Source organism: Oncorhynchus clarkii, chromosome 26 (genome assembly GCF_045791955.1).
Source record: "Oncorhynchus clarkii lewisi isolate Uvic-CL-2024 chromosome 26, UVic_Ocla_1.0, whole genome shotgun sequence".
Lineage (NCBI taxonomy): Eukaryota > Metazoa > Chordata > Actinopteri > Salmoniformes > Salmonidae > Oncorhynchus > Oncorhynchus clarkii.
Genome location: NC_092172.1, coordinates 19,115,685 through 19,254,723, shown reverse-complemented (window position 1 = coordinate 19,254,723; position 139,039 = coordinate 19,115,685). Strand labels below are relative to the sequence as shown.

Genomic DNA, 139,039 nt, shown 5'->3' with positions numbered 1-139,039 from the left:
CGCCACGCCTCCTACGTTGCAATGCTAACCACATCTCTCTTTTTTAAAATTGTTTTTATTTAACCTTTATTTAACTATGATAAACGGATTTGAATTAGTCTTTGCTAAAGATAAGTCACTAATACATATAATCTACATCAAAATAATACAATAGAAAATAATACAATAGTTTTCTGATGCTAAGTGACACAGGGCAGGGGTGAGAATGCACAAGGTCCCATATAACAAAGGAAGGTAAGATAGTGGACCATGATCCGCCAAAGGAGATAGAGAAAAGATGACAATAGGGGTGGACACTAGACAGACAGAATAGGGAGGGGAAAGTCCAGTGACATTGATGTCCAAGCTGTAGTGTAATGCCATCTACAGTTTCTCTATAGTGCTGCAGGTCTGGTGAGAGGATTCAAACTTTATTTTAAAAAATGAACTCCCCATACCAGATATTCCTTAATGTGAGCTAATCATTTAATTTGATTTATTAGGATCCCCATTAGCAGATGACAATGGCTACAGCTAGTCTTACTGGGGTCCGATGCATAATGAAAAAGACATTACAGGCAAAAGACCTTACCATTTACATTTAAAAACATTACCATGTAGTGTGTGTGTGTATCTATCAGTTACACATACATGTCAGTAGAAACACAGAATAAGTAGTTCACATGGGGGACAGGCAGTGTCGTAAGCAGGTAGCCCCAAAAATATGACATTTTGTTTAGTGTTGCGCACAATTAATATGTTTTTAGACGTATTTGTATATAATGTCGCAGACTTTTATTATGTTGATAGATGTTTAACTATTGTATCCATTATTACTGCTTTCCAATCAGATGTTGCTTTATTTGTTTTTTGAAAACAGGTTTGCTGTTCACTTGCGCTATATAAGATGGAAGGGAGTTCCGTGCACTCATGGCTCTGTATAATGCTGTACATTTACTGGAATTTGTTCTGGACCTGGGGACTGTGACAAGACCCCTAGCGGCATGTCTGGTGGGGTAAGTGTGTGTGTCAGTGCTGTGTGTAAGTTGACTAAGTAAACAATTAGAAATGTTCAACACATTTCTTATAAAAACAAGAAGTGAAGCAGTCAAGTCTTTCTTCAACTCTTAGCCAAGAGAAACTGGCATTCATAGTATTAATATTAGCCCTCTGATTATAATGAAGAGCAAGACGTGCAGCTCTGTTCTGGGCCAGCTGCAGCTCTGTTCTGGGCCAGCTGCAGCTTAACTAGGTATTTTTTGCAGAACTTGACCATACATACATACGTCAGGCCAATAATCAAGATAAGATTAAGTCATGATTCTAGATCCCTATGGTGTTCACTTTAGTGGATTTCTCTAAGAGAATGTCTGTTTCAATTGAAAAGGGGAATAGAAATTATAGACATCAACTGCATGATATGATCCAGGTCACTGCACCAATGTCACTATCCAGCCTACTGAGCTATATCCAAGAAATTAGTAACACTCATAATAACACTCATGCAACAATTTAAACAGATAAAAAAACAACGCAGGATATATTATTTCAAAATGAAATTTACTTCAAATGGATATGGTTTAAGTTTCAGAACAGTCATTGCTGTCAGGTCAAAGTTCAACAGTCAGAGGTTAACATAATATCCATATGTGAGTGCCAACTGCAGATACTGTATCAAACCATTTGGGAGGAGAAGGTTGAGACACCAGTCACAGTGAACCTCTAGGTGGTGTTAAAGTCTTACAACCAGATGGAGCCATGGATCAAGCCAGGTCTCTGGTGGAAATAGGCACCTGATAAACACACATACTTTCATGATGCACAACACATCTTCCCACAGTTACGAGTCACAAAGCAACCTTGTTTAGGAGGATGGCCTCTGAGCTGAAAAGCTGGTGTTTAATATACTGCAAGGAGAATTCAACTGCAGACACTGACATACAAACAGCTTAACAACAAAACAATGGCCTAATAATTTCCCCATCTCCCTTTAAATGTTCTGTCGAAAGTAGGCTATAGAGTTGCAGCCAGGCGATCCACAATAACTCATTCGTCAATGATTTGACACTCTCCTAAAAGGCTGCTTGCACTTAGCAAACACATGGGTGGACTAAACTGGGCAATGTTTTATAGGCAACTATGGGATTATTACTATCAACTAGCTAGCCAAAAATAGCATTAGTAGACCAACAAGTTGCTATCCCTCAATTGAAAATAAATTCTCATCGCTTTCGTAAAAAGAGGGTTTGCTCTGTTCTCCACGGACCCCTTCATCTCACGTTAGAGTCTTAGGTCGCGACGGTCTTTAGTTATCCATCATTTGGGTGGGAATGATGGTCACATTTTCTTTACCGCTGCTCCTGCCGACAGCAAACGGTCCCGCTCGCGCACCTCCTCCTGTAGCTTGGCCTCGGTAACGCGCAGCTGGCGGATGGTTGCCTTCATCTCCTTCATTTTCACTTCCATGAGTGCGATGATGTCCCGCTGCTCGTTCAGCTTCCGAAGCAGTTCGGCCGAGGTGGTCCCGGTGGTCAGCGAGTACGCGTGGTCAAGCGGGTTGCTGACAACGCTGTAGTAATGCACAGTCTGCTGCTGGGCAGTGACCGCGGCGTCTGCAGGGGGATCGTCGCCCCTGGCCAGGTCAGTGGAGCTGGAGACGACTGCAGTAAAACAGGACCCGTCACCCTGCGCGGCTGGATTTACTGGTCCGAGGTATTCGCCGTCCGGACCGATCTGCACCACGATAGGGCCATCAGTAGCAGCTATGTCGGTGACTGCATCGCTCTGAGCGGTCTCAACGGCATCTGGGGCTGTCGAAACAACGTTGGTGATGACAATGCTGCCTGGACTGGGGACTGGAACAGGAGCCGCCGCAGACGCTTTCCTGTTCCTGCCCCTTCGATTCTTGCGTTCATTCACTCCTCTCAGCGGGAAGAGCGTCGGTACTCGAACGGTATAGGTCTTTCTGCCACCGGGAAAGTGTACGCTACAGACGCGGTGTCCCGTAGTGGGTTGGAAGGTACTAAAACAGCCGCTCACCCCGGCCCGGGAGATGTTCTTGAGCCAAATCTCCCTTTGCGTGGTATCCTTTGGAAATGTGTAGAACCGCAGCTCTCTGTCCCGATGAGAGTTGTTGTAGCAGCCAGGGACACAGCAGGTGAATCCAGGCATGTTTATTCCAACGAAAATCTGATAAATTTGTTATTCTATTGAAGTTTTGTCTAATTTATTTTTGTTTCGTTCTTCCTCGCGTTGTTATCAAGCCGATCGGCCTCGAAGCGGAACTACACGTCCCACAATGCTTACAACTTCCTGTTTTGTGTCGTAAGCAGGTAGCCCCAAAAATATGACATTTTGTTTAATGTTGCGCACAATTAATGTTTTTAGACGTATTTGTATATAATGTCGCAGACTTTTATTATGTTGATAGATGTTTAACTATTGTATCCATTATTACTGCTTCCCAAGCAAGCGTGAATCAAAACTAAGAACTTAAATAAACTACAAGTCCCCTAATGCATTCCATAAACTCTCATCTCGCGAGTTTTCACTTGAATTTTAAACGCGGGAGCTACCCGCTGAAAGGTAAACACTAGCTAGCAAGCTTTTTATTGTATTTATTTGGTTGTATCCTAGCAAGCTTAGAATACTTTCATAAAATAGCACATCAAAACGGTGATTTTCCACATAAAGAGGCGACACGAATCTAACGTATCGTGAACACGACTCGGTAGAATTCCTTGATTGTGTAAGTCAGTGTATGATATATCTAACTTTAGCCTAGCATGGATAGCTAACATAGCATGGATAGCTAACTTAGCTAAGTTTTATTTATTTAATTATTTTATTTAACACGTTAGCGAAGTTAACTTTAACGCGTTAGTCGCCCCACTTACTTTCAGAAGTAGTAAGCTATGTGTTTATTTGCAGGGTAGCCTAGTGGTTAGAGCGTTGGACTAGTAACCGAAAGGTTGCAAGTTCAAATCCCCGAGCTAACTCGGTACAAATCTGTCGTTCTGCCCCTGAACAGGCAGTTAACCCACTGTTCCTAGGCCTTCATTGAAAATAAGAATTTGTTCTTAACTGACTTGCCTAGTTAAATAAAGGTAAAATAAAATAAAAAATGCACGTTAGCTAGCAAATACTAAACCAGTAGTTAGCTAGCTAATTAAAGATGACAACATGTCAATTATTTCCAGAATATTGATAAAACGTTGACTTCTTCTGTTTCGACAGACTGAAGGTTATGCCATGGATTCTGTAGACGAGGACGTGTCTGCTCGAGTTCTCCTGCAAAGTGTAATTCATACGGAGTCCTCCAGGTCCCCAATTACCCACAGGTAAATCAACACTGTCGAAAAGTGTCACCCACAGTACCTACTACTATCTATCAACTAAACTTGCTTTGGCAAGCGGTTGTCGAGTGTTAGTTTGAAAGGCTCTCTCTTGTCAACTGTGATATCTCGAGATAAAATGTGTAATTTTAATGGAATAAACCATGTGTGTTATGTCCTCTCTAGTGCCTCCCAGGCTCAGTTCCAGTCCCCGGGGTCCAGAGCCAGATGTAGTATCAGACTAAGGAGGAGTGATGTTGGGGCCCTTACACCACAGGAGGCCCTCAAACAGAGCATCAAAAAGAAGCTTCATAAGGTCCGGTTAAGCCGGGTCTACACTATGTGATTTTTGGCCCCAATTTTAGCTGTCTCAGACAAGTTTTTGAGATCGGAGACAAAATCCTCTTGCCTACTCTGGGTGCGCAGCCATCAGCTACGCTTGTTTAATGTAGGCGGGTCAGAGACGCAATCAGAGGGCTCCGATCCTGTCTTTGACGTCCTAATATTTTCAAACATGTTTGATTTTATCTGCACAAAATCTGCAATGTTCTTGTAGTGTGACATATGCAATGACAATATTTGAGAATGGTGATCAGCAATAGCCAATGAGAGCTCTCCTGAGAACGAGCCAGTGAGATGATGACATCGCATCACCCAGAATGTGTACTCTCGAGCAGGAGCGACGAATACTACTAGTATGTGTTTGTCCTTGCCAAAGTGTCAAATCGTTACAGCTCTTTACACACAATGTTATTCAATAAAAAATGTATTGGTTAGATATTTCAACTCTGTAGGGCAAGCATGAATGTCTGACTGAAAACGTTTGAGGCTGCTTTGAGCCACAGCTCATTCTAGTTATGGAATCACATCCTTGTCAAGACAGCATGTCTTAGAGAATCCTGTAGTGTCTGCTCTGTGTTACTTTGGAGATCTGTCTTTCTGTTCGTTTGTCTGTGTTGGGCAGAGAAACTGTTTTAAACAAGGCTTGTGTTGAGTTCATCTGCATTTGTCTTTTTCTTACAGAGCACTTCCAGGTTTACCCTGCCAGTGCCACCCAGTAAGAGGCGGACTATATCAGAGGGAGTCAGGAAGATAAACACGCCTGCACCAGCCACAGCCTCACTTCTCTATGATGATGACATCACACCTAGATACCTACTCAGGGGGATCCTGCAGACAGGTGAGTGTTGTCGTCACAGTGTGTGGGTCAGTGCCTTTATTATTGACTAGCGGTAAGATGGATGTGTTATTATATGCTCATCATGGGCACATTAGGGCCCGTTGTTCAGTGATCTTTGTTGCTCTTCTGTCTCCTCTCTGATTGGTCAGAGCCGGAGACATCCCTTCTGGTTCAGGACCGGCCAGTCAAGAAGGAGCCAGAGCTGCCCTCCACAAACTCCAGTCTTCACAGCAACCGCCCAAGGTATGCTGACAGACAAGGACGATATCCTCAGAGGTGCACTCAGGACACACAGCCCTCTGCATTATTGGTGTGGTGATGTTTGTGCGTTCACACCTTGTTTTTGTTTGTGCCTCCTAGTACAGGACTGTCTGACTTGGATTTCCCTGACATGACCACCACAGTAAACCTGTCAAATACGGTGAAGGGACTAAGCAGGAAGCGACCACGTCGGAGTCTCAACATAACAGCATTCAACAGGCAGCTTGAACATGAAGGTAAGGTCATGGTCGGCACTGTACAGTGTGTGCGCATGGTTAAGTTTGTGTGACATCTGTAACTGGAGCATGTTCTGAACGTGTTAGAAGGTGTGATTAAACATACTGGTTAACTGCTCTATATGAGAAGAAATGTTCTGTTCCACTCATTTTGACCCACTGACAATTCCACTTTTCATGGGTTCATGTTTAAATTAAATTGTATTTATTACATTCTGCAAATACAACAGGTGTAGACTTTACCATTAAATGCTTGCTTATGAGCTGTATATTAGTATTGTACGTGCATATACACTACCATTCAAAAGTTTGGGGTCACTTAGAAATTTCCTTGTTTTTGAAAGAAAAGCAAAAAAATTTGCCCATTAAAATAACATCAAATTGATCAGAAATACAGTGTAGACCTAGTTAATGTTGTAAATGACTATTGTAGCTGGAAACGGCAGATTTCTTTATGGAATATCTACATAGGCATACAGAGGCCCATTATCAGCAACCATCACTCCTGTGTTCCAATGCCACGTGTTAGCTAATCGAAGTTGATCATTTTAAAAGACTAATTGATCATTACAAAACCCTTTTGCAATTATGTTAGCACAGCTGAAAACTGATGTCCTGATTTAAAGAAGCAATAAAACGGGCCTTCTTTAGACTAGTTGAGTATCAGGAGCATCAGCATTTGTGGGTTCGATGACAGGCTTAAAATGGCCAGAAACAAATAACTTTCTTCTGAAACTCATCAGTCTACTCTTGTTCTGAGAAATTCCATGTGCGAAATTGCCAAGAAACTGAAGGTCTTGTACAACGCTGTGGATTTATCCCTTCACAGAACATGGCCGATTTTATTTTTTACACCTTTATTTAATCTTTATTTAACTAGGCAAGTCAGTTAAGAACACATTCTTATTTTCAATGACGGCCTAGGAACGGTGGGTTAACTGCCTCGTTCAGGGGCAGAACGACAGATTTTTTGACCTGCAACCTTACAGTTAACTAGTCCAATGCTCTAACTACCTGCCTCTCATTGCACCCCACGAGGAGACTGCCTGTTACACGAATGCAGTAAGCCAAGGTAAGTTGCTAGCTAGCAATAAACTAATCTTCAAAAATCTATCAATCATAATCACTAGTTAACTACACACGGTTGATAATATTACTTGTTTATCTAGCGTGTCCTGCGTTGCATATAATTAACGTGGTGGGTATCGTTGCTCCAATGTGTACCTAACCATAAACATCAATGCCTTTCTTAAAATCAATACACAGAAGTATATATTTTTAAACCTGCATTTTTAGCTAAAAGAAATCCAGGTTAGCAGGCAATATTAACCAGGTGAAATTGTGTCACTTCTCTTGCGTTCATTGCACGCAGAGTCAGTGTATATGCAACAGTTTGTGCCGCCTAATTTGCCAGAATTTTATGTAATTATGACATAACATTGAAGGTTGTGCAATGTAACAGGAATATTTAGACTGATGGATACCACCCGTTAGATAAAATACGGAACGGTTCCGTATTTCACTGAAAGAATAAACATCTTGTTTTTGAGATGATAGTTTCCGGATCCGACCATATTAATGACCTAAGGCTCGTATTTCTGTGTGTTATCATGTTATAACTATAACTACTAAGTCTATGATTTGATAGATTTGATTTGACAGTCTGACTGAGCGATGGTAGGCACCAGCAGGTTCGTAAGCATTAATTCAAACAGCACTTTCGTGCGTTTGCCAGCAGCTGTTTATGACTTCAAGCCTACCAACTCCCGAGATGAGGCTAGTGTAACTGATGTGAAATGGTTAGCGGGGTGCGCGCTAATAGCGTTTCAAACGTCACTCGCTCTGAGACTTGGAGTTGTTGTTCCCCTTGCTCTGCATGGGTAACGCTGCTTCGAGGGTGGCTGTTGTCGTTGTGTTCCTGGTTCGAGCCCAGGTAGGAGCGAGGAGAGGGACGGAAGCTATACTGTTACACTGGCAATACTAAAGTGCCTATAAGAACATCCAATAGTCAAAGGTTAATGAAATACAAATGTAATAGAGAGAAATAGTCCTATAATTCCTATAATAACTATAACCTAAAACTTCTTACCTGGGAATATTGAAGACTCATGTTAAAAGGAACCACCAGCTTTCATATGTTCTCATGTTCTGAGCAAGGAACTTAAATGTTAGCTTTCTTACATGGCACATATTGCACTTTTACTTTCTTCTCCAACACTTTGTTTTTGCATTATTTAAACCAAATTGAACATGTTTCATTATTTATTTGAGGCTAAATTGATTTTATTGATGTATTATATTAAGTTAAAATAAGTGTTAATTCAATATCGTTGTAATTGTCATTATTACAAAACATTTAAATTGTCCTTTTAATCTGTATTTGCTTTTTTTGGTCCTCCAATAATCGGTATCGGCGTTGAAAAATCATAATCGGTCGACCTCCTAGTCGCAACATCAATAGTGAAGAGGCAACTCCGGGATGCTGGGTACTATTTCATGGGGTGGCGGGTAGCCTAGTGGTTAGAGCGTTGGGCCAGTAACCGAAAGGTTGCTAGATCAAATCCCTGAGCTGATAAGGCAAACAACATGTCGTTCTGCCCCTGAACAAGGCAGTTAACCCAGGCCGTTCCTAGGCCGTCGTTGTAAATAAGAATTTGTTCTTAACTGACTTGCCTAGTTTTTAATAAAGGTTCAATTTAAAAAATGAAAGGCCGGTTTTATTGCTTCTTTAAACAGTTTTCAGTTGTGCTAACATAATTGCAAAAGGGTTTTCTGATGATCAATTAGCCATTTTAAAATGATAAACTTGGATTAGCTAACACAATGTGCCATTGGAACACAGGAGTGATGGTTGCTGATAATGGGCCTCTGTACGGGCCTGTATGGTCCTCTGTACGCTTATGTAGATATTCCACTAAAATCAGCCTTTTCCAGCTACAATAGTCATTTACAACATTAACAAAAAATTGCTTTTCTTTAAAAAAAACAAGGAAATGTCTGAGTGACCCCAAACCTTTGAATAGTAGTGTAGTCAGTGCAAGAACGGATCAATGCATATAATTCATGGCTACATGGACTCACTATTTAATAGTCTTATGCCTATTTAGCAGTATTATGGCCTGGGGGTAGAAGCTGTCTCATAGCATGTTGGTTAGGAGTCTGATGATGGACGTATTCATTTTCTGATAGAATTTTATGTTCAGATTCTTTTTTTGCAGATGGAGAGGCTGAAGGTGGCAGTGCAACAGAAAAAGACCTCTCATCCCTGTCTTCTGCCTCTCCAAAGTAAAGAGCTGCAAATTGGAAAAACTTCTACTCATTGAATTTCAGTGGTGAATGTCAGAAATGTAACTGAGGCTGTGTTCTCACACATTTTCTAGCTCTACCACCTTCTCCCTGAAAACACCCTTTGTGGATGTTCGGACTGAGAAAAGGGGATTTCAAAGGAAGGTAACAAATCGTAAAAAAATTTGCCTTGAGGAGTTTGACGAGGCCCTACAGAATCGACTGCCGGCGATGGGTGGAGACCCTGGTAAGCCCCTTCCTCTGCATCTTATCTCATTTCTTCCCCCCTTATATTTCTGTTTGTCTTTTGTTCGGTGTATTATATTGTTTGATATGTACTTAAATTACCTGGAACAATAGGAAATTGAGACTTATGTAAGACTACATTTTGTGTGAAGAGTAGAACTTAAACCTAGTTCTTCCGCCTCTCTTTTTCTCTTCCCACGCCCACCTCCCTATCCCTGTTTTTCAGAGCTGAGTGTTAGGGAGGATCAACAGGGTCTCAGTGAGACCGTTCGGTCTGAGGGGTTCACCTTGGGGTAGAAGCTGTCTCATAGCATGTTGGTTAGGAGTCTGATGATGGACGTATTCATTTTCTGATAGAATTTTATGTTCAGATTCTTTTTTTGCAGATGGAGAGGCTGAAGGTGGCAGTGCAACAGAAAAAGACCTCTCATCCCTGTCTTCTGCCTCTCCAAAGTAAAGAGCTGCAAATTGGAAAAACTTCTACTCATTGAATTTCAGTGGTGAATGTCAGAAATGTAACTGAGGCTGTGTTCTCACACATTTTCTAGCTCTACCACCTTCTCCCTGAAAACACCCTTTGTGGATGTTCGGACTGAGAAAAGGGGATTTCAAAGGAAGGTAACAAATCGTAAACAAATTTGCCTTGAGGAGTTTGACGAGGCCCTACAGAATCGACTGCCGGCGATGGGTGGAGACCCTGGTAAGCCCCTTCCTCTGCATCTTATCTCATTTCTTCCCCCCTTATATTTCTGTTTGTCTTTTGTTTGGTGTATTATATTGTTTGATATGTACTTAAATTACCTGGAACAATAGGAAATTGAGACTTATGTAAGACTACATTTTGTGTGAAGAGTAGAACTTAAACCTAGTTCTTCCGCCTCTCTTTTTCTCTTCCCACGCCCACCTCCCTATCCCTGTTTTTCAGAGCTGAGTATTAGGGAGGATCAACAGGGTCTCAGTGAGACCGTTCGGTCTGAGGGGTTCACCTTGGGACAGAGTGACCTCACCGCTCCTGACATCACCCATGACATCATCACCAGCAACACAGCGCTCTACTCCCTGCCTGTTGACACAGCAACAACCTTCACTATCACCACCCAGGACAAAGACACCATCACGGGAACACAGATCCAGCGAGAAATGGGAGGAATGAAGGATGAGGATGAGAAAATGATGGAGGAGGTAGGGGAACAAAATGAGGACAAGATGGAATTAGACAACAAAGATGGAGATGATTTGGCTGGAGATGCTGGGCAGAGAGAGGACTCAGTGAGACAGAAGGTGTCCAAATCACAGACTATAGAAGCGGTAGCTGACTCCCAGACAGAAGAGGACGAGGTGGCTAAATCTCAGACAGAAGAGGACGAGGTGGCTGAATCTCAGACAGAAGAGGACGAGGTGGCTGAATCTCAGACAGAAGAGGACGAGGTGGCTGAATCTCAGACAGAAGAGGACGAGGTGGCTGAATCTCAGACAGAAGAGGACGAGGTGGCTGAATCTCAGACAGAAGAGGACGAGGTGGCTGAATCTCAGACAGAAGAGGACGAGGTGGCTGAATCTCAGACAGAAAAGGACGAGGTGGCTGAATCTCAGACAGAAGAGGACGAGGTGGCTGAATCTCAGACAGAAGAGGACGAGGTGGCTGAATCTCAGACAGAAGAGGACGAGGTGGCTGAATCTCAGACAGAAGAGGACGAGGTGGCTGAATCTCAGACAGCAGAGGACGAGGTGGCTGAATCTCAGACAGCAGAGGACGAGGTGGCTGAATCTCAGACAGCAGAGGACGAGGTGGCTGAATCTCAGACAGCAGAGGACGAGGTGGCTGAATCTCAGACAGCAGAGGACGAGGTGGCTGAATCTCAGACAGCAGAGGACGAGGTGGCTGAATCTCAGACAGCAGAGGACGAGGTGGCTGAATCTCAGACAGCAGAGGACGAGGTGGCTGAATCTCAGACAGCAGAGGACGAGGTGGCTGAATCTCAGACAGCAGAGGACGAGGTGGCTGAATCTCAGACAGCAGAGGACGAGGTGGCTGAATCTCAGACAGCAGAGGACGAGGTGGCTGAATCTCAGACAGCAGAGGACGAGGTGGCTGAATCTCAGACAACAGAAGATGTAGCAGATGAAGGGGGACAGGTAGTGGAAGAAGGGCAGGAAAAAAGATTGATATCACAGAGTTTAACACACAATGCGATGCACATCAGTCGGAGAGCTTATTGCTCAGAGGGTGGCGCCAAGGTTGCTGGAGTGATGGAAGGAGGGAGGGGCTACAAGAGCATGGGAGCAGCGCTCCATCCTACAGAGACTGGTGAGTCAGGTTGGTAATGAGAGCATGATGTGGCATTGTCCAATGTGGACAGTATTTCGCTTGGCTCAAATACTGCTTGTCAACAAGACTGTTCAGTCTTTCAAGTTTGAAAAATAATATTTGTGGGTCTATTCTATTATTTAATGTAGTATTTGTGAGACTGTTTTATTGATGTCTTTGTGTGTTTTGTAGGGTGGGCAGGCAGAAGGTCAGAGGGGGACACGGCTGGTGAGTGGCACAGCGGGCCGGAGGTGGGAGCTAGTGAGAGCGCCCACACCCGCACAGTAACCCTTGGCAGCGTCCCTCCCTCCCCATTGCCCCAGGAAGATGAGCTGGAAGGTTTGAGTAGAACTGGCACCAGCCTTGGCAATGAGGAGATGGAGAACTCCATCCCCCCTTTAGAGATTACCTTTGAACCTGAGAACAACGCCCCTCACAGCAGCAACTCATCCCTGCACCCCATCACTGCCCAGAGCCCAGCTGAGCATGAGGAGGACTGGGATGATGTGGAAGAGGGGGATGGTATCCAGAGTGAAGGTTGGATCCACAAAATCTGTATTCAGGTGTGTGTGCACATGCGTATATGTTGTGATGACTAACCCCTTCTTTCCTACAGAGCTGTCCATGAAGACTCCTGCTTTTGTCAGAGAGAAGAGGAATGCTCTGCCTATTGACCCCCTGGCCACACCCACTGTTCTCAAAGACCTTCAACCAAGGCAAGTCACACACAAACACATGCAATCATTTTAGTAGTAGTATTGTGTGCTAGTTTGTGACCTAATCTGTTGTCTTTTGGGGCCTCAGTGTTTCGGCTGGTGCTGCAGCTGCGGTGAAGCCCAAAGCGGTGAGGGGAAAGCGGACTGGATCAGCCAAGAAGGATCCTGGTCTCTCTAAGAGCTACGTCATGAGCGTGTTCAAACACTTCGCCAAGACCAAGGTGTCTACAGATGTCTACCCTGTCCTAAAGGAGATGTAAGAATCTACACCCATCTTAGGGAAAAGTGCTTATGTTCATTAACTTGCACATCAAGTGATTTAGTGATGTACCGATCTGTTTAAAGAGAGGAAAACATCAGAATGCAGCTTTTCTTTTATCGTTGATGTTAAATTCATTGATGTATGTATTAGTGACAGAAGAGAGGACTTTCTTAATTATAAGGTATTGATGGATGAATGCATGTGTAACATTTACTTACCAGAATGGAGCGCTACTTTGACCGGCTAGCTGATGACTTGGAGACGTTTGCTGCTCACGCCAAGAGGAAGACCATTGAGGTAGAGGACGTAGAGCTGCTGATGCGGAGGTTTGTTTATAGCTGTGGTTCGTCAGGTGTTTAAGTGTACAGTATGTACTATAATCTCCTTCTCGTGTGTGTGAGTGCATTCGTCTTTCTCTAACTCTGTTTTTCTCTCCAGACAGGGGTTTGTGACCGACAGCATGCCAGTAAATGTATTGATTGAGAAATATCTCCCAATGGAATCCCGAAAGCTCCTCATTCCCGTGGCAACAAGTGGTAACTACGTCATTCCCAAACCGAGGAGAAAATGATCAGCCTATACTGAGAATGATCAGCCCAAATGAGGGCTGATGTTGTATATTTGATTGAATATTTATCATTCAAACACAGCCAGGACAAGACCATGTAACCTGGTGTAAATGTGTTGTATTTGTTTGAATATGGCTTTCTTTTATATTTGTTGAATATTACTGCAAAATGTTTTATTTGATTTATTCAGTAGTCTGGCATTTGTACGTACCTTTGGATGAGAAAGGAGACTGGAGTTAAAGCCCTGAGGTTATGAGTGCCTTGGCTTCCATCAGAGCAACCTGAAAGACACAACCAATACAAGCACTATAGTTTGTAGACATAATCTAATGTCCTCATGCTGCCCCCAGTTTTCAAAATCGACCCAGCTAATCACAGTACAGTCAGAATAAAAAAAAGCAATAATTCAAACTTTCGCATTCGATACTTTGGGGTGTAATCATTACTCCAATTCTGTTTAAAAACGTTTTGCAACCAACCATTTACTCCAAACAGAAAATGCATACGACAGTTTCTATTGGACTAATTCAGGTAGGCCCGGTTTCGTTGGCCTTGTTTGCTTTCGTTTGGTTCTTGGTAAACGGTCAGTTTTCAGGCCGTACACACCGACTGTGTATGCGTTTTGGTAGACTAGAAGTACATTCATTTCCAGTGGAACGATTCGTTTGCCTTACAGCATTACGTTGCAGAGGCAGTTGTAATCCGTTGTGTAGTAAATCGAATGTATGCATTAAATTGTATGCGTAGAATGTTGAATTTTTGTTGCACCCATATCCAGTAAAAAAAGTGGGATTCCATAATAAAAAGTTGAATTACATAATTTCTTTACATATTTTATTCATTTGTTTGCCAAGTAGCATACATATTTATTCGATGAAATCAAAAAATTGTGAGAGCCTATCATTTACCTCAAATGCATAGTTTTGGAGCGAAATGCAATAATAAATAGTCAAGATAGCAGCGTAGGCTCTTTCAACAATGAGACCAACGTTGTGGAAGGTGGTCTTGATCGCGCTGTTGGGCCGGTGTTCGGGGCCAGCCCCGCGGAAAGCGCAGGTCTGTGTGGGTCCAGAAATGGTTGAAGTCCCGAAAGCATGGAGGGGAGTTCCGTATCATTCAAAAGCTTCGATTGGAGAGGAATTTCGAAGTTACTTTCGTCTGGACCGCAGCCAGTTCAATCACCTGCTCCAGATTGTTGGAGCCAGGATCGCCCCGATGGAAACCAACTACCGGAAGTCCATCAGCCCAGTTGAACGCCTGGCGATTTTTCTCCCGTAAGCTAAATTCTAGTACATTTTAAAAGCCTTTGATACCGTAATTGATTGATTTGGATATTTTATGTGCAACCTAGCTAGCTGAATGGCTCTTTAGTTAATAGCCCCTATGTGACATCAGATGTACTTTAACAGAATGTTCATTCGGACTATAACTTCCCAAAGTTGGTTTAAAATCCTTTAATGATGCAATGTTACTAAATGAAAAGAAAGTTGGGGTGCTTTCTGCCCTGATGAAGGTAGGCTAGTCTTCTCCAGGACCCCTTGTTGTTCAAGACAGTCATTCATTAAATTATTTTTGGAATTACTTACACTCTTAGGAAAAAAAGGGTTCCAAGAGTGTTCCTATGGGGACAGCCGGAGAACCCTTTTAGGTTCTAGATAGCACCTTTTTTTCTAAGAGTAGAATTGGCCTGGGCTACAGTTTGATACAGCCAGACTGAATTGTATTGTTTCAAGGCATTGTTAATGATGATTGATGACTTACAATATAATTAGAGCATAATAAACTGAGGTAGGTATGAGTAGATATAATATGTGGGTGGAATTTCAAGTTACACACAATATTGATAATTATTTAGAATTATATTTCAGATTCTTGGGGACGGGTCTCCTACAGAATCATCGGATTCAGCTTCGGAGTTGGGCGGTCCACAGTGGTAGGCATTGTCCCCTCTGTGGCACACGCCATTTGGGACTGTCTGGTTGGTGAATACATGTCTGTCCCCAAGGAGGAAGACTGGAGGGCCATTGCTGCAGAGTTCCTGGAGAGGTGGAATTTCCCCAACAGTCTTGGCTCCATTGCTGGGAAACATGTAGTAATCCAGGCTCCACCGTGCTCTGGTTCGCAATTCTACAACAAGGGTACATATTAAGTTGTACTCTTGGCTGTTGGAGATGCCATCTACTGTTTCCATGTCGTCAATGTTGGTGCTTATGGCAAGGGAAGTGATGGCGGGACCCTCCGGGACTCTGCCTTCGGCCAGGCACTTCAGGATGGCACCCTGGAGATTCCTAGAAGAAAAAGAAACGCACACCTATTTAGGCGAGGTGCTGGCTAGCGGAGTAGAAAACTTGAAAATAAAGGAGAGCTGCACACTCTAGGAGCTCAGATCCAAAATCATACTTTTTTTAATTTTTTTCATCTGAGCTCCTAGAGTGTGCGGCTCTCCTTTATTTTCAAACCCTGGAGATTCCACCACCTGCATCACTCCCTGGGGCTGAAGACCTGGGACCTGTTCCCCACGTCTTCGTCGGCAACGAGGCCTTTCCTTGAGACCCAACCTCACGAGGCCCTATGCTGGACACCAGCTGCCATTGCCAAAGGCTGTAAGGATCTTTAACAAACGACTATCCAGGTCAAGGTTAGTTGTTGAATGCGTCTTTGGGGGTCTGGCAGCCCGGTGGAGAAATGACGGTTTATTAACCCAACTTTACACAGGCTACTGTTTGGCCGTAGCCCACGCCAAATAAACTAAAGATACCCCACAAGCCAACCGTGACCTTCTCTTGTAAAGGCCAGACGTAAGAGAGAGAACAAAGACTAAACCTGGTCTTAACTTCCAATGCTCCATCCATCTTAGGGAAAAGTGCTTATGTTCATTAACTTGCACATCAAGTGATTTAGTGATGTACCGATCTGTTTAAAGAGAGGAAAACATCAGAATGCAACTTTTCTTTTATCGTTGATGTTAAATTCATTGATGTATGTATTAGTGACAGAAGAGAGGACTTTCTTAATTATAAGGTATTAATGGATGAATGCATGTGTAACATTTACTTACCAGAATGGAGCGCTACTTTGACCGGCTAGCTGATGACTTGGAGACGTTTGCTGCTCACGCCAAGAGGAAGACCAACAGCAAACTGTTGTTTTAGAATATTTTCTATCCCAGAAACAGAAACATTAATCTGAAATACCAATTAGCCTACATGAGTATACTGTAAAAATTACACTTTACTTCACTGTTGCAAAACTTATGACACTACCTGTGTAGTGAAGAGAAAAAACGTACCATTGAACTTGTCATCGAAAAGCAGCTGAATCATTTTTATCTTAACTGCTGCTTTTCTTTGCTGAGGCAGCCTCTTCAGGGTTGGTAACAGGCAAATAGTGTCTCTTCATCCTCAATGTGGGGATCAGGTTGGGCTGCCTCCCTCTCGACGGCTTGGAGTAGCCTATGCTGAAATGAGTTGAGTGGATCTGGGAGCTGGTACCTACGATAGCGCCTGTTGTGACATTGTTCCTCTTCATTTCTCCATGTTTGTCTCCACGGCCACATCCTGTTCAAGGTCCTCGGTGGTCATAGATCCAGAGGTGCTTGCTCCATTATCATCTTCCATGGCTGCACCGGTGGTGGTCATATTTATGGATGTTGTAGAGGGTCTCGCTGCACTGGTGATGGTTGCACTAGTAGATGAGAGGGTCTCGCTGCACCGGTGGACTCACTTGTAAATGACAAAGGGTCTTGACGCACCGGTGGCACCCACACTTGTGGATGAAGTAAAGGGTCTGGCTGTAAAATTGCCACTCGTTTCCCTAGGCACAATAAATGGATCCAGAAAATAAAGAATGTGGCAGAAGCACCAATGTGGCTGGCCTGAAGCTGCTGACCCAGACCTCTTATCTTTCTCTGCCCTTCTCTCTCTCTGATACCTGTCCCGGAGTCCTCTCCACTTCCTCCTACAGTATTCTTCTACATAGGCATGAACATGATAAGCCAAACCATTACCTAGCATAACTACAGTTATTAGATAGCTATCATGGACATGTCACCTACTGTACACAAACACACGGTTATCTGACCAAATGATCAGGGGTACAGTATCTACCATTTCTATTACTCTAGCATACACACTCACACTCTTTCAAACATGATTATTTGGTAAAGTTATCAGGGGTAGTAACTAGCATTATTTATTTGACTGACTTTCACACACACACCTCATTAGCTAGGTTTTCGGGTGGGACGTTAAAAGGGTGTCCTGACTCTTTGAGGTCATTAAAGATCCCATGACACTTATCGTAAGAATAGGGGTGTTAACCCCGGTGTCCTGGCTAAATTCCCAATCTGGCCCTCAAACCATCATGGTCACCTAATAATCCCCAGTTTACAATTGGCTCATTCATCCCCCAGATCGTTGCTGCAAATGAGAATGTGTTCTCAGTCAATTTACCTGGTAAAATAACGGATAAAAAAACAAAAAAACAAGTTAGCTAACTAACGTTAACTAGCCACATCTAGCAGAAGCTCACTACTAAACTGACCTGGCAATCCTACTATCGTGGACACTTGTCTCCAAGCAGCATTTTTTGTGTTTATGTAGCTGTCAGCAGCTGTGTCAAAAATACACGGTTTTGAGGATACTGCGAAAATTATTCTCTCCATGTGTCCAATGTTAGAGTTGCGTAAATTCGAATCTGGTGTCAGGATAAATATAACAATGAGTCACCGATTGTATACTATGTATTTTTTATTAGCTAAGTAATAAATGGCAAATGCAACTTTCGTATATACGGGCTCACTGTATGGCTATAATGTAAAACACAGGATCCAACAATCCCCCTTTTTACACCCCCAAGGGTGTGAACAAAAATTCAGCAAATGAATCATATAACAGTTACAAAGTTTAAAATACCTTCATGTCCTCCATTCGATCCCACTATGTACTAGATTGGCTACCAGCCACCTAGGAACTTACAACCCTCATGTCAAAAGAGAACAGCTCATTTAAAAACGGAACAAAAGAAAATGGTGTGAAATTGAAGTCCCCCTTTTGACACCCGCTAGGGTGTCACTCATTATCCTTTATTTCAGCGGTCCCAACACAGTAATATGTTAATAGCATTTCATGAAAATAATAAAACGTTTATTATTAATAATACATTAATTATTTGTTAAAAATTTGTTACAGAAAAACAGAAAAGAAAAATCATCCAAGAAAAATTACAAATCAACAAGTGATATATGCTTTTGTCTCCCCCTTTTGACAAAAACAGGATAAGACTTTATTGTTTATTGACATATAAGATATAGGATAAAACTTTGGTCATGGAAAACAGTAAAGCAGAGCAAAGCATTATTATAAACCATCTGGTCCTCTCAGCTACTCCTATCCTGCACCAGGTGGGCACCATGCCACCCAGGGACTCCAAACCTTCACAACAGGGAGAACAAACATACTGGAAAGAAAACCTATCATAAAAAAAATGTAAAACAAGGAACTGTGGTGGTGTAATATTTATTCTACTACCTCACCCACAGCATACCATGGGTCATCCTCAGTCAGTTCCATCCTCCACTGAAAGCATGATTCAGTATCAGCATCTCCAACTGGAGCATCAAGCAAAGGCATCATGCCTGAAGCCTTCACCACATCTGTAACAGACTTCTTAAAACACGGTATGATGCAAGCAGCACAACACATCAATAATAAAATACAAGAATTAGGGTCAGAAATCCAGTAACCACCATACCAGTGTACTTACCAAACCAGGCTCCCAACCAAGAGAACAGTCCAGACTCCTCTACCCCCACCATGGTCCTCATCTCAGCAGATAGGGCATCAAGCCCACTAAGGGCCTTAGATATACTACCATCTGGACTGGTGTTATTAGGAATATACGTGCAACATTGTTCACCGAACATCTTGCAGACACCCCCCTGACTGGCAAGAAGCATATCCAAAGCAAGTATATTCTGTCTGGCAACCCTAGATGTGGCCTCCAGCTGTTCAGACATACCAGTGAGTGCATCACGGGAGTAATCCACAAAACGCTGTTGATTATAGTAGATATAATTAATCCATGCAGTCTGTCTTGCATCCACTATGGCTGGACCTACAGTGCCTTGCGAAAGTATTCGGCCCCCTTGAACTTTGCGAACTTTTGCCACATTTCAGGCTTCAAACATAAAGATATAAAACTGTATTTTTTTGTGAAGAATCAACAACAAGTGGGACACACTCATGAAGTGGAACGACATTTATTGGATATTTCAAACTTTTTTAACAAATCAAAAACTGAAAAATTGGGCGTGCAAAATTATTCAGCCCCTTTACTTTCAGTGCAGCAAACTCTCTCCAGAAGTTCAGTGAGGATCTCTGAATGATCCAATGTTGACCTAAATGACTAATGATGATAAATACAATCCACCTGTGTGTAATCAAGTCTCCGTATAAATGCACCTGCACTGTGATAGTCTCAGAGGTCCGTTAAAAGCGCAGAGAGCATCATGAAGAACAAGGAACACACCAGGCAGGTCCGAGATACTGTTGTGAAGAAGTTTAAAGCCGGATTTGGATACAAAAAGATTTCCCAAGCTTTAAACATCCCAAGGAGCACTGTGCAAGCGATAATATTGAAATGGAAGGAGTATCAAACCACTGCAAATCTACCAAGACCTGGCCGTCCCTCTAAACTTTCAGCTCATACAAGGAGAAGACTGATCAGAGATGCAGCCAAGAGGCCCATGATCACTCTGGACGAACTGCAGAGATCTACAGCTGAGGTGGGAGACTCTGTCCATAGGACAACAATCAGTCATATATTGCACAAATCTGGCCATTATGGAAGAGTGGCAAGAAGAAAGCCATAAAAAAGTGTCATTTAAAGTTTGCCACAAGCCACCTGGGAGACACACCAAACATGTGGAAGAAGGTGCTCTGGTCAGATGAAACCAAAATTGAACTTTTTGGCAACAATGCAAAACGTTATGTTCGGTGTAAAAGCAACACAGCTGAACACACCATCCCCACTGTCAAACATGGTGGTGGCAGCATCATGGTTTGGGCCTGCTTTTCTTCAGCAGGGACAGGGAAGATGGTTAAAATTGATGGGAAGATGGATGGAGCCAAATACAGGACCATTCTGGAAGAAAACCTGATGGAGTCTGCAAAAGACCTGAGACTGGGACGAAGATTTGTCTTCCAACAAGACAATGATCCAAAACATAAAGCAAAATCTACAATGGAATGGTTCAAAAATAAACATATCCAGGTGTTAGAATGGCCAAGTCAAAGTCCAGACCTGAATCCAATCGAGAATCTGTGGAAAGAACTGAACTGCTGTTCACAAATGCTCTCCATCCAACCTCACTGAGCTCGAGCTGTTTTGCAAGGAGGAATGGGAAAATTTTTCAGTCTCTCGATGTGCAAAACTGATAGAGACATACCCCAAGCGACTTACAGCTGTAATCGCAGCAAAAGGTGGCGCTACAAAGTATTAACTTAAGGGGGCTGAATAATTTTGCACGCCCAATTTTTCAGTTTTTGATTTGTTAAAAAAGTTTGAAATATCCAATAAATGTTGTTCCACTTCATGATTGTGTCCCACTTGTTGTTGATTCTTCACAAAAAAATACAGTTTTATATCTTTATGTTTGAAGCCTGAAATGTGGCAAAAGGTCGCAAAGTTCAAGGGGGCCGAATACTTTCGCAAGGCACTGTATAATAGGTAGTAAGTGCCAGAGTCCATCATTCCTACCCAAGGCCTGAAACTCATGAGGAACCCCCACTGGCACTCCCAACAGGTTAGTGTGTATGTCAACTACATCCTCTGTCCATGGAGCACTACGTCTATGTCTCCCATGGGATGGAATGTTTTCAGGTCCCCTGGATACAGAGTCCAACAGCTGTTCAGCAGTAACATCAACAATGGTCAATGGAATGATCAAACTGGTCAGAGTACACGTACCTTGCCAGTCTCCTCTAAGAATGGGTCTCAGCACTCTTTTGGGTCCACATATCCACCACACATCAGCCAGACCACTAGTTTGGTTTAGGCCTGTAACTGGCTTTGTGGAATTAATGGTTATGTTACTACTGCAATCAGCTTCAGGCAATCTCCCATAATCAATGCCATTACCTGTACCCGTGATGCAACTGTAATTGCCCCCATATGCCTTAACACCCCAAGGGGCCCGATGAGGAGGTACTGTAGGAAACACAAGGCTCAAAGAGGAACAGAGAGTTGAATTGGGCTGAACCTGGTAAAAAACCTCTCAGAATACACAACCACCCCTCTCCTTCTCCTATAGCAAATGGGTGTGTAGCCAGAACAGGTCTAGCATGACCACATTATGCAGTCCTTTCTTTTCAGGGTCTTCGCTGTATACCTCATAAGACAGCCACAAATTGTCCCTACCATCAAAACCAGTCTCAGTGCCTAATTGATCAATAGCTGAATAGTCTCTAATGTTAATTACCTGAATGAGATTTGACACAGTGGTGGTAGGTGGCAGGTTCGGTCCAGGGGTGGTAGAGGAGTGTGTCTGGCTCTGGTTCGTCTGGGACCTCTGTGGTTTTGGCAGCACCTTAATGGAAAACACACCCATCGTGTCTGTCCTGGTTCTTTGTAGTCCGAGGGTGTAAGTCCCTGCATCAGAGAGCTTAATAGTTTTGATGGTTAGTAGGATTTCATCACCTTTACAAAGTTCAACAGTGCTCCCAGGTTTCCCCCATATCATGGAAAACCTATCCACCTTTGTGGGATCCCTTATGCTATAAGGATACCCTCTTCTCCAATCCTAGAACTGTCCCAAGTTGGTTATCATGTAATCCCCATACGGACACCCTCTCCCATTACACAGGTACACTGACACTCCTGTAAAGCCCACCCTCTCCCAGAGAACACATCAGCAGCCAGAGGCCAAACCACACTTCCACTTCTATGAACGCTACACAGTGATGGGAGTGCGGGGTCAGGGAAGCTTCGTTAAGAGAGTGAAACCCAGAGCCATATTGGTTTCGGTTCTTCTCTCTAACTCTGTGATGGTTCGGCAGTGTCAATGTGTCCTACCCTCCAACAATGTGTGATATGTCCCCAGGTAGCTACCGCAAAGGCTGTCACCAGGAGCACTTGGTATGGCCCTCGCAACGGGCTGCTTCACATCTATTCTCGACAGGGACTGGATTGAGTGAATCACCTTCTCCTTTAATTCACCTGTAATGCATAAAATCTTGGACATACAGGTTTGGTTAACAAACAGTTTCTCATTTGTTCTCTCTGATTATATCTAACCTCTATGCCTATTTGTTAGCTAGAATATATGTTTTTTTTTAAATTATTTTATTATCCAATAGGCCCCATCCTATCCTAGACCACAATTTACCCATCCCCCTTTTGATACCTGGCTCTGCCCAGGTAACAACCTTACCTACTCTAAATAATGACTTAGGTAAGATTAGTATATTATCCTTCTGTTCTGACATTATCATGTAGGAGCACCCCTTTCATTCTCCACATGTCCAATTCTCACTTTTGTCTCCACTCAGTAACTGTTATCTTTGCTCGTCCTGGCGCCCCTTCTAAAACTTCTCCTCTCTGCTCTCCAACCTTCAAGGTCTCCGCAGCGCGGGAGGGCTGTTCTGTCTGCCTTTTCCCCATTTCTGTCTGTAGCTCTTTTTCTCATGTTTCCACATTTTAACTAAATGTCTCACTGTTTGGCTTTATCTAAACTCATGGATTTTTTTAGAAAAACATGTCTATGGTGGCAATTTCTAAAGTCCTTATATAGGTTAATTAAACTCCACTATAATTAATTTACCTTAAAAAATAAATTAAATGTATATATATATATATATATATATATATATATATTATTTTTTTTTAAAACAGTATTACCCATGACCACAAATTCATTATTCAAATGGCACCCCCCTGTCGCTGATCAGACCACCCAGGAGAGCCATGAAAGCAGGTCAAAGGTTACATCATCCCCTTACATTCGTGTTCCATACCATATTAGACATATTAAAGAACCCTTTATCTTTAAAAAAAAAAAATCACTTGTGTAATTAAAACTCAGAAAATAAAACTCCTAATATTCCATATTGAGTGTACCCCTTTAAGATATCTTGTCTCTGGGAACAGGGAAATCCCCTTAACCCAAACGTTTACAACAAAAACAAAACCTAATAATTACGATAATCCCCTCAAACTCAAATAATTAGTCTCGGTGTTTCTCCAAATTGTCTCACCAAAATACTTCTTAAATACCCAGCCATTAGACACACACACACAACTGTGATAAACGTACACAGTCCCTTTAACATTAAATCAAATCAGCCTGCAATCCACTCTGCAGGCCTTTCATTGTTCCCCATAATGAAAACAGATTCTAATGTTAGTATACCTTAACCTCCTGTTTAATTTCAATGGTGTTATCTGAACAATCAAACCAAAATCAATAACCGGGAAGTACTTGTGTAAATTAATTAAAAGAACAAAATAAATCGACCTTATTTCTCAGCACTTGGTTAGAACACCCACCCGTCTTACGTCGACCACACCCGTCACCCCGTCTCCCGTACCTAGTGTATATCTTATCTATTACTCAGTGGCTCAATTAATGTTTAACGTAAGTATGTTCAGATGTTGATTATGTAATTCTACAATATTAGTATAGTTCAAACCTCATAATATAAATCTACACACAGAATTTTACGTTAAGAGTTTAACACTTTTTCCAACAGTCATGGACACCCCCTCAATATTCTATGATATAACTCTGTGCAAACATCTCATCAGCAAGCCTGCGACTTTTTAAACATTCTCACCGGTACCAGCTCCAACTGAAATACCTAATGTACCACACTCAGCTTGGCAGGCTCAAATTAATACAACTCAGACATCTCATCTGAAGGCCCCCGACCTCATTCATACCGATATTAGTCCCCGACTGAATATCAAGCGTATTTCATGCACACGATTTGAGTCAGTAAGTCACGCCAGTAAGCTTCAACTTACACCATACACACACAAATCTCCATTCACCCCAGTAAGCAGACCAGTGGGAGACGCAATGGCCCCTCCTTCTATCCATTCTCTGCACAGCTTCTCACCCCACTCTCTTGACCTCCATTCACTTCTAAAGTGGACTTCAGCGTTTTCAACACCTTTTCTATTTCCAACGACATTTTATGTACACTACAATACTGTCAACAACCTATGCCTTTACTCAAACCCAAGTGGTACCCTTTCCTTACGGCTAAATCGGCCCCCAATTAGGTCTAAAGTAAGAACTCAATTATGCACTGTGGGTCCCCTAGGGTATTAAGTAGTCTAGTGTCCCCCAGATTATCACCTTTACTTCAATACCAAATGTACAAAATAAACAATACAATCACTCCATATGACTAACGTGTCGACTGGATCACGTTTCTAGAACAACTTAATGTCTCATTCAAACTTGGTAGTCAGTGCGCCGACTTTACTCCCCGATGTACTTCACACACACCTATGCTTTGTTAGGACCTTAGAGAGACCCTCTCCACAGGGCTAAATCGGTCTCAAGTCCAATTAATCAATTTAAATATCCGTCATTCACTCTTGGCCCTGCCTAGTACACCACATTCCCATCATATGGCTTTCCATTCGCACTTTGGTGGTCACTCGTTACCCACCACTCGTACATGTAGTCCCAGACTATCCAGTCACACTTTTATAATCAACTAGAATGAATCATACATGTAGTCCCAGACTATCCAGTCACACTTTTATAATCAACTAGAATGAATCATACATGTAGTCCCAGACTATCCAGTCACACTTTTATAATCAACTAGAATGAATCATACATGTAGTCCCAGACTATCCATTCACGCTTTGGTGGTCACCCGTTACCCACCATTCATACATGTAGTAAGTGTCCTCTGTTACCACCTACCAGCCAGGCATACTAGTACATCCTATACACAATGCATCATTAAGTATTGTTGATCAATAATAAAATTGCAGTTGCCAATGGAGATATTACTTTCTCAACTATTTTCCAATCTCACACATCATAATAGTTTAAATTTAGTAACTTACATCAAACAGGTGTCTCACAAAACTAAATTTGGATAACTCCAATGTGCAGAACTTTAGTTTTTCACAACAGGTGTCTGCTTACCTTTTTTAGTTGACCGGTCAGGATATGTGAGACACACCGTCCGACGACAGTACTGGCCAATCGGCTGGCACACCAATGTCCAGCGATGTCCTTTACCAGATCACGTCGGTGGTCACCATGTTAGAGTTGCGTAAATTCGAATCTGGTATCAGGATAAATATAACAATGAGTCACCGATTGTATACTATGTATTTTTTTATTAGCTAAGTAATAAATGGCAAATGCAACTTTCGTATATACGGGCTCACTGTAATACCACGCAGGGCAGAACAGAGAACTGACAAGATGTATGTAAAAAGTATTCTTTATACTGTGATAGACAGTTCCAACCCCGTCTGTTGGCCTATCACAGTAGAGGCTCGGCGTGGTTTAAACTTGCTCAGCCTATTGCAAGCGGGTCCCCGCCTCTTGGCGCTTCTGTTGATAGATGTAACTGTTGCTGTGAAGAACATCCATGCGCTCATGCTCCATATTGTTATCTCGCACCTGGTTCCTGTTATCTAACAAAAGACCACTTGTTCTGCAACCCCACGCTCTGAATGTGCCCCCCCCAACTCATTGCACAGTTCTTGTCTTCTGTATTTTTCCATCATGAGAAAGGCCCATGGCCCTGAAGCTTTTAACAATGTTTCAAGTCAGCTATGTTGCATAACACATACATACATCCACACAAGCCAACAGCAGATAATATTAAATCATATATATGGTAATGGCTATAATGTAAAACACAGGATCCAACACCAACCGCATTCGACCGTCTGCAAAAGGTACCTGCATCAGTATAGTTGCCTTGCTGCGCAAAATGTTATGCAGCAGCGATGCAATAACACAGTCGGTGTGTTCGAAGCGTAAGGCAAGTTCTTATTTACAATGACTGGCTAGCCCGAACCAAACCCTAACGACGGTGGACCAATTGTGCGTCACCCTATCATAGCCAGTTGTGATACAGCCTGGAAACTAACCAGGGTCTGTAGCGACGCCATTAGCACTGATATTCAGTGCATTAGAACCCTAAACACCACTCGAGAGCCCAAGGAAAGAGGTTGATACATGATGTACATGTCTGTTTAATAAGCTGAATTGCTGATTATCAGTCTTTTTTAAAAAAAAATTATTTAAAAAATGGTCTATTACCACTAAACTTTTTGGTTTTGAATATATGAATATGTTAATTATCTGCCAATCAGCTGTCCCCTGTGTCTTCCCATCAGGAGATTACTTAAGACTTGTGTGAGAAGAAACTTATTGGAGTGAGAAGTAGGTGAAGGCTCAGTGATTTAATGAAAATAGTTAGAAAATGATTGTCTAGGATTTAATACCCATCATTACAATGGACTTGTATATAATGTAAAATATTACAATAGCTTTTGGTTGATTGACAAGTCGGAGAGCGCTCGCTTGCACATAAGAGGTAATTCACCTCCGAGAGAGTGCTCTCAATAGGCCTACTTGCAGTGGACTTAGTGAATTGGGGGGCCGTTTAAAAAAATCCTTCTGAGGGGCCCCACTAACCCAAAATTCAATAAAAATATGATTGTGGGGGGGGTAGAGGCAGTTTATAAGGTAAAGGAGTGAAATTATATGCTGTATGTTATTTTCTTCCAGAATGGATTTTTAAAATTAAGAGTGCTTTCAAAAGGAGTCATAAGGGCAGAGGTGGAGGTGTATATCGAAAGCTATATCAGTGACCTTGATGGGTCATATGACTACAAAAGTCTAAATACACAACCACTTCATCTTTACTGTGAACAACACATGGCAAGAGGAAAATCGACACGGCAGCCACAGGACACCACGGCAAACAACTGTAAGGTCTATGTATCCATTGACATCAACGATGGGCCCACCTCAAAAGTCTGTATCAGAAAGATGCTGGAGCACAAGGGCCATGAGAATTCCCACTCTGAGAATGTGACAAACCACATCCACCCAGACCTGGTCACATATATTTAGATCTTGTCTCTTCAATGCAAGGCATGCCACGAAATTGCCAACAGTACCATGAACCAAAATAATAAAATGAAGACCCTGGACAGGCATCATGAAAATGACTCCTGGAGTGTTGACTCGCTTGTGAAACCAGACCTTAAGAGAGGACAATGTCTCAATCAGCCTCTCTGCAGAGCAACAGATGAACCAAAACTGTTGATTATGTTTGTGATAATTATGATCATGATCATTATGATAATGCTCTTTTAATGTAAGAGCTGTTTGACAAGACTGTATGGAATTTCATCCTGCTTTGGTGGGATGGAGTTTTGGCCTGACTAGTGACATCACCAGGCAGTAAATTAGTTAACAGACCAATAAGAAATAGAGTTCCAAACATTTCTGCCGATAACAGCTAATTTTCAGTTTTCCCCTCCCCAATCAGACCAGTCCGACAGTCCTAGCTAAATTCTTGCTTGAGAAATCGCTCTTTGCTAAGATTGTTGATTTCTTTTTGACCATTTTAATTGAAAACAATCACAGTAAAAGGTACATCATTTTTCGCCAGGCCAGAAATGATTTGATATTGAGATACAAATGGCTGCATTGGACCTTTAACCTAACCTTATTTTAACCAATTCGGAAATAGATGATGACTTGACTATTTGTCTGCATAAAATATCCCATATTTTACCACATCCAGCTCAGGTAATATATAGGCCTACTCTGCTAACTTCTCCTGCCCCTCCCTCATCTTCACTGACCTCACTCCCACTTGGACCCTCTACATATGGGAAAACAGAAATGTTGCCAACAGCACAGCCCTGTTGCAGCACTCGTGACAAATGGATTCAATATTCAAGTTAAGGTTATTGGAAACACATAGTCATACATGCTAACTTTATTTTCCCAGAGGGAACTTAATTTGGGGTGTCAGATACATCAAGCACACTTCAAATTAAAAACACACAACAGAGTATTATTACAATCAAAACTATTAACACTATGAAAATAGATATTTGATAAAAGAATACGCTGTTTAATATCATAGCTTTGGCTACATTTTATTATATAATAAGCCCTTTGGGGGGGGGGGGGGGGGGGGGGGGGGAGAGACAAGTATTATAAGATAGGCCTAAAACTACTTTCTTTGTTACTTTGTTCTGGGCAGCCCTAGTTGCATTTGCCCAAAACATGGTTAAAACTATAATTTTGATATCATGGATGGTCAGTCCTTGCATCCATAGCGCCATCTATGAATCTGAGATCATTTATATTTCTCCAGGCCCATCCCTCAGCTTTTCACCATACCAGGGTGGGGAGGACACTGTTGGATCTACTGCTGATTGACATGTCTTGGAATGATAAAAAAAAAAAAACATAAATGTCAAAATGGCATTAATATACTAACTAATACTTTTGTATGCTTGCCATGCATCACAATATTTCAGAATTAACATTTACCATTAGTTCGACTTCCTATTACCTTTCATGATACTGGTGGGTGCTGTTTTATATGTAACGACATGCACACGTTATTGAAATAAAAGTGTGCAGACATTTTGTAATTTCAGAGTGACACATCATAGACAGATAAATTATAGCAACTAGCTAGCTACCTTACTGAGTTGTCTTCACTTTCTTCCAGTGTAGGCTACTGCTCAGTCTGTCAAAGTCGCCAGTTTTTTTCTTGATTTCATGAAGTGCAACGCAGCATACCAATGTGTCTTTGACAATGTCAATGATGCAACTTAAGCTCTATTTTTGAATCTGAAAACAAGCAATTCTACTCGTAAACCATATCTAATTTGTTAGCAAGCTTCCTTAATTTACATGTAGCGTAGCATTTAACTCGCTGTCAGTCAATCGAACTAGCTGGTTGGACGCGGCACTGCTGCAGGCAGACTGCTTCTCCTCGAAGGCTCGAACGCGGTGGTGAAGGCATTGCTGAGAGCCCATTGGCTATCGAACGGCCAATGGCGTGGGTCTTGATGGCTTGGGAGCCCTCCTCGGAACCAGTCCGGGCGTTGCTCTGATGAACGTGCCTGGAATTGTGTCTCTCCGACAACACTGCGCAAACTCATCAGGACAACGTCGTGAAGAAAGACGGATGCTGGGCGAACGCGGATGCCCAAAGTGAACCTCGAAAAGTATACTGACGACAGAATACAGAAGTGTGAATAAATTGAGAGTCTTGCTCTGATACCATTCACTTTTGACCTGAATGTGAATGGTGAGTCTCGCTGCCACAGATTAAACGACCACCAGGAGTCTGACCGAGACGGGGGACGTCATCACATCAGCAGGTAACGTTACACGGCATAGCCTCCTAACAATCGGCGGAGCAAAAGTCATCTAGCTAAACCACCAAAATATATCCTAGTCACAAGAGTGGTTATAAAGATCTCATCGATTTTCTAAATCGTAATCCAGAACCCCTGGGTGTCTGTCTCCCCAGCCACTGGATCGTTAATGTTAGCTAACAAGCTAATTTATGTGAACAAAAATAAACGCAACAATTAACGATTTTACCGAGTTACAGTTCATATAAGGAAATCAATTATTTGAAATAAATGTTGACCTAATCTATTAGTTTCACATGACTGGGGATACAGATATGCATCCGTTGGTCACAGATACCTTAAAGAAAAAGGTAAGGGGTGGATCAGAAAACCAGTCGGTATTTGGTGTGATCGCCATTTCCCTCATGCAGCAAGATGCATCACCTTCACATAGAGTTGATGAGGCTGGTGATTGTGGCCTGTGGAATATTGTCCCACTCTTTTCCGATGGCTGTGCGAAGTTGCTGGATAATGTCGGGAACTGGAACACACTGTCATACACATCAATCCAGAGCATCCCAAACGTGCTCAATGGGTGACATGTCTGGTGAGTATGTAGGCCATGTCAGAACTGGAACATTTTCAGCTTCCAGGAATTGTGTTCAGACCCTTGCCAATTATCATGCTGATACATGAGGTGATGTCATCAGGATGAATAGCAGAACAATGGGCTTAAGGATCCTGTCACGGTATCTCTGTGCATTCAAATTGCCATTGATAAAATACTATTGTGTTTGTTGTCCGTAGCCTATGCCTTCCCATACCATAACCCACCATGGGGCACTCTGTTTACAACGTTGACTTCAGCAAACCGCTTGCCCACACGGCTTACCCGTCTTCTGCGGTTGTGAGGCCTGTTGGACGTACTGCCAAATTCTCTAAAATGATGTTGGAGGCGCTTTATGTTAGAGAAATTAACATTACATTTTCTGGCAACAGCTCTGGTGGACATTCCTGCAATCAACATGCCAATTGCATGCTCCCTTAAAACCTCTTTGGGCTGAGATCCCGCTAACGGGATCATGAAAGTGCAGGGTGCCAAATTCAAACAACAGAAATCTCATAATTAAAATTCCTCAAACACACAAGTATTTTACACCATTTTAAAGATACAGTTCTTGTTAATCCCACCACAGTGTCTTATTTCAAATAGGCTTTACGGCGAAAGCACCACAAACGATTATGTTAGGTGAGTGCCTAGTCACAGAAAAACACAGCCATTTTTCCAGCCAAAGAGAGGAGTCACAAAAAGCGGAAATAGAGATAAATGAATCACTAACCTTTGATGATCTTCATCAGATGACTTCATGTTACACAATACATGTATGTTTTGTTCGATAAAGTTCATATTTATATAAAAAAAATCTCAGTATACATTGGCACGTTATGTTCAGTAGTTCCAAAAACATCCAGTGATTTTGCAAAGAGCCACATCAATTTACAGAAATACTCATCATAAATGTTGATGAAAATACAAGTGTTATACATGGAACTTTAGATCCACTTCTCCTTAATGCAACCGCTGTGTCAGATTTCAAAAAAGCTTTACGGAAAAAGCACACCATGCAATAATCAGAGTACAGTGCTCAGAGACCAAAACAAGCCAAACAGATATCTTCCATGTTGTGTAGTCAACAAAGTCAGAAATAGCATTATAAATATTCACTTATCTTTGATGATCTTCATTAGAATGCACTCCCAGGACTCCCAGTTCCACTATAAATGTTTGATTTGTTCGATAAAGTTCATAATTTATGTCCAAATACCTCCTTTTTGTTTGCGCGTTTAGCCCAGTAATCCAAATTCATGACGCGCGAGCAGACAAAGTAAAAAAAGTTCTGTTACAGTCCGTAGAAACATGTCAAACGATGTATAGAATCAATCTTTAGGATATTTTTATCATACATCTTCGATAATGTTCCAACCGGAGAATTCCTTTGTCTGTAGAAATGCAATGGAAAGCAAGCTAACTTTCATGTGAACGGGCGTGGTCAGCTAATGGCACTCTGCATTCTACCTCTGACTCAATCCCTCTCATTTGCCCCCACTTCACAGTAGAAGCATCAAACAAGGTTCTAAAGACTGTTGACATCTAGTGGAAGCCTTAGGAAGTGCAATATGACCCCATAGACAGTGTATTCAATAGGAAAAGAGTTGAAAAACTACAAACCTCAGATTTCCTACTTCCTGGTTGGATTTTTTTCTCAGGTTTTTGCCTGCCATATGGGTTTTGTTATACTCAGACATCATTCAAACAGTTTTAGAAACTTCATAGTGTTATTATCTTGGAAAGGGAGAAATCCTCACTAACAGGGATTTAAACAAATTTGTGCCCAAAATTTGAGAGAAATTAGCTTTTTGTGTGGATGAAAGATTTCTGGGATCTTTTATTTCAGCTCATGAAACATGGGACCAACACTTACAGTGGGGCAAAAAAGTATTTAGGCGGCCACCAATTGTGCAAGTTCTCCCACTTAAAAAGACGAGAGAGGCCTGTAATTTTCATCATAGGTACACTTCAACTATGACAGGCAAAATGAGAAAAAAAATCCAGAAAATCACATTGTAGGATTTTTAATGAATTTATTTGCAAATGATGGTGGAAAATAAGTATTTGGTCAATAACAAAAGTTTATCTCAATACTTTGTTATATACCCTTTGTTGGCAATGACAGAGGTCAAACGTTTTCTGTAAGTCTTCACAAGGTTTTCACACACTGTTGCTGGTATTTTGGCCCATTCCTCCATGCAGATCTCCTCTAGAGCAGTGCTGTTTTGGGGCTGTTGCTGGGCAACACAGACTTTCAACTCCCTCCAAATATTTTCTATGGGGTTGAGATCTGGAGACTGGCTAGGCCACTCCAGGACCTTGAAATGCTTCTTACGAAGCCACTCCTTCGTTGCCCGGGCGGTGTGTTTGGGATCATTGTCATGCTGAAAGACCCAGCCACGTTTCATCTTCAATGCCCTTGCTGATGGAAGGAGGTTTTCACTCAAAATCTCACGATACATGGCCCCATTCATTCTTTCCTTTACACGGATCAGTCGTCCTGGTCCCTTTGCAGAAAAACAGCCCCAAAAGCATGATGTTTCCACCCCCATGCTTCACAGTAGGTATGGTGTTCTTTGGATGCAACTCAGCATTCTTTGTCCTCCAAACAAGACGAGTTGAGTTTTTACCACAAAGTTCTATTTTGATTTCATCTGAACATATGACATTCTCCCAATCTTCTTCTGGATCATCCAAATGCTCTCTAGCAAACTTCAGACGGGCCTGGACATGTACTGGCTTAAGCAGGGGGACACGTCTGGCACTGCAGGATTTGAGTCCCTGGCGGCGTAGTGTGTTACTGATGGTAGGCTTTGTTACTTTGGTCCCAGCTCTCTGCAGGTCATTCACTAGGTCCCCCCGTGTGGTTCTGGGATTTTTGCTCACCGTTCTTGTGATCATTTTGACCCCACGGGGTGAGATCTTGCGTGGAGCCCCAGATCGAGGAAGATTATCAGTGGTCTTGTATGTCTTCCATTTCCTAATAATTGCTCCCACAGTTGATTTCTTCAAACCAAGCTGCTTACCTATTGCAGATTCAGTCTTCCCAGCCTGGTGCAGGTCTACAATTTTGTTTCTGGTGTCCTTTGACAGCTCTTGTGTCTTGGCCATAGTGGAGTTTGGAGTGTGACTGTTTGAGGTTGTGGACAGGTGTCTTTTATACTGATAACAAGTTCAAACAGGTGCCATTAATACAGGTAACGAGTGGAGGACAGAGGAGCCTCTTAAAGAATAAGTTACCGGTCTGTGAGAGCCAGAAATCTTGCTTGTTTGTAGGTGACCAAATACTTATTTTCCACCGTAATTTGCAAATAAATTCATTAAAAATCCTACAATGTGATTTTTTGATTTTTTTTCTCATTTTTTCTGTCATAGTTGAAGTGTACCTATGATGAAAATGACAGGCCTCTCATATTTTTAAGTGGGAGAACTTGCACAATTGGTGGCTGACTAAATACTTTTTTGCCCCACTGTACATGCACTTATGTTGCGTTTTATATTTTTGTTCAGTCTGGATATGGTTCGGCCTAGCCCTAGGTCATGACTCTCAGTTCCATTACACATAATAAGACTAATTGTACAAAGGCGTCTTCTTTAGAGGGAAGTTTTGTTGAGATCCCCTTCACTCGGTCTGAACATTAACATGTATCGCTTGCAGTAAGGTTTTGGAAGCATATGGACCTTTCATATCAGCAAGAAATAATTTTCAGAAAACAAAAGGTTACGCTTATACACACCTTGATAGGATTAGTGTTCCCACACTACCGTATCTCAATGTTACATCTCTTGTTTACGGAAAACAGACTGAAGACAAAAGCTGACCACCTGTGCTAATTAGCAATCTAGCATGCTCCGAACACCTGTATGTAAGCATAACTTGAAGTGTAGTTTGATAGGATGGAAGTACCCATAGCTGTATGGAACTGTGCAAAACTGCTACAGTAAGTATCTTCTTTATCGGAAGGATTGTCTCTCGCTGATGAGGGCCGTATCGCAAGCGATGTCTTGACATTTCCAAACGTTAAAACACAGCGTTGCGGTTGTAGTTCACACAAGGCAGTCTGGGGGAAAGCTAATGGCTGAGAACTGTAGGGGGTTTGAGAGCTATGGTTCTGCTTAACTCACACATGCATAAGTAGCAGTCTTTGCAGTTCTGTAGTGTAAACTACTTGGTTATCAGCCATAGAACCATAGGCATGAATATCAAATTGTTTTTGAGAATAAGTTTCAACTAACCTGATATTGGCGACACTATCCTCATTCTCGATTCGACAAAACATGTACCAGTTGCAAGTGGTGCGTTTGGAATTTCTAAAATGCTCTGATGTTAAAATGAACAAATGCTTCTCTCCATGAAGTAATCTAACAATGTGTACGCTGCCATCTTGTCTATTTCAAATCTTCTCTCTCTCTCCTAAACTTTGGGGTGGACCCGTCTATCTCAATCAATACCAGGTTAGTTGAAAAACCTCTGGCAACGTTTTTTATAGGCAAATCTGTAACTCGCAGTAATGGATACCAAAAATCTTTGGTTAAATCACATCTGGTCTAACAATTTGTAGCTAATGTGTAGATAGTAGAACAGAGGAGCAGGTAGTCGTGGACGTTTATAATCGTACAATACATTTAAAAGTAATTCAACGTTTAGTTTCTCCATTGTACATAATAATAATTCTAAAACATTTTCCTGTGTTGCTAGGCAACAACAGATACTACCACTGTGAGACAAGAGGACGACGTTGGGATGCTTGCGTGTCTGTGTGGTGCAGACCAGACATACAGTGAAGTGGAGTGGCAGCAATGTTGCCTGGTGTTGGTGTGTTTGGCACAGGGAGTACGGCACGGGTGCTAGTTCCTTTACTGCGGGGGGAAGGGTTTGAGGTACACGCGCTCTGGGGGAGGAGCGAGGAGGAGGCAAGCTCCCTGGCGCAGGAGCTGGGCATTCTGTTTCACACCAGCCAATCGGACGATGTCTTATTGCACCCTGATGTTGACCTGGTCTGCATCTACATCTCACCCCCACTCACACGGCAGATTGCAGTCAAAGCCCTGGGTAAGACAACACAAATGCATGCATGCACGCTTGTACACACACACAGTTGGGTTCTATGGTGTCCAGCCCCACCCAGGAAGTGTGGCAGACTTTGGTTCTTTCCTGCCTCTGCCCCGTGGGAGAGCGTGGTTAATCGCTGTAAAAATCCCAGTGTTTACACCACAAACATTGGCACAATGCCTACACAACGCTCAGCCAATACACAGAATACTCTTACTGTGTTTTCATAGCACACAAATACTTGACGAGGCTGTAGGGAAGCAATGCTATGGACTCATACCCCCCCCCCCCCCCATCTCTCTCCCTCTCCACGGCTGAGGCTCTTTTTTTCCTCTCTCACTACATCCCTTCTCTTAGTCTCTATTGAGCCCTCTCTGTCTTTCACTGTATTCTGATTGATTTACAATAGTTGCCTATAAGGTTTAACTGAATCGTGAGTTTTGAGGTACTAGTAGGTTATGTCAAAGGAGGTGACCGTCTTATCTGGGTGAATTCCTGAGCGTTGACCTCAGCGTCCTGCTTTAGTTTCTGCTTCCTGAGAGTGTCTCAACCAACCGGAAGGGGGAGGGGTGTGTGTGTGTGTGTGTGTGTGTGTGCGCACGTGCGGCAGAGGGGTCTGGACAGTATGTTCTTCCTCCTACTGAGTCGACCGAATGGTGGAATTCCTGTGTTGGGTGGGGCTTTAAGGTCAGGGCTGAGGTTACATTTGCATATAGACACACACACAGTTATTAAATAGTGCCACAACCTACATACACACATGGTGGTTGTTGAAGCATAAAGGTGTTTTCAAGAACACCGCTCTCTCGCTCTCGCTCTCTCTCTCTCTCTCTCTCTCTCGCTCTCTCTCTCTCAGGGATAGGTAAGAATGTGGTATGTGAGAAGGCTGCTACCGCTGTGGACGCGTTCAAGATGGTGACTGCTGCGCAATACTACCCCCAGTTGCTGAGCATTGTGGGTAATGCTCTGCGCTTCCTACCAGCGTTCGTAGCAATGCGGCAGCTGCTGGCAGAGGGATACGTGGGTGAGCTGCAAGTGTGCGACGCCCGTGTCTATGGTCCCAGTCTGCTCGATCAATCATACGGCTGGACCTGCGAGGAGCTGATGGGGGGTGGCGGGCTCCACACGGTTGGCTCTACCCTTGTGGACCTGCTGAGTCACCTGACGGGAGCACGGGCGGTGCGGGTGCACGGCCTTCTCCGGACGTTCGTGGGGCAGAATGGAGCAATCCACGGGATCCGCTGCGTCACCAGCGATGACTTCAGTTTCTTCCAGATGCTGATGGGAGGGTCTGCTTCTGGTAGAGGGGTAGGGACTGGGACTGGGTCAGGAGTGTGCTGCACTGTGACACTGAACTTCAACATGCCGGGGGCCTTTGTCCACGAGGTGATGGTTGTTGGGTCAGCAGGGAGGCTGATTGCCAGGGGGACAGAGCTGTATGGGCAGCGCAATGGAGGGAAAGGGGAGGAGCTGCTGCTAGGGGACAGCGGAGGGACGGGACAAGAGGTCAAGGATGTCCCCCTGCCACACCTGCGGGGGCTAGGGTCCATGGTTACGGCTCTAAAAGATGCTTTCCAGGCACAGGAAGAGCGTCGGTTGTGGGCGCGGGGGCCGGTTGCTATGGCGTCGACATTTGAGGATGGGCTGTACGTGCAGACGGTGGTGGAGGCGGTGAAACGGTCAAGCCGCAGCGGTGAGTGGGAAAGTGTGGAGGTCATGACTCAGGAACCAGATCCCAACCAAAACCTCTGTGAGGTGCTGCTGATAAACAAGAACTGAGTACTAATTTATATACACACACACACACACTAATATAAATGACCTACAGACAGCCTCTATGGCCTGTCCTGACGAGACTGTCCCCTATCAACCATTACCCTGTGTCTGGCGACCTCTTCCGTGCATCAGGGCCACACTCAAAGCCACAGCATCCTGCCCTGCAAGAAGCCACAGGCAGGCAGACTGGTGGGCACACCTTCTACTGGATGTGAACTCTTCTTCTCAGCAGAGTTTTTGTGTGTGTGTTTTCACATTTTCCAGACAATCCGACCCTAGTTCACCTTACCCACACACATTCCTATCAAATCAGTGAACACCTTGAAGGAGGAAGTGTTTAGTATTCATGCTACAGTTTCTCACTGTGCCTCACTACTTCTGCCGATGAAAGAAATGTTTGGAGTTGTTTACATACATGTCACAGATGAAATGTTGGGTTTTCTCTTACACAAATGTGTATTATACACATAAAAAACATAGTTACTTTTAAATAGTAACTTACTAACTCAAGAATTTCATTTAAAAAAATCTAACTTTACAACTTCTCGTAGAGTTTACAAGATGATGCGTATCATCATCAGACTGCCATCACAGCAGAGTTACTCATATGCAATCCCCCTTGACTTTCAGTTAATTATTATTTGATGTGTATATTAGTATTTTTTTATTATATTGATTGTTGATCCCATTTTCCATATCAGCATCTCCTGCATTGATAAAATGCTACTACAACCCTGTGCAAGCGTGTGAATAGAATGTGTCTGACCTATATGGTGGAAAGACTACTGTATTTATTTCATTTTTACTTTTGCGTTTTTACTAAGAAAGGCTGTTTTATTTAATTAGTATGTGTTCAGCAAGTGGAAATGTGTCTGATAAGCTATAAGATGTTTGTTAATGGTGTAATATTCATATGTGTAAACATACTGAATTATAATTGGATGCATTTTACCGCCGTATCATACTGTGCTATGATTGGTTAAGACCACCCAGAGGGTTAGGTCATGGTCAGTTGATCATGGTTGGAGATAAGTGAACATGCAGTTGTAGCTAGCTAATAAAGAGCTACGTTAAGAAATATCCTGTAGTACTGCATTTTATTATTTTGTACAAAGCGTGCAAAACAAGACAAATGGATATTTATATTTTGTTTTAAGTTATTTCAGTTTTACTTGGTGTTATCACTGTTCAACACAATACCTGTGATTTTATTTTCAGTGGAGTGGACAGAGGCTGTGAAAACACCGTGCAATCCTGTCAGCTCCCAAGTTGATACATATCTGACTAGTATTGCTGCCTCCGTGCGTGTTTAATTTACTCAGACGTGAGGATTTTCAAAAATTACTGATAAAATGTAAATGTTTTCCAGTAGTGTAAAGTAATCCACACAACACAATGTTAATTGAATGATAGCTCCAATCTTCCCCTATGAATTGGGGTCTCATTCAAATGATGGATGTACAATTAGACTGACCAAAAGTGCACTGCATCACAATGTAGATAATTTAGACGGGCTAGGGTTTTCAATACTCTGCTGCAGGCTTTCGATGAAAACTGCAAATACGATAGGTGGCAGCGTTAGTGTCCTTTTCCAGCATTCAAGCAACTCTCAATCACTAAGGTATAATGCAGACACTATACGATTTTGCCACGAATTCGTCATGTTTTGCCGTCCCAGACAAGTTGTCATGATCGGGGTAAAATCCTCTGAATTTGGCCTAGGATCATATGAACTTGGGTTAGGATCAGAACAGCCGGGACTCGCGTAGTTTGAGCGGGTCAAGGGCGCACCGATAATGGCTGTTTTGTTCTCTAGACCCCTGTCAGATGTTCTGACATGTCAGTAATTTTGGTTGTGCATCTGGAAGCATAAGCAGTTCTATGACGCGATTGGGCAAGGATTGCTGTCAGTTTTCCGCATGTGACACCAAAATGAAGATAAAAATAAAACTGCTTTTTTTCAAGAGAAATCCCTGATCACACTTGTAGGCGACGTTAGATAGCTAAGCGCATGTGCACAAATACATTATCCGTATAACAGTCGACTCGCCGCGACACTATAACGTTTCAGAAATGTCGTGACCCGGAAGTACTTATTGGAGTCGCTGATGAGACGTCTATTAGTTACCACAAAGTCAAAAGGGCTACATCGTAGAAACTAATGAAAAAAAATGTGGTCTTCATTTAAGGTTAGCAGTTTGCTTAAGGTTAGGTTTAAAACCACAATTTAATAAGATAAATTATATAAATAGGCGAGCTTTATGACATTGAGGCTGTGGTAACTAGTGACGACCAACGAGACGTTTATGTGAAGATGGCGCCTAGAAAGCGAAGTGTCGTTTGGTCTTTTTTCAGAGCAGTAGACGAGAAGAAAGTGACTTGTCTGCTGTGTTTGGAGACCGTCCTTCATTGCGGCCACACCACGAACATGCTAAGGCATTTGCGAAGCAAACACCTGAACGAGTATAGTAGCGCGGCAGCATCAAAAGATAGGCGGTCTGTGGCGGCGGACGACAACAGTCAACCGATGATGATGAACAGTGAAGACTATTGTGATGGTATGATTTGATATTATGTGAAGTTATCATACTCGAATATCAGGTAATGCGAATGTAAAGTGTATCAAACTTTCATTCGTCAACCCACGTGTGATGCACATACGGTGTTTGGTTATTCAGTCAAATGTTTCCATTGTGTTAGCCCAGATGCTAACTCAACTAGCTAGCACACATTTGTACCCATACTAGGCCGGGCTAGCTATGTTAACGTCCCCCATATCCAAGTGTTACGAGTCTCGGGTCAAAGCGGAAAGACTGGTTGCAAAGTTTGGTTGACTGCCTAATGTGTGTGTCTTTCTGACCACAGATGCGTAGTTATTTTTGATCATGGCCTAAAGGCAGTGTTTAGCCTATATTAATTTAGCAGCGGTGGGTAATTGTTGCCACCGCTGTCAAACATGTAATTAGTTTATATAAATATTTCTGCCGAGCCGCCCTTTTAAATGGATAGTCGTTAGCTCAATGGCTGGACATCTATGGGAAGACCTAGTATGCTAGCTGAGCCAGTCACACTAAATATAAACGAATGGAATGCTGCTTACCAACTAGCTATATTATGCTGCAGACAATGCTTTGTTTTCACCAAAAGTTAGCTAGCTTGTAACGTTAGCAGCTACGTTGTCTGTGTCCGGAATCAGCTGTTGCTGACCCAACGTTACAATGTAGTGATCGTGGAGAAACATGCTGATCTACGAATTGATTTGTGATAACACTCCTTACGTTTGGGGCTTTAGGTTAATTAAACAAGCCACGCAGTGTTGCCAGGTTTAGTACAAATGTCTAACCCAATGACCTATGAAAACGTGCCCACAAGGCCAGAAAATTATCCCCAAAATGTTGTTTTGCAGCATCAGAGGATTTGCCTAATTTATCCATGAAACCCCTTTCCATAACTTTATCGAGCGAATTAAGGAATATCAACGTAGGGTAAGAAGCAATTATTATTATTTTAATGGGAAACCGAATTTTGCAAGTTTAAGAATGTTGCAAGAGAAAATCTAAATCGCCCTTATTAAACTCCAGATTATTTTCTATTAATGTGGTCTCACACAGACCCCTCTGCCGCACGTGCGCACACACACACACACACACAAGCTGACGCTTGGCATCGCGCATGGTGATCTAAGGCCTTGGAAAACCATGTCGTGAAACTCCCAACAAACAGTTCTTGTGGTGACGTTGCTTCCAGAGGCAGTTTGGAACTCGGTAGTGAGTGTTGCAACCTAGGACAGATGATTTTTATGAGCTACGTGCTTCAGCACTTGGCAGTCCCATTCTGTGAGCTTGTATGGCCTACCACTTCGTGGCTGAGCCGTTGTTGCACATAAATGTTTCCACTTCACAGTAACAGCGCTTACAGTTGACCAGGGCAGAAATTTGACGAATTGACTTGTTGGAAAGGTGGCATCCTATGACGGTGCCACTTTGAGTAAGGCCATTCTACTGCCAATGTTTCTCTGGAGATTACATGGCTGTGTGCTAGATTTTATACACCTGTCAGCAATGGGTGTGGCTGAAATAGCTGAATCCACTAATTTGAAGGGATGTCCACATACTTTTGTAGTAAGATAGATTAGCTAGCAACACATTTTAGGTGAATGGTTGTCAGACAGTCCTCAGTGGAGTAACTTATTTTTTGTATTTTGTTTTTTGCTGGTCTGTTTGTGTTTCAGTGGAGGTAGCACTAGAGGAGCAGCCCCCAGAGCAGGCAGCCTCGGTGAGTGATGCAGACATCGCAAGCGCCATCAATGGCATCCTGAAGGCAGCAGAGGATCATGCTGTGGTCCGAGACAGCGGGGCTGGGATTGTGGGCCAGGGCAGTGCAGGGGCCACACCATCCGGCCGGAAGTGGAGCTCCGTGTGGACGCACTACGAGCGTTTGGAGGAGCAGAACCGCGCGCTTTGTCTGATCTGCAATGAGAAGATCCAGCACCAGAGCAGCACCAGCAACCTGCTGCGCCACCTCTCCAAGAGACATCCAGATGCCTTTGCTCGCCTGGAGTGCCACATCAAGAAACAGAAGACCAGCGGTGTCCAGAAGACATTGCGCAGAGACGGCGACTCAGGTCCCAAACACACCAACCTGTCAAGGAGAATTGGAGAGGTTGCACTGAAACAAAGCCCAGGGAAATTTCCAGGTCGGTCTGATGACTGTATATATGTGAATGTCGGTGTTGCTCAAATTGATCCCAAAATACTGTATTATTCTTTATTCGAAGAACTGATGCTCATACGTGTGTTAATTTATGAAATTACATAAGTTAGAGAACCTGAGCTCTTGATTTCATGCTGTCTTTCCTGTCTCCGCTCTCTTTCTCTCACTCTGTAGATGCATTTGATATGATGGGAGCATGTGAGGGGGAGGTGCGTGTGTTGGAGCGGGAGCGTGAGCTGACGGAGGCCTTGAGGAGTGCTCAGCAGCAGGAGGCACGGGCACTGGAGCAGCAGAGGGAGCTCCTGGAGACACTACGTCGGGCCAACACCAGAGAGACATCTGCAGAGAAAGAGGCCCTGGAGACCTTGAGGAGAAGCCAAGAGCAGGAGGCCCGCTCCCTGCAGAGGGAGAGGGAAGACCTGCAGAGAGAGCGAGTGGAGTTGCAGATGGAGAAGGAAAGGATGCAAAGGGAGAGAGAGGAGCTGGAGTGCTTACGAAGGGAGTATGGGCAAGACAGGAGTCCGGTGCAGACAGTGGACCGTACCACTGGGTTATTCCAGGGGGACGTGGTACAGGAGGTGACTATGAGGGAAGAGGTTCTTGGTTAGGGGATGTTTCAGTAAGCCAACAGGACGATACTGTAATGTTCAGAAGTTGACAACCTATCCCATCACCATGCATTCAGACTCTACCTCAAACACCTCTCTAAAAGGAGGGAGATGGTGGGTGAATGCACTCTGGAGAGGGTTTAGTGATGTAAATACTTAACTTTTTTTTAAATGAAAATAAACCAGTACCATGTCAATAAGTTGTGGAGTTTTTAGTTCAGGAGTATAGAAAGTCCTCGTGCAGAAGACGACCTACCATTAAATCATTGTACTATAGAACAAAGTGACTAATTTGAGTTAGGGGTATAACATATTTCGTTAAAATTATAATTTTTCATATACAGTACCAGTCAAAAGTTAGGCTACACCTACTCATTCAAGGGTTTTTCTTTATTTTTACTATTTTCTACGTTGTAGAAGAATTGTCAAGACCTCAAAACTATGAAATAACACTTGGAATGTAGTAACTAAAAAAGTGTCAAACAAATCAAAATATATTTGAGATTCTTTGAAGTAGCCACCCGTTGCCTAGATGACAGCTTTACACACTTGGCAATCTCTCAACCAGCTTCACCTGGAATGCTTTTCCAACAGTCTTGAAGGAGTTCCCACATATGCTGAGCACTTGTTGGCTGCTTTTCCTTCACTCTGCAGTCCAACTCATCCCAAACCATCTCAATTGGGTTGAGTTCGGGTGATTATATATATATATTTTTTTTACCTTTTATTTAACCAGGTAGGTAAGTTGAGGACAAGTTTTCAATTGCGAAAAACCAAGATGGCCAAGATAAAGCAAAGCAGTTCAACACATACAACGACAGAGTTTCACATGGAGTAAAACAAACATACAGCCAATAATACAGTATAAACAAGTCAATATACGATGTGAGCAAATGAGGTGAGATAAGGGAGGTAAAGGCAAAAAATGGCCATGGTGGCAAAGTAAATACAATATAGCAAGTAAAACACTGGAATGGTAGATTTGCAGTGGGAGATTGTGCAAAGTAGAAATAAAAATAATGGGGTTCAAAGGAGCAAAATAAAAAATCTAATAAATACAGTAGGGAAAGAGGTAGGGTAGCCTAGTGGTTAGAGCGTTGGACTAGTAACCGGAAGGTTGCGAGTTCAAACCCCCGAGCTGACAAGGTACAAATCTGTCGTTCTGCCCCTGAACAGGCAGTTAACCCACTGTTCCCAGGCCGTCATTGAAAATAAGAATTTGTTCTTAACTGACTTGCCTGGTTAAATAAAGGTAAAATAAAAATAAAAATAAAATAAAAGTTGTTTGGGCTAAATTATAGATGGGCTATGTACAGGTGCAGTAATCTGTGAGCTGCTCTGACAGCGGGTGCTTAAAGCTAGTGAGGGAGATAAGTGTTTCCAGTGTCAGAGATTTTTGTAATTTGTTCCAGTCATTGGCAGCAGAGAACTGGAAGGAGAGGCGGCCAAACTAGGAATTGGTTTTGGGGGTGACCAGAGAGATATACCTGCTTGAGCGCGTGCTACAGGTGGGTGCTGCTATGGTGACCAGCGAGCTGAGATAAGGGGGGACTTTATCTAGCAGGGTCTTGTAGATGACCTGGAGCCAGTGGGTTTGGCGACGAGTATGAAGCGAGGGCCAGCCAGCGAGCGTACAGGTCGCAGTGGTGGCTATTATATGAGGCTTTGGTGACAAAACGGATGGCGCTGTGATAGACTGCATCCAATTTATTGAGTAAGGTATTGTAGTCTATTTTGTAGATGACATCGCTGAAGTCGAGGATCGGTAGGATGGTCAGTTTTACGAGGGTATGTTTGGCAGCATGAGTGAAGGATGCTTTTTTGTGAAATAGGAAGCCAATTCTAGATTTAATTTTGGATTGGTGATGCTTAATATGAGTCTGGAAGGAGAGTTTACAGTCTAACCAGACACCTAGATATTTGTAGTTGTCCACATAGTCTAAGTCCGAACTGTCCAGAGTAGTGATGCTGGATGGGCGGGCAGGTGTAGTGATCGGTTGAAAAGCATGCATTTAATTTGACTTGTATTTAAGAGCAGTTGGGGGCCATGGAAGGAGAGCTGTCTGGCATTGAAGCTCGTCTGGAGGTTTGTTATGTGTCCAAAGAAGGGCCAGAAGTATACAGAATGGTGTCAAGGGGAAGGGTGGCTACTTTGAAGAATCTCAAATGTAAAATATATTTTGATTTGTTTAAAACTTTTTTAGTTACTAAATGATTCCGTGTGTTATTTCATAGTTTTGATGTCTTCACTATTATTCTACAATGCAGAAAATAGTACAAATAAAGTATGTGTCAAGTTGACTGGTACGGTATATTTATTACAGAATTAAAGTGTACAATCATTACAATTCATTACAATTACAATCTCTGGGAACAGTCCCAACCCTAATCCAACCCCCCTTTCCATCCCAGGAAAATAATAATAGAAGGCTTTAGGTGAAATACATCATGGCATAAAAAAACAGTACATCTAATTTTAACAGGAAGAAATTAAACGATAGGAGTACAACAAGTTCTTTCTTAGTGATTATCTGCTTCAACATTTATTTATTTAACAATGTGATGTACTGTTTGGGACCGACGCAAACAATTCCTTCACGGTACTTCATTTCCATTAGTAATTTCCATTCATCTCATTGAGGTTTTGGTCAGAACTTGGATGTATTTGCTCCAATTGCTCCCTCTTTAGGCACTGACGGCCTTGTTCTTCCAGAAGAGGGCCAGACCTCGCTTCCATCGGAGAGAATGTGGGTGCTTGAGCTCTGTCCAGTTGTCATGGAACTCGACTCTGGTCCCCGCAGTCTCTTAACACAGATCCACAGGAACAGGAAGAACCCTGTGGAAAACCGGAAGAGTGTCATAAACTAGCAGAGGTGTATCCGGAGAGCTCAACATTGCTGAATGTTCAGAAAGAAATATACTGTGTAGAACAGCCATACTTGTCTGTGTTTATTGCGATCTGCAGTGTTAGAAATATGAAATTGTGATGTTCCTGAATAAGCATTATTTAGTATGTACGGGAAGTCTTTCACCCCTGTTACTTCCTTGTTTTCGCACTCTTATAGAAAGGAATAATAGAAAATAAAGTATGCCGTTGGCTCCCTCCGATAAGGATGAGAGTTTACCCTTAAGTGAGTTGAGGATGGTGTAGTTGGTGTAGCCAATGGAGAAGAAGCCCAGCCCCCAGGTGAGGCCCATGGCGCAGGTCAGCCTCAGAACACTGCAGGTGATGTTGCGGCTCCGCCTCTTCTCCTGCGGCGACGTGACAGAGCGCAGCTTGAGCATCGTTGGGATGACGAAGATGGTGCTGTTGAAGAGCAGGACCACTAACAGGTAAGCCACATCAGAGCCGTACAGCACATCAGTCTTTTATCCAGCACCTGTGTATCAGAGGGAGAAAGTCCTCCTTAGGTCTGGTAAGCAATGCACCAATATATGTTTTGTTAATAAACTCTCATTCTGCTATTCAGCCAATAGAAATCTGTACTGACAGCTGCAACAATGGATACAACCAAGCAGGAACACCTGAGAGGAGACAGATTGAGGCTTAGGATTTTCAGTTTTCTGTTGGTCTGTACATGTTAATTGTTGTTGACTATTTAACTGTGGTATCTGTTCTGAAACTACTGTTCTTACCCCAGCCCAGCAGGCTTGGCTTCAGCAGGTAGTGTCTCATGTAGGTGTTGTAGACTAGGACCAGCAGCCTGTACAGATGCTAGCCCATCCAGGTGAAGCAGTGAGTTGTGCAGCAGGGCGGCCACGGCAGGACACAGGCCAGGGGCCATAGATGCAGGGCCCACAAAGGCCAAACCCACACTGCTCAACAGCAGCAGGTTTAGTAACAGCAGAGATGCCACCAACTGGAGATGAACCAGCATGACATGGTCAGTAGATTTCCTTCTGAAAGAGAGATTTTGTCTGTGGTCGTTTGCCATTTATACAAGGACTTATACATAGCTAGACATGACCGCCTCATTAACCTGATAGCTAGTGTGGTGAGACAGACAGTACCACCATCAGTGCTTATTCACAAACATTCTCTTGTCAGAGGAGGCTGGTTTGATGTTGTCTTGTATACAGTTGCTCTTTTGACTTGTAGTGGTGATACTTGGGAGCTTCGGCCATGTACATAGGCTGACAGTACGTGGCCTTCAGATTGCAGACCTGCATCGGACGAAGGCAAAGCAACTAGCGAGGTACTCCTCTGTCAGCAGTCATGGGCAGCTTAGCTGTATGGAGAAGGATGTGTTTTCTGTATCCATAAGTGTCCATATATCCATGACCTATGAAATGTTTGAATCCTTCTTGACTGTAATGTGATTGGTGGGTTCAATTTAAGTATTTAAAATGTGTGTTTGCTTGACGGGTGTCACTCACAAAGGCTGGAGGCAGTGTGTCAGTAAGGTGACGGTGCAGAAGAACACCGATGGCTCTGCCCACAGGTGAGCACGCTCAGCGTCCTGGCATGGACCTCACTCAGTTTCACATCAGGGATCTGTGGCAGCAGTGACATCATGCTGCACATGACAGTCTTAGGGTACTCGGATCTTTATGACTATCTGCATACCATTTGTATATTACTTTGGCAGTGCGTAGTAAACAAGAAGTGAATATGGATATTGGAACACAGTCTCAATGCATTGACTATTCCTCTCAGGGCAGCATGGCACTATGGTAACTGGAACTGACTTTTTGACTCTGGAGATATGCAAATGCTGCCCATGAATAGTTGTCAGGAAAGGAAATGGCAAACACTAAGATATAATCTGGGAAGTAATATGAAAAGTAGGATCATCTCACCATGAGGGCAAAAATAAGTGGTCACAGCTACAGATGGTCTGGTTAGTGAGACTCGGTGTGGCAGCCGTCAGTGACCCGTTCACCTCCAACGGTAAGAAACAGACGTTCGTATTCCATTCTTGAATAAGTCATTCTGCTTCATATCATGCTCTATCAAAGCATTAGCCCGTCTATATTGATTTGATACAAAATTTCCCATTAGTTGAAAGATATGCAGTCCATATTTATGACTCTGGTTGAGGTAGACACACGTTGTATTCTCCTTTTACTGAAGAAAAGAAAATGACAAATGTAAGCAGCTTGTTTAAATCTTACCACTGGTAAGTTGCTTTTGACGGTAGCTACCTGTAGTTCAGATTTGGCCATGTTGAATGGTGTTGACAGGTGAGAGATGGTTATGTTCTCAACTTCAATACCAAAGAGAATCTTACCAAGTTGTCCCGCTACACTCTCCACACAGACATTATTCCTGACAAAAGTTTGAGATGTTTTCGCCATGTGATGTGCAACTTGGGAGTGCATGGTAACTCACCCATTTTGTTGGTGGGGTTTTAGACACAGAGAAGATGAACTTAACCATGTCAGGGGCATGTCTACGCTTTAGCCCTGAGAGGATGTCAGGGGGCGGGTTCACCTGTAGTTCAGGGTTCAAAATCTCTGCGATGCTGAATGAGATCTAGGGAGAGACGCATCTACACCCTCATACTGATACTTACATGTACACTAATGCACTTACTGTACCAGTGACAACTCCATCTCCTATTCAGATACATAGATCTGTATATTACTTACACACAAATATTAGAGAAATTCTGAATGAACAGTGAGTAATTGTAAGTGTGCTTTGTTTTAGATGTTCAGATGAATGCTGTGTTGAGAAACAGTGCCTTGCGAAAGTATTCGGCCCCCTTGAACTTTGCGACCTTTTGCCACATTTCAGGCTTCAAACATAAAGATATAAAACTGTATTTTTTTGTGAAGAATCAACAAGTGGGACACAATCATGAAGTGGAACGACATTTATTGGATATTTCAAACTTTTTTAACAAATCAAAAACTGAAAATTGGGTGTGCAAAATTATTCAGCCCCTTTACTTTCAGTGCAGCAAACTCTCTCCAGAAGTTCAGTGAGGATCTCTGAATGATCCAATGTTGACCTAAATGACTAATGATGATAAATACAATCCACCTGTGTGTAATCAAGTCTCCGTATAAATGCACCTGCACTGTGATAGTCTCAGAGGTCCGTTAAAAGCGCAGAGAGCATCATGAAGAACAAGGAACACACCAGGCAGGTCCGAGATACTGTTGTGAAGAAGTTTAAAGCCGGATTTGGATACAAAAAGATTTCCCAAGCTTTAAACATCCCAAGGAGCACTGTGCAAGCGATAATATTGAAATGGAAGGAGTATCAGACCACTGCAAATCTACCAAGACCTGGCCGTCCCTCTAAACTTTCAGCTCATACAAGGAGAAGACTGATCAGAGATGCAGCCAAGAGGCCCATGATCACTCTGGATGAACTGCAGAGATCTACAGCTGAGGTGGGAGACTCTGTCCATAGGACAACAATCAGTCGTATATTGCACAAATCTGGCCTTTATGGAAGAGTGGCAAGAAGAAAGCCATTTCTTAAAGATATCCATGAAAAGTGTCGTTTAAAGTTTGCCACAAGCCACCTGGGAGACACACCAAACATGTGGAAGAAGGTGCTCTGGTCAGATGAAACCAAAATTGAACTTTTTGGCAACAATGCAAAACCTTATGTTTGGCGTAAAAGCAACACAGCTGAACACACCATCCCCACTGTCAAACATGGTGGTGGAAGCATCATGGTTTGGGCCTGCTTTTCTTCTGCAGGGACAGGGAAGATGGTTAAAATTGATGGGAAGATGGATGGAGCCAAATACAGTACCATTCTGGAAGAGAACCTGATGGAGTCTGCAAAAGACCTGAGACTGGGACGGAGATTTGTCTTCCAACAAGACAATGATCCAAAACATAAAGCAAAATCTACAATGGAATGGTTCAAAAATGAACATATCCAGGTGTTAGAATGGCCAAGTCAAAGTCCAGACCTGAATCCAATCGAGAATCTGTGGAAAGAACTGAAAACTGCTGTTCACAAATGCTCTCCATCCAACCTCACTGAGCTCGAGCTGTTTTGCAAGGAGGAATGGGAAAACATTTCAGTCTCTCGATGTGCAAAACTGATCGAGACATACCCCTAGCGACTTACAGCTGTAATCGCAGCAAAAGGTGGCGCTACAAAGTATTAACTTAAGGGGGCTGAATAATTTTGCACGCCCAATTTTTTCAGTTTTTGATTTGTTAAAAAAGTTTGAAATATCCAATAAATGTCGCTCCACTTCATGATTGTGTCCCACTTGTTGTTGATTCTTCACAAAAAAATACAGTTTTATATCTTTATGTTTGAAGCCTGAAATGTGGCAAAAGGTCACAAAGTTCAAGGGGGCCGAATACTTTCGCAAGGCACTGTATGTTCTTGATAGAGTATATAATTGAGAGGAAGTTTATATTGAAATCCATGGGTCGTTGGAGTTGACAATCTTTTGATGCTGATATGTATTGGAAGGTTGTGTACAGTATATATGTCTGATATACTGTATGTACACTCAAGGGTTATTTGCTGTCCCCATAGAATAACCCTTTATTAATTCCACGTAGGAGCCTTTTGAGTTTCATGTAGAACCCTCTGTAGAAAGGGAACCCAAAAGAGTTCTACCTGGAACCTAAAATTATATTTCAAAGGTTTTTCCTATGGGCAGGGCCGGATAATGCAGGGGCTTACCAGGGCTAAAGCCCTAGGGCCCAGAGGCAGCAAAAATAATAATAATATTAATTATATGAATGAATGGCAAGAAAAAGTAGTTGTGAGGCCGGTTGGATGTACTGCCAAATTCTCTAAAATGACGTTGAGGCAGTAGAGAAAGGAACATTACCTTCTCTGGCAACAGCTCTGGTGGAAATTCTTGCAGTCAGCATGCCAATTACACACTCCCTCAACTTGAGACTGCTGTGCTAACTTAAATGCAAAAGGATTTTCTAATAAGAAATGAACCTTTTTAAAATGATAAACTTTGATTAGTTTACACAACGTTCCATTAGAACACAGGCGTGATGGTTGCTGATAATGGGTCTCTGTACGCCTATGTAGATATTCCATAAAAAAATCTGTTGTTTCCAGCTACAATAGTCATTTACAACATTAACAATGTCTACGCTGTATTTCTGATCAATTTGATGTTATTTTAATGGACAAATGTGCTTTTATTTAAAAAACAAGGACATTTCTAAGTGACCCCAAACTTCTGCACACACACACAAAAAATATAAACGCAACATGAAGTGTTGGTCCCATGTTTCATGAGTTGAAATAAAAGATCCCAGACATGTTCCATATGCACAACAAGCTTATTTCTCTAAAATGTTGTGCACATTTGTTTATGTCCCTGTTAGTAAGCATTTCTTCTTTGCCAAGATAATCCACCTGAGGTGTGGCATATGAAGAAGCTGATTTAAACATGTTCATTACACAGATGCACCTTGTGCTGTAGACGATATAAGGCCAAGATGTTTTGAGGGAGTGTGTAATTGGCATGCTGACTGCAAGAATTTCCACCAGAGCTAATTGCCAGAGAATTTAATGTTCCTTTCTCTACTGCCTCAATGTCATTTTAGAGAATTTGTACAGGCCTCACAACCACAGACCATGTGTAACCATGCCTGCACATTCGGCTTCTTCACATGCGTGATCTTCTGAGACCAGCCACGGGACACCTGATAACTGTGGGTTTGCACAACTGAAGAATTTCTGCACAAACTGTCAGAAACCGTCTGAGGAGTCTTTTGAGGCTTGGGCTGGCAACTGATTAAGTGATGGTTAGGCAACAGGACCCTGCTACCAAATGTGTGGAAATCCTAAAAACGCCCCTACTCAACTGTAGCCTATGCTACATCACACATGTTATTATGGCTTTATTATAAAGGGGCTTGTGAGGCGTCTGTTTCAACAGGAAATTTACCATGCATCGACTTGCATCTTGGTGCACGGTTTGTTTACAGAAAATGGTGTGCCGGGAAGTGTGGGGGCACTATTAAATAAAAAATAAAGCACTATGATTCCTTAATCCGGCCCTGCCTATGGGGACAACCGAAGGACACTTTTACGTTGTAGATCACACTTTTCTTTCCTTTTTTTTTCTAAGAATGTAGGGCAGACCTGATTTATACTCACCTTGGTTGCAGATAAATAGACTTTCATCCCAGTGTACTCTGTCAGATGAATCTCCACAGCAAGACTGCCTCCATGATCAGGGGGGGTAGCTGAAGTAGTGAGTTGTGGTAGTGGTAAGGAGTTGTAAAGGGATTGGAGAAGGTGTAGTAGAGCTGGTTGGGGTAATGGGGGAGTGGTCAAGGGTAGAGGTCGACCAATTATGATTTTTCAATACCGATTAATCAGACGTTTTTTTAAAAATTTATTTTATTTGTAATGACAATTACAACAATACTGAATTAACACTTATTTTAACTTAATATAATACATCAATGAAATCAATTTATCCTCAAATAATGAAACCTGTTCAATTTGGTTTAAATAATGCAAAAACAAAGTGTTGGAGAAGAAAGTAAAAGTGCAATATGAGCCATGTAAAGCTAACGTTTGAGTTCCTTGCTCAGAACATGAGAACATATGAAAGCTGGTGGTTCCTTTTAACATGAGACTTCAATATTCCAAGGTAAGAAGTTTTAGGTTGTAGTTATTATAGGAATTATAGGACTATTTCTCTCTATACCATTTGTATATCATTAACTTTTGACTATTGGATGTTCTTATAGGCACTTTAGTATTGCCAGTGTATCAGTATAGCTTCCGTCCCTTCTCCTCGCCCCTACCTGGGCTCGAACCAGGAACACATCGACAACAGCCACCCTCGAAGCAGCGTTACCCATGCAGAGCAAGGGGAACAACCACTCCAAGTCTCAGAGCGAGTGACGTTTGAAACGCTATTAGCGCTCACCCCGCTAACCAGCTAGCCATTTCACATCAGTTACACCAGCCTAATCTCGGGAGTTGACAGGCTTGAAGTCATAAACAGCGCAATGCTTGAAGCATTGCAAAGAGCTGTTGGCAAAACGCATGAAAGTGCTGGTTGAATGAATGCTTATGAGCCTGCTGCTGCCGCCTACCATCGCTCAGACTGCTCTATCAAATCATAAGCTTAATTATAACACACAGAAATATGAGCCTTCGGTCATTAATATGGTCGAATCCGGAAACTATCATCTCGAAAACAAAACGTTTATTTCAGTGAAATATGGAACCGTTCCGTATTTTATCTAACGGGTGGCATCCCTAAATCTAAATATTGCTGTTAGATTGCACAACCTTCAATGTTATGTCATAATTATGTACAATTCTGGCAAATTAGTTCACAACAAGCCAGGCAGCCCAAACTGTTGCCTATATCCTGACTGCGTGCAATGAACGCAAAATAAGTGACAATTTCACCTGGTTAATATTGCCTGATAACCTTTATAAGTATGCAGGTTTAAAAATGTATACTTCTGTGTATTGATTTTAAGAAAGGCATTGATGTTTATGGTTAGGTACACGTTGGAGCATGTTGGAGCAATCGCGAATGCGCACGGCATCGATTATATGCAACGCAAGACACGCTATATAAACTAGTAATATCATCAACCATGTGTAGTTAGTTATAACTAGTGATTATGTTTGTTTTTTATAAGAAGTTTAATGCTAGCTAGGAACTTACCTTGGCTTCTTACTGCATTCGCGTAACAGGCAGTCTCCTCGTGGAGTGCAATGAGAGGCAGGTGGTTAGAGCGTTGGACTAGTTAACTGTAAAGTTACAAGATTGAATCCCCGAGCTGACAAGGTAAAAATCTGTCGTTCTGCCCCTGAACAGGCAGTTAACCCACCGTTCCTAGGCCGTCATTGAAAATAAGAATGTGTTCTTAACTGACTTGCCTCGTTTAAATAAAGGTGTAAAAAAATATATATTTTTTTAAATTGGCTAAATCGGCTTCTAAAAATAACGATTTCCAATTGTTGTGAAAACTTAATCGGCCCTAATTAATCGGCCATTCCGATTAATCGGTCGACCTCTAGTCAAGGTTACAGGAGTTTCAATAGTTGAAGAAAGAGTAGGAGCAGTAGTTTTAGGAGTAGTTGCTATGGAGGTAGGGGTAGTAGTAGTGGCTGTTGTCGTTGTTAGTGCAAGAACCTCTTTTCTCAAAAAAAAAATAGAAAGTGTAGATGCTATGATATGTAACGGACCGAGGCTTCTAAACCGCATGGTTGCTTCATAAAGTTCCTCTAGTGTGTGTTGGGAAAAGATCAGATATTAACATTCAACAGTATCAACTGCATTTACCTTCGCAAAGCTTTATATATGGCTGTAATCGTCCTACATTTTATACCATTAAATCCACACACCAAACCAAAGTGTGTGAATGCTAGACCCACCTACCTGGAGAGTTGCAGTTGTATATGTGTGCGTGTGAGTCTATATACTCTGCTGAAAAAAATAAAGGGAACACTTAAACAACACAATGTAACTTCAAGTCAATCACACTTCTGTGAAATCAAACTGTCCACTTAGGAAGCAACACTGATTGACAATACATTTCACATGCTGTTGTGCAAATGGAATAGACAACAGGTGTAAATGATAGGCAATTAGCAAGACACCCCCAATAAAGGAGTGGTTCTGCAGGTGGTGACAACAGACCACTTCTCAGTTCCTATGCTTCCTGGCTGATGTTTTGGTCACTTTTGAATGCTGGCGGTGTTTTCCCTCTAGTGGTAGCATAAGACGGAGTCTACAACCCACACAAGTGGCTCAGGTAGTGCAGCTCATCCAGGATGGCACATCAATGTGAGCTGTGTCAAGAAGGTTTGCTGTGTCTGTCAGCGTAGTGTCCAGGGCATGGAGGCGCTACCAGGAGACAGGCCAGTACATCAGGAGACGTGGAGGAGGCCGTAGGAGGGCAACAACCCAGCAGCAGGACCGCTACCTCCGCCTTTGTGCAAGGAGGAGCAGGAGGAGCACTGCCAGAGCCCTGCAAAATTACCTCCAGCAGGCCACAATGTGCATGTGTCTGCTCAAACGGTCAGAAACAGACTCCATGAGGGTGGTATGAGGGCCGACGTCCACAGGTGGGGGTTGTGCTTACAGCCCAACACCGTGCAGGACGTTTGGCATTTGCCAGAGAACACCAAGATTGGCAAATTCGCCACTGGCGCCCTGTGCTCTTCAGAGGAAAGCAGGTTCACACTGAGCACATGTGACAGATGTGACAGAGTCTGGAGATGCCGTGGAGAATGTTCCGCTGCCTGCAACATCCTCCAGCATGACCGGTTTGGCGGTGGGTCAGTCATGGTGTGGGGTGGCATTTCTTTGGGGGGCCGCACAGCCCTCCATGTGCTCGCCAGAGGTAGCCTGACTGCCAATAGGTACCGAGATGAGATCCTCAGACCCCTTGTGAGACCATATGCTGGTGCGGTTGGCCCTGGGTTCCTCCTAATGCAAGACAATGCTAGACCTCATGTGGCTGGAGTGTGTCAGCTGTTCCTGCAAGAGGAAGGCATTGATGCTATGGACCTGCCTGCCCGTTCCCCAGACCTGAATCCAATTGAGCACATCTGGGACATCATGTCTCACTCCATCCACCAACGCCACGTTGCACCACAGACTGTCCAGGAGTTGGCGGATGCTTTAGTCCAGGTCTGGGAGGAGATCCCTCAGGATACCATCCGCCACCTCATCAGGAGCATGCCCAGGCGTTGTAGGGTGGTCATACAGGCACGTGGAGGCCACACACACTACTGAGCCTCATTTTGACTTGTTTTAAGGACATTACATCAAAGTTGGATCAGCCTGTAGTGTGGTTTTCCACTTTTTAATTTTGAGTGTGACTCCAAATCCAGACCTCCATGGGTTGATAAATTTGATTTCCATTGATAATTTTTGTGTGATTTTGTTGTCAGCACATTCAACTATGTAAAGAAAAAAGTATTTAATAAGAATATTTCATTCATTCAGATCTAGGATGTTATTTTAGTGTTCCCTTTATTTTTTGAGCAGTGTATATATGTGTGTGTGTGTTTTGTATGTCTGTATGTTTTTAGGTGTGTGTATGTATGTATATATGTGTTGTCATGACGTTGGCCTGGGGGTAGGTTTATGACGGTCATAAATACCTCTTTTCCCCTTTTTCCTCTCTCTACCCTGCTGATGTTACATTTGAAAAACCCTTGGTTAACAGAGATTCTGGGAACATCAGAAGGTGGGGGGAAATTAACTATATTCTGGTAATCCGACCAATGGAACATATGCAGTGGTACTTAATGAACATGATGTCAGTTCGGTTGTCATCTGAGCAATTCTCATCAATGATAAGATGACAAACTCTACAGTGGCAAGTCTACACATCAGAGTTATCGGATTCACATGGAATTGAATATGAAATGATTCGTGATGGGATGAAATGTGATTTTTAGCTTCTAAAATGTGAGCTTTGGGTTTTTATAAGATAGGGCTCTGCTCAATCAGGGGCCCGCCCCTGTGAAGGGACATGGGCTATAAAACTTTTCAAACACGCCCCCTCTCCCTTCCTATATAAAGCCTTGACGACAATATAACCTCCTGTTCCGAGGATGTGAGGACGATGGTCCGACGTCAGAATGGTTCAGATAACTACAGAACGAAGCCAACATCAGCGTGAGCTTTGGTTGCTAATGGTACGAACTTTGAACTCTTATTCACTACAGAAGTGATGCCTCCTAGCCGTTGAGTTAGCAACAGCAGATGCAAACTCTGTTCCTTCCTAACCTGCTAGAGTATTCTGTCTACCACACAACGACGTTACTACAATGTATCCAATTGACAATCAGAGACATTCTTCAAAAGAAATGGTTGGGCAACACGGCCTTCCATCTACCACCAACCTACCGAAGCGCAGCTCAGAGTAAATATTTATTGCATTTTCCTTTTCCAAATGGGCAGTAATTTAGAATTCATAAGATACTGTATTTACGGTAGCACAGCTTCGGCCTTTGTTCCTCAGTCTTCCCGCTCTTTCACTCAAACCCAGCCCTTTTCTTTTGTGTAACAAGCTGTCATATCTGTTCCGCCCACTAGGGACGTTTTCCATTATGACGTAATTTTTAATCAAGTTGTGATTTAATTATGTGTATTTGTAATTCTGTGTGATTAGTTAGGTATTTAGTAAATAAATAATTAAACCCAATGTTGTATTGCTGGTTCAACTTGTTAGCCAGGGTTCGTGCAGATAACCAAGCATTTACAACTTTCAGATGAGACTGAATTAAGATGACGATTAATCTTGACTGCTATTGATGTAAAATATTACTAGGTCTTTAAGAGTTTATTCGGAAGATAACAGCTCTATAAATATTATTTTGTGGTGCCCGACTCTAGTTAATTACATTTACATGATTAGCTCAATCAGGTAATATTAATTACGGAGAAATTATTTTATAGAATAGCATAAATCCGGCATAGCCAAAGACGTGTGTGTGTGTTGCCTTTACTATCATTAACTGACGACTTATAGTTTTTATCAAAGATTCTCTGTAATTAGTATTACGCGATTAGACTGATTAATCATGTAACCGTAATTACTAGGAAGTCGGGGCACCAAGGACAAATATTCAGATGACAAAGTTATAATTTCCTAAAATAAAGTGGGGGTCGACTAAAGTCACTACAGAGTGATAATTATAACAATTTAAATGCTAATCCTTTGCACATGAACGCTCACTCTTTCGGGAACAATTGCAATTAATATATATATATTTATGCTCAGTGTGTCTTCTTGATCGCTGGTGAAAAGTTTGTTTCTTTTGTAGAATTGTCCGTCTCTCTGTCGTGGTTATAGTGGATAGTTCAGAGTGACGTTAATTTGTTTCGTTATAGAATGGTTGTTTCGGAGGTTGTCGTTCTTCGCGTTCAATTTTACCAAATTCCTAGCTGCAGACTAGTAATTAATATCAAAGACTTGTTCTTATTCTGTCGGTATCGATAGTCTAAGAGTTTAACCACGCAGTATGGTTAAAAGATTCAGCAATGGTCTACAACCTTTGTCCTTTCAATGGAGAAAAACATGGTCTGCAACCTTTAGCCATCTCGTAATTTGAGATAAGCTCGGTCTGCTGATCGAAAACCAGAGTGGGGGTTTTATTCGGAATGGCAGAAAAGGGCTGTCCCAAGATGTCTGACCCTAACTGGGCTCAGGGGCGGTCCTCTGATTTAGTTCAAATCCAATTCTCTTTTTGAGTTTTCCTTCATTAAACAGTCCAAAATCACGTTGTAAAATTGTGTAAACAGTATCATACTCACTCATTCATCTTATACAACAATTAGATGTAAACCTCATATCTGGGGCTATTATATTAACAGCATTATGGTAATGTGGCCACACGTCTCCCATGAGCTTCCCCAAGTTGTGACAAATGGACCAGTTCGTAGCTTGATTCTTTACCGATCTTTTCTACTTTCTCCGGAACATGAAATTTGTTCATACCTCGACGTCTGTGAGGTGGAAGAAATTCCTTTGTGCTCTATGAAAATTTAGTCTGCCTCTTCTACTATGTGGCAGGGTCTTCTCAGGAATTTATGACATCTTTCTGACCACAGCAACCTAGTTGAAAGAGGCAAGGGGGAGGCAGGGGGATGGGGCTTTCTATACCCAAAGAGGGCAACGTTATGACACTTGCATTAGAAAACACCATTAGTTTTGTCAGTATTGAGGATAAACTTCAATTGACACAAGGTATGTTGAACAGTATAAAAAGCAGTTTGCATGTTCTGGAAATTTGTCTAAATCATTTATATAAATAGTGAATAAGAGCGGACCAAGTACAGAGCCTTGGGGCACACCATTCAAGAGAGACAATTTAACAGACATAAGCCCATCAAATTGAGTGCACTATCAGACAGATAGTTAGCAAACCATGCAACTGCATGCTCCCAAAGACCTACACAAAAACCTCCTATGCGTTCTGCATTAGCATCGAACAGCCCCCGTGATATGCAACTTTTCAGGGAAGCTAGAAACCAATATACACAGGCAGAAAAGCCAAGGCTAGCTTTTTCAAGCAGAAACTTGCTTCCTGCAACACAAACTCAAAAAAGTTCTGGGACACTGTAAAGTCCATGGAGAATAAGAACATCTCCTCCCAGCTGCCCACTGCACTGAGGATAGGAAACACTGTCACCACTGATAAATCCACTATAATTGAGAATTTCAGTAAGCATTTTTCTACGGCTGGCCATGCTTTCCACCTGGCTACCCCTACCCCGGTCAACAGCACTGCACCTCTCACAGCAACTCGCCCAAGCCTTCCCCATTTCTCCTTCTCTCAAATCCAGTCAGCTGATGTTCTGAAAGTGCTGCAAAATCTGGACCCCTACAAATCAGCCGGGCTAGACAATCTGGACCCTTTCTTTCTAAAATGATCTGCCGGAATTGTTGCAACCCCTATTACTAGCCTGTTCAACCTCTTTCGTGTCGTCTGAGATTCCCAAAGATTGGAAAGCAGCTGCGGTCATCCCCCTTTTCAAAGGGGGTGACACTCCAGACCCAAACTGCTACAGACCTATATCTATCCTACCCTGCCTTTCTAAGGTCTTCGAAAGCCAAGTCAACAAACAGATTACAGACCATTTTGAATCCCACCATACCTTCTCCGCTATGCAATCTGGTTTCAGAGATGGTCATGGGTGCACCTCAGCCACACTCAAGGTCCTAAACGATATCTTAACCGCCATCGATAAGAAACAATACTGTGCAGCCGTATTCATTGACCTGGCCAAGGCTTTTGACTCTGTCAATCACCACATCCTCATCGGCAGAGTCGCTAGCCTTGGTTTCTCAAATGATTGCCTCGCCTGGTTCACCAACTACTTCTCTGATATAGTTCAGTGTGTCAAAGCGGAGGGCCTGTTTTCCGGGCCTCTGGAAGTCTCTATGGGGGTGCCACAGGGTTCAATTCTTGGACCGACTCTCTTCTCATCAATGATGTCGCTGGTGAGTTATTTTGCTCCTTTGCACCCCATTATTTCTATCTCTACTTTGCACATTCCTCCACTGCAAATCTACCATTCCAGTGATTTACTTGCTATATTGTATTTACTTCGCCACCATGGCCTTTTTTTGCCCTTATCTCACCTCATTTGCTCACATTGTGTATATAAACTTATATTTCTACTGTATTACTGACTGTATGTTTGTTTTACTCCATGTGTAACTCTGTTGTATGTGTCCAACTGCTTTGCTTTATCTTGGCCAGGTCGCAATTGTAAATGGTAACTTGTTCTCAACTTGCCTACCTGGTTAAATAAAGGTGAAATAAAAAATGAACTCCTGCAACAACTCCTCCAAGTCCTGTGAATAAATCTTCATATTAACTCAATGTCGGTCTCTGTCCTTTGTTCGAGCTTGAATATTCTCTTTATTAAGGCCATTTGCAGACAAGCTGAATGTCCAAGTATTGCAGGTGCATCTTATGTCACTTGAAATTCCAGTTAAAACACCGTTTTTGTATTGACATGGGTAGTTTCTTGCCTTTTGGCTCCATCTGGTGGCCAGAATACGTCACTAGATTGCAGTTGGACTTTATTGAGTGGAATCGCCACTCACTTTCAGGGTTTAAGTCTCTCGCGGACAATATATTACAAGATATGCCTCAAGTACGTCCGATTTGCTACTTTAATACATCCAAGTCATCGTCAAATGACATTGTCAGAATCAAAAGTATTCCGGCTACGTGCAGGAATGTGGCACATTAGACTTCGGATTTCTCTGAGATGCCACTGGCTATGATAAAGGTTACATTTTCGGCTAGATTTTCTTCTAGGTTCAGAGGAGTTGGTGGTGTCATTTGTTCTTTGTTTCGTAATGTTGAGCTTTCTTTTGTATTAACTTCTGAGAACATGTAATATATTAGCACACTGAGGCGTGTAAAATAACGTTTATCTGATGTCATTGGGTCAACTGCAAGTACAGATGGTCGGTCACATGTAGTAATTACTAACAGCGCCACCCTCAGGCACTCCAGGTAAATGCATGTACATGCATGACCGTTTCTGGAAGCAAACAAAAAGGGGAGGGACCTTAATGAATTTGTCTAATAAACTCTCGTTTTCTTTGCAAAATGCAACTGTTCTGCTATTGATTACACCCCTGCTTCCGGTCGCCACCACTTTGACATGTTATTTTGTTTACTGGCTCACACAGTAACTTCGTTTTTTTGTGTATATGTGTGTATATACACAGATTTGTGGCTTTGATCTGCCGATAGGGAGATCCACGGAGAGAGAAGAGATCTCCCTATCGGCAGATCAAAGCCACAAATCTGTTGGGTCTCAACGGAAAGTGGAACAAACAAAAGAGGAAAAGTCTGTGGAGCTTGCCTCCTCACCTGGCTTTTCACTTCTCCCCAGGTTTGCAATCACAGGGACCTAAATCTGTTCACAGGGACCTAAATCTGCCAATAAAGGTGAGTCTCTGCAATGTGCTAGAAATAAGAAGCCCCTTGGATGTATCCTTATTGGCAGATTTAGGTCCCTGTGATTGCAAAGAGCAAGGTACCAGAACAGTACAAGCTGAAGCTAGACCAATTTATTTCGCTAGCTAGCGATAGGAGACGGAGGGCAGCTGTCTAAACTTGTTTTGCTAATAACACCGTTGAGATAGCGAGCGTGAGCCTTTAGCTAGATTCAACGTTAGCGTTTAGCTTAGTTTTCTATCTAGATTTGTATGGTAAAGAATGTCACCTTGTGTTTTTAGGCAAGATCCGACCAAATCAGAGGAAATAACTACATTAGCTAGGTTCCTGATTTTAAACATCTGATTAGACGTTATGTTAGTTAACTAACTTAGTTATCAATGTTGTGTTCATAGCTTTGAGAGTTAAGCCAAAATGTAAACAAAATAATGTTATTAGCTACATTGCCCTTAAATGTTCAAAAGCTCACAGTCATCAATCATGAGCAAAACCTTGTGTAGCTAAAGGTTCTGGCTCCGTTTGTGTTAAACAGCATGATCTTGTCTGTCTGTAAAACTCATTTTGTGTTTCCAGGATGCTTTTCCACTTCTGCCCCCAGTGTGGCACCAAACTACAACCTGGCTTCCGGTTCTGCCCCTCCTGTGGGGACAAGCTGCAGTGTGTTGTGGACCCCTCTGGACCTGTGGAGGTTGCTTCCTCTGGAGTCTCTCAGCTTCATGTCACTGATGGTGTAATTATGACTGCTAATGCAAGCAGTCCTACTCCAAGCACAGCACAGCTGACTGGCTGGGACACAGAAGGTAATGGGCAGGGAGGGCGGTTCTCTTCCTGGAGATTAAAATATGGACTTGTCACATCTCTCGTTTGTTTACAGGCCTCGTCTGTGCCACCCCCAGCCCTGTGTCGACCCGTCCCCCACTCCATAGGACCTGTAACTCTGTCCCCGTGGCCTGGAGCGAGGAAGCTCCTAGTAGTATAACCAGTCCCCCTGTCACCGCCTCCCCAAAACATACTGCAGGTAAGGGGACAGGGGCAGTGTGATTATCATCAGTGGTAATGATCGTAGCCATTGACGGGCGTTGGAAATGTAATTGTCACATTGATGCTTTTTCCTCCCTATCGGCAGATCAAAGCCACAAATCTGTTTTGTCTCCACGGAAACGACGTGCTCTCACCCCAAAAGAGGAACAGTCTGTGGAGCTTGCCTCCTCACCTTGCTTTTCACCTCTCCCCGGGTCCCCCTCCACAGGTAAGTCTAAACTACAGCCACTTACAACTAACAAAACACATTACTCCCAACAGCCTGGCATCATGGTTTGTGTCCTTCTCCCTCGTACAGTTGAAGTCGGAAGTTTACATACACTTAGGTTGGAGTCATTAAAACTAGTTTTTCAACCACTCCACAAATGTCTTGTTAACAAACTATAGTTTTGGTAAGTCGGTTAGGACATCTACTTTGTGCATGACACAAGTAATTTTTCCAACAATTGTTTACAGACAGATTATTTCACTTATAATTCACTGTATCACAATTCCAGTGGGTCGTAAGTTTACATACACTAAGTTGACTGTGCCTTTAAGCAGCTTGGAAAATTCCAGAAAATGTCATGGCTTTAGAAGCTTCTGATAGACATCATTTGAGTCAATTGGAGGTGTGCCTGTGGATGTATTTCAAGTGCCTCTTTGCTTGGGAAAATCTAAAGAAATCAGCCAAGACATCAGAAAATAAATTGTAGACCTCCTCTGGTTCATCCTTGGGAGCATTTTCCAAATGCCTGAAGGTACCACGTTCACCTGTACAAAAAAATAGTACGCAAGTATAATCACCATGGGACCACGCAGCCGTCATACCGCTCAGGAAGGAGATGCGTTCCATCTCCTAGAGATGAACGTACTTTGGTGTGAGAAGTGAAAATCAATCCCAGAACAACAGCAAAGGACCTTGTGAAGATGCTGGAGGAAACAGGTACAAAAGTATCTATATCTAAAGTAAAACGAGCCCTATATCAACATAACCTGAAAGGCCGCTCAGCAAGGAAAAAGTCACTGCTCCAAAGCCGCCATAAAAAAGCCAGACTATGTTTTGCAACTGCACATGGGGACAAAGATCGTACTTTTTGGAGAAATGTCCTCTGGTTTGACTAAACAAAAATAGAACTGTTTGGCCATAATGACCATTATGTTTGGAGGGAAAAGGGGGAGGCTTGCAAGCTGAAGAACACCATCCCAACCGTGAAGCACGGGGGGGCAGCATCATGTTGTGGGGGTGCTTTGCTGTGGAAGGGACTGGTATACATCACAAAATAGATGGCATCTTTAGGTAGGAAAATTGAGGATATATTGAAGCAACATCTCAAGACGTCAGTCAGGAAGTTAAAGCTTGGTCGCAAATGGGTCTTCCAAATGGGCAATGACCCCAAGAATACTTCCGAAGTTGTGGCAAAATGGCTTAAGGACGACAACAGTCAAGGTATTGGAGTGGTCATCACAAAGCCCTGACCTCAATCCCATAGAACATTTGTGCGCAGAACTGAAAAAGCATGTGCGAGCAAGGAGACCTACAAACCTGACTCGGTTACATCAGCTCTGTCAGTTGGAATGGGCCAAAATTCACCCAATTTATTGTGGGAAGCTTGTGGAAGGCTACCTGAAACGTTTGACCCAAGTTAAACAATTTAAAGGCAACTTTACCAAAAACTAATTGAGTGTATGTAAACTTCTGACCCACTGGGAATGTGATGCAAGAAATAAAAGCTGAAATAAGTAATTATCTCGACTATTATTCTGACATTTCACATTCTTAAAATAAAGTGGTGATCCTAACTGACCTGAGTTTAAATGTAATTGGTTGGCTAAGGTGTATGTAAACTTCCAACTTCAACTGTATGTGTGCTTGTATATATGCATGTTCCTGTGTGTCTGTAGTCAAGGGGAAGGCAAAGAAGGCCAAGCGGGTATGTGCTGTGGAGCCACTGCAGGAAGGGGAAGAGCTTTGTGACACAACTGGCAGGAAATGGAGGCTGTTGAAACTGTTGAGTCAGAGCGATGCAGAGATGTTCTATGGAGGTGAGGTCACACTGCACTCTTCTTCAAGGTGTACTGCTCTTGTTCCATGCTAGCACTAACACGTATTGATGATTAGTTGACTATTCACTGATTCGGGTGTGTTAGTACTGGGCTGGAACAAAAATCTGCAACACCCTGTGCGACCCCCTAGGACCAGGATTGAAGAATACTTTCACACAGGATGGTGTCTAACATGGGCTAGGGTGATTTAATCAGACAATTATTATTTTTTCTTGTCTTCAATCTCTCCCCAGTCCAGCAGAATGGGCAAGGTGCCAATTCCAGTGACTACAAGCACATCCTCAAACTAGTGAGTGTAACTGCACAGACTGTTCTCTAATATAGAATGATTATGTTGGCTACAGTGTTGCTTTGCGTGTTATGTGGTGAATAGTGATGTATGTTGTTCTCAGGGGGCTAAGGACGGGAAGATGTTTAATGAGCAGAACTTCCTGCAGAGAGCTGCCAAGCCCTCATCTGGTGAGTGTCAAGATCTGCCTTTGGTTATCTGGCCAGCCCTCAGCTTGACTACAGCTCTAAAACGGACCCCTGACTGGACTACCCGTCCTCTTACCTTAGCTATCTACACATTTAAGTAGGTCTGGCTGTACAGTTACACATTTGACAGAAGCTCTAAAGAGTACAAGGCCAAGATTGTTACAAAATCCTTTCATAAGCAGGTCACAGAGAGGGCTTGCAGATCACTGATGTTTACCCCATAGGCATTGGTGGGAAAAAGTACCCAATTTGTCATACTTGAGTAAAAGTTGAAATACCTTAATTGAAAATGGCTCAAGTGAAGGTCACCCAGGAGAAGTCTAAAAGTATTTGGTTTTAAGTATACTTAAGTATCAAAAGTAAATGTATTTGCTAAAATATACTTAACTGTCAAAAGTTAAAGTATGAACCATTTCTAATTCCTTTCATTAAGCAAACCAGATGGGATCATTTATTATTTACGGATAGCCAGGGGCACGCTCCAACACTCAGACATCATTTACAAACGAAGCATGTGTTTAGTGAGTCCGCCAGGTCAGAAGTAGAAGTAGGGATGACCAGGGATGTTCTGTTAAGTGTGTGAATTAGACAATTTTCCTGTCCTGCTAAGCATTCAAAATGTAATGAGTACTTTTGGGTGTCAAAGAAAATGTATGGAGTAAAATGTATATAGTTTTCTTTAGGAATGTAGTGAAGTAAAAGTAGTCAAATATAAATAGTAAAGTACAGATACCCCAAAAAACTACTTAAGTAGTACTTTAAAATATTTTTTACTTAAGTACTTCATACTGTTGGGCTCTACTTGGCTGGAACATCCTTATATTAATGCAAAGCTGCAAACTGGCGTATGAATGGGCAACTCAGATGGGTACCCATAGGTGGACGTGTAAGTTGTGTAAACTGAGGTATAGAGTAGGAGGAACTGTTTGGTTTGTGTATGACTGACGAGACTACTGGTGGTGGAAGCACATTGTAGAGGCTCTGTTAGTTACTAATGAGCCTTTCTAACTGCTTTGATGCTGTCTCCCCCTAGTGGACAAGTGGATAAAGCATGCCAAGATGGACTTCCTTGGGATTCCTTCCTGTGTAGGATTTGGTCTCCATGCAGACTCATACAGGTGTGTGTACATTGAGATGTGTGTTTGCTGCCTGCTTGTACATATGGGGGAATTTGTGTGTTTTTATGTGTGTTTTGAATGTGTAATCAGACTGTTCTCTCTGCTACCGCACAGCAAGCGGTACCGGAGCCGAGGTCCAAAAGGCTTCTTAACAGCTTCTACCCCCAAGCCATAAGACTCCTGAACAGCTAATCAAAGGGCTATCCAGACCCCTCTTTTACACTGCTGCTATTCTCTGTTTATAATCTATGCATAGTCACTTTAACTCTACCTACATGTTCATATTACCTCGACTAACCGGTGCTCCCACACATTGACTCTGTGCCTGTACACACTGTATATAGACTCGCTTGTTATTTTACTGCTGCTGTTGAATTATTTGTTACTTTTATTTTCTACATCTATTTTTTTACTTACCATTTTATTTGTGTTTTTTCTTAACTTAAAGCATTGTTGGTTAAGGGCTGTTGTATTCGGCGCATGTGACATAAGATTTGATTTTTGTTTCAGGTTTTTGATTTTCTCCAGCATGGGCCAAACTCTTCAGTCTTTCATGGATGAGGGGGAGGGGCTCCTGTCTGAGAAAGCGGTCCTTCAACTGGCCTGCAGAGTAGTGAGTGCTCTCTCAGGCTCATATTGAGGCCCTGATAGGACTTCAAAATAGGATTCCCTATCTGATGTGCTTCCTGTTTGACTCTGCCTTTCTTCCTCCTCTCCCAGTTGGATGTGTTGGAGTTCATCCATGAAAATGAGTATGTTCACGCAGACATCCATGCTGAAAACATCTACATCAGCCCGGCACAACAAACACAGGTTAGAGTGTGTTTGTATAGTTGTTTGTTTGTGTACTTTTGTGTAGCTGCCAGACCCTTCTACTATGCTCTTACTCCTGTATGCATGTGTGTAGGTTAATCTTGCAGGGTACTGCCATGCTTTCCGGTACTCTCCTGGTGGCCGGCATGTGGAGTACCGTGAAGGTAGCCGAACACCAAATGAAGGAGCCATAGATTTTATAAGCCTGGAATCTCACAAGGGAGCAGGTGAGTCATCCTACGGCCTGTCAATCATAGCAAGTCCTTCAGATACTGTGGAGGATGTACAAGTTGCCTCTAACCAACCATAAGTACTTGTGTGTGATCGTACTTCTAGGTCCGTCTCGGCGTAGTGACCTGCAGGCTTTGGGCTACTGCATGCTGCGCTGGTACACAGGGGCACTGCCCTGGACCTCCCTCACACACACTCCAGCCCGCGTTGCCACAGAGAAGGAGAGGTGAGAGCCAGGTCCTCACTATGGCAACAAGGCCATTATGATAATGTTATTCTGTATTTATAAAATGGTAAAGCCTTGAGTGGCCAAACCTGACCATTCACTAATGATCCAGGTACATGGAGGATGTTCCAGGTCTCCTGACTCACTGCTTCGGACAGAAGAAAGTCTCCAGTAAAGTCCAGTTTTCTAGTGATTAGTTTTTGTATGCAGCATAATATGTTTTGTGTGTGCGTGGGATATAATGCATCCGTGTGTACTATGTATCAGGTGCGCTGCAGGTGTACCTGTCTCAGGTGATGGCTCTGCAGTACTCTGACCAGCCGGACTACAGGGCTCTGAGGGCAGGCCTTAGTGCAGCTCTGCAGAAGCTGGGAGGGTCACTGGAGCAACCCCTTGACCTTCAGGTCAGAACACCCACACCCCCACAACCTCCACACTATCCCCAAGCTCCATTGAGAAAACAGTCAGATGACCACAGAAACCTGGAACCCCCCCAGCAGGTTTGACCAGAAACCTGTCCCTTCCAACTGGTTAGACCACTCATCCCTACAATGCTACCTGTTCAGGTTCATCTCCTGAACTAATTTACACCTCTACACCAGTCTGAATGTTTTTATCTTTATCTCTCTTCAGATGAAAGCGATCTGAGGAAGAAGATACTTCGGGATGATAATTCACTAATGGGATTTTTAGCCAGCTGTTTTTAAAATGCTGACTTCATGACTATGTGGTGTGGGTCCTGCTGTGGTTTTATTATGTTGGACTGCACTCAAGGAGGAGCGTGTGAAGGTGCGTTTCATTAAGTTCACTGGAGGTGCAGTGCACAGAAACTCCTGGTTATGCCAGGTTAGTGAGCACTGCTGTACTGTGTTATTGTCAGCAGTAGTTGGCGCTGTGGCAGTGAGTGGGTAGTTAATGTTTAACCTATGAAATAATACAGTTTATAACAAAGAACCTTTGTTCAGGGTGGTAATGATTGTAAGTACAAAAATGTACACTGTTCCAGTTAGGTGTTGTAGATGTTCATGATATGCATTTTACTTTTGTATTTTTTTCATATCAGGATAATACTTTGTTATTAAAGAGCTTTTATTAATTCAGCTGTTTATCTGTATGTGCTAATTTCTTTGGGGTTTCTGGTGTCGATTGTGAAACTCTCCTCTTGTGTACCCCTGAGTGCTCAGGGTCAGTACACTGATCTGGAAGAGTAGGTATCATGGCCCAATTCCAAACCAGTTCGCTGCTCATATCCCTAGATTCTTGTTGAGCCCCTTCTCAGATCTTTCAGGACTTGATGTTTGTGATGTGAGCAACATGGTGGAAGACTGTGTATGGAGGCTAGATTGAGCTATACAACACAGACTAGTCAACATGCTCTTGTCACCTCTAGACTTGTGCGTCTCTTATGACCCCTCTGTTTAAGAGGGTCCCTCCCTGAGGGAACAGTTTCTAAGTCAGGACACTTACACGGTGGGGACTCCCTGTGAGGCTGCTGGCTATGAAAGAAAGTTAGGCAACAGATTCATTATAAGAGGGAGAGAACCTTTAAGTCCCATGAAAGGGGGGAGCAGAGAAATCCTGTTGATTTTCAAAGTTCTGTGGTTATCTTACTCCTTTTGTAGCCCTCTGCATATATTCCACCCTCCTCCCATAACATTTCTTCTGAGAAAATAAACATTTAGGGATGACATCTAAAATGTTAGGTGTTCCATAAAGATGTTAGGCTACCTCTTCAGTCTCTATGCTGATATAGGTTAATTGTGTACATGCCTTTTTATTTTCCTGCATAAGAAAACTCCTGATTATACCTCTACTGCCATTCATTCCAATTAGACTGGTTTGGATTTCTCCCTGACCAATATAGCTGCCATGTTCACACCTTTCTGGAACTTTGAGGGTTTATGACATAGCCCTTCTAGTCATTTAATAGGATCTCTGTGTGAACCACCATGTTGGTGTAAGAAAAAAATATGTGAAACGGTTCTATATTTAGCACCAGAGACCACATACTGTTGTCATGGAAACATCACAAACTTCGGCGTCCTAGTTTATGCTGTGGAAGAGTATATTAATCAGACCTTTTGAATAATTCAGTATAGGAAGAACTATACCCACGCCCAGAGAGGCTGACTTCTCCACCCCTCCCTGCACAAAACGCTTACATAACCCAGGTGTTCGGCTGCACTTGAGAAGTAACAGAGGTAGTGCCTTAATGCACAGACACACATTAAGGCTATAGCATATTCACACATGGCCCATACAACCTTGTATTAAACATTGTGTTTCTGTGTGTGAGAGAGAAGGAAATAAATATGTGCCAGAAGCTGTTTCTATTGGCCCCTAGTGCAGATGGGTATGTGCGACGCTTGATGGCTCCAGAACACTGCAAGCAAATCCTGAAACGTCGTCGATGTTTATGGAGAACTTATTTTCAGCTCCCCTTCCTATTCCCGAGATATAACGGGAAATGTATAGTCACAAACCGACGCGCTTTTTCCGTTTACCCCGAACGCCACACCCCTTACTAGGGGAGGGGTTTAAGCCCCGAGGCGTCTCCAGGAGAAGAGGGGGAGGGGGAGGAGGAGATGGGAGAGAGTGACAGTGACAAAGTGAAAAAATGGTTGGGAGTCCGAGTAAGGATAGCAGGACAGCGCCCATGCTGAAATAGGATAGGCCTACCTTTTTACTACCTTTGTATTCTCACATCGAAACATCGGACTCTCGTGCTCCGGTCGGAATAGCGGCGATTGAAACATCGGGTCCTATGGACATGTACGTAACAACAGCAATTTGTAAGAATCATTTCCCTTTAATTTTCTAATGGGGTGGGGGTTGCATCTATAGCGTAATTTACAGTTTACAGTGTTATTTTCGGCTTTCTCACACTCTTCCGTTATGTGGCAAAGTGACAGTGTGAGCCAGTAGATGTTCTGGTAGGCTACTAAACGTTTTTAACTAGGCTTGGTTTTGTTCAAATTGAAAGAGTCATGTCATTTTCAAAAAAAATCGTGACCGATAATACATCCTACTTTTTTTGGTGACACAGAGGAGAAAACAACCACAAACACTGGCTCAAGAGTCAGTTTACTGGGTGGCAAACTTTGAGGCCATGTTCCAACTCAGTGGAGCATCCTAAACGCTGCGTAAATGCGCTGTTTTGGAGTTGTTCGCCATTGCCTATGTCGTCCATGTATGTCTGTGTTTTTGACGATAATCCCGTAATCTCTAATCCAAAGTACTCCAAATGCTTTTTTTCACACCGCTGGGTGTCTGTCAATCTGTCTATGGGTTTCTCTACATCTCTCCACATGGTCCTTCCTTTATAATCTGTGTTAGTTTATTCATGCAGGGGACCAGTCCCCATCACCCCTACCCAGAATGTAACTTTGCCACCATTGTCAAAACCGACAGCATGGCCCTGCTTGTGCAGTGCAGAATGGATTTGACAGAGCTCCACATACACAACAGTGCAAGGCCACTGTCTCACAGTGATGACCTCATGGTATCAGTGAATTGATCTCTTCACTGACTACATTATTACTATAATCTGTAATTCAAACCCTTTTTAGGGAGATCGTTCACAAGAAGGCTAACCGTGTCTTGTAAATATTACAAAGTTACAGTGGAGTACGACTTGCAGTAGGTTATAGCAGGATGGTCAAGAAATATTGGATGGTTTGCATAAGGTCCATAGAGTATGGCTTCGTGTGTTTGTGTGTAAGAGTGTGACTTGCTGCTCATGCGCTGGCCTGCTGAGTGTGTGTGGGAACAGCTCTATGGAAACGCAGCCTCGTGGGGTCATTTTTACAATCTGTCCTTTGTGTGCCAGTCGCCTCTGTAGAGGATTAATAATAGCTAATGATCCAATCAGCTGCTCACTAACACTGGTGAAGAAAGGGGTACACACACAGAAAAACATAAACATCACAAATATAGATCTACTGCAGTCTACACCTGGATCAAGAGGTGGCACTGGCAGGGATTGATTTTCGGGATTTGTGTGTTTGGAGGAAAATGTCTGGGATGAGAGGTGAATGTGTGTTTTGTGTATGTGTCTATGTTAGTGAATGTGTTGGCTGGTAAAAAAAAAAAAAAATCCATAAAATGTAGTAGACTGCCTTCATTTATCAGATTTGTTACCCAAACCACACCTCTATCCAAAACTAAACCTGACCTTGACTAACCCAAGCTAATCCTCTCAGCGTCCGGCTTGGATTAAGGATTAAACTGGACGCTTGGAATTCAGCATGGTCTAAGGATTTCACAATCTTAGACCAGAAATCACTTGGACAGTTCCATGGTGATGGTTGAGGTTGGATGTGTACATTATATTAAATAGGCATCAAATTAAGATAATTTTAGTTTATCTGTTCATCTGTCCTTCTCTCCGTCTCTCTCTCCTGCCACTTACTCTCTCACAGAAACACCCGACCATAAAGATGCAGGGTGGAGTAAGGGTAACTAACACTGTTTGGGATAGTAATTGGTAATAAGTGGTTTGAGTGTTCTGTGTAAAAGGTGGGCTACTGCTGAGTCGTCATGTCAGTTTCATCTACAGGCGTGTGGAGTTTAAGCCTCGCCTCAGCTCATTTACTGAACCTTTGTATTAATTTAGGTTTGGCCTTCGCTTGTAAGATCAAGTTTAGCCTTTAATCCTTTTGTGTTACTGTCTTATCATAGCTAAGACACTTACCCTGTGGGGTGGCTGTAATGCTTATTACACTCTGTTCTTATCATAGCTAAGACACTTACCCTGTGGGGTGGCTGTAATGCTTATTACACTCTGTTCTTGGAGAGGCTCTGTTCATGGTGACTGTACATGTGGCTGGTGTCTTGCTTGTTTAGACTGTTATTGGATTCTCTTTTCCAGAGTACTTCAACCAGAACATTTTGTAGTGTGTGTGCTTGTGTAATGCGTATGACACAGTGGACACACATGCAATCTAACAAATTACTTTAATATATGAGCAGGAGGAAGAGTGGCAGTTTTACACTCTTTCACACACTCCTACTCGTATGTGTACACTTGCACACACAGATGGTTTTATATTCCTGGCCCAAGCTCCTCTGTAGAATTTCCTGTGTAGAGTCAGCCATCAGACTTCCTGTATTCAGGATTGGATGCAGAGGGGGTGGGGGACCGGGGTAATGGGGAACAGGAAAGGAGAGCGAGGAAGTGTTTGCTGGAGTCAGTGTTGGTTGTTGAGCTATGTACAATGCAGCCACATAATATTGGACACGACACAGCAGATGAGCTCTGAGGGAAGGAGGGGAAGTAAGTGGGTGGGAGCTAGGCTATGGTCTGTTAAATGGCTCTCCTTCCCCATACGCATTTTGTCTTCTACAATATCACTTTCTCATCAACGGTCATGAGAACTTGTTCTCAACTAGCTTACCTGGTTAAATAAAGGTGAAATTAAAAAATGAAGGAAAGGATGCTTTTAAAATAAGCTATGGGATGGAGTATGGTAGAGAGTAAGGGGAGAAAGAGAGCGTGTGTGTGCAACCTGTAATGTCTTCCCTCCTGTTCCTTTACATACAGGACGTGTCCTAGGATCTGTGGAAGCCTCCCCACCGTGCTACGTCGTCCCAGCATGCAGTAGGGGCAGTTCACCTTAACTCCACAGGTAAGACACACATGCACACACACAGACACTCTCCACACCTGAATGCTGTAACACACTGACTGCTGGCATACAGACAAAAGCAAGTCTATTCTGCAGTGTCTGTGAACTGTGACTTTATCTTCCTCATTGAGCCAAATCTACTCATTGTGTCTGTGTGTCTGGCTGCCTGTGTGTGTACTAGTCACTTATCCTCTTCACCCCCTGTGGAGTACGAAGCCACGACGAGCAAAAACCCTTGCGCGTGTGTGTGTGTGTTGTCTCTCTCTCTCTTAATCTTCAGTACTCCACTATGTCTATTACAAAGTATCTTTCTCTCTCTGTGTTAAGTTCAGGGCATCGCCATCTAAAGAACCAGGATGTTTACAGGTTCTACCAAGAACCCAACCCCTAAAATACCTCAGCCTGAGCGGCTGGACGAGGTGTACTCTGCACTGAGGAGAGGCCTACAGTGAGCACACACACACACACACACACACACACACGACTGGCCTGGCTGTTGTAACAGACAGGTCGAGAGCGAGACAGGAAATGGTTCAAAGTGAAACAGGAAATGACATCACAATGCTGTGTTCTCAGGTCATTCCTGCAGGTCCACCAGCTGGAGCTGGACAGCCTGGGGCAGCAGATCAGAGAGAGCAAGAGAAATGGCCGTCTGGTGAGAACACACACCACCAATCACACCAGTACTACTAACCCATCATCATCACACTAGCCAATGCCACTCGCAACTTCTGACTTAGGGGACGTTTAATTTCTTAGGACAGTCTGTTAGAGTAATACTGTGTGCAAGGTGATGTTAACTGTTATATGCCTCCCTTCCTCTCTGTAGGGGTCTCTGTATGAGTTGGATAAGGTGGGTTTCAATCACACCAGGGAAGATTACTGTATTAATTCACAACTCTATTAATAAACTAATGAATATGTACATTTTGGGGTGATTTAATTACTGAATAACTTGTCTTTGATCTTTGTGCTTTATCAGCAAGTGAAGGCCATAGAGAGATTTATGCGTCGCTTAGAGTTCCACCTCAGCAAGGTATGACTTTGAGTGTGTTTGTGCATCTGCAGTGCAGTAAGATACCTGTTAGCCATACATTTGTCATAGTGTTGTCATAATGTTGTAACTACAGAGTAGACTCTGTTTTTTTTATAGGGTAACCATCTCTAATACTTTTTGGTAGCAGATTAAGGAGCTTTTCAGGTCTGCATCACCATAGTGTTTCTGCACAGCTGTAATGTTGCTGTAACGTTCCAGGTAGAGGAGCTGTACGATGCTTACTGTATGCAGCGGCGGCTGAGGGATGGGGCCAGCAAGATGGTGGCAGCCTTTAACTCTGCCACAGGGAGCAAGGAGGCACGGGAGAGCCTGAATGAGGCCAACAGGGGCTACAGGGAGTACACTGAGGTAAGGGGCAGGGGCTTATGGGTACACTGGCGAGATGTGTTAGAGAACAAGGCTATTCGCTCTTTCAATAGCGCCTTTTAACGTTTAAAACAGCCGTTTACAGAATGGAAAGTAAGGTAAAGTAAGCCTTGAAATAAGTCATTTATCAGAAATAAGAGTTTGACTGCAATGTCATGTTGCTCTGACTACAAACATCAGAATATTATTGATATGAATGACTCATTCTCTCGTGTCTCGCTGCAGCACATGTGTTCCCTGGAGAGTGAACTGGAGAACCAGATGGGAGAGTTTCATATCAAGATGAAAGGTGAGTAATTTTCTCACCCTCCACTTACCCCCTCTTCTCCCACCAATTTGTTCTGGTCCTCAAGCCCAACTGTTCTTACCACCTCCTCGCTCTCTTTCTCTCTCTCATTCTAGTGTTCTCCCTGTGAGCATATGTTATGTGCTGTAACTGTATGTCTCCTGTATTGCAGGTCTGGTTGGCTATGCACGGTTGTGTGCAGGAGACCAATATGAGGTGAGAATAACTAATGGACACACACTGACACATACACACATGCAGTATGCGCACACACATGAGGCACTGATGGTACCCTTGACCCCCAGGTCCTGATGCGTTACGGCCGTCAGCGCTGGCGGATGAAAGGTCGTGTGGAGGTCAGCAGTAAACAAGTGTGGGACAGTGAGGACAATGTCTTCCTGCCTCTCATCACAGAGCTCCTGTCAATCAAGGTGAGAAAGCCCTTTGGATGGAGCATGATAGTGTTTATGATCAAATCAGTATTTACTGTAATTAACTCTGGATGAATGTGTTTGTGTTTATAATAACATATTGATATTATAAACATGTTTATAATAACTGTTATTACTGTATTGCCATGTTATTATCACATTATTGTACACAAACAGCAAAAATACCCAGAACTTAACAATAGTCCTAAAAAACATCACTTACCGCCACCATTCAACTGACTGTGGTTTATTGTCCGTTATGGTTGCCAAGGTGACTGAGCTGAAGAGCTTGGCCAATCACGTGGTGGTTGGCAGTGTGTCTTGTGAGACACTTGACCTGTTCTGTCCGCTGCCTCAGACGGTTGCCGTGGATATCAACGACTTGGGGACAGTAAAACTGAACCTAGAGGTCAACTGGAGGTCAGTCTCACCTCAATCATCCCTGTTTACCACTTCCCCCTGTCTCACCTTCCTCCACCTCAACCCCTGTTCCACCTTCATCTATCTCCCCATTCTATTGGTGATAGCCAAACCAGGCCATTTGTGAAGGGAAAGAGTGCTGTTTGTGTTAAGACTGACTCATACGTTTGTCAGTAGTAATAAACACACGATACAGCTTTCTATAAAATACATCTCTAATGTAATTATATTGCCCTCTCTCGCTCTCTCACACACTATCCTTCTCTCTCTCTCAGTCCGTTTGATAAAGATGACCAGACCTCATCCTCCAGTACGGTTTCCAAGCGCTTTTTGTCCAATCAGAGCCCTCCAGACACCCCTTCCATGCGCGAGCAGGTGTTTTATGTGAGTCATACCTTGGCCTCCCTGCCTCTCTCCCCAGCTTTAACCTATGCTTAAGTCAGCAGTTCATAATTGTCTGGAAAACCTAAATATTGTATTGTTTTATTGATGTAATTATAACCATTGATTACTGCTCGCTATTATTAGTTTGTTCTGTTTCAGCTGCCCCCTGGCTGCTGTGTTTGTAGAGGTAGCAGTGGTGTGTGTGTGTGATTGTAGTAGAGGTGTGTGAATCAGTGCGCTGTGTAGGAGAGGAGTGTGTGAGTGTACAAGATCGGGTTGTGGACCGTGTGAGTGTATTGGTGAGCTATGTAAATGTAGGAGAGAAGTGTGTGAGGATAGCAGTGAGTTGTGTGAAGAGTGGAGATCTGGTTGTGGAGTGAATGAGGGTACCAGTGATATGTGTGAGAACAGAAATGAGTATGAATGTAGCTGTGGTTCTCTTAGCTGTTTAATAGTGGTTGAGTAGTAGTCCAATTTCTCCCTCTTCCTCGCCGCGCTGAAGAGCATTTCTCCTCGGAGCAGGGCCAGACTGGGCCAACGCTGGTCAACGTTGGAGGTGTTCCGTGACACCTTGGCAGACAGGCTCTCTCCACCCAGCCGCGTCCACTCACAGTTGGTGTGTGGCTGCATACAGTTGAAGAAGTGTGGTTGTCTGTAGTTGAAATATGGTGGTCTGGTTAGTGTGTGGTGGTTTGTAGTCAAGTCATGATTTTCAGTGTTCTGTACTTGGTAAATGTGAACTAGCCAGTGAGTGAGCGTTGGTCCATGTAGTCTGATCATTGCAATTTTCTGAAATGCAGTGCCATCTACGGAATTTGATTATTTTATCCTTCAGATATATTGAAAATCATGTTTGTATTTAAAGTGTATATTCAGTGTGCAGTTCTGGTATAATTGTTATGTCATTTAATGGTGTTTTTGCCAAGATAAGTGTGTGACAGCAACACTGGGTCATCAAAATAGGAATTTAAATTCTCCTTTCCAGATGGAAATAAATATATTTTTGTTGTCCATATTTTGTCAGATGGACTTGGCTGTTATTAATATCTTTCTCTCTTCCTCTGCCTCCACCCCTTTCATCTTTCATTTATCATCCTCTGTAGTCTCTATTGAGGAGACCAGGGGAGCTGGAGAATGGTACAGTCTGGTCAAACTCCTCTGAATCATCAGACGACTCTTCCAGCCCAGCCATGGGACACACACACAGGATGATGGCCACTCACAGCCTGCAGACCACACCCACTATCCAGATCTCCTTCAACCCCCGCCAATCAAGCGTCTCTACCCCATCCCTCTCTTCCAATCATGAGGAAGGGGAGCCAGGCACCACCAAGGGATTTGGCGAAACAGACTCTGTGAAGTGTACACTGCTGAATGGCCATTTGAAGTGTTCTCGATCTCTCAGCCATATCAGTGAGAGAGCCATAGACTGTGCTTCGACTAACAGGTTGTCTGACCAATCAGTTGAATCCTCTGAAACGCCAGAATCCCTACCCCGCTTAGACCTTGAAGGCTCCTATGTGGCTTCTCACTGCTCTAACCAGGACATGCATGAAGCCTTGGACTTGCCTGAATCTGGGGGCCCAGAGTCATGCGTTTCAACCCCAGTGGATCAGGGTGATGCTCCTCCGGCCTCAACACTGCAGGTTGAGAAGCCTAGGGCTGGAGTAGAGCCTCTTCCCACAGACCGTGTACTGGGAGAGGGACTGAGGGAGGAAAAGTCCTCCACGGAACACAATCACAGACTCCAATCTACCCAGCCACAAGAGCTAACGCTACCAGAAGAGACAGTGACTGTGAGTGTATGTGACAGGTGTGTGGGTAGACATGTAATTGTGTGATGTGTGTACTAAGTCTCTTTCCTCCATAGGGTCGATCTCACAGTAGGTCCTCCAGCTTCACTCAGGAAGTTGAGACTGCCCTGGAGAGCTTTGATTTTCTCAACTGCTCTGACCTTGATGATGATGAAGAAGAGGAGAAAGAACAAGAAGAAGATGAACAGGAGAGGGATGAGAAGGAGAAGGAAGACAAGACAAGGGACTCTGCTGATAGGTCAGCATTCTCTTCTCTTATGTATCAGGCTCTAACTGAACTCATCCTGCCATCTAGTGTTTGGAAAGCGGAATGGTACGTGAATTTAATTGAGTCTTGATGGTGGATTTAGTTTGTATAATACTGGGTGAAGTTGCATAGTGCTGTTTTCTAATGCTGTACTCCCACACTTCTTTGAATGTGCCCAAATCCTTCATATCCATTTCATATGACAGAACTGTTTGCTCAATATTTTGTATTACACAGAGTGAGTCTGTGTGTGAGTGTGTATGTCAGATTGTGGTCTGTAATATTCTCCTTTTTGCTGTCCTCAGTAGTGATGAGTGTGAGGACGATGTTATAGAAATCATTGTCGAGGCCCCTGAAGGCTTCCGGAATGAGGACTGTCCTCCTGTAGATGCAGACTGCAGCTCTGAGGTAATGATAATGATCATGAGTGTATGCATGTATAAATAGTGCCTTAGATTTCAGTGTTCTAAACTGTAGACAAGTTTGCATGTAAAATTTACGTAGGAGGAGAGTAGCGAGCAGCTGCAGGCCTCCAGTGAGACAAGGGATGAGCAGGAGGAAGAAAAGGAGAAAGTGGAAGACAAGAAGGAGGAGGAGCAGATTACAGAGAAGGACATCCCTGCCAGGCAGGAGCATGGTGAGAGGGGAGGGTCAAAACAGGGGAAACTGCTAACTTGAGAGTGATTTGAAGTGGGAGTGGTGTTGATCGAGATGTGTGATTTGTATATACAGTGCATTCTGAAAGTATTCAGACCCTTTCACTTTTTCCACATGTTACGTTAGTCTTATTCTATTTGTTGGGGGGTACACATTTATTACAAATAAACAACTTAAATATTATATTTACATAAGTATTCAGACCCTTTACTCAGTACTTTGTTGAAGGACCTTTGGCAGCGATTACAGCCTTGAGTCTTCTTGGGTATGACGCTACAAGTTAAATAGAGGTTGCCTGGTTAAATGAAAATAAAACAAGCTTGGCACACCTGTATTTGAGGAGTTTCTTCCATTCTCTCTACAGATCCTCTCAAGCTCTGTCAGGTTCGATGGGGAGCGTCGCTGTACAGCTATTTTCAGTTCTCTCCAGAGATGTTCAATCTGGTTCAAGTCCAGGCTCTGGCTGGGCCACTCAGATACTTGTTACGAAGCCACTATTGCGTTGTCTTGGCTGTGTGCATAGGGTCATTGTCCTGTTGGAAGATGAACCTTCGCCCCAGTCTGAGGTCCTGAGCACTCTGGAGCAGGTTTTCATCAAGGATCTCTCTCTGTACTTTGCTCTGTTCATCTTTCCCTTGATCTTGACTAGTCTCCCATTTGCTGCCGCTGAAAAACATCCCCACAGCATGCTGCCACCACCATGCTTCACCGTAGTGCCAGGTTTCCTCCAGACTTGACGCTTGGCATTCAGGCCGAAGAGTCTAATCTTGGTTTCATCAGACCATAGAATCTTATTTCTCATGGTCAGTGTCCTTTAGGTGCCTTTTGGCAAACTCCAAGCGGGTTGTCATGTGCCTTTTACTGTAGAGTGGCTTCTGTCTGGCCACTCTACCATAAGGCCTGATTGGTGGAGTGCTGCAGAGATGGTTGTCCTTCTGGAACTTTCTCCCATCTCCACAGAGGTACTCTGGAGCTCTGTCAAAGTAACCATCGGGTCCTTGGTCATCTCCCTGACCAAGGCCATTCCCCCGATTGCTCAGTTTGGCCAGGTCTAGAAAGAGTCTTGGTGGTTCCAAACTTTTTCCATTTAAGAATGATGGAGGCCACTGTGTTCTTGGGGACCTTCAATGCTGCGGACAATTCCTTCGACCTCTTGGCTTGGGTTTTGCTGTAACATGCACTGTCAACTGTGGGACCTTATATAGACAGGTGTGTGCCTTTCCAAATCATGTCCAATCAATTGAATTTACCACAGGGGGATTCCAAGTTGTAAAAACATAAAGGATGATCAGTGGAAACATGATGCACCTGAGCTTAATTTTGAGTCTTGTAGCAAAGGGTCTGAATACTTATTAAAAATTAAAAATAAACAGAATGAACTTATTTACATAAATTAGCAAAAAATTCTAAACCTGTTTTTGCTTTGTCATTATGGGGTATGGTGTAGATTGAGGGGAAAAAATCTTGAATACATTTTAGAATATGACTAATGTAACAAAATGTGGAAAAAGTCAAGGTGTTTGAAAACTTTCTGAATGCACTGTATTGATTGTGGAGTTGTCATTGGTGAAGAATAAGTTGTATTTATGCTTCATGCAGGTGATGAGGCATCCTGTGATGAGGAACCCCGCTCCATCCCCAGCATAATGGCCACCACTGTCCTTTAACATAATGGAGATGCCACTTCCTCAGACCATTATCGGATGCCATCCTAATCCCACCACTTTCCTAAGAGATCCTTACCATTTCACCACTAACAGATCAAAGAGCTCCGCTCCCCTTCTAGATCAGACAAGCGATTTCTGCCATGTGGGTGGAGATTGCGCAAATGAACAGAAATGTATTTGCTTCCGTCTCTCCACTCGTGATTGAAAACATTTATGACTATTGTTGTCCACTCATCCAAAGAACATAAATGTACGCACACAGTCACCTTACAGTGAAGGTAGACATCTTTAGTCTAATGGAGCCTCTTCAATCAGAAAGTGCCTCAAGTTACAGAAAGGGGGATTGTCAGTTAACAAATACATGAAGAAAATGTACTTTTATTACGAACCAGAGAAGAATATGAGTATAGAGTTTTGATACATTGTTTATTTTTAGGATGACTTACAGATTGTGCACAATAAAATATACAATTATTTACTGTTTCATATAAATAAATAATGTTGAGCAAATATGTTGCCTGCTCTCAATTTTTAAAAACTTTATTATAAAAAAATATTTTGGTAAATCTACTACATTGGATGGTATTTATGAGACTACTTTCAGACTACTTTATGAGACTACTTTCTCATTGTTTAATAACAATTAAACAAAACCCCTCAAATGTTCTGGGCTGGCATCCACTACCCAAAAGCAGCACTTTTGTGTCCATGACTTCCAGACTTCAACATCTTTCTAAGCTGTACTGCCCTCTCCTGGGTCATGATGGAGAGGAGGCCATACAATTTTACACAATATTATTTTCACCTTTAATTAAATGATTGATCATTGGAAGGAGGTATATAGGATATACACTGACTGCTTTACTTGGACTAAAATAGATATCGGTACAAATGTTTGGTGCCGGTACTGTATATTTTTAGGTGCAGGAGCTCCCCAATACTTTTGAGAATATTTTATAAGAGGATTAGGAGCTCAAGCAGTAGAACGTTGAGGGGCCGGTACAAGTCAAGCACAGATATACACTATAATAGCCTGCTTCAATCCTTCCCAGCCCCACAATAACATTATGTAATAAAAGCTACATCTTGCACAAACTTCTTACAAGCATGCATTTATGCTGTGGTTGCATGGTAGTCTTTAGTCTTGAAATATTTAGCTTTTCATAGTAAAATAGCCCTCTTAAGGTAATGCAAACTTAACTGTAGAAAAAAATCATTTTTTTTGTAGTGTGGAAACAACTGTTCACCCAGAACCACGCCCCCGAACCCTTGAATTCAAAACTGGCGCCCAGACGTCACTGCCACCCAACTGCTGCGGTACCACCCTCCCACTTCTCCCGTCGGGCTTCTGTCTGCGCATGCACACTCGCCTGCTCCAGGCCACCATTTTGTGTAGAGACAACTCTGTCAACGCGTGAGAGGATTAATCGAGCTGGGACGCAAGGGCAAGCTTCCCTACCGTCGCCAGAGGAAGACCGAACAAGCACTGAGCGCTCAAGCAAATTTACCCGGAAAAGGAAGACCGAGGACCAGGTAAAATGGCACTTTCTCCGATGAAGGGGGGCATTTTTGTAGGAGCTGTCGTCGGCCTCTAGGTGTCACGGTGGGGCTCGCGGTCCAGGCGACTGGCGGGGGGGTGTTTGTCTCCCTCTATCGTTATCGAAAATTTACTAAAAACATTTATAACCCAGAAGTTAGAGCTTCTGTTAAACGTATTAGTGTATTTGGACTGCTATTGGTTCGTATTAAGGCACGGATGGCTTTATAAATGCTTTAATGTTTAGGGTCTTGTTTAGGCCAGGCGTCCATCTTCTCGTGTCCTTTGTTTCCTCTTTTGAGAAGAGAACCTGCGTCTCCGGGTTCTAGAACGAAAGCTCAACATTTCGAGTTTAAACTTTGTATCAATTTCAATGTAACATCCTTAATGTTTCCTGTCACTCACGGTGCTACGATTTGGAAAAAATGAAAATTAATATATTCTGTAGTCTGATTTACTACATAGCCCCTGATCTGGATAGTTGTTTTAGTCTATGTTCTAGAACCATCCGATGGTTCTAATATCAACACTAATTGTATAATACTTTCTATGGATTCGTTATTTTACTGCTTCTCAAAATGGGGCTCTAGTTAAGTTGGCTCGGTAACTAGGTAACGTTTCACAAAGGTTCCCGAGAGTAAACACGGAAGGAGGGAATGTAGAGTAATCTCTTATGTAGCCCAAATAAGTCTGCGAGCACGGAGAGTAGATTTCTTCCAAATCAGAAACTAGATTAGGGGTTGGTTTCCTATCATCGGCACCACGTCCCATCGCGCCAGCCCGGTCCGCCTACAGCCGCCTTTCGATTTAAAACTTGCCATGAGAGAGGGAGCCAGCTCCCTCTAACCTGCACGCTAATGTTACAAAAACATCCACTCTTCCCTGGGCAAGACACGAGGGTGATTAGGGTAGTTTCCTTTTACCAGTGAGTTTTATACCCCCCGCCCCACCAAAAAAAACATCTGCTTATTTTGTATTTTGGCAGTGTTATTTTTTTATTGGGACTTTGTCAAATGGTTGGTAGATCAGAGAAGTAGGATTAAAATTTAAATAATCGGCTGATGTTTGGTGATTAGGCCTGACTTGCAGTTGGTGTTCTAATTCATCCCAAAGGTGTTCGATGGGGTTGAGGTCAGGACTATGTCCAGGCCAGTCAAGTTCTTCCACGCCGATCTCAAACAAACCCATTTCTGTATCGCTGAAACAGGAAAGGGCCTTCCCCAAACTGTTGCCACAAAGTTGGAAGCACAGATTTGTCTGCTGCCAATGTGTGTCTATGGCTGTGTGCTAAATTGTATACACTTGTCTGCAACGTGTGTGGCTGAAATAGCAGAATCCACTCATTTGAAGTGGGGTCCACATACTTTTGTGTATATGTATAGTGTATCATGCGTCAAAGTTATTTTTATGGTCTTAACAGGTCGTTTTCTATGGAGGGTGAAGTCGTTTCCATTGAGACCGCTCAGGTCGAGGGTCTCCAGGACAGTGGGGAGGGACCCGAGCTGCTCCAGACTGTAGAGGCCGCCCTGATGGAAGGGGGTGTGGCACCCCAAGTGGTGACAGGGAATGTTGAAATGATGGTGATGGACACCCTGGACTCAACCCTTGACCCTGCCCTGCTACAGATGAAGACTGAGGTCCTCGAAGGGGGTGGCACAGTGACGGTCACCGGGGGAGACGAGGGACAGATCATCACCCTGCAGGTTGGTGTGATTTGTGAGTTTACGCTGAGAAAGATATCCTTTGTAAGCCAAACTTGTAGGCATAAATCATTCAGAGAATTGACTGACCCTGACTGTGTCTTGACTTTAGGTGGTGAACATGGAGGGGAACATGGAGCAGACGAGTGCAGCGCTGGGGCTTGGACAGCTGCAGCTGGTGCAGGTTCCTGTCACTACAGCCACCGTGGAAGAACTCCAGGCCAGCTTTGTTGACGCCTCTGCAGGCAATACTGAGGCAGAGCCAGTGATCTGCCACACCCTCCCTCTGCCCGAGGGCTTCCAGGTCGGACGCTACTCAATTACAAACACACACTTTGGCCTGAAGGCTCAGGTGAGATGCACTGTCTATAATACAACTCTAATCCCTTCCTGGCAAATTGTTTTTGTCTGGTGAAGGTGGTGAAGGTGGGGGCGAATGGAGAGGTGGAGACAGTTGAGCAGGAAGAACTACAGGCAGCCCAGGATGAGCTCCAGGTGACACATGGGGAGGAGGAGGAGGAGGAGGAAGCTGAGCCCCAAGTAGAGGACCAGACCTGGTCCAAAGACCCAGATTACCAGCCAACTGCTGGCATCCGCAAGGGGAAGAAGGGCAAGAAGAGCCGCCTGCGTTACGGGGAAGGGGAACGGGACATGGATGTGTCTGTATACGACTTTGAGGAGGAACAGCAGGAGGGGATGCTCTCTGAGGTCAACGCTGAGAAGGTTGTGGGCAACATGAAGCCGCCCAAACCCACCAAAATAAAAAAGAAAGGTCAGAGTTGTGTGTGTGTGTGTGTATGTGGGGGTATGGCAACCCCTCTCTTTTGGGGTGTGAGGAGGAGATCTATGTATGTTAAAGGGAGAATCGGCGATGATGCAGAAAGTAGAACGCATAGTGGGTCAATTTCCGCAACAACTATGGACGTTGAAGAGCAAGGCTCAACTTCTGTGCTGTTTTGGTCCCGTGGCTACCACGCTCTTAACAGCGCGAAGCGACTCTGTGCACATGTGCAGATACTGTGTGACAGTGAGCGCGACGTCTTGCATTTCGCTCATCTCAATATCTGTGGTGCTGCTCGTGGCAACGTCATTTCGCTGAGTCTACCTTTTAATGTGTTTAATAACCTCTTGTCTCAGGTGTGAAGAAGACGTTCCAGTGTGAGCTGTGTAGCTACACCTGCCCCCGGCGCTCTAACCTGGACCGCCACATGAAGAGCCACACAGATGAGAGGCCACACAAATGCCACCTGTGTGGGAGGGCCTTCAGAACAGTCACACTGCTGAGGAACCACCTCAACACACACACAGGTATCTACAGCCTTTCATGTTCAGTCGCAGGCTGTTAAAAAATATATATATTTATCCTTAATGAATTGATAGGGTGCGTGTTAATTATGTTTACTATTGCCCCTTCCCGTTCCATTTTAGGCACTCGTCCTCATAAATGCCAAGATTGTGACATGGCATTTGTGACCAGTGGAGAGCTAGTGCGTCATCGTCGCTACAAACACACATTTGAGAAACCCTTCAAGTGCTCCATGTGTGACTACGCTAGTGTGGAGGTAAGTACATTTGCAATGTATAACTGAAATGTTTCTGGAATGTTGTTTTAAATGTTTCTTTCTCTTTGCCCCAGGTGAGTAAGCTGAAGAGACACATCCGCTCCCATACAGGCGAAAGGCCCTTCCAGTGCAGTCTGTGCAGCTACGCCAGCCGAGACACTTACAAACTGAAGAGACACATGAGGACACACTCGGGTAACGCATACCCCAATCTCTCAGCCTTACGCCCAAGTATTCTTGATTTTAGTTCTGTTGATCGATGCTACACTACTTGACCAAAAATATATGGACACCTGCTCGTCGAACATGTCATTCCAAAATCATGGGCATTAATATGGAGTTGGTCCCCCCTTTGATGCTATTTCAGCCTCCACTCCTCTGGGAAGGCTTTCCACAAGCGCATTAGTGAGGTCAGGCACTGATGTTGGGGCTTTGTCATGCTGAAACAGGAAAGGGCCTTCCCCAAACTGTTGACACAAAGTTGGAAGCACAGAATTGTCTAGAATGTCATTGTATGCTGTAGGGTTAAGATTTCCCTTCACTGGAACTAAGGGCCTTAGCCTGAAAAATGAAAAACAGCCCCAGACCATTATTCCTCCACCACCAAACTTTACAATTGGCACTATTTATTGGGGCAGGTAGTGTTTTCCTAGCATCCGCCAAACTCATATTCGCCCATCGGACTGCCAGATGGTGAAGCTTGCTTCGTCACTCCAGAGAACGCCTTTCCGCTGCTCCAGAGTCAAATGGCAGCAAGCTTTACACCACTCCAGCCGACGCTTGGAATTGCGCATGGTGATCTTAGGCTTGTGTGCTTTTGATCGACCATGGAAACCCATTTCACAAAGCTCCCGACGAACAGTTCTTGTGCTGACGTTGCCTCCAGGGGCAGTTTGGAACTCGCTAAGGAATGTTGCACCTGAGGACAGGTGATTTTTATACGCACTCTGCGTTCCCGTTCTGTGAGCTTGTGTGGCCTACCACTTCGCAGCTGAGCCATTGTTGCTCCTAGACGTTTCCAATTCACAATAACAGTACTTACAGTTGACTGGGGCAGCTCTAGCAGGACAGACATTTGACGAACACACTTGTTGGAATGGTGGCTCCCGAGTGGCGCAGCGGTCTAAGGCACTGCATCTCAGTGCAAGAGGCGTCACTGCAGTCTCTGGTTCGAATCCAGGCTGCATAACATCCGGCTGAGATTGGGAGTCCCATAGGGCGGCGCACAATTGGCCCAGCGTTGGCCGGGGTAGGCCGTCATTGTAAATAAAATAAAAAAATGTTCTTAACTGACTTGCCTAGTTAAATAAATAAAATGACAGTGCCACGTTAAAAGTCACTGAGCTCTTCAGTAAGGCCATTCTACTGCAAATGTTTGTCTATGGAGATTGAGCACACAGCCAATCTTATACACTTGTCAGCAATGGGGGTGGCTTAAATAGCCGAATCCACTAATTTGAAGTTGTGTGTGTGTAGATGTATATCTCTCTGTCTCGCATACAACCTAAAAGTGTCTCTCTCTGGCAGGTGAGAAGCCATATGAGTGCTACATCTGCCATGCTCGTTTCACGCAGAGCGGCACCATGAAGATGCACATCCTGCAGAAGCACACAGAGAATGTGGCCAAATTCCACTGCCCCCACTGTGACACAGTCATCGCTCGCAAGAGCGACCTGGGTAAGTGACTCGCTTGTGCACAGTCATATCTCTTCTGCTGAAATACGGTCTTGTAACCTTGAGGGGATCAGTCTGTGTTCCTTACATTTGGATTGTCCCTTCCTTCCTCTCTCACTCTCAGGTGTGCACTTGCGGAAGCAGCATTCGTTCATGGAGATGGGCAGGAAGTGTCGTTACTGTGACGCTGTGTTCCACGAGCGTTACGCACTCATCCAGCACCAGAAATCCCACAAGAACGAGAAGCGCTTCAAGTGCGACCAGTGTGACTATTGCTGCAGACAGGTACGTGAAAGAGACTTTCTCTGCTTGTTTCCTCTCAATCTTCCCTGATTTGAAATGGTGAATGTCCACCAGATATTTGCCATCATCAATCTGAGATGAGGAGAAGAGGCCACTTTAGATTATTGAGATGCATCCCATGGATATGTTTGGAATCAGCCGGAGACTGTTCTAGACCTCGGTGTGTTCACTGACTGTCCTATGTTTAACCTCTGACCCCTAGGAGCGTCACATGATCATGCACAGACGCACACACACAGGGGAGAAGCCGTACGCCTGCAGCCAATGTGAGAAAACTTTCCGTCAGAAGCAGCTGCTGGACATGCACTTCAAACGTTACCATGACCCCAATTTCATCCCCACTGCCTTCGTCTGCAGCAAGTGTGCCAAGACCTTCACTCGCAGGGTAAGGCGACAATACACATCCACACAGAAAACTAAAGGATTTCTTCACATCCAAACCCATATCCTCCCGAGCAGAATACAGGACACACACAAAAACACACCCTCCCACCAGGTTGGGGAGGTTTGAAGCCTAGTTGCGCCTTCGTGTGTTGTGGTCTTAGTGCCTTCAGAATGTATTCATACTGCTCAAATGATTCCACATTTTGTTTTACAGCCTGAATTAAAAATGTTTTTCTCTCACCCATCTGCACACACTACCCATAATCACAAAGTGAAAACATGTTTATTGAAATTTTCCCAAATTTATTATAAATGAAATATCTAATTTCCAGAAGTATTTACTCCCACGGGTCAATACTTTGTAGAGCACCTTTTGCAGCAATTACAGCTTTGAGGCGTCTTGGGTCTGTCTATCACCTGGATTTGGAGTGTTCTCCCATTTCTTCCAGATTTTCTCAAGCTCTGTTAGAGCCACTGAACACGCCAATTGGCAGCTGTTTTTTATGTTGCTCATTAAAAACGGGATTTCAGTCTTTCCTGACCAAAATCCGCATTTGGTTTATGATTGTACCCCCATGAGTCACTGAATAAATCTAAGAGAACTCAAATCTGTAAATAATTTTGATGTTTTTGCCAAGGATGTCTTAGTTGCACAATTTTGTTTCTAACTAAGGTGTTTGGTGCAGTATTTCTCAAGCAAACATTTTTTTTGCAGGGTGTTTTATGTGAACATTTGGAGCTGCTGAGCAGGTCTGTCGCACTGTCTATGCTATTGGAGAGCAATCAGAGAGCAATCACCGCAGCTCTTCATCCCATGTTAGTGGGCAAATGGTCGTGGTCAAATCAAAGCAATCTTAATTTACCCGTTGTGATGCATGAATGTTTTAGACGACTGACTTTGTCCCAAATATCATGTTTACACTTTTTTAAATAATTTTGACACTAGGGTTTCTGAGTCATCGACGCCACAAGGCATTTTTCAAAGGGATTCGTTGCTTTTTAATGGCAGTCACTCTTTAACCTCTCTAGGGTATGTGGAACGCTCACACCTGGCCAACATCCAGTGAGATTGCAGAGCTCCAAATACAGAAATACTCATGATAAAAATTCAGAAAAGATACAACTATTTTACATAGGTTTAAAGATTAACTTGTGAATCCAACCACGGTGTCAGATTTGATTTCAAAAATGCTTTACGGCAAAAGCATACCTTGCAATTATTTGAGAACATAGCCCAGCAGCCAAATCATTACAAACAGTAACCAGCCAAGTAGAAGCGTTACACAAGTCAGAAATAGAGATGTAATTAATCACTTTCCTTTGATGGTTGCACTCAGAAGACATTCAATAAATGTTCCTTTTGTTCTATAAAGTCTCTCTTTATATCCGAAAACCTCCATTTTGTTCGCGTTTTCTTCAGTTATCCACAGGCTCAAACGCAGTCACAACAGGCAGACAAAAAATCAAAATTGTATCCGTAAAGTTCATAGAAACATGTCAAACGATGTTTATATTCAGCCTCATGTTGTTTTTAGCCTAAATAATAGATAATATTTCAACCGTACAATAACGTTGTCAATATAAAAGGTAAACAAGAAAGGCACTCTCTCGGTCGCGCGTATGAAAAAGCTCTGTGACACTGCAGGGTCCACTCATTCAGACTGCTCTTACTCCCTAATTTTTCAGAATACAAGCCTGAAACAATTTCTAAAGACTGTTGACATCTAGTGGAAGGCATAGGAACTGCAATATGAGTCCTAAGTCAATGGATACTGTAATGGCATTGAATAGAAAACTACAACAAACTAAAATATCCTACTTCCTGAATGGATTTTTCTCAGGTTTCACCTGCCAAATCAGTTATGTTATACTCACAGACACTATTTGAACAGTTTTGGAAACTTTAGAGTGTTTTCTATCCAAATATACCAATTATTTGCATATCCTATCTTCTGGGCCTGAGTAGAAGGCAGTTTAGTTTGGGCATGTTTTTCATCCAAAATTCCAAATGCTGCCCCCTACCCTAGAGAAGTTAAGCCAGATGGGGAACGGCGGTGAACAGCCATCTTCAAGTCTTTCCACCGATTTTCAATGGGATTTGTGTCTGGGCTTTCGCTGGGCTACTCAAGGACTCTTACATTCTGTTCTGAAGCCATTCCAGTGTTCCTTTGGCTGTATGCTTGGTCATTTTTCGGTTGGAACGTAAATCTTCACTCCAGTCTAAGGTCATTGGCTATAAAGCAGGATCTCATCAATGATTTACCTGTATTTGCCTCCATAGTGCTTTGCATTCAGGCCAAGGAGTTAAATTGTTTTCATCAGACCACAATCTTTGCCGTATGATCTGTCGTTCACGTGCCTTTTTGCGAACTCCAGGCGTGCTGGTGCCTTTTTTTCTCAGTAGTGGCATCCGTCTGCCCACTCTCCCATAAAGCCCAGATTGGGGAAGTGCTGTGGATACTGTTGTCCTGCTAGCAGGTTCTCCCGTCTCAGCCATGGAACTCTGTAGTTCTGTCAGTGGTCATTGGGTTCTTGGTCACCCCCCTGACCAAGGTCCTTGCACGGTTGCTCAATTTGGTCGGAAGGCCAGCTCTAAGCAGAGTCTGGGTGCTTCCATATTTTTACAATTTCCCGATGATGGAGACCACTGTGCTCTTTGAAACTTTGAACACTCCAGTAATTGTTTTATACCCTTCCCCAGATGTCTCATCACCATTCTGATTGTTCCTTGGACTTCATGGTATAGTTTCTGCTCTGACATGCACTGTTAACTGTGGGACCATAAAGATAGACAGGTGTTTCTAAATCATGCCCAAACAATTGAATTAGTCACAGTTGGACTCCAATCACATTGTAGTGACATCTCAAGTATTATCAAAGGAAATTGGATGTATATGAGCTCCATTTGGAGTGTCGTAGCAAAGGGGTGTGAATACTTGTGTAAATTAGATTTCTGTATTTATCTTCAATAAATGTGCAAACATTTCTAAACATGTTTTCGCTTTGTCATTATGGGGTATTGTGTGTAGATGGGTGAGCGAGAATATATTTCATCCATTTTGAATTTCGGCTGTAACACAACAAAATGTGGAATAAGTGATATGAATACCTGTTTACATTTTTTTCCCCCATTATTAATTTTAAACCAGTTACACATACGAACAACGACTACATCTCGTCTGCCCAGACCCACATGCTCACACCCCATCCCTAGTACCAGCATTTTTGTTTGCCACATGGCCTTAAATTGTACCACTTTGTCTTTCTAGGTCACCCACGCTATTTCAATAAATCATTTGATTTTTTCCCCCATTATGTTAATGGTTGATTTACATGTTTTTAGTATAATTGTTCTCAAGATGAGTGATGAAGAGTCACTGGGCTGGATGATTATCTCACTATTTTCTGAAGGCACTGTATATTACTGTTTGCTCCTCAGAACACCATGCTGCGTCACGCAGAGAACTGTAATGGAGAGAACACCGGCGACGAGAACGGGACCCCGCCCAAGAAAGGCCGCCGCGGCAGAAAGAGGAAGATGCGCTCCAGACGGGATGACGACGATGATGACACCGGTACGACCAAGTCACAGTTAATTTTATTGTTCTTACACATGCAACAATATCATGTAATGTTATTTAGTGTGCATCTTAAGAGTACAGTGCTAAAATCAGGTCTTTCTTGTTCCTCTCTTCCACAGAGCCTGAGCTGGATGACATTGAGGAAGAGGAGGAGGAGCTGCTAGCTGAGATTGAGGTGGAACAGGCACCACCGGTTGTCCCTGTCCCTGCCCCTGTTGGCCCGCCAGCCAAGAGGAAACGTGGAAGACCTCCAAAGGCTAAACCTGCCCCAAGTGAGTCACACTCTGGTACTCTGTTGGAATAATTACAAAAATACCACCCTCCCTACTTAATTTGTTGAAGGAATCACTTTTCATGCAGACATGCAATCGAGTGAATACTTTGGCCTTCACATATTTAATCAGGTGCAGATCACTGATCAGTACCCAAAGGGACTCAAAACAGCTGAACAGATTGTAAAAGTGGTTTTCTTCTTCCCTCAGCGGCGGCAATCATCCGTGTGGAGGATGAGACCACAGGCGAGGTGGATGACATAATCGTGAAGAAAGAGATGAAGGCAGAGCAGGCGAGCCAGGAGGAAGAAGCTGTTGAGGATGAGGTGCCAGCAGTAGAGGTGGAGCATGCTGAAGGAGAGCCTGCCAATCAGGTAGAAGAGTCATTCCAGGGTGAGGAGGTGGTGCAGGAAGTGGCACTGTCTGTCACAGAGGCTCCGCCCAACGGTGACCTCACTCCTGAGATGATTCTCAGTATGATGGACCGGTGATGAAGACGAAGCCTCTGTCTACATCTAACAATACAAATGGTCCCCTATCTGTACACTCACATGCACCCCATTTGTACCCACTCTCAAACACACATACCTGCCCTCGCATACACCGTACACGTATACCACACATGCACACCCCAGTTATAACCTTAGATCTCTCTCTGATGTTGATGATAATGCCTGGGACATGTCTAAAGATACCTTTAGCCCATTCTATTTTTTTAAGAGCTTATTTTCCTCTCTTGCGATCTCTATCTACATCCTACTGCGAAACCCCTGACACCCTCATGTTGAATTATGTTTGTATACAGAATCTGGATAACATTATGCAGACTGTTGTCACTGGAAAAGATGTAAGGAGAGGGGGTGTGGTTTAGCTCATGATGATGTATTATGTCATAAATCATGTCCTCATTCTGCTGTCAATTATGTTCTATAGGCCCTCAGAATGCCTTCTCTGTAGCATATTTTGGCCCACATTTGATCTCTTCATGTTGGCCCTCTTCTCGTGCTCTGTTGTCTGTCTAAAAACAAGTATCATGTGCTTTCACTTATAGAATTAGCTGTTAGGGGTTCAAATGTTAGGGGCTGGGATGACCTGAAATATTCTGCTTTTACAAACTGTTATGCTGTTTTCAAATGAAACACAATACCTTGTTCTTGTTAAAGCTTTTAGAATGTATTTGTTTTTTGGTTTGATGCTTTTTTTTTATTTTGTACCATCAAAATGAAATGCTAGGGGACTTGAATGGCAATGATATGATTGGAGGGGTGGGAGAATGCTTGACTGTACAGCTAATAATAATACAAATTAAAAAAATATCAACCTACTGGGGTGTCATGAGTCAATTTGCTTCAGTTTCAGCCTTGAGTAAGCTAATTTAGTATGGCATGTAATACTGAAATATAGACACTATAGGATGTTTGATCATGTTCAGACTACAGCATAATCTACCCTATTTATCTGCTACATGGTTCTGACACCTGACCAAAGGCTTATGCCCACAAGTCTCTTTAGAAACCTGTTTGGAGTAGTAGGTGAACTAGACTATTTTGGTTGTTCCTGTTGAATTTCTTTCAGAGGATCTGCCCTCTGATATTGAGTGCTTTATTAAAACACAATTTTAGTCCCCTACCTGGTTTTCCCTTGCTTGATATTTGAATCACTTCATGGAGATTTACACACACCAGAAACCCATTGCCAGATCACCAGTCATCCCCTGAATTTTCTATATCCCATCCATGTAAAATTAATTAATTTGTCATTTCAGCACATTGTTCCCTTCCTGCATTTTGGTCAGTTCCATGAAGAACCTTAATTTATATTATAAATGAATATATACTAGACTGCCTTGTGCACCTGCACTGCTCTCCCTCTAGCACAAGCTCTAAATTTCTCCATTCTCTCTCCGTCTTCTCATTCTTTCAGTCTTTCTGAGGGAGGGGGGGAGGAGAAAGGCGAGGCCCCTTGTTGTCAAATCTGTCAGTCTAGCTCAGCTTGGCCCCTCCTACCTTGGTGGAGGCAGTGAATACTGCTGCTGGTGCTCTTAGCAACGGTGCCTCGGCAACAGCCACAGCAACAGAGCACCACGGCAACTAAGTGCTGTGTCTCCCCTTATGGAGCTTCCATTGGGCGGGCCGGCGCTGAGGCACTACACCCGCAGTAGACCTAGACCACACCGACAAAACCAACACCTCCGCCCCAGCAGACCACAGGTACAGAGAGATGGAGAAAAGGGGGTGCTGTGTTTAGGCATAATGGAAAGGAGGGGGAGATGTGATAGGGTACAGTGGGAAGAGGCAGGGGAAGGGAGGGAACATGCCTGGTGCCTGCTTGATTCAAGGTACTTGGATCGCAACAGCAACCAGCTGCTTGCATATTCAACACCAGTAGTGTGTGTTTGGGGGGGATTGCATTGGTGTATAGGATTGTTATTATATGTGGCTAATTTCTAGGGCTATATAATGCTTCGTCTGAAGCTGGCGGGCTTTTTCTTGGTAGGTGTGAATTTTCTCTACCTTAGCCATCATCACCCTATCCATTGTATGCCTGCCATTGGTACTGTATCAGTCACGATCAGAGTTAACACATGTAATGCTGCTTTTGTTGGATGAACTAAACCAAACCTAATCACATGGGCAGGCTTAGTGCCACAGGACATGACATCATAGGGTCTTACTGGTTTTCTGAGTCAGTTATTGGTAATTGTACATACCAATGGCAGTGTGATAATGTAGATCTAGGGGATATACAGTGGGGCAAAAATGTATTTAGTCAGCCACCAATTGTGCAAGTTCTCCCACTTAAAAAGATGAGAGAGGCCTGTAATTTTCATCATAGGTACACTTCAACTATGACAGACAAAATGAGAAAAAAAATCCAGAAAATCACATTGTAGGATTTTTAATGAATTTATTTGCAAATTATGGTGGAAAATAAGTATTTGGTCAATAACAAAAGTTTCTCAATACTTTGTTATATACCCTTTGTTGGCAATGACAGAGGTCAAACGTTTTCTGTAAGTCTTCACAAGGTTTTCACACACTGTTGCTGGTATTTTGTCCCATTCCTCCATGCAGATCTCCTCTAGAGCAGTGATGTTTTGGGGCTGTTGCTGGGCAACACGGACTTTCAACTCCCTCCAAAGATTTTCTATGGGGTTGAGATCTGGAGACTGGCTAGGCCACTCCAGGACCTTGAAATGCTTCTTACGAAGCCACTCCTTCGTTGCCCGGGCGGTGTGTTTGGGATCATTGTCATGCTGAAAGACCCAGCGACGTTTCATCTTCAATGCCCTTGCTGATGGAAGGAGGTTTTCACTCAAAATCTCACGATACATGGCCCCATTCATTCTTTCCTTTACACGGATCAGTCGTCCTGGTCCCTTTGCAGAAAAACAGCCCCAAAGCATGATGTTTCCACCCCCATGCTTCACAGTAGGTATGGTGTTCTTTGGATGCAACTCAGCATTCTTTGTCCTCCAAACACGACGGGTTGAGTTTTTACCACAAAGTTCTATTTTGAATTCATCTGAACATATGACATTCTCCCAATCTTCTTCTGGATCATCCAAATGTTCTCTAGCAAACTTCAGACGGGCCTGGACATGTACTGGCTTAAGCAGGGGGACACGTCTGGCACTGCAGGATTTGAGTCCCTGGCGGCGTAGTGTGTTACTGATGGTAGGCTTTTTTACTTTGGTCCCAGCTCTCTGCAGGTCATTCACTAGGTCTCCCCGTGTGGTTCTGGGATTTTAGCTCAAATTAATTTTATTTATATAGCCCTTCGTACATCAGCTGATATCTCAAAGTGCTGTACAGAAATCCAGCCTAAAACCCCAAACAGCAAGCAATGCAGGTGTAGAAGCACGGTGGCTAGGAAAAACTCCCTAGAAAGGCCAAAACCTAGGAAGAAACCTAGAGAGGAACCAGGCTATGTGGGGTGGCCAGTCCTCTTCTGGCTGTGCCGGGTGGAGATTATAACAGAACATGGCCAAGATGTTCAAATGTTCATAAATGACCAGCATGGTCAAATAGTAATAATCACAGGCAGAACAGTTGAAACTGGAGCAGCAGCACAGCCAGGTGGACTGGGGACAGCAAGGAGTCATCATGTCAGGTAGTCCTGAGGCATGGTCCTAGGGCTCAGGTCCTCCGAGAGAGAGAAAGAGAGAATTAAAGAGAGCATACCTAAATTCACACAGGACACCGGATAGGACAGGAGAAGTACTCCAGATATAACAAACTGACCCTAGCCCCCCGACACATAAACTACTGCAGCATAAATACTGGAAGCTGAGACAGGAGGGATCAGGAGACACTGTGGCCCCATCCGATGACACCCCCGGACAGGGCCAAACAGGAAGGATATAACCCCACCCACTTTGCCAAAGCACAGCCCCCACACCACTAGAGGGATACTTCAACCACCAACTTACCATCCTGAGACAAGGCCGAGTATATCCCACAAAGATCTCCGCCACGGCACAACCCAAGGGGGGCGCCAACCCAGACAGGAAGACCACGTCAGTGACTCAACCCACTCAAGTGACGCACCCCTCCTAGGGATGGTATGAAAGGGCCCTAGTAAGCCAGTGACTCAGCCCCTGAAATAGGGTTAGAGGCAGAGAATCCCAGTGGAGAGAGGGGAACCGGCCAGGCAGAGAAAGCAAGCTCACCGTTCTTGTGATCATTTTGACCCCACGGGGTGAGATGTTGCGTGGAGCCCCAGATTGAGGGAGATTATCAGTGGTCTTGTATGTCTTCCATTTCCTAATAATTGCTCCCACAGTTGATATCTTCAAACCAAGCTGCTTACCTATTGCAGATTCAGTCTTCCCAGCCTGGTGCAGGTCTACAATTTTGTTTCTGGTGTCCTTTGACAGCTCTTGTGTCTTGGCCATAGTGGAGTTTGGAGAGTGACTGTTTGAGGTTGTGGACAGGTGTATTTTATACTGATAACAAGTTCAAACAGGTGCCATTAATATAGGTAACGAGTGGAGGACAGAGGAGCCTCTTAAAGAAGAAGTTGCAGGTCTGTGAGAGCCAGAAATCTTGCTTGTTTGTAGGTGACCAAATACTTATTTTCCACCATAATTTGCAAATAAATTCATTAAAAATCCTACAATGTGATTTTCTGGATTTTTTTTCTCATTTTGTCTGTCATAGTTGAAGTGTACCTATGATGAAAATTACAGGCCTCTCTCATCTTTTTAAGTGGGAGAACTTGCACAATTGGTGGCTGACTAAATACTTTTTTGCCCCACTGTATGTATGAGGTGTTGTTGATGTGTCTGTGTATATTCTGTGTGTCAGGGAAGTCTGAGCCCAAGAGGTGACAATTTATGTAATAATTACTATGTGCTATATGAAGGAAACTGCTCTCAGTAACCTCCTGATATCCAACATAGCACTCTTTCCACCAATTGGAAACTCTTTCATTTCTATTTTTCGGGTAGTCTAACAGCGCTCACACACATTCTCACACACAAACACCTAATAATCACAGATATCGTAACACTTATCATCTCTTTCTCTGTGCATGCGTGTGACACAGGAATCGGTGGTTGACAATGAAAATGGAGTCCCTGATCACATGGGGCGAGTTGATGAGGGAGTTGAGGAGTTCTTTACTAAGCGAGTCCTTCCTGTCGACACCCTGTGAGTATCGGACCAAACTCATCCTAGATAATCTGACTTCACTATCTCATACCCAACACATCTTAACCAGCTCATAGTAAACCTCTTTAAATTTGAGTAATTTATGAGACGTTCATAACAACCTACAATAAGTACATTCAAGAAATATAATATACAACATTTCCTGACCAGATTACCTGCATGCAGCTTGTCCAGGTCAGGCCACATGGCCAGGAAAAACTCAGGGCCCTATGATTGACTAACACACACGCTGATCCTGTGCTACTCTGACTCTTCCTCCAGGAAAACACAGAATGAGGCTGGGGAACCTTCCATTACTGAACAGGAAGTGGAAGTAGCACCTACTAGCGCCGCCCCTTGCCCCGCCCCTTCCAGAACCCTAAGGAGGAAGCTGGGCGAGTTCTTCACCCTTAAAAAGCGGAGGGCTGTGAAATCAGAGGGAAGCCAAGAGGGGAAGGCCAAGAAGACCTCCATTGCCGACCTAATCCGGCCTCTCAGGGAGGCCGCCAGAGCTGAAAAAGATAAAGCGAAGGAGAATGAAAAAGTGAAAGAGAAGGAGAGTGTGGATGACAACGTTGTGACAGGAGATCCAGTGGAAGCAGAAACCCCTTCTTCTGATGGTCCCACTCCACTGAGGGGTGAGGCTCCACCCCGTCGTGCGCTAAGAGAGGGGAAGTCACAGTCTCTAATTCTACTCTCTGGATCTGCAGCCAACGCTGGGAACACCAAGAACACTGCACAAGGGAAGGTAGGCATTCGAATGTATTCAAACCGACCCTTGAAACAATTTGATGGGTAAAGCAATTTGGTAAATAATTCTACACCGCCTATGAAAGGATTGTTTTTGGTTTTATTTTGAGCATTCTTTAGTTTTGATTGGTTCTTATCGGCACTGACTGCTTCTCCTTGGTTCTGGTTAGTTTCAGAAACACTCATCTGACGGCCATCATGGCTTTGAGCAGCGCCTGCAGCTCATGCTACAACGTATTGGTGTGTCCAAAGCTCAGCCAGGAGAGACACAGGTGTGTATGTGTATTAATCTGAGTGTGTATGTGGTTGTGTGTCTAAGGAAAAAATACAAATTCTTATTCCGTTCTACAGAGTCAGGAGAGAGAGATGAAAAAAGCTGAATCAGAGGGTAAGTCCCTTTACTCATATAACAGTTGCTACAGTGTATGTGTGAGTCTGTGTATGGTGTTTGATGTGTGTGTTCCTTCATTTTCTGTCTCGGTTTCAGGCACTATCATCGATAATAAACCTGATCCCCCACCCACATTTATGAAGCCCAGAACCATGTCCACCTCATCAGGTAACACACTCACACAGACAAACACAAACGCACACACATACACACACACACAGACAAACACACACACTATTGAATACAATTTTGTGTATCTTATGCTCATCTTCTTTCTATTTAGATACGAGACGTCCGGTCCGACAGAGTGTGTCCGCACATGAGTCAGCTGGTAAACCTGCTCTGCCTCCTAAGCCAATAATTAAGCGAGGCCCAACCCCACCTCCCACTGTCTCCGGTCATCTCACCCCTGAGAATGATCTAGCTCAAATACAGGAAGTAGAAGTGTGTTTCCCCACAGACCCCACCTCTACCAGTTCTAAATCTATCCCCACTGACACCCCTATTCCCATCACTGTCCCAGATCCCACTAACTCTTCTATTCCCACTGACACCATCCTTCCCTCCCCTGTCCCAGATCCCACTAACTCTTCTATTCCCACTGACACCATCATTCCCTCCCCTGTCCCAGATCCCACTAACTCTTCTATTCCCACTGACACCATCATTCCCTCCCCTGTCCCAGATCCCACTAACTCTTCTATTCTCACTGACACCATCATTCCCTCCCCTGTCCCAGATCCCACTAACTCTTCTATTCTCACTGACACCATCATTCCCTCCCCTGTCCCAGATCCCACTAACTCTTCCATCCCCGTTTCTACCACCGCTACTTCCTCTAATTCAATCCCCAATGACATCATCCCCTCTACGACCTCTGCACCCGTCCCTATCAATACTACAGCCCCTACCCCTAACACCACCACCTTCATCCCCAGTAATAACCCTGCCACAACCACTACCATTACCTCCATCACAACTACATCTGGCACTATGAATATTACAACTTCCACCCCACCTACTGACATGAACTCTGGCTCTATCCCCACTATTACCCACACCCCAATTCCCCCTACCTCCACTGACTCCACCACCCCAACCACCTCTGCGTCTTCCATCCCTAATCTAGCCACCATCACCATTACAAGCATTACTGCCCCAACACCTGTTAACACTAATACTGATACCCATACATCAACAACCCCCACCACTAATGCTTCTACCCCCACCCTTACTGATACTACTGCCTCAACTTCTACTGACTTGACAACTCCAACACTAAATACTTCCATCTCCATAATTGCTTCTGCTGCCAACAACACTTCTACTCCCACCCCCACTACCTCTCTGTGTCCCACCCCCACTACCCTAATTACTAATTCAGTTACCCCACCTTCATATCCTGCTGCTACTATAACAACCTCTACCCTTAAATCTATGAATGGTGCTTCCACCCTTACCTCCATAAACTCTACTGACTCCAACACTACCCAAACTGGAACTAACAATACCAGCGCAACTAACTCTGTCAACTTCACTTCTACCTTAAGCCCCACTAACTCTACTAGTCCTATTCCTACTTCCTCTACCAGCTCCACTTCCACTAACTGTGCTGCTCACACTGCTACTATCCCTAGCAGTCCGATTCCCATTCTCTCTAATAATCACTCCCCCACTGTCACTTCTATCCCCACTGCCACTCACTCAACTAACTCCACCATTACTTCCTCCCCCACATTGTCTTCTACTCACACCACTACTACCACTACTAGTCCCATCCCAACTAACTCTACTAGCCTGACCACTACCCCCACCCCCATTAACTCTAGCCCCGTCACCACTATCTCTACAAACCCTTCTAATATCACCACTATCTCTACAAGCCCTTCTAATATCACCACTATCTCTACAAGCCCTAATATCACCACTGCCACTAACTCTTCTGTCCTCATCAGTCCCCTCAGCCCCACTAACTCTACTACCAGCACCCCCACTAACCCTTCAAATCAAACCAACACCACTAAACCTACTAACTCTACTACACAAACCACTATCTCAATCCCCACTAATTATGTTACTCATAGTTCCACTAACTCTTCTACTCATAGCTCCACTAACTCTTCCAGTCCAACCCCCACTAACTCTACTAGCCAAACACCAACTAATACTATTCAGCCATCACCTGAGGAGAGAATTAGCCCTAAACCTGCAATGGGACTGCTGTCCATGACTAAGGGTACAAGTAAGTGTGTGTGTTCAATAATAATAATATTGCTTGAAATTTGGAAGTAACCTGTTGAAAATAACATAGTTTGTCCTTCCCTTACCTCTCCTACAGATGACCTGAATGCCGAGAGGGTAGAGAGGAACAAGGAGACAGCGAAGGAGAAACGTGGCAAGGAAGAAGATGTCAGGAGGGCCACAGGGAAAGAAAAAGAACAGAAATCACTGGCGAACTACATAGACAAAACCATAAAAGAGGAGAAGGAAGAGGGTCTGCAGAAGGTGGATGGGATCATGAGGCAGGGAGTAGAAGGGACCAAATCAAATGAGGGTAGAGAGCTGTGTAAAAAGAGGGAAGGAGGGACTAATGGGTCAGATGAAAAAGAGTTCAATACTAAGGAGGTGGTAGAGAGCAAGTCAAACAAGGGACCAACTACTGTGATAGAGGCAGGGGAGGCCACAGTAAAAGAAACGGGGGAGAGTCCATGGGACTGAGTACCGGGACCACATCACAGCAGCAAACCGCAGAGGGTGGAACATCAGACCAAAGAACTGAGACCCCCTCTGTGTTACACAAATGAACTGACCCAGCAACGTGTCCTTTTTTTCTCGACCATGTTTACATTTGCATTGCACGTATTGTATGATTATGTAATACATTAACTGTGGTGAAATATGTTTACAATAGATGGATATGAGACATATAGTTACTTATGATTATTAAAATGAATATTCATAATGTCATGATGTCTTTATCATGCTTCAGTCCATCTGTTAGTTCCTGGCTCCAAATCTCTTTGGAATGTCTATAACTAAGCCTAAACCAGAAATGTATGACAAAGGGTGGTGAAAGGAGAGAAGGTCTGAGATAGAAGTGTTTTTTCATGGTAGTACCAGAGTGAATCCTTGCCCTATTCCCATATGCCCTCGGTGACACACCTTGAGGGACAGAAATTATTGGATTGATGGAGGTTATATGTGGTAGCAGAACACACATCTGGCCATCACCTGTCTCCAAGGACAAATTGTCAAGGGCAGAAGAAGGGGAGCAATTACACAAGGAGATGTTGCTCCGGGTACTCCTATAGGCATAATTCCTTCATCTCCTTTCTTTTTTAATGGTAGATGAAGGGACTGTACAGGTGTTCTCCATAAGTACTTTAATACAGACATTTTAGAAAAGGGGTCATGAATGGACAAGGAAAGGAATATAACGTGTGTGTGTGTGCGAGCGCACGTACGCGTGTGCAGTGGGACAGGACACATTTCGGTATCGAAATGGCGTGAACAGTGTTTCCCATGATAGGGGACTGCAGTGGGAACCAATTGCTGTGGAACGGTTCACCAACGGAACGTAAATAAAGTAACACTCAGTGGAACCGCTACATTTAACCAGGCTCAAAAGTGGTTGTCTTACTATCAGGTGAGTTGCAATATCTATTTGCCTCTGATCCCAAATGTAATAGTATAAATCTGAACGACATGACGACCTAGGGCAGTGGTTCCCAACCGGGGGGGTACATGGCCTATCCACAGGGGGTACGTGAGTAGACTCATGAGACCATAGGCCTACTGGTCAAATACTTCAGGGTTACTCCGGGCAGAGAAAAATTCAGTTGGTGGTACAGTAACTGAAAAAGGTTATAAACCACTGACCAAGGGGGGTCTTACAGTAGCTAGCTAACGTTAGGTGTAGGCAGCTAAGTTTGCGCTCACACGAGTAGGAGGAAGACCTCGCCGTACAGTTCACAACAAAGCTCGATATGGATATGATCTATTATATTAGCTAGGCCTAGTTCTAATTTATCTCAGTTTAGTTTGTAAACTAGTTATGTGTGGAAAAGTTAGTACCACGAGAGCCTTTTCACTGCAATGTTTAGCTAGCTAATACATCCACAATTGTGTATGGATATTATAGTCACCACACCAGTTAGTGTAACAGGTAACTAACTAGCTATTATACTGAAAATAGTATAAGAGACTAGCAACTCTCAACTTATTCTGTACATGCCTGTCTCCAGTGTTTTAGGGTGTGTGGCCATGATTAAGTTGGAGCCCTGGATAGAGCAGGTCATCCTGAGTTATGGCACAGAGCCAGAGGAGGAGAAGAACAACACTCTGAAAGCGCATGTTGTGGGGGTAATGAGGCATCTAGTACATACACTTCATGCAAGGCCTGTGTTCCAAGTTTAGAAGGTGTGTGTGTGTGTGTGTGTGTGTGTGTGTGTGTGTGTGTGTGTTTGTGTGTGTGTGTTTGTGTGTGTGTGTGTGTGTGTGTGTGTGTGTGTGTGTGTGTGTGTGTGTGCAAGAGGGCACTTATTTTACACACCTTTTTTTGTGTGTATTTTTTTACCCTTTTTTTCTCCCCAATTTCATGGTATCCAATTGTAGTTACAGTCTTGTCTCATCGCTGCAACTCCCGTACAGACTCGGGAGAGGCGAAGGTCGAGAGCCATGAGTCCTCTGAAACACAACCCAACCAAGCCACACTGCTTCTTGACACAATGCCCATCCAACCCGGAAGCCAGCCGCACCAATGTGTTGGAGGAAACACCGTACACCTGGCGACCGTGTGCACTGCACCTGGCCCGCCACAGCAGTCGCTAGTGCGAGATGAGACAAGGATATCCCTGCCGGCCAAACCCTCCCTAACCCAGATGATGCTGGACCAATTGTGCGCCGCCCCATGCGCCTCCCGGTCGCAGCTGGCTGCGACAGAGCCTGGACTCGAACCCAGAATCTCTAGTGGCACAGCTAGCACTGCGATGCAGTGCCTTAGACCACTGCGCCACTCGGGAGGCTGCACACACCTTTCTGTCTCTCTCTGTAGGTTGGCCAGATGTCAGAGTCCCAGGCCCAGGAGACTAAGGGTTTGACAACGTTGCTGTTCCTCTCTGATGGAGTGGTGCACATCCCCGCCATACTGACCCAGGACTCCTGGCAGACTCTTCAGGAGTGAGTTAACATTTAGGACAAGCCAAGGGGCCTATAAGATCGTATTAAATGACATGTATGTCTAAAACCCATCTATAAACCATATCTTGTTAAGCCCAGTACAAATCTAACAGCCAACATAAGGAGAAACAAGACGAGACAAAACATATTAAGATAATATTATTTTCCATCTATCTGTATCCTCTGGCAGGCAGGAGGACCGTGAGTACTTATCCAGTCTCATGAATTGCACAGTGTGTGTGTTTTTATACACACTGAAGTTCAACATGGACTCTGAACAGGTGCGTGTGAATGATACTATGATACTGGTACTAGTAGTCCTTTGGTCTTAGAGAGACAGTTCATGTTCTTTAGTCTTTACCACTCATATTTTATTTTACTCTAAATGTGTCCTCATCTCCTCAGACAAAGAGCCAGTTTTACTTATCGGTTGGTGAGCTGACCACCACATCAGCTGGGGATGCTAAAGACAACACCCCTTGCTGGTAAGAGACGCACATCCTGGCCTCTAAATCCAGACACATACACACCACAGGAGGTTGGTAGCACCTTAATTGGGGAGAACAGGCTCATTCTATTGACTGGAGTGGATTGAGTGAAATGGTAACAAATGCATCAAACACATGGTTTCCAGGTCTTTGATGCCATTCCATTTGCTCCGTTTCAGCCATTATTATGAGCCGTTCTCTCCTCACGATCCTCCTGTTCTACACACATTAAATGTAGTGACTCTCCAACTGGCTTTTGTTTCAGCACATCGCTCAACTCAGTCAGACAAAGGATCTGTACAACATGGAGGTGAGCATGGGGTGTGTGTATTTATTATTTATTTTAATTAACTAGGTAAGTCAGTTAAGAACAAATTCTTATTTACAATGACGGCCTACCAAAAGGCCTCCTGCGGGGATGGGTCTGGGATTAAAAATAAATGTAAAAAAAATATAGGACAAAACACATCACGACGAGAGACAACAAAACATTACATAAAGAGAGACCTAAGACAACAACATAGCTTGGCAGCAACACATGACAACACAGCATGGTAGCAACAAAACATGGAAGCAGCACAACATGGTAGCAGAACAAAACAGGATACAAACATTATTGGGAACAGACAACAGCACAAAGGGCAAGAAGGTAGAGACAAGTGTCTGTGTTTGCTAATTTTTTTGTTGTTGCGTATAATACATGTGTACATTACGTTGTATATTGTATTTGTTGATAATGTGTTTTCTTTTATCCCCAGATCCCTGCTTGCTCAGGATTCTGTCCATACTCAGAACATCCAGTCTGGTACGGAACTCTATACACTCTGCACTACATTGATGATTTGTATCCTTATTGTTTGCCACACCTGTGTATATGACTGTGTTTCCTGTCTCCTAGAGTTCAGTCTGTCAGAGCTGCTGGGGGAGTGGCAGCATGACCGGCGCCAGTCTCTGTTGAAGGATGTGATGGAACTCCTGAGGACGCCCACAAACCTCCCCTCCCCACAGGCCTCAACCTCCAACGCCCTCACACACACTGGCACCAGATGGGCTATTGAAAGGTTCAGATATAAGGTGTGTGTGTGACCAACCTATTAAATGTAAGAAAACAGTAGGAAATCTGCAACTTTACAAGAAGATTGTTGTTTTTTCCTAGAGGGAGGATACTTTCAATGTCCCTGTGTCTCACCTACACATCCCAGACAATCTGAGTCAGAAACTGCACGCACCCTCAGGTAACATTTAAGGGTGTCTCACCATCTCTCTCACTCCTGAAAATCATCTATACCTGTTCTGTCTTTCTGAACTGACCGTTGTGTTTTATTTAGAAGACAGTGAAACGCAGAGTGGACTGGTCCCTCCATCTGAAGACAGACCGACAGACCCACCAGAGACAGATCAACCAATCGTTGCTGCTGACAGCAGGCAGACTGACAGGCCAGTGCCTCTGGAGAGAAGACATCCTGCCCATGAGCCCACACTTTCTCGTGACTTATGTTTGTTAACTGGTCCGTGCTGTAGATTAAGTATTTGTTATCAGTTACTGCTAGCTGAAGTATGCTGCTACCACAATAGAGCCCAGTGTGTGTACAAATATCTCTATTTTTCTCTCCCTCTCTCCAGAGGAGAGTATGGAATGCGAGGTGGTGTCAGGGATGACCGGAGGAGCAGTGGCGAGCCCATGGGACATGTTTGCTCCAGCAGCAGAGCTGCTCAGGACCTCCTCTGCATCTGATGGTGTGCTCCTTTCCTTTTAACTTTTTAATCATTCAACCTCTATACACACACACACACACACACACACACCACACCATGCACATTTATCTTTGTGCCGTACTACAGATATTATGACTTCTGTCTCTCATTGGTTCCCTGACAGAATCCATCACCTCGGAGCCCCTCCCCCTCCAGAAGAGCCAGTCTCTGCTTGACTCCACTCCACAACCAGTCACTCTTGCAACATTTCCCCTGGCAACCAGCACCCAGTTGCCATCCCTGACCCCTGGGGCCACCCAAAGGTCAGGCGAGCGCTCCCTTCCTCCTTATCAAAAACCAGGCCCCTCCCACAGCCTACTCCCCTCCAGTGGCTCCTCCTCCTCTGTGAGTCTATCTACAAAGAACCAACACTCTGGCATGAAGCTCCACCACGGTAGCTCAAACACAGCACATCAACTTACAATCACAGAGCAGCAGGATCAGGTGGAGGAAGAGGAGGATGTTGTGAAGAGGTGGTGTAGTAAGGCTAAGAGGAAGAGTTCCGTGCAGACCCCCGAGGATAATGATATCACCTTGGAGGAGGAAGATATGCAGAAGAAACGCAGCCCGCCCTCCTGGATGTTTGACACTCAGGATATTCCCAGGATTGGGGAGGGAAGCAGCTGCAATCAGAACACAGTTGCAGCAATAGCCCCCCAGAGGCCCTCCAATGTAAGGGCGACCAGTTTTAAACCAAGAAATAGGATTTATATTGACCATTTAGTGGAATTTTGAACCTGCCCATTTTGTTAGATTGGTGTGAAGTAAATTATCTGTCTTGCTCTCTCAGGTTCACAGTGATGGCACTTTGTTCTCATATTCTTATCAGCTGTGTGGCCGCATTTCGAAGGATTTAAGCCATTTAAAGTGAGTAAACCGTGTGTGCGTGTGTACCGTGCCTTCGGAAAGTATTCAGACCCCTTGGCTTTTTCCACATTTTGTTACTTTCAGCCTTATTCTAAAATGGATTTTTTTAAAAATTAAATCCTCAGCAATCTACACATAGTACCCCATAATGACAATGTGAAAACAGGTTTTTAGAAATTTTTGCAAATGTATAAAAAAACAGAAATATGCAAGTATTCAGACCATTTGCTTTGAGACTCGAAATTGAGCTCAGGTGCACCCTGTTTCCATTGATCATCCTTGAGACGTTAAGTCTACCTGTGGTAAATTCAATTGACTGGACATGATTTGGAAAGGCACACACCTGTCTATAAGGTCCCACAGTTGACAGTGCATGTCAGATGAAAAACCAAGCCATGAAGTCAAAGGAATTGTCAGTAGATTGTCCACATTGACTCAGTACCCCCTGTATATAGCCTTGTTATTGTTATGTAATTTTCTTGTTACTTTTTTATTTTCTTTTGTAAATATTTTCTAAACTCTATTTCTTGAACTGCGTTGTTGGTTAAGGGCTTGTAAGTAAGCATTTCACGGTAAAGTCTACACCTGTTGTATTCGGAGCATGTAACAAAAAAAATGTGATTTGATTTAGAGCTCAGAGACAGGATTGTGTAGAGGCACAGATCTGGGGAAGGGTACCAAAACATTTCTGCAGCATTGAAAGTCCCCAAGAACACAGTGGCCTCCATCATTCTTAAATGGAAGCAGTTTGGAACCACCAAGACTTCCTAGAGCTGGCGGCCTGGCCAAACTGAGCAATCGGGGGATAAGGGCCTTGGTCAGGGAGGTGACCAAGAACCCGATGGTCACTCTGACTGAGCGCTAGAGTTCCTCTGTGGAGATGGGAGAACCTTCCAGAAGGACAACTATCTCTACAACACCACCAATCAGGCCTTTATGGTAGAGTGGCCAGACGAAAGCCACTCCTCAGTAAAAGGCACATGACAGCCCGCTTGGAGTTTTCCAAGAAGCACCTAAAGACTAAGACCATGAGAAACAAGATTATTTGGTCTGGTGAAACCAAGATTGACCTCTTTGTCCTGAATGCCAAGTGTCACTTCTGGAGGAAACCTGGCACCATCCCTACGGTGAAGCATGGTGGTGGCAGCATCATGCTGTGGGAATGTTTTTCAGCTACAAGGACTGGGAGACTAGTCAGGATCGAGGGAAAGATGAACGGAGCAAAGGACAGCAAGATCCTTGATGAAAACCTGCTCCAGACCGCTCAGGACCTCAGACTGGGTAGAAGGTTCCCCTTCCAACAGGACAACGACCCTAAGCACACAGCCAAGACAGTGGCTTTGGGACAAGTCTCTGAATGTCCTTGAGTGGCCCAACCAGAGCCTGGACTTGAACCAGATTGAACATCTCTGGAGAGACCTGAAAATAGCTGTGCAGCAACGCTCCCCATCGAACCTGACAGAGCTTTAGGATATGCAGAGAAGAATGGGAGAAACTCCCCAAATAGAGGTGTGCCAAGCTTGTAGCGCCATACCCAAGAAGACTCAAGGCTGTAATCGCTGCTAAAGGTTCTTTAACAAAGTACTGAGTAATGGGTCTGAATACTTATGTAAATGTATATTTCTAAAATCCTGTTTTTGCTTTGTCATTATGGGATATTGTGTGTAGAATGATGAGGGGGAAAAAACAATTGAATCAATTTTAGAATAAGGCTGTAACCTACCAAAATGTGGAAAGTCAAGGGGTCTAAATACTTTCTGAAGGCACTGTATGTGTGTACAATGTGTAACTGTGTGTGTGTGTCTGTCCGTCCGTACGTATCCTGTAGGATTCCTGATGGCATGTTGCACTGGGCTGTACGGTACCTGGTCCCTTCCATGCAGACGGAGGTTGTCAAGGATACACAGCTGCGACCCCAGACTCACCCCAGTTGACAACCTGAGGTCATCACCCCCATCTTCCCATTGTGTTGAATCCATAGTGTACAGAGGCAGCTTTGTATTTTATGAATCTCTATTGTTATGTTTATGTAACATTCTGAATATTGATACATATACATTAGTAATTGAATTGTCAACTCTATTGTGAAGCAGGCAAATGTGAATTTATCAACAGCAAGATAATTTCATTGTCAGTTACACAGATGTTCTTTCCTTAATTTGACATTTGAATAACACACATGCACTTATTTCCTTATGCAAACATTCACTGGCTGCTATAATAAAATACAAATCATATCAGATGTCCTCTAGAATAATTTTTGCAAAATATAAGCACGACAAAAATAGTCACAGGTACATAATGCTTGTACATAGTGCTTTAAACAATTATATCTACTCAATGGAAGCCAGTGTCATGTGCTGGTGGGGTGGGGGCTTGCCCTGGGGATTCCTGAAGAGGCGAAGGCATAGAGGAAAGGGTTGAGGCAGCTGTTGATGATGGTTAAACCCATGAGGATATTCCAAGCTGAGTCACACACATTCTCCACAACCTTATTCTGCACGGCCAAGTTCACCAGGGCCAGCAGGTTGAACAGGTGCAGCGGAGTCCAGAAGCAGAAGAAGGACACAACAATGCAGGTGACCAGCTTGGTCAGCCTCCGCTGCCTGAACAGGGCCGCCTGGCTCACCCTCTTGTGGAGGTAGAAGTAGGACGTCACCAGGATGCAGCAGGGAACTACAAACCCCAGCAGCGTTTGGACAAGTAGGATGGCCATTTCTTGTCTGTGGTTCTGATAGTGCGAGCTGCAGGATTGTCGGTTGTCGTCTGTCTTGACGTCAAGGACAGAGAAGGCAGGAGAGGCAATGAACCCTGCCAGCCCCCACAGGGACAGGAGGATTGCCTCTTCCCCCATACGGCCCAGCCGCGCCCAGCTGTGGGGGTACAGCACCTGGACGTAGCGCTGTACGCTCAGCAGGGTGATGGTTAGCACACTACCATTCAGGCTGCAATAAATCAGAAAGAAGAGCAGCTTGCAGGCGGCGGAGCCCAAATACCAGTCCCTCAGAAGGTTGTTAATCACTAGAGGCAGGCACAGCAAGACCATCAGGTCACACAGTGCCAGGTTCAGCATCAGACGCATGTTGAAGTTCCCACTCTCAAATTTCCGCCCCACGACAATCAGAACCACCACATTCCCAGGAATTCCCACCATGCAACAGAAGCCCATGATCACGCTGGGCATCACGCGGGTCATGTGCCAGTACGGATAGGACTCTGGCTGCTGCATGGGGCTGAACTGTCCAGACTATTAAAATCCACAGAGAATGCTGGTTAGAAACTCAACAGGGATGTCTCACTACCTCTGTCTGGCTGGGCTGACTGAGACACACTAAGCTCTGAGTCGTTCCCCAGATTGGCTTAACTACTGGTGGTAGTGATGATATGCTGTGAACAAAGAGTACCTGTGTGTGACTCTGGGCTGGGCCTGTTTTGAATATACAACGTGTGTACAGCTCTGTGTTATGTGAAGGTAACAGTCTACCAACATGATACACTCATGTATAGCCTCTTGACCCATGAGAGTTACAGGAAAACCTCAACAGAGGCCCATAACACCCTCACAAACTTTTGTCACCGCCTGGTATGGCAACTGCACCGCCCGCAACCGCAGGGCTCTTCAGAGGGTGGTGCGGTCTGTCCAACGCATCACCGAGGGCAAACTACATGCCTTCCAGGACACCTACAGCACCAGATGTCAAAGGAAGGCCAAAAAGATCATCAAGAACATCAACCACCCAAGCCACGGCCTGTTCCCGCCACTATCATCCAGAAAGCGAGTCAATACAGGTGCATCAAAGCTAGGACTGAGAAACTGAAGAACAGCTTCTATCTCAAGGCCATCAGACTGTTAAACAGCCATCATTAGCCGACTTTCACCCGGTTATGTAACCCTACACCTTAGAGGCTGGGTTATGTAACCGGGCTGGCCACTTTAATAATGTTTACATACTGCTTTACTCATCTCATATTTATATACTGTATTATATTCTACTGTATTTGCCTCGTTAAATATATATATATATATATTTTTTGTCAGTGCCACTCCGACATTGCTCAATGTAATATTCATATATTTCTTAATTTCATTATTTTACTTTTAGATTAGTGTGTATTGTTGTGAACTGTTACATACTACTGCACTGTTGGAGCTAGGAACATAACCACCCGCAAATAACATCTGCTAAATATGTGAATTTGATCAATACAATTAGATTTGATGGAGGAAAGTGCTTTTATTGATGAACCATCATGACCTTATCCATGCAGGGTTATAGTTTTTACATTTAACACAACCTTTGGGTTATGTTGGACAAGGGCAAAGCAATTGGATAGAGTTCGACCACCTCAGAATTTAGTCTCTTAAGATTTTCATCTACAGGAGCTACTTTATTACTGGTTATTACACTCCAGCACGATAGGTGGTGGTACTGCCGAAGTATACCTACTGCATCAAACACGGAACAGGAAAAGGAGAAAGGGAGAAGACAATTTGCGCATGGTTACGTCCTTCCATTTTTCTTTGTTATTGTTATAATACATGTTTTGCATTGCATTTCTACCAGAGGATTTTGGAGTTAGATTTTGTTTAGTGGTATTGGAGCAATGTCGAGTGTGCCTGCTCCGAATCGCTCATCCGCCGGCTGGCCGCGCGGGGTCAGTCAGTTCGGCGGGAACAAATACATGAGCGCGCCTGCAAAACCACTCAGCCTGGAGAGAACCATTAATTTGTGAGTAACAGGATGAAGGGGGGACGAGGATTGGTTTCTAACTTCAGATTATGTGTGTATGTATCGTGGTTATGCAAAGACTCCTAAAATACCAGTCTCATTCAATTGTATGGTAAAATTAATGGATTGCAAGCTTTGCAGTAGCCAAAATCCGATTAAAGTTAGACGTTGGTTACATTAGTCGGAACACGGCTATGACACGATCAGGTTAGCACAGAGTTGGCGAGAGATATGGCTCGGAAAATTGACCTCAATCCCAGTTATTCCAACAAATCGAGAATATTTTTTAATGACTGCTAGTTTTTTCGTCAGTATGCTAGGCTAATACTATAGCAGCCCATTGGATTCCATGAAAAGTTTAATCCTAGCCGAAGATGGTGGCTAAATAGGAACCTTAACAAACGATCTTGTCTGTGTAAATGGGCGTTTCATCTCTCGCGTGAGCATGCGTCCCCCCCGTGAGCTCATGCCTCTATAAAAAATAAATAAATATTTTTATAAACTGGGTAGCTCAGGTCCTGAATGCTGATTGGCTGACAGGCATGGTATATCAGACTGTACCACGGGTATGACAACATTTATTTTTACTACTCTAATTACGTTGGTAACCAGTTTATAATAGCAATAAGGCGATATATGGTTTTGTGATATATGGTCAATATACCACGGCTACGGGTTGTGTCCAGGCACTCCATGTTCCGTCGTACGAAAGAACAGCCATACCCCCCCCCCCCCCCCAGGCCTTATTGCTTAAATAACTAACCCAAGATAGTTCATCTGTGTCATTTACAGTGGTAGTAAATTAAGCATCGTGAGCAGAATTATATTATAACAAATCAAAACGGAATTAAAAAGAAGGCTGGACTCCAAAAAACACGTTGGCATACAACAACTTCCATTGACAATATTAAATATGTTAATTATGTTAATTAGCCTAACGATGAACCCTTGTATTGATGTGAAAACAAATTTGTATTCATATGAATTAATCTATTATGTTTGTAAAATGTGAAACAAGTACAAGCTAGCGAGATCTTTCTTCTTCTTTAGGATTTGATTGTCAGATTGCATCCAACTTTTAGGTGCATACACCACCACCTATTGCACTGCTGTGAGACCATTCACGGCCTACCTACATTAAATTCTTGATACAGTAGTGGAAAATTGCCCCTCCTACTATTTGCCCTATAATAATAAAAACTCCACCCCATTCCACTATTTAACCCTATCTAATCCTACTCCAGACCACGGGTCTTGAGAGGACAGAACACTACCGCTCAACACCCGCTAGTGAGATCCTATTGGCACGTTGTAGCATGTATTTGCATATTTCCGTTAGGGAACGCCTACTCTGAAGTGCGTGTGTGCAATAGCTCAATTCACTCGTGCACTCCTAAACAACACCACCTTTAGAAACTTTGCAAAAGGGTTAAATCTACAAAATGCTGTCCACTCTGTTACAGATTCTAGTTTTGAAAACAGAAAATATTATTAAGATCAAGATCAAATGTATTAAGATAAAATGTTTAATCAATGAGAAAATTTGCAGAATGTCTGCCAAAATCCATCTTGCTCCATCTTCTCCCACTGCCAGCCACTGGGCTTCCTCTCATCACCATATTTGGTAGTGAGTGGAAATGCCAACCAGATGCTTCACATTTACATCAGGTGAAATATCTGGCTTGTTCTGTTGGCTAATTCTTCTGTCTTGAGCTAGCTTTGGTCTACTTATTGTCCCCTCCCTTTCACTCCACCTGTCCCGCCCAGATAACATTTGCCAGTGAGATGTCTCGCCCTGGGGCACCCACGGGAAGGGGGCAATAAGTAAACCAGAGTGCATGTTATTAGAGGCATGCTATGGGATGTGCACCCTTAAAAATGGTATTCATGACATTGTGTTTCAGATACCCTCTCACCAACTACACATTTGGGACCAAGGAGCCTCTGTATGAAAAGGACAGTTCAGTGGCAGCACGGTTCCAGAGGATGAGGGAGGAGTTTGACAAGCTGGGCATGCGGAGGGCAGTGGAGGGAGTGCTTATTGTCCATGAACACAGGTTGCCCCATGTACTGCTGTTGCAGCTGGGAACCACCTTCTTCAAACTGTAAGCACTACCACCAACCAAGCACAGCCTGCAGGAGTTACACCAACAGTCTGTTTGTTTTTAAAGTGTGCATGCGTGTTTGTATGGTTCTCTTATAGGGTTGTCTGTATGTCTCTTTCAGGCCAGGTGGAGAGCTGTGTCCGGGGGAGGATGAGGTGGATGGGCTGAAACGCCTGATGACAGAGGTACGATACACATGCACTCTCAAAGGAGGCCGGCCAGAGTTGGTATCACAACCTCAGATGACATCCATCCTAGCGTTCACTTAGCTCTCAAACTCTTCTTCTCTGTATGTAGGGTTTTCAGCCATTCCATTCCCCTACGTTTGGCTCCGTTTAAACTCCAATTCCAATGCTGTGTTTTAACGTTTAGAAACATCAATAATCATTGTTTTGAGAAAGAATCTTTTAAAAAATACCTTATTGTAGCAGGTTTGCACACATTGTGTGCCTCCAGTTGATGAACAACACTTCCTCCCCAGTTAGCTCACACACAGGTAGCTAATTAGCACAGGTGGCAGCCTATGTCTGCCGTAAACAAGAGCTGTAACATGGAGATATGGTCTTGTGGGAACACAAACCTAACCCTATAAAGGTGTGTAGTAATTTACAGTTTGAAAATATATATATTTTTTAATTTTTCGCTGATATGAAAGATGTATTCTTTATGCTTCCAAAACAGTACTGCGTGTTAATATTTAGAGAAAGTGTCAGGGGCTCTTAACAAAACGCTAAAGTAGTTTGCATCTACCAGTGGGGTAACATTCTCTAAGATCCTGCAGGAAGCCGTGATGCCATAGTGATTGTCTTTACTGTGTCTTTGTCAGATCCTGGGCCGGCAGGACGGGGTGAAGCAGGATTGGGTGATCGATGACTCCATCGGAAACTGGTGGCGCCCCAACTTTGAACCCCCACAGGTGAGCACATCCCCAAAACACAGTATAGTTTACACTGAAATGTATCGAGGAGGAGATATTGAGCCTACAGTAAATATTTGTGTTTGTCTGTTCTGCTGCAGTATCCCTACATTCCAGCCCACATCACTAAACCCAAGGAGCATAAAAAGCTCTTCCTGGTTCAACTGCAGGAAAAAGGTAAGTTCCCCTTAGCTAGTCAAAATATGTTCTACATACTCTACACACATAATCTTGAGTGATATTTGCGTCTGTGTCTCTCAGCTCTGTTTGCAGTCCCAAAGAACTACAAACTGGTGGCAGCCCCTCTGTTTGAGCTTTATGACAACGCCCCCGGCTATGGGCCAATCATATCCAGCCTACCGCAACTACTAAGCAGGTAGTGTGTGTGTGTGTGTTGTATATTGTGTATTAAGCACTTTTGTGTGTGTGTTAGAATGGGTGTGTGAGCTCAGGTATGCTGTATATTCATATTTATTTCCTGTAGGTTCAACTTTATCTACAACTAAATGGTACGAGAATGGGCACAGTGGCTAGCTGTCTCTGTGAGTGCAGCCAATTATGGGTGAAATGAAGACATGGAGGTGAAGTAAAACAATGTGGGGAAATCCAAATAAGGCTACTCACCCTCTGGCTTCCCGGTAAGGCTGAACAAAAAACCCACCACCTCAAGAGAAGGGACTGTAAAATGTGCTGTTTACAATGATGGAAGAAAATACACTGTCAGAATTTTTGTTTGGATCTGAAAAAAATCAGTCATTTCTTACATGATTAAACTGCAACCCTGTGTCTCAAGAATCAGATTTTATGCTCTTGCAGCAGAATACATTTGTTTGATTAAAGAAACAACAGCATTGAGTTTCCTGTTGTGTTTTAACCTGTTTTACTGTCATGCTATTTCATTTTCTTTAAAATAAATAAATGAGTCTTTTCATTTAGACTTGGTCTCTTATAACAAGTGTGTTGATGACCTCTTGGCTTTGATGTATTGTTTTCACTATAGCATATATAATCTCTTTGATGCCATTTGGAATCAATGTCAACTTTCACTGCTATATTGACATAAGGAAGTAGGTGGCTGCAAAATGAAGTAGATGGCTGCAAATGCTTTACTTTTTAACTCTTTGACAAAAGAGATGCTAGTTCTAGGTCCCCAGAAACAAAGAGATCTGCTGTCGGATCTGACAATGAATATCAATGGTTGCGCTGTCCTCTCAAATAAAACTGAAGGACCTCGGCGTTACTCTGGACCCTGATCTCTTTCTATGAACATGTCAAAATGTGTCCCACCGACCCCCTCGAGTTTAAAGCATTGCGAAAGAAGAGTCGTTTGTGAGCCAAGTGAGCCGGCTCTTTTAAATGTAATGAGCCAAATGAACCGGCTCACCGAAAAGACTCGGAACCACTAACGTCCTGCTGTGTTATGACGCAATTTAACCGCGACTCATTTATACAAAAATGAATTGTAAACGACAGCGAGATAGCGAGAATGCCGAGAAAGGAAAGAAGAGAAATAAACGCGAAGAGAGAGCAGAACTTTCTGCACTACTCGAGGACGAAGATGTGAAAAGGGGAGTGAAGGAATCATGGTCGCAGCGAGCGCAGTACTCTCATGGTCAGCTACTTTCTAGCTAGCTATCTTAGCTACATGTGTTTACACCGAGCACATGCTTTGGCTAGTCTTGTTACATAGATAGTTATTTTTATTGATACGCTATTAGTCTCCCTACATATCAATATTGTCAGTCAAGTGCAAAGCTTTAGTCAACTTTGCTTTCATGACCACTGATTTGAAAGCACTAAAACGTGGGTCAAACTATCTTCCTCAAACATCACTTTTCATGAAGTTTATTTTTTTTTTACAAGTCTTATACATCAACAATGCAACAACAATACAATACAAATCATATTACGAACATAGAGTAAATTACACCGTAGAATATATATATATTTTTTTAGCTTAGGTATAATACGGGAATGCACAATTTATAGCTAATATTTACGCGTGTATTGGAGAGGGGGGCAGTGTATAAACTGAGCAGTGTAATAAGAGTCTGGTAGCAGAAGTTGTGATATGTGTGTGTAGCATTCAGAAAGTATTCTGACCCCTTCACATTTTCCACATTTGTTACGTTGCAGCCTTATTCTAAAATTGATTGTGTTTTCTCGTCAATCTACACACAATACCCCATAATGACAAAGCAAAAACAGAATTGTTATACATTTTTCAAATGTATTAAAAATAAGAAACAGTACTTTCTTCAAGCACCTTTGGCAGCAATTACAGCCTTGAGTTTTCTTGAGTATGACGCTACAAGCTTGGCACAAGACTATTTGGTGAGTTTCTCTTATTCTTCTCTGCATGTCCTCTCAAGCTCTGTCAGGTTGGATGGATAGCGTTGCTGCACAGCTATTTTCAGGTCTCTCCAGAGATGTTCAATTCCGGACTCTGGCTGGGCCACTCAAGGACATTCAGGGACTTGTCCCAAAGCCACTGCTGCGTTGTCTTGGCTGTGTGCTTAGGGTCGTTGTGCTGTTGGAAGTCAGGTTCTGAGTGCTCTGGAGCAGGTTTTCATCAAGGATCTCTCTGTACTTAGCTCCATTCATCTTTCCCTCGATCCTGACTAGTCTCCCAGTCACTGCTGCTGAAAAACATCCCCACAGCATGATGCTGCCACCATAATGATTCACCGTAGGGATGGTGCCAGGTTTCCTCCAGAAGTAACGCTTGGCATTCAGGCCAAATAGTTCAATCTTGGTTTCATCAAACCAGAGAATCTTGTTTCTCATAGTCAGAGTCATTTAGGTACAGAGGAACTCTGTCAGAGTAACCCTGTCAGAGTAACCATCAGGTTCTTGGTCACCTCCTTGACCAAGGCCCTTCTCCCCCGATTGCTCAGGGTGTCTTGGTGGTACCAAACTTATTCCATTTAAGAATGGAGGCCACTGTGTTCTTGGGGACCTTCAATGCAGCACAATTGTCAGCTCCGGGATTCGATCCAGCAACCTTTCAGTTACTGGCCCAACACTCTAATCACTAAGCTACCTGCCGCCCCTGTGCCTTGACACAATCCTGTCTCAAAGCTCTACAGACAATTCCTTATACCTCATGGCTTGGCTTTTGCTCTGACATGTACTGTCAACTGTGGGACCTTATATAGACCGGTGTGTGCCTTTCCAAATCATGTCCAATCAATTGAATTTACCACAGGTGGACTCCAATGAAGTTGTAGAAACATCTCAAGGATGATCAATGGAGACAGGATGCACCTGGACTCAATTTTGAGTCTCATAGCAAAGGGTCTGAATACTTATGTACATAAGGCATTACTGTTTATTTTTAATAAATTAGCAATAATGTCTAAACCTGTTTTTGCTTTAAATTATTTTATTTTTTTTAGAATAAGGCTGTAACGTAACAAAATGTGGAAAAAGTCAAGGGGTCTGAATACTGTATATGTGTATGTCTGTGGGTCTGTGCATGAGTGAGCGCATGTGTGCTCAGAACAGGTGGTCAGTCCAGTTCAAGTGTTCAGCAGTCAGATGGCTTGTAGAAAGGATCTGCCACTGAGCCTGTTTGTATCAGACCTCATTTGCCGATACCTTCTCCTTGTGGCTGGGGTGTGTGGGGTCCTTTATGATGTTGTGTGCCTTCCTCGGGCACCAGTTCGAGTAGATGTCCTGGATGGATGGTAGCACCTTCACAGTGATGTACTGGGCCATCTTCACCACCCGGTGGAGGGTCTTCCATTAGTGCACGGAGCAATTCCCATACTAGGCCGTGATGAAAATGGTCAGGACGCTCTTGATTGTGCAGCGGTAGTATTTGGAGGCATGCCGGATTTCTTCAGCCGCCTTAGGAAGTAGAGACCCTGTTGCACCCTCTTGACAAGAGTGGTGGTGTTGTGGATCCATGACATGTCCTCTGTGACGTGGATGCTGAGGAACTTAAAACTAGTGACTCTCTCTACTGCAGTCCCGTTGTTGTGGATCAGGGCTTGTTCCCTCCTCTGCTTCCTGAAGTCAATAATTTTGGGCTCCCGAGTGGCGCAGCGGTCTAAGGCACTGCATCAGTGCAAGAGGTGTCACTATAGTACCTGGTTCAAATCCAGGCTGTATCACATCCAGCCGTGAATGGGAGTACCATAGAGCAGTGCACAATTGGCCCAGCGTTGTCAGGATTTGGCTGGAGTAGGCCGTCATTGTAAATAAGATTTTTTCTTAACTGACTTGCCTAGTTAAATAAAGGTTCAATTAAAAAAAGATTTAAAAAACTCTTTGTTTTGCTTTAGGGAGAGGGAGAAGTTGTTGTCATGACACCACAATGCCAATTCACGTACCTCTTCCCCATAGGCTGACTTGTCATTGTTTGTTATCAGGCCTACAACCGTGGTGATGGAGTTGGTGTTGTGCAAAGCCACGCAGTCCTGGGTGAACAGGGGGTGCAGCAGAGGACCGAGGGCACACCCCTGTGGGACCCCTGTGTTACGAGTCAGTGTGGCGGAGGTGTTGTTGTCAATCCTCACAGCCTGTGGTCTGCCTGTCAGGAGGTCCAGGATCCACTTGCAGAGGGTGGTGTCCAGACCCAGGGCTCTGAGTTTGGTGTCGAGCTTGGAGGGAACGATAGTGTTGAATGCTGAACCGTAATCAATGAACAGCATTCTCACATTGGTGTTCCTCTTGTCCAGATGTGTTACGGCCGTGTGTATAGCGATGGAAATGGATTTGGATCTATTGTAACGGTAGGCAAATTGGAGTGGGTCCAGTCTGCCTGGCAGGCTGGCCTTGGTGTGAGCCATGACCAGCCTCTCGAAGCACTTTATGATGACCGATGTGAATACGAATGGGCTATAGTAATTTGGGCATGACACCTTGTTTTTTTTGGGCCACTGGGACGATGGTGGTCTCCTTAAATCAGGTGGGGACTACAGCCTGGGACAGGTTGAAGATGTCCGAAAAGACATCTGCCAGCTGGTCAGCACACCCTCTGAGGACGCAGCTAGGGATGCCATTTGGGCCGCCGACTTTGAGTATTCACTTTTTTGAGAGTTTTCCTCAAGTCAGCCTTGAAAAGCGAAAACACCTGGTCGTCCGGAGCAGCGAGTCTTCCTGGATGGCTCTTTATTGTCTGCTTCGAAGCAAGCATTCAATGTGTTAAGGTTGTCTGGGAGTGAGGCTTTGGTGGGCAGCGCACAGCTGGATTTGCCTTTGTAGTCTGTGATAGTCAGTAGTCCTTGCCACATGCGACGCGAGTCTGAGTTGTAGAACATCAATTTAAGTTTGAGTCTGTATTGTCTTTTTGCGTCCCTAATCCATTTGCAGAGCTCGTACCTGCTTGCCTTGTACACTTTGCGCACCACCGATTCATCGGGGTTCGTTCTGCTGACATTGAATGCTGCAGTACAGGCTCTCAGCATTGTAGGAAAGGAAAATAGATGAGAGGAAACTGTTTCTATTGTGAGCACTGTATTGTTGAGCATGACATGACACATATATGGCACCCAAAGAGAAGTCACAAAAAAATATGTTTTTGGAGTATTGAGAAGGTTTACCACCTTCCTATGTGCTGTTAGAATGGGTTAGAACCTCAAATGAAAATGTTCCAGAGGTAACAACTGACTCTAAGACATACATTAGTTAATGTTACATTTATTTACATAATTAGTGTTAAAACGTTTTTTATATTGGTAGACCAGTCGTTGAGTGTTCCTCTGGTGTTCCTCTTAAGGGGACCTGGAGCTGGACTGCCACCCTTTCCCTCACTTGCTCATCAGGAACTTCATCCAGGGTGACAGCTTTACAGAGAACCTACAGAGGGAGCTTCTGGACCTCAACTTCCATGAGAAGTCCAACGACCTGTACAAATTTAATCAGGTGAAAAAGGAAAACTGATAGGAATACAGTTTTTAAACGAGTTGCTTCTTGTTCGTAATGTTTCTTTACTCTGCTTTTTGGAGTTGATACTCATTGACAATTTCTCTTACAGTCAGACGACCTGAAAAAGAGAAAAGAGCCTCACATCACAGGCTTGAGGTAATTTGTATGTGTGTGTGAGAGCAATTTAGGGAGGTAGAGAGAACATGTTTGCTTTGTGTGTAGCAGATGGGTATCTGTGTAACTAATGCCTCAGCCTGAAGTGTCTCCACTTGCGCGTGCTTCCACAAGTGTCTCCATTTGGACGACTGAGTAAGACGCTTCAGGATGGTGGTCACGTGTTTTTGAGGCAGAGGTCCTGAGTTCAAGCCTCGGTATGTGCTGAATCAGGGAAAGTGTTACTCACTAAGCAAGCTGTGTGATGTTCTTCACATGTGCATGCTCTCAGTTAGGCTGTTTTTGAGCTTTGCGTGTGATTTCAGGGCAGCACTATTTGGGCTGTTTCGATCCTGGCTGGGGGAAGTGTTGGGGGTAGAACTGGAGCCCATAGTGGATGTTTCCTGTGCCAAGTACCAATACACTGGTCAGTCACATGTTTTTACCTCTACTCTTCAAAAATACCTTAATATTTGCATGCTCCTCCTAGAAAAGAGCAGAAGCACTGAGCTATCCCCCCAAGATATCCTATTCTACCCACTGCATAGTTAGTCTATATGGACATGCATATTTCTGGAATTAATTATGAAATATACATTATCTGTTTCATATCTCTCTCTTTATCTATGCCCTCTCTATCTCTCTGTCGGTAGATGTTCTGTTGTGTCATGATGATGAGTTGGAGGGGAGGCGTGTTGCCTTTATCCTCTACCTTGTCCCTCCATGGGAGAGCAGCGATGGAGGAACCCTGGATCTCTTCAGCACAGATGGTAAGTATTGGTCTGTGGGTGTGTGTATTGGCATGAGTTAAACATGTGTTTTAATTTATAATCTACTTTGTGCATAGATCACTTCCAGCCCCATAGTGTGGTGAAGTCTCTGGTGCCCAGCTGGAACACTCTGATTCTCTTTGAGGTTTCACCCATCTCCTTCCACCAGGTAGTTCTTCCTATACCACTGGGTAACAACAACACACTTCACACCTCTCACCTGTCCAGGTAGCAGTAGTGCAATCTACGGATGGCTGTCTCTCTGTGTGTTTGTCCAGGTTGCAGAGGTGTTGTCAGAGGATAAGTGTCGTCTCTCTCTGAGTGGCTGGTTTCACGGGCCATCTTTGGAGCGACCCCCTCGTCACATCGAGCCCCCCCTCCCAAGGAGCCCCCACCTTCCCAGAGATGTGTGTGTTTGTTCTGAAAGAGTGAACTCACAGCCATAGAGCAAGGATGTGGTCACATGAAATAAATACATGTGTGTGTGTGTGTGCATTTTACCTGAGTGTGTATTTTGTGTGTCTGGTCACAGGAGACACTGCTGCTAGAGTGGCTGAATCCACTGTATCTGGATGTTGACTACCAGTCACAGGTTCAGCAAGAGTTTGAGGACAGCTCTGAGATCCAGCTCAAGAATTTCCTCAAAGTAACACCATTACTCTATCTCTTCATTTCTCCATCTCTGTCCTGCTGCCCCTCTCCTGGTTGACAGTGTCTCTCTCTACAGGAGGAGAAGTTTAAGGAGGTGAGTGAAGCACTGCGATTGACTGATGTCCAGTGGACCAAGCAAGGTCCTCCCAACAGGAGGTGAGCCTGTCGAGTAATTTGTTTGTGTGAGTGAGAGAGAGAGAGAGAGAGAGATCCCTAAGATGTTATGATGACTGTAAATGTATATGATGTGTGTAAATATTTTTGTATATGTGCATTGTGCAGATGTTATGAAGTGGCTTCGTTAGAGTCCTTCCCCCAGTGTGTGAGTGCATGCTGGGAGTTGCTGTGCTCGGAGGCTTTCTTCCTGCTTCTGTCCAACTTCACTGGCCTGAGACTGCACTACCTCAGCCCTAGTGATGAAGACGAGGAGGAAGAGAAGGACCAAGAAGATGAGGAAGAGGGAGAAGCCACAGGGTCATCTGGGGACACACCATCAGCTAATAAGAATAACAAAGGTGTGTTGCTTGTTTGTGTATGTACACTACCGAAGAAAAGTTTTAGAACGCCTACTCATTCAAGGTTTTTTTAAACTATTTTTTACATTGTAGAAAAATAGTGAAGACATCAACACTATGAAATAATACATGGAATCATGTAGTAACCAAAGTCTTCAACAAAAAAACAGATTCTTCAAATAACCATCCTTTGCCTTGATGACAGCTTTGCACACTCTTGGAATTCTCTCAACCAGCTTCACCTGGAATGCTTTTCCAACAGTCTTGAAGGAGTTCTCACATATGCTGAGCACTTGTTGGCTGCTTTTCCTTCACTCTGCAGTCCAACTCATCCCAAACCATCTCAATTTGGTTGAGGTCGAGGGATTGTGGAGACCAGGTAATCTGATGCAGCACTCCATCACTCCTTCTTGGTAAAATAGCCCTTACACAGCCTTGAGGTCTGTTGGGTCATTGTCCTGTTGAAAAACAAATGATAGTCCCACTAAGCCCAAACCAGGTGGGATGGCGTATAACTGCGGAATGCTGTGGTAGCCATGCTGGTTAAGCCTTGAATTGTAAATAAATCACTGACAGTGTCACCAGCAAAGCACCCGACACCATAACACCTCCTCCTCCATGCTTTATGGTGAGAAATACACATGTGGAGATCATCCGTTCGCCCACACCGCATCTCAAAAAGACAAGGCAGTTGGAACCAAAAATCTCCAATTTGGACTCCAGACCAATGGACAAGTTTCCACTGGTCTAATGTCCATAGCTCGTGTTTCTTGGCCCAAGCAAGTCTATTCTTATTGATGTCCTTTATTAGTGGTTTCTTTGCAGCAATTCAACCATGAAGGCCTGATTCACGCAGTCTCCTCTAAACAGTTGATGTTGAGATGTGTCTGTTACTTGAACTCTGTGAAGCATTTATTTGGGCTGCAATTTTTGAGGCTGGTAACTAATGAACGTATCCTCTGCAGCAGAGGTAACTTTGGGTCTTCCATTCCTGTGGCGGTCCTCATGACAGCCAGGACTTGGTATTTTACCAAATAGGGCTATCTTTTGAATACCCCACTACCTTGTCACAACACAACCGATTGGCTCAAACAAATTAAGAAGGAAAGAAATTCCACAAATGAACTTTTAAGAAGGCACACCTGTTAATTGAAATGCATTCCAGGTGACTACCCCAAGAAGCGGTTGAGAGAATGCCAAGAGTGTACAAGGCTGTCATCAAGGCAAAGGTGGCTATTTGAAGAATCTCAAATATAAAATATATTTTGATTTGTTTAACAGGTTTTTTTGGTTACCACGATTCCATATGTGTTATTTCATAGTTTTGATGTCTTCACTATTATTCTACAATGTAGAAAATTGTAAAAATAAAGAAAAACCCTTGAATGAGTAGGTGTTCTAAAACTTTTGACCAGTAGTGTATGTGTGGGTTCGTGTGTGTGTGTTGACCCCTGTGTGTATCCTCAGATATGTGTGTTTGTGAGCCTTGACCTTTCTGTACCTCCTCAGGACTGAATATGCCTTTGTAAGTATGTGTTGACCCCTCTGTGTGTATCCTCAAGAGCCGAGCACACCGGTGTGTGTTGGAGAGCTGCGTCGCTGGGCTCACGGGGACTACACACTACTGCATGATGGAGACGCATCGAAAGCGGAGTACGCCCTTGACCTACTGCTGCCCCTGAGCTGTCCTGGTCAGTCACACACACGCTTAATCACACACACACGCTTTAATCAGACATTCATGCCTAAGCACGCACACACAGACACACAATGTAGGTTAGAATCATAGTTTTGGGAACTATTTTCAAAATTGTAGGTGTGAATGTTATCATACACAATATCAACTCTAAAGTGTAATAACTTGTCTTTTTATTTTTCAGACTGGCAGACCGAGTTTGGGGGCTTCACCTCTTACATTGCTAATGAAGAGGATGAGGAGGTGAGTGATGTCACTGTTCAAATGGCAACTGATCAACTAGATTCCTGTGATTGTCATGGTTGTCATTTCTCATCGGTGTCATCCTGTCCGCAGCTCCTGATGGTGTATCCAGAGGAGAACTCCCTGGCTCTTGTCTACAGGGACAAAGAGACTCTCAAATTTGTCAAACATATCAATCACAGAAGCTCCACCCTACCTATTGGTGATTCTTGTAGGAGGGCAGTTTATGACTTCTCCTTTGTGTATTATGAATGAGTTTTTGTGTGTATGTGTTGAGGTGTATGTGTTTGTAATATAACACCACTGTGAGGGGTGGTCGGTCTACTCTAAAGCCTCATGATGTCATGTGTTCTTCATTAAAGTGAACAGGCAGGCATACCCTGTTACCATGGTTACCTGGTTTTGGTCGGCAGCCACAGAGTAAAACAGATTTTTTTAAATTGTCTACAGTGACAGCATTTGGTAGTATTTTGTGTTCATTATCTTGTGTCATTATTGTTGCCCTGTATGGCTGAGTTGGTAGAGCATGGCGTTAGCAACGCCAGGGTTGTGGGTTTGTTTCCCGGGGCTACCCAGGCGTAAAATATATGCACACATGACTGCAAGTCGCGTTGGATAAAAGCATCTGCTAAATGGAATATAATGTTATTATTATATATTGCTAGTTTATTTGTATGTGTCTGTAGTATGTGTTCAAACTATCTTACAGTATTCATGCTGTCACTGTAAAAATGAATCTGTCTGCAAGGAAAGTAAACTCCAGAGCAGTGATTGAACATTAGAGAACCAAATCCACACACACTCGCACAACCACCACTCCGATGTTACATTCTTCACTTGGATATCAAACTGAATAACAAATTAGTAATAACAGCTAAATGTTTGGCAGACCTATGATTTCACTAATCTTTTTACATTTATTTTTTTTGGCCCATCCCCTCCTACAATTTTTGTTGTTACATTTACATATGACTCATTTTACATACATGGCACTTTTTTTACACAGTAGTTACATAGCAAAATATTGTTATTTTAAATACATTGCATAGTACTTAAACACATCGGTATACATTATATCGTTTTTAGTCACCTTAGTGAAAATATTGAAACAATTGTTGCAATCTGACTTAAATTTCGACAAAGGATGGAGCTACACACTGTAGTTATTGATTGTTACACCAGATATTGTGATTTAACCAGAAGCTTTTGGTATCCATTACTGGGAGTTACAGGTTAGGTACTGTTTGGTGTAGCACAGAGAATTTTCGACCAACTTTAACATGGCGACACTATCTTCGTTCTCGATTCGGGCAAACGTATCTTCTAAAATGTCTGTGTCCAATTGCAAGTGGTGCGAAAATTACCCAATATTAAAATAAATATTTTGCTCCATTAAGTAATCTAACGATGTGTACGCCGCCATCTTGTCTATTTCAAATCTTCTCCCATCGATCGAGATAGGTGTGCCATTTCACTGAAATAGAGAGAATGTGTTTGTGATGGTTACAATCTTACTGCTGTGATCAAAGAGGATACTTGGAGATGAACAGTAGTCTAACACGTTTAATGTGTGTGGGTGTTTTGACAGCACTACAGATATATTTCAGCACTAGGGTTTATTAATCAAGATATTTTAGCTTTGCACACTGTAAAGTGTTGGCATATCAGATTCTGAGAGAGGAAGAGAGGGCTAAAGTCTGTCTTGACTTCACCTGTCCGAATCTTCCTGGAAGTGGCTCTCTGATTAATAGTGAGGCCATTTCCTGTCATGCCTAGATAAGACTGACAGTTTACTATCAGACCTTATGTGGGCCTTGCTCACATAATTTATTTTTATGTGAATCCTTTTTATTCTGTTATAGGCTTCATCTGGCCTGTTTTTGTCCCCAAGCAGTTCCTTGTTAAATGTGGCCTACCTTCTCCGAATGAATCACTTGTCTGACAATGTGGATGTGCACGTACATTCAAATGGCGCAGGAAGGATTGTACATGTTAACAACATTTAAACCGGGCAAATGAATAACATCACACATGGCCCTGCTTCCAAAAACATCAAATAACGGTAACTATATCTATATAGGCCTAAACAAAATAACCTGTTACTTATTTGGTATGTTGCTTCTCAGTCGATTAATTTTGACTTCAGTGTCATGTTCAGTGAGTACATGCAATTATATAATTTCAACATTGTCGTTAGCTACACAGTTGCAAGCAAATGGCTAAAGCAGTAAAGGATCAGTTAGACAATTATTTCCAATCAACAACCAACAAAAACAGTCAACTACTTCCTTCCCGTAAAGATCCGTGATTCTAACCAATAGGGAAACGGCATGTTCTTTCTTACCAATCACAGTGCCTCCAGGTTTCCCTGTAGCCAATCACCTGTCGGGAAGTTATGAATGTGTCTGTGTGTTCCTGTGGTCAGGACGCGTTGCCGTCCTTACGACGTTTTTTATTTAAAGGTAAGTTAACAAAGCAGTTATGATTTTACTTTAAACCCAAAACGAAATTATAGCCTATACAACAGTTAATGCCACAAATGACAGTAGACAAATGCATAACAGTACTAGTCAATCGTGAAAGAAAATGTTCTCAAGTTGCTATGATTCCTTTCTATTGTTTAATTAGGCTACTGTTTTGTAACAACTTGACTGTATGATTAAAACTTCAGCAGTATTTTTTTATTTATTATTGAAGGTCAATAGGCGGTGTTTGGTGCAGCTTAATTTACTATTAAGTAGGTCTACTTTTCTAGTTTCCTAAAAGACTGAACCGCACTGTTTCCAACGTGGTCTCGGAGCATTTCGTATTATTCTGTACGTAAATGTATTTTGTACGGAAATGCTAGACATTTCATTCATTTAGCATGGGAAGTATTAATTTGTGGATGTCCATCTATTTTGTATGATATGTTACAAATTACTATTCATATGGCATATTACGAATTGCAATTTGAACCTTGTTACTTATTGCGATTAATATAATATGTTATGCATTTCCAAAACATTTGATATGTTACACAACAAATTCATTTTTTTGTGGCTAATGTTAACTTTAGCTAGCTCTAGGGATTAAGGTTGGGAGTTAGGTTAAAGTGTTAGGGAAAGGGTTCGCTAAAAGTGTTAAGGTTAGAAGAAGTTACTAATTAGCTAAAATGCTAAAGTTGTCAGTGATGAGATTCAAACACTTTCGCATTATATGCTCCCCCATCCACCCCAACCAACCACCCTCCTTTAGTTTTTGCCTGGGTGATGTTATTCATAGTGCAAGAAAGTACATAAATGAAAAGTGAAAACAAAACACAAAAGTTTTGGCCTTAGGCCATTCTCAGTGTAAACATACCTTCACTTATTTGGGAATCATGATGTTCTAATAAACAACCCTTATTTTACATTCAAGCCTCAGTTTTAGATTCATTCCTTTTTTTAGACAGTTTGCGGGTCTCCATCTCTTTCACTATACCAAACGTAACATATCATACTAATTTGAGTGACCTGGATTTACATTTACTATGTTACGTCTAGTGTATGAGACCAGTCTGCTGTGTCATATTCTTGCCTCATAGCAGGAGATGTACAGGCCTCGCGTTTTCACAGGACTGCACACCCCACAGTGCCACCTGTCTTGTAGGCCCAGTAGTCTAACCCAATGATGTATATAAACCCTGGGTTGCTGATGCTATGTATTGGCCAATGAGAGACTTTGAAGCCATGTTGGCACTCTTCAGGAAGCAGCAGTTCCAAAGGAATGAATAGAATTCTTCAGTATTTCATTTAAGTCTTTCAAGGACAAAATTACATCTATTTAAGTATTTTGTTGTAGTGGGGACAGTGACATATTAGTTATTTCAAAATATTATACTTTAAGGAGGATGTTTTTATATATTTAAATGTTTTATTTGTATGCTTAGCTCACATAATATGATTCACAAGTATGCATTAAGGTGTCTGTAATAGAGTTAATGTGGCAAAAACAAATAAATGCATTCTAAAATATTCCAAAATATTTGTAACTTCAAAAGAGCGCCCCCTGTCAGTCATCTAGTGTAAATTTAAATGCTTAGTCTAACCCAGCATAGAGCTCACCAGTTTGTAGTCCTAAAAGCCAGAAATGCATTACCTCTGGTTCAGTCAGCCATTCCTATGGGGAAAATGAATGGAGAAAGAATTTGATTTGGGATAAACACCAAAAATAAAGTCTGAGGTAACACAGGCTTAAGAGATCTTATATATTTTATTATATGAGAAAATAAGTCAGTTAACATGATCTTTATGAATATATGTGTTTATTATAATGTAAATGCTTCAAAATTCACAAAAAGGGATTTTAGCTGATGAAGATTATTTCCTAGAACAAAACGTATAAGATAGTCCTGTGTTTACCACAGGCCTTATTTTCGGCGTTTATCGATAAACCCTACAAAAACTAAATTTTCCTGTAAGCTTTGCCCAATGAATCATTACTATTGCTATCTATAGACTGTACAATATAAGTATTCACTACAAAAAAATGAAACTGACCAATTCTACTTGTTTGGCAGTCTGTGCCTTGTAGACTGATTCTCGTTTTCATCCCAATCAAAAGAATGGCATTCACTGAATTGACCCAATGTCCAGGGAATCCTTTGGTTGGCACTTTTTCAGGATGATTTTAGTCTTTGACGCTGCAGTGGTGGATGTTAAATGTTGCATTAATAAACTCTTGATGATGACATAATCCTCATACACTCTATGGTATTCTAGGCTACATCTGGTGAATTAATCCAGTACACTTTCAGTTTTAATAATGTATGACACTACCGGTCTATGAATGTAATGATGGCTTATGATTACATGTAGGCCAGGGGTCCCCAATTACATTCAGCTGTGAACTGATTTTTCTTTGAGCGGATGGTCGGAGGGCCGGAACACAGTTCTAAATAATTTGTACACTGCAAATTGACATCAAGAATTCCAAACATATATAGTATTTGACAAAAACAGAATAATTTCAAACCTTGATTACATTGAGAAACGATCACATACAGTGCCTTCAGAAAGTATTCACACCCCTTGATTTATTCCACATTTTGTTGTGTTACAGCATGAATTCAAAACTGATTCAATTTTGATTTTGTGTATTCAACCCCTTTTGTTATGGCAAGCCTTAATAAGTTTAAGAGTAAAAATGTGCTTAACAAGTCACACAATGGATGCGCACTGTGTGCAATAATAATTTAACATGATTTTTGAATGACTACCTCATCTCTGTACCCCACACATACGGTGCATTCGGAAAGTATTCAGACCCCTTGACTTTTTCCACATTTTGTTACGTTACAGCCTTATTCTAAAATTGATTAAATATTATACTTTATTCAGCAATATACACACAACACCACATAATGACAAAGTGAAAACAGGTTTGTAGATATTTTAAAACAGAAATACCTTATTTACATAAGTATTCAGACCCTTTACTATGAGACTTGAAATTGAGCTCAGGTGCATCCTGTTTCCATTGATCATCCTTGATGTTTGTACAACTTGATTGGAGTTCACCTGTGGTAAATTCAATTGATTGGACATGATTTGGAAAGGCACCCACCAGTCTATATAAGGTCCCACTGTTGACAGTGCATGTCAGAGCAAAAACCAAGCTACGAGGTCAAAGGAATATTTCTGCAGCATTGAAGGCCCCCAAGAACACAGTGGCCTCCATCATTCTTAAATGGAAGAAGTTTGGTACCATCAAGACTCTTCCTAGAGCTAGCCGCCCGGCCAAACTGAGCAATTAGGGGAGAAGGGTCTTGGTCAAGGAGGTGACCAAGAACTCAATAGTTTCTCTGACAGAGCTCCAGAGTTCTGCTGTGGAGATGGTTGTCCTTCTGGAAGGTTCTCCCATCTCTGCAGCACTCCACCAGTCAGGTCTTTATGGTAGAGTGGCCAGACGGAAGCCACTCCTCAGTAAAAAAATACACATGATAGCCTGCTTGGAGTTTGCCAAGAGGAACCAAATAACTCTCAGACCATGAGAAAGAAGATTATCTGGTCTGATGAAAGATTGAACTATTTGGCCTGAATGGCACCATCCCTGTGGCAGCATCATGCTGTGGGGATGTTTTTCAGCGGCAGGGACTCAGGATTGAGGAAAATATGAACGGAGCAAAGTACAGAGAGATCTTTGATGAAAACCTGCTCCAGAGAACTCAGGACCTCAGACTGGGGGTAAAGGTTCATCTTCCAACAGGACAACGACCCTAAGCACACAGCCAAGACAACAATATTTTTTTAGAATAAGGCTGTAACGTTACAAAACGTGGAAAAAGTCAAGGGGTCTGAATACTTTCCGAATGCACCGTACAATTATCTGTAAGGTCCCTCGGAATTTCAAACACGGATTCAACCACAAAGGCCAGGGAGGTTTTCCAATGCCTCGCAAAGGGCACCTATTGGATGGTAGATGCGTAAAAATGAAAAATGCAGACATTGAATATCTTTTTGAGCATGGTGAAGTTATTAATTGCACTGTGGATTGTGTATCAATATAACCAGTCTCTACAAAGATACAGGCGTCCTTTCTACCTCTGTTGCCGTAGAGGAAGGAAATTGCTCAGGGATTTCACCATGAGGCCACAATGGTGACTTTCAAAGAGTTACACAGTTTAATGGCTGTGATAGGAGAAAACTGAGGATGGATCAACAACATTTTAGTCACTCCACAATACTAGCCTAAATGACAGAGTGAGAAGAAGGAAGCCTGTATAGAATACATACAGAATACAAATACAAAAATATCCAAAACATGCATACCACTCTTCATATCTTCAAGCGTGTTGGTGGCTGCATTGTATTATGGGTATGCTTGTCACCGTCAAGGACTAGGGAGTTTTTTTTAGGATAAAAATAAACATAATGGAGCTAAGCAAAGGCAAACACCTAGAGGAAAACCTGGTTCAGTCTGTTTTCCAACAGACACTGGGAGACAAATTCACCTTTCAACAGGACAATAACAATAACACAAGGCCAAATATACACTGGATTAGCTTACCAAGATGACAGTGAATGTTCCTGAGTGGCCTAGTTACAGTTTTGACTTAAATCGGATGGAAAATCTATGGCAGGACTTGAAAATGGCTGTGATCAACAACCAACTTGACAGAGCTTGAAGAATAAAAAAAATAATAATGTGCAAATACTGTACAATCCAGGTGTGAAAAACTCTTAGAGACTTACCCAGAAAGACTCACTGCTGTAATTGCTGCCAAATGAGATTCTAATGTATTGACTCAGGGGTGCGAATACTTATGTAAATATGATATTTCTGTATTTCATTTTCAATAAATGTACTAAAATGTCTTAACATGTTTTCACTTTGTCATTGTGGGGTATTGTGTGTAGATGGGTAAGAACAGTTTTTTTAATCGTTTTTTAATTTAGGCTGTAACGAAACAAAATGTGGAATAAGTCAAGGGGTATGAATACTTTCTGAAGTCACTGTAAGTGCCTCTACTTATGCGTGGGAATACATGGGAACAGGTTTCCTAAATGTAAACACTTTGAGCTGATTTCATGGTGATTTTACAGTATTTTATGTTCCCCAATAGGCAGCAATTTAAAAATATATATATTTTTCTTTACTCAGAAAACTTGGGCCAAATAAAATCACCCGCAGGTGAAACCCTGAATTGTAGGCTGAGTTATGGACACATTAGTTAGATTTCTATATGTATTATTTTGGGCTCCCGAGTGGCACAGCGGTCTAGGGCACTGCGTCTCAGTACTAGAGGTGTCACTACAGACCTTGGTTCGATTCCAGACTTTATCACAGACTGCATAATCTAGCTCAGATACTGTTTTCCCTTTATTTATCCCTCTCCCAGGTCTAGCACATCAAGCATTTACTTGACCCTAAACCAGACCCGGGTCACATTGAAAGAAGTCTATCCAGAGATAGGGGTTAGATAGGGGTTAGGGCAACATTGTTTTTCACATTTCAGTCTGATTTAAGTTTCCATAAACACATATCACTACACATTTTTACTACAAAAATAAACAATACAATATACTGCTCTAGGCACTGCAAGAAGCCCCTGGAGTGATGCAGTGCCTGCTGTGATTGGTTAAGATTTCACAATGCAGTGGACCGCTCATGTCCTTTGACCCCTCCCTCACCCCTGCAGCACTGGTTAGATGTCAATGTCATTACTTATGAAAACGCCTGTCACTCAGTCAGAGTCTGGATATTCGGAACTTCTTCCAAAAGAGTGGCAAAAAAAGCGAGCAGGTGGAGAGGGCAAAGCAGCCAGAAAGTCAAAGCAGCAGCAGAGTTAACCTTGGAGGCCTGATTGGTGTAACACTTTTGCCTCAGCAAAAAAACCTGACTCCAATAATCAACTAATCATGATCTTCAGTTTAGAATGCAATTAGTTTAATGAGCTGTGTTTGCCTGGGATGGGGCGAAAGTGTGACACCACTCCAGTCCTCTGGAGTTGCCCATCCCTGGCCTAGGGGCTATGTAGCTTCTTATCTGTCATGTTTGGAGTTGTGTTGCGCTGTTATGCAGAATAATTTTTCTTTACAGTTGCCTGGTCATAACTTTAAAATAACTTTAAATATGCATCTGTCCCTAAAAAGATATGAAACATGTATTATACTGTCAAAATGAACTACAAAGTGTAAATATGATGATTTTGGTCATGAAGTCAGTCTTGTCCAAAACTGAGTTTTGTGAGACTTGTGGTTGTGACCGCATCAACACGTAAATGAAGGTTGGGTTTGTTTCAATCCTGCCCACAGCTGGCAGGACACAAGTAATAATCAATTTGGAGTGCAGCTGCATGCGAGTGCAGCTGCAATCGTAATGCTAGTGGTAAATTTAGTTTGACTTTGGATATCCCTATGAGGCTAGTTAGGGACCCTCTGTAAATTACACAATGTACATGGGACAATATGTTAATATTCCAATAGCTCCAAATTTCAATGACTTCAATGACTATAAATTGTAGAAATTCAAATACAAAGGTTTCATGAGAACTAAAAGGTGTGCAGCATGAAAATATTGGCTCATTTACATTGTGTAATTTATTTCCTGGCCATAACTAGCCTCGGAGATAGGCTATCCAAAGTCAGAACACACACCAGCAGGCTGAAGATAATTGCCAATATAATTTGGCTAATTCTTCCCACCTGTGAACATGCACACGAGACACCCACATCAAACCACACCCCAAAACCAACTCACATTTGAATTCAGTCATGGCCGCTAGCATTTCTTAATGAACCAAATCTAAAACAAGGTCAAATCAGGAAGTGCAGTTGCCCTTCAAAACGAACTAATGACATGCTGCTCCTTGCTACCTTTCAGATAAGCCAAGGAGGAGGTCAGTGGAGCAATTAGAACAGCAGCAGCCAGTAGCAAATGGTAGGAAAGAGGATGATTTAGGTGATCCGGTCACAGGCCCAAAACAAGTTAAGCTACCCCAGTATCCCCTTGACCGTTTTGGATTGCAAAATTAAAGAAACACACTAAACAAGACACAGAGACAGCAACAGAAGAATAGGATAGGATGGAGAGACACCAGAAGAACAGAACAAGCCATAAACAGAAGAGGATAGACAAAGGAGACGGTAACAGACAAGACACAGACAGCAACAGACAAGACACATAGAAAGTAACAGAAGAGGGCAGGTGGATTGAGCACACAGTGGACTGTAGAATAGAATATAATTTGTTTAATTTATTTTCACAAATTATAAGAAGTGAAATACAGACAGTTAAAAAATAAAACATGGCTTACAAAAAATGTAAGGTGAAAATCCTGTGAAATTACTATTAAAACATTTGTTTACTTTTATACTTTTTTACAACCAGGACAGGATGAGAGAGGAGGGTAGACAAAAGACAGTAACATAGAATACTAAGGGACAGCAACAGACGACACATAGAAAGTGATGGAGAGAGGTAGAGGAGGGGTGAGCACACAGTAAACTATCACTTAAAGCTTCCCTATGGATTCTAATTACGTGTGTGTGTGTGTGTGTGTGTGTGTGTGTGTGTGTGTGTGTGTGTGTGTGTGTGTGTGTGTGTGTGTGTGTGTGTGTGTGTGTGTGTGTGTGTGTGTGTGTGTGTGTGTGTGTGTGTGTGTGTGTGTGTGTGTGTGTGTGTGTGTGTGTGTGTGTGAGAGAGAGGGTGGGTGGGTGTTTGGGTACTTTGGGTGTTACGGATCCCTCCGGAACTTTCATTATGCACACCTGCCCCCTATTCCCAGTGGTTAGTAATTGTATAAGTGTGCCCTTGGTTTACAAGTGTCCTGACAATTATTGTTACAATGTCAGTTGGTTCGTGTGAGTACCTGTGCTGTGTGTTTTGGCTTTCGTGCCATTGTGAATTGCGCAGATAATTACGGGTCTCATTCCGTGTGTTAATCATTGTGTGCTTATGTTATCTATTCAAGGTATTCCTCGCTCTTTTTGGGGGGTTTCTACCCTGTGTTTTGTATAGTGTTTGTTTGGTCTTTGTCCCCGTGTCTTTACACGGCACGTTATAATTTGGGTGTAATAAAAAAAAACTTATTACGCATTCCTGCGCCTGTCTCCCGAATCATTCATTCCAACGTGACAGTGGGACTTTAATCAGTTTTGACTCAGTGGTTTTTGGAAATACACTGTAGATGTGTGTGTTCCAGAGTAGAGAGACCCTGCGGCAGGTGGGATGGTGGAAGTTACCTGAAAAATATTTATTCTCTCAATGTTCTAATCTCTCAATATTAATCTCAAATTGCACCAAATTAATGCATTTAGCTGTTGAAATTCCTTACATTTTTTCCGGGGGAGAATGCCCCCGGACCCCCCTACTGGCTTTGGGCTAAGTTCCTAATGTCTTCAAATCCTAGAAATGCCCCTGGGTAGTAAAGGGACATTAAATAGTAAATTAATGTAATGACATTAATAGATAAGATAGGGTAAAATAAGAATAGTGGAGTGAGATAATATGAAGTGAGGGGTTGCATTGCAGGGTAGGCTAGCCTAGTGGTTAGAGCGTTGGACTAGTAACCGGAAGGTTGCAAGTTCAAATCACTGAGCTGACATGGTACAAATCTGTCGTTCTGCCCCTGAACAGGCAGTTAACCCACTGTTCCTAGGCCGTCATTGAAAAATAATTTGTTCTTAACTGACTTGCCTAGGTAAATAAAGGTAAAATAAAACAATTGTATTGTGACTGCATCTGGATCCTGGCTCTTTTTAATACCAGGAGGGATTTGATTGATGTGTATTAGCCTTTGATCTCATTCGTTTGATTGTCTGAGCAATATATCTGCTCTATCTCTGCAGGAAGGAGGAGGCTTGAAGGAAACACAGAAGAAGCTTGTGAGGTCAGATGACGGGAATGCCCAAACAATGGACATAATGGATGAAAAGGTACTGTATGTTTAGTTGGGAGGAGAGAGGCAGAAGAGAGGAGCTGTGATATGTATGAGAGAGAAAAGGGAATGAGGCAGAGACAGAGACAGTTCCCATTAACTATTTATAGGACAACGTGCATGTCTGTTTCTGTTAGTGCGCATGCGTGTGATAATGTCAAGTGGGGAGTGTGTGTGTACTGTGTATGTAAGAATATAGCTATAAGTACATGCTCCTGTGCTGTACAAAATTCAGCATAATGTCTGACTAGTAGTATACAGAGCAGAGGCATTATGAACTTTAATCTGATATTTTAGAAAATGGTGACACTGAGTGTAGAGGATGGCCCGTGGACAGGATGTGCGGTTCTCTTCCTGCACTCCTGTCCCGCCGTGAACCTGCTCTCTCTCTACAAAGACCAGCAGGGCAAGTTCAGCGTCTTCAAAGTCCTCAAGCTGACACTCACAGGTGAGCCACATCAGGCCATCCGGTCTCCAGCTAGCGTAGGGAGCATGCTGAGCATTGGGTGAGGCAGATGTATTATTGATAGAAAGAAAGGCTTAGCTTGGTGGTCATGGGGAGTGAAAAAGGGCTGGTGTTGCAGTGTGACCTGCTTATCTACTGAGGGGATGAATATAGTTAAAAGCTTATGAAAAACTGCTGTCAGATAAACGCTAGTAGATCTTTTAGGAAGTCATAACACGGTTGAGCTCAGAGCTCTGCCTGGACCAGAGTAGTGGAGGGAGACACAGTCAGGTTATATTTATTTTATGGTCACAGTAATATTACTATTGTGCCAGTGATTCGCTATGGTTACCTCTAACCTTTGACCTTACATGGACTGTGTCCCAGACTCAGCTGGGGGGCTGGAGGGGTACGAGATCCTGAAGCTGCACGATGCAGATCCTCTGCTGGGTGTAGAGGTGAAGTTTGAGGATGTGGCGGCGTGCCGCAGGTTCCTGCAGAGCTATGGCTCCGGTGCCGTACAACAGTCCCTCTCCCAGCACGCCTGCCGCCTCCTCCACGGCCCACAGGAGCTTGCCTTGGAAACCCAGCTCAAAGCCGGGACGCACACTTTGGACTTTTGTCTGGACGACCTGGAGCTCTGTCTGCAACACATCCACCAGTCACAGGTAATATACTATATACCGGTTAAAATCCATATATAGTGGTGTTGTTACTGGTAATATGTGATCAACAGATCACAAGCAATACTTCAGCAATCTATAGTGTATATCTAACAGGTGCTCTGCTGTGCCTTATGTCTTATGACTCACTATGAGGTGTTCTAAATGTTGATGTCACTTCCTGTCAGCCGGGGCGCCTAAGGGATGATGAGATTGCTGAGCTGGACCAGCAGCTGCAGAGCCAGGCCTTGGGTCACATCCCCCAGCCACCCACCCTCTCACAGGAAGAGCCCCCCGTGCCCAGCAACTGTTTCCTGTTCCAGAAGAGGGTGTTTGGTGAGTTGTCTCCGACTTCCATGGTTGCTTCTTATCTTCAGTGGGGGTTCAGCAGGGAGCTGTCCCCAGGGTCCTCTACATTCATACACTGGCATAGAACAGTGTTTCTCACCTCTCGGTCAGTAGACCACCACTGGTCTATGGAAGGTTATTGACCTGTGCCTCAAATAGTTTGATGACACTTTTAGTCAGCTCAAGTGCTGGTTTTATTCTAATGTGGTCCTTTGAGGAAGAGGACCATTATAGCTTGCCCAATCTCTGGTATAGAGGACACTCATTATGGGTCATCTGCTACACCCGGGACGGCAGGGTAGCCTAGAGGTAAGAGAGGAGGGCCAGTAGCTGGAAGGTTGCTGCTGTATTTTACTTACTTACACCACGTCTTACATGCAGAAACATATATAGACTCTGGATACATGTCTCTAACAGCCCCTCCCACTCTGTCTCCTGACCTATCAGAGGACCGCATACTGGCGGCAGGGGACCTGCAGCGGTTCTCCAACGGCGTTGGGCGGGACTGGAGGAAAGTGGGGCGGGCCTTGGGCAAGAACTGCTGTGCGCTGAAGGGGCCGGCCATAGACAACCTGGCCTACGAGTATGAGAGGGAGGGGCTGTACGAGCAGGCCTATCAGCTGCTGAGCCGCTTCATCCAGGCGGAGGGGAGGGCGGCACGGCTGGGCCGGCTGGTCAGAGCACTGGAAGACAGCAAACTCACCAGCCTGGCTGAGAACATTTTGGACAGCCAGCCCCGGGAGTGACGCTGTCTGTCACACTGTCTGGGGGGTGTGTGTTGGTCTGTATGTGTGTGTGTGTCTTTGTGAAAGAGTGGTAATGTGCTTGTGTGCTACCACATGTCTTTTCTGTGTGAGTTTTGTGTCTGTGAGCTTGATTGTATGTTTTTTTTATTTGAGTAAAATTGTATTGTGTTACAAAACCAATAGTTCTCATAATTGCTATGTCACTTCATTGTTGTCTCTGGTTGGAGAGCAAACTGCCTTTTCTTCTTCCGCTATAAACCCAACCCCCTTTCTCCACCACAGACTGGACCCTTGATGTATTTGATCTTTCTACCAATAACCATTAGTTATTACAAAAGCTAGATTGATATTGAACAATTTGCAATGGGTTTGGGGAATATTTGTTCCGAAATCCAAATAAAGTGTTGGATTTATAAAAACAAATTGCCCATTGCTTTCATTCATGTCGAGAGTTGCATTTCATTTCCACAATCCAAGATCCCGATAAAACTTTTTACTATGGATTACGTAGAATATTTAGCAAACCCGTTGATCCTGCTTTTTGAAATGCCCTACAGTCTATGGAAATACCGCCCAGGTAAAAAATATGTGTCAACTTTGGGAAATGGGCAGTATCTAAAAAATGTGCACACACACACAGCAAATGTTTTACTATCTTTGTGGCGACCTAAAATGTATTTCCATTCAAAATCCTTTTTTCCCTAAGCCCTAAACCTAACCCTAAATCCTAACCCTAATTGTAACCTTAAACCTAACCCCAAAGTTTAAAACAGCCTTTGTCCTTGTGGGGACCTGGGAGATATCCCCACAAGGGAGAATTTTCCTTGTTTTGCTATCCTTGTGGGGACTTTTGGGGATTTTTGGTAGCCATGAGGATAGTAATACGAGCCCACACACACACTGTGACACATTTTGTGTTGTTTTAGCTCTGTTCTCCAGCACTTTGGATGGATTTGAAATGATACAATGACTATAAGGTTAAAGTGCACACTGTCAGCTTTAATTTGAGGGTATTTTCATCATATCGAGTGAACCGTTTAGAAATTATAGCACTTTTTGTACATACTGTAGTCCCCCCAATTTAGGGGACCAAAATTATTGAGACAAATTCACTTATGTGTATTAAAGTAGTCAAAGGTTTAGTATAGGTCCCATATTCCTAGCACGCAATGATTACATCAAGCTTGTGACTCTACAAAATTGTTGGATGGATTTGTGTGTGTTATGTTGCTTACGTGTGTGTGTGTGTGTGTGTGTATTTGTCTGCAGTGCAGTATTTGTAAAAGTTAATGTGTGTATGTCACTGTGTCTGTCTCTCTGTGCGTGTGTGTGCAACTATGTGTGCATAAATACATAGCGTGTAGTAAATTGTGAATAATGATGACTGAGAAAGTTACTGAGGCACAAATACAGTGGGACAAAAAAGGAATTAGTCAGCCACCAATTGTGCAAGTTCTCCCACTTAAAAAGATGAGAGAGGCCTGTAATTTTCATCATAGGTACACTTCAACTATTACAGACAAAATGAGGAAAAAAAATCCAGAAAATCACATTGAATTTATTTGCAAATTATGGTGGAAAATAAGTATTTGGTCACCGACAAACAAGCAAGATTTCTGGCTCTCACAGACCGGTAACTTCTTCTTTAAGAGGCTCCTCTGTCCTCCACTCGTTACCTGTATTAATGGCACCTGTTTGAACTTGTTATCAGTATAAAAGACACCTGTCCACAACCTCAAACAGTCACTCTCCAAACTCCACTATGGCCAAGACACAAGAGCTGTCAAAGGACACCAGAAACAAAATTGTAGACCTGCACCAGGCTGGGAAGACTGAATCTGCAATAGGTAAGCAGCTTGGTTTGAAGATATCAACTGTGGGAGCA

The 139,039-nt window shown here is 43.3% G+C and overlaps 13 protein-coding genes across 42 annotated transcripts; 11 read left to right on the top strand and 2 right to left on the bottom strand.

The window, feature by feature from the left end:
• Positions 1-1,520: 1,520 nt before the first annotated feature.
• Positions 1,521-3,269, bottom strand: LOC139384829 (THAP domain-containing protein 11-like). The gene has a single exon (XM_071129725.1). The coding sequence runs from the start codon at positions 3,148-3,150 to the stop codon at positions 2,317-2,319; it is 834 nt and encodes a 277-aa protein (XP_070985826.1). The 5' UTR covers positions 3,151-3,269; the 3' UTR covers positions 1,521-2,316.
• On the top strand, positions 2,630-14,196 carry LOC139384827 (centromere protein T). 4 transcript variants are annotated; one of them, XM_071129723.1, is made up of 17 exons: positions 2,954-3,136; positions 3,243-3,311; positions 4,216-4,319; positions 4,500-4,629; positions 5,337-5,493; positions 5,643-5,736; positions 5,854-5,990; positions 9,209-9,275; positions 9,371-9,522; positions 9,908-9,974; positions 10,070-10,221; positions 10,447-11,829; positions 12,022-12,366; positions 12,446-12,545; positions 12,634-12,801; positions 13,029-13,133; positions 13,246-14,196. In XM_071129723.1, exons 3-17 carry the CDS (start codon positions 4,231-4,233, stop codon positions 13,376-13,378), a joined length of 3,279 nt encoding a protein of 1,092 aa, XP_070985824.1. In that variant the 5' UTR covers positions 2,954-3,136; positions 3,243-3,311; positions 4,216-4,230; the 3' UTR covers positions 13,379-14,196. The 4 variants fall into 4 exon arrangements, with proteins under 4 accessions (XP_070985823.1, XP_070985824.1, XP_070985825.1 ...); XM_071129722.1 differs by lacking the exon at positions 3,243-3,311 and having other exon boundaries at positions 2,630-3,136; XM_071129721.1 differs by lacking the exons at positions 2,954-3,136; positions 3,243-3,311 and adding an exon at positions 3,574-3,727.
• A 15,332-nt stretch (positions 14,197-29,528) lies between these two features.
• LOC139384853 (glucose-fructose oxidoreductase domain-containing protein 2-like) lies at positions 29,529-38,674 on the top strand. The gene is made up of 3 exons (XM_071129748.1): positions 29,529-29,780; positions 35,066-35,419; positions 36,276-38,674. The coding sequence occupies exons 2-3, from the start codon at positions 35,167-35,169 to the stop codon at positions 37,196-37,198; spliced, it is 1,176 nt and encodes a 391-aa protein (XP_070985849.1). The 5' UTR covers positions 29,529-29,780; positions 35,066-35,166; the 3' UTR covers positions 37,199-38,674.
• Positions 29,872-43,003, top strand: LOC139384855 (cingulin-like). 2 transcript variants are annotated; one of them, XM_071129750.1, is made up of 3 exons: positions 29,872-30,363; positions 41,427-41,891; positions 42,083-43,003. In XM_071129750.1, exons 1-3 carry the CDS (start codon positions 30,192-30,194, stop codon positions 42,514-42,516), a joined length of 1,071 nt encoding a protein of 356 aa, XP_070985851.1. In that variant the 5' UTR covers positions 29,872-30,191; the 3' UTR covers positions 42,517-43,003. The 2 variants fall into 2 exon arrangements, with proteins under 2 accessions (XP_070985851.1, XP_070985850.1); XM_071129749.1 differs by lacking the exon at positions 29,872-30,363 and adding an exon at positions 39,261-39,753.
• A 17,692-nt stretch (positions 43,004-60,695) lies between these two features.
• Positions 60,696-67,947, top strand: LOC139384701 (serine/threonine-protein kinase VRK3-like). Of its 2 annotated transcripts, none has more exons than XM_071129531.1 (15): positions 60,696-60,830; positions 61,469-61,695; positions 61,770-61,913; positions 62,022-62,144; positions 63,821-63,961; positions 64,216-64,271; positions 64,375-64,441; positions 65,493-65,577; positions 66,088-66,190; positions 66,298-66,390; positions 66,485-66,617; positions 66,727-66,847; positions 66,960-67,018; positions 67,115-67,347; positions 67,481-67,706. In XM_071129531.1, the coding sequence occupies exons 2-15, from the start codon at positions 61,470-61,472 to the stop codon at positions 67,493-67,495; spliced, it is 1,599 nt and encodes a 532-aa protein (XP_070985632.1). In that variant the 5' UTR covers positions 60,696-60,830; position 61,469; the 3' UTR covers positions 67,496-67,706. The 2 variants fall into 2 exon arrangements, with proteins under 2 accessions (XP_070985632.1, XP_070985633.1); XM_071129532.1 differs by having other exon boundaries at positions 60,819-60,886; positions 67,115-67,251; positions 67,481-67,947.
• Positions 67,948-69,224: 1,277 nt separating this feature from the next.
• LOC139384941 (rho family-interacting cell polarization regulator 1-like) lies at positions 69,225-80,373 on the top strand. 23 transcript variants are annotated; one of them, XM_071129857.1, is made up of 18 exons: positions 69,430-69,619; positions 72,390-72,474; positions 72,802-72,922; positions 73,051-73,129; positions 73,304-73,327; positions 73,457-73,510; positions 73,730-73,879; positions 74,123-74,186; positions 74,356-74,399; positions 74,489-74,614; positions 74,886-75,034; positions 75,310-75,418; positions 75,921-76,034; positions 76,522-77,214; positions 77,289-77,545; positions 77,785-77,887; positions 77,984-78,116; positions 79,736-80,313. In XM_071129857.1, exons 3-18 carry the CDS (start codon positions 72,831-72,833, stop codon positions 79,801-79,803), a joined length of 2,259 nt encoding a protein of 752 aa, XP_070985958.1. In that variant the 5' UTR covers positions 69,430-69,619; positions 72,390-72,474; positions 72,802-72,830; the 3' UTR covers positions 79,804-80,313. The 23 variants fall into 23 exon arrangements, with proteins under 23 accessions (XP_070985977.1, XP_070985980.1, XP_070985975.1 ...); XM_071129858.1 differs by having other exon boundaries at positions 69,431-69,639; positions 72,807-72,922; XM_071129861.1 differs by having other exon boundaries at positions 69,431-69,639; positions 77,289-77,470; positions 77,788-77,887.
• Positions 80,374-81,103: 730 nt separating this feature from the next.
• On the top strand, positions 81,104-92,445 carry LOC139384940 (transcriptional repressor CTCF-like). The gene is made up of 13 exons (XM_071129855.1): positions 81,104-81,336; positions 82,761-83,043; positions 83,153-83,344; positions 83,458-83,812; positions 84,178-84,348; positions 84,469-84,602; positions 84,677-84,797; positions 86,130-86,279; positions 86,401-86,561; positions 86,782-86,964; positions 90,403-90,538; positions 90,664-90,816; positions 91,027-92,445. The coding sequence occupies exons 2-13, from the start codon at positions 82,771-82,773 to the stop codon at positions 91,305-91,307; spliced, it is 2,310 nt and encodes a 769-aa protein (XP_070985956.1). The 5' UTR covers positions 81,104-81,336; positions 82,761-82,770; the 3' UTR covers positions 91,308-92,445.
• Positions 92,446-92,891: 446 nt separating this feature from the next.
• LOC139384565 (capping protein, Arp2/3 and myosin-I linker protein 2-like) lies at positions 92,892-100,458 on the top strand. The gene is made up of 8 exons (XM_071129401.1): positions 92,892-93,026; positions 96,367-96,470; positions 96,753-97,218; positions 97,391-97,492; positions 97,572-97,608; positions 97,708-97,779; positions 97,895-97,942; positions 99,950-100,458. Exons 1-8 carry the CDS (start codon positions 92,928-92,930, stop codon positions 100,327-100,329), a joined length of 1,308 nt encoding a protein of 435 aa, XP_070985502.1. The 5' UTR covers positions 92,892-92,927; the 3' UTR covers positions 100,330-100,458.
• Positions 100,459-101,185: 727 nt separating this feature from the next.
• Positions 101,186-108,139, top strand: LOC139384663 (uncharacterized). 2 transcript variants are annotated; one of them, XM_071129487.1, is made up of 14 exons: positions 101,186-101,257; positions 101,856-101,973; positions 102,665-102,789; positions 102,980-103,070; positions 103,195-103,274; positions 103,543-103,587; positions 104,036-104,082; positions 104,176-104,351; positions 104,434-104,512; positions 104,609-104,785; positions 104,901-105,014; positions 105,157-105,704; positions 105,823-105,899; positions 107,728-108,139. In XM_071129487.1, exons 2-14 carry the CDS (start codon positions 101,875-101,877, stop codon positions 107,831-107,833), a joined length of 1,764 nt encoding a protein of 587 aa, XP_070985588.1. In that variant the 5' UTR covers positions 101,186-101,257; positions 101,856-101,874; the 3' UTR covers positions 107,834-108,139. The 2 variants fall into 2 exon arrangements, with proteins under 2 accessions (XP_070985588.1, XP_070985587.1); XM_071129486.1 differs by having other exon boundaries at positions 104,606-104,785.
• Positions 108,140-108,252: 113 nt separating this feature from the next.
• LOC139384564 (leukotriene B4 receptor 1-like) lies at positions 108,253-109,129 on the bottom strand. The gene has a single exon (XM_071129400.1). The coding sequence runs from the start codon at positions 109,126-109,128 to the stop codon at positions 108,253-108,255; it is 876 nt and encodes a 291-aa protein (XP_070985501.1). The 5' UTR covers position 109,129.
• A 1,221-nt stretch (positions 109,130-110,350) lies between these two features.
• LOC139384440 (cleavage and polyadenylation specificity factor subunit 5-like) lies at positions 110,351-114,587 on the top strand. Its single transcript, XM_071129207.1, has 7 exons — positions 110,351-110,629; positions 112,534-112,734; positions 112,856-112,919; positions 113,561-113,650; positions 113,752-113,827; positions 113,912-114,026; positions 114,135-114,587. The coding sequence occupies exons 1-7, from the start codon at positions 110,505-110,507 to the stop codon at positions 114,154-114,156; spliced, it is 693 nt and encodes a 230-aa protein (XP_070985308.1). The 5' UTR covers positions 110,351-110,504; the 3' UTR covers positions 114,157-114,587.
• Positions 114,588-115,004: 417 nt separating this feature from the next.
• Positions 115,005-124,957, top strand: LOC139384798 (2-oxoglutarate and iron-dependent oxygenase domain containing 1). Its single transcript, XM_071129680.1, has 13 exons — positions 115,005-115,262; positions 119,376-119,521; positions 119,634-119,680; positions 120,004-120,104; positions 120,331-120,447; positions 120,525-120,616; positions 120,726-120,854; positions 120,980-121,093; positions 121,175-121,254; positions 121,381-121,613; positions 123,176-123,304; positions 123,494-123,552; positions 123,646-124,957. The coding sequence occupies exons 1-13, from the start codon at positions 115,106-115,108 to the stop codon at positions 123,805-123,807; spliced, it is 1,566 nt and encodes a 521-aa protein (XP_070985781.1). The 5' UTR covers positions 115,005-115,105; the 3' UTR covers positions 123,808-124,957.
• A 996-nt stretch (positions 124,958-125,953) lies between these two features.
• LOC139384338 (tumor necrosis factor receptor type 1-associated DEATH domain protein-like) lies at positions 125,954-138,232 on the top strand. 2 transcript variants are annotated; one of them, XM_071129045.1, is made up of 6 exons: positions 125,954-126,014; positions 134,865-134,951; positions 135,251-135,401; positions 135,786-136,066; positions 136,249-136,396; positions 136,856-138,232. In XM_071129045.1, the coding sequence occupies exons 2-6, from the start codon at positions 134,931-134,933 to the stop codon at positions 137,152-137,154; spliced, it is 900 nt and encodes a 299-aa protein (XP_070985146.1). In that variant the 5' UTR covers positions 125,954-126,014; positions 134,865-134,930; the 3' UTR covers positions 137,155-138,232. The 2 variants fall into 2 exon arrangements, with proteins under 2 accessions (XP_070985146.1, XP_070985145.1); XM_071129044.1 differs by lacking the exon at positions 125,954-126,014 and adding an exon at positions 132,936-132,954 and having other exon boundaries at positions 136,856-137,386.
• The last annotated feature ends 807 nt before the right edge of the window (positions 138,233-139,039 follow it).

Bases quoted from the DNA above. Each gene is read 5' to 3' on its own strand.
- LOC139384829 (XM_071129725.1), bottom strand. From the start codon at position 3,150: ATGCCTGGATTCACCTGCTGTGTCCCTGGCTGCTACAACAACTCTCAT.
- LOC139384798 (XM_071129680.1), top strand. From the start codon at position 115,106: ATGAATTGTAAACGACAGCGAGATAGCGAGAATGCCGAGAAAGGAAAG. The intron at 120,105-120,330 runs GTCAGTCACATG...CTCTGTCGGTAG, and splicing joins TGCCAAGTACCAATACACTG to ATGTTCTGTTGTGTCATGAT. The intron at 120,448-120,524 runs GTAAGTATTGGT...CTTTGTGCATAG, and splicing joins GGATCTCTTCAGCACAGATG to ATCACTTCCAGCCCCATAGT.
- LOC139384940 (XM_071129855.1), top strand. From the start codon at position 82,771: ATGGAGGGTGAAGTCGTTTCCATTGAGACCGCTCAGGTCGAGGGTCTC. The intron at 84,603-84,676 runs GTAAGTACATTT...TCTTTGCCCCAG, and splicing joins GTGACTACGCTAGTGTGGAG to GTGAGTAAGCTGAAGAGACA. The intron at 84,798-86,129 runs GTAACGCATACC...TCTCTCTGGCAG, and splicing joins ACACATGAGGACACACTCGG to GTGAGAAGCCATATGAGTGC.
- LOC139384701 (XM_071129531.1), top strand. From the start codon at position 61,470: ATGCTTTTCCACTTCTGCCCCCAGTGTGGCACCAAACTACAACCTGGC. The intron at 63,962-64,215 runs GTGAGGTCACAC...ATCTCTCCCCAG, and splicing joins TGCAGAGATGTTCTATGGAG to TCCAGCAGAATGGGCAAGGT. The intron at 67,019-67,114 runs GTAAAGTCCAGT...ACTATGTATCAG, and splicing joins CGGACAGAAGAAAGTCTCCA to GTGCGCTGCAGGTGTACCTG.
- LOC139384827 (XM_071129722.1), top strand. From the start codon at position 4,231: ATGGATTCTGTAGACGAGGACGTGTCTGCTCGAGTTCTCCTGCAAAGT. The intron at 11,830-12,021 runs GTGAGTCAGGTT...TGTGTTTTGTAG, and splicing joins GCTCCATCCTACAGAGACTG to GGTGGGCAGGCAGAAGGTCA. The intron at 12,802-13,028 runs GTAAGAATCTAC...TTTACTTACCAG, and splicing joins TACCCTGTCCTAAAGGAGAT to AATGGAGCGCTACTTTGACC.
- LOC139384440 (XM_071129207.1), top strand. From the start codon at position 110,505: ATGTCGAGTGTGCCTGCTCCGAATCGCTCATCCGCCGGCTGGCCGCGC. The intron at 110,630-112,533 runs GTGAGTAACAGG...ATTGTGTTTCAG, and splicing joins CTGGAGAGAACCATTAATTT to ATACCCTCTCACCAACTACA. The intron at 114,027-114,134 runs GTAGTGTGTGTG...TATTTCCTGTAG, and splicing joins CTACCGCAACTACTAAGCAG to GTTCAACTTTATCTACAACT.
- LOC139384663 (XM_071129486.1), top strand. From the start codon at position 101,875: ATGATTAAGTTGGAGCCCTGGATAGAGCAGGTCATCCTGAGTTATGGC. The intron at 103,588-104,035 runs GTGAGCATGGGG...TTTTATCCCCAG, and splicing joins AGGATCTGTACAACATGGAG to ATCCCTGCTTGCTCAGGATT. The intron at 105,705-105,822 runs GTAAGGGCGACC...TTGCTCTCTCAG, and splicing joins CCCCCCAGAGGCCCTCCAAT to GTTCACAGTGATGGCACTTT.
- LOC139384855 (XM_071129749.1), top strand. From the start codon at position 39,510: ATGGCGCCTAGAAAGCGAAGTGTCGTTTGGTCTTTTTTCAGAGCAGTA. The intron at 39,754-41,426 runs GTATGATTTGAT...TTTGTGTTTCAG, and splicing joins CAGTGAAGACTATTGTGATG to TGGAGGTAGCACTAGAGGAG. The intron at 41,892-42,082 runs GTCGGTCTGATG...CTCACTCTGTAG, and splicing joins AAGCCCAGGGAAATTTCCAG to ATGCATTTGATATGATGGGA.
- LOC139384853 (XM_071129748.1), top strand. From the start codon at position 35,167: ATGTTGCCTGGTGTTGGTGTGTTTGGCACAGGGAGTACGGCACGGGTG. The intron at 35,420-36,275 runs GTAAGACAACAC...TCTCTCTCTCAG, and splicing joins GATTGCAGTCAAAGCCCTGG to GGATAGGTAAGAATGTGGTA.
- LOC139384941 (XM_071129857.1), top strand. From the start codon at position 72,831: ATGTTTACAGGTTCTACCAAGAACCCAACCCCTAAAATACCTCAGCCT. The intron at 75,419-75,920 runs GTGAGTCATACC...GCCGCGCTGAAG, and splicing joins TGCGCGAGCAGGTGTTTTAT to AGCATTTCTCCTCGGAGCAG. The intron at 78,117-79,735 runs GTGAGAGGGGAG...TGCTTCATGCAG, and splicing joins CCCTGCCAGGCAGGAGCATG to GTGATGAGGCATCCTGTGAT.
- LOC139384564 (XM_071129400.1), bottom strand. From the start codon at position 109,128: ATGCAGCAGCCAGAGTCCTATCCGTACTGGCACATGACCCGCGTGATG.
- LOC139384338 (XM_071129044.1), top strand. The intron at 136,067-136,248 runs GTAATATACTAT...ACTTCCTGTCAG, and splicing joins AACACATCCACCAGTCACAG to CCGGGGCGCCTAAGGGATGA. The intron at 136,397-136,855 runs GTGAGTTGTCTC...CTGACCTATCAG, and splicing joins GTTCCAGAAGAGGGTGTTTG to AGGACCGCATACTGGCGGCA.
- LOC139384565 (XM_071129401.1), top strand. From the start codon at position 92,928: ATGGAGCTTCCATTGGGCGGGCCGGCGCTGAGGCACTACACCCGCAGT. The intron at 96,471-96,752 runs GTGAGTATCGGA...CTCTTCCTCCAG, and splicing joins GTCCTTCCTGTCGACACCCT to GAAAACACAGAATGAGGCTG. The intron at 97,219-97,390 runs GTAGGCATTCGA...GGTTCTGGTTAG, and splicing joins AGAACACTGCACAAGGGAAG to TTTCAGAAACACTCATCTGA.